This window comes from Adiantum capillus-veneris, chromosome 20 (assembly GCF_014529385.1).
Source record: "Adiantum capillus-veneris isolate H3 chromosome 20, ASM1452938v2, whole genome shotgun sequence".
Lineage (NCBI taxonomy): Eukaryota > Viridiplantae > Streptophyta > Polypodiopsida > Polypodiales > Pteridaceae > Adiantum > Adiantum capillus-veneris.
This window is the reverse complement of record NC_140950.1, coordinates 102,119,055-102,263,233: the sequence shown is the minus strand read 5'-3', so window position 1 is coordinate 102,263,233 and position 144,179 is coordinate 102,119,055. Positions and strand designations below refer to the sequence as shown.

Sequence of the window (144,179 nt, the reverse complement as noted above, 5' to 3'; positions counted from 1 at the left end):
CTCTTGTAGTGCTTCATGTCTCGATATGTTTCTTGAGTTAATATTGTTTACAAAATGAAAGTCACGTAAAGTAATGTGTACATGGGGCTCAAAGATATTCAAGCTGCTCAAAGATATCGAAGCTTCTCAAAGATATTAAAGAAATTGCATCAATTCAATTGTATATATAGGGTTGTTAAAGACCCTTGAAAGGGCACATTGTAAAACATGAGTGATGTAGCTCCTTTGAACATTGAAAATGTATATTTAAAATATTTTAATGTAACGGTGGGTGTATATAGAGCTATGGGTTTTTTCCTTTAGTCCCGAAGGGTATTTTCATCCACAGTTAGGGACTTTCATTTGAGTGGGGGTGTTGAGTTATATATAGTATCTCTCTATATAGCACCCAGGTCCCCTCTATATAAACTCATATCGTGTGATCAGTTGACACCATTTTTGGGGTTTGCAGATCTGGAGTTTTCTCCCTCTCTCATCTCTCGTCCTGGTCTTCCTCAGATACTATATATAGCATAACAGTTCGATCGTTTTTTGAACTTGGAGTGACCTAAGTGTCAACTTAGGAGGTATGTGATCTTGGTGTGAACTTCGGAGGGTATGTACACCATACTAAGTTTGGTGTGAACTCGATGTGAACAAAGTGTGATTTGAGTGTAAACTAGGTGTGAACTTATTTGCGACAACGTGACCTATAAACTTAAAACACACACATTTCAACGAGCACGCAATAGTTTAGCAATTGAAGCCAATCCAAAGGGGTTCAAAACATCAAGATCCATATCCAAAAATGCGAGAATCTTTTGCATTCTCTATGAAGTTCAACGGTCACGATCAATTGACGATCGTGAGCCCTTAATCCCACCTTCCAAACAAAAGGTGTCAATTAGTGACATGGAGAGGACTCGTAGTGTTAGAAAAAAACCGGGGTCCAATCTATTTTCACCGGATAAAATTATAAAATCTTGGTTAGATTTTGAGCTTATGTTTAAGACAAGGTGAAGTATTCACAGGGCCTTCAAAAGCCAAAAAGGTGACTATTGAGGGGTCATGAGAGTTAAAAATCTATTTTAAAAAGGTAAAAGCCCATAATGATCTCCCTGGATGAGACACACACACACACACACAAGGTAATGTATAAAAGAAACCTTTTATTTAGTCCTTCATGTAAAGTTGTGGAATTTAGTTTACTTCTAAGCATTGTTTGAAAAAAAATCTGAGGTCTATATTATGAAATGGCTTTAACAAACACCTGTAAATATTTATAGGTTTTAATGTAAAATCAACAAATTTAATACTTTGACGTAATAACCGGCAAACTTTCAAGTGTGTCCTTAATTTCTTTAGTTAGAAAAAATGCTTTTGGCAAGAACTGTTCTTAAGTTTAAAATGATTTGTGGTTTAAGAAAATCAAAAGTTCATAAAAATTTATTATGTTCAAACTTCAAATCATTTGTTGCATCTTTTTCAAAATAAAGTAAATGTATCTTTTTCAAAATAAAGTAAATGTATCATTGGGAAAAATCATGTGAAAGGCTTTCTCTTCAATGCTCTTCAAATCTTTCAAGAATTTTTGAGGGACACTTGTGAAACACCAAAAATTGGACGACCTTCATCCATATAGATACTAAGGCCTTTAGAGGCCAAAAACCTAGCAATTTACACATGTTTTAATGTAATTATTGGCAAAAGATTTAAATTTTGACATGAAAACTAAACTGGAAGAATTTCAAGTTTGCCATTATTTTTATTAATTAAGAAAAATATAATTTTCTGGCCTTGGCCCTAGGGGAGGAGGGTAAAGAAAATGGATAACCCCCTATGAACACTGAACATCTACGGTCACCAAGTCACATGTGTGCTCTGCGCAGTGCAAAGGCTGCAAAAGGGTACTACGTCGTTGCAGAAACGATGATCCTTCTAGGCTCCAGCGTGAGTTGTGACAAGGAGGTGACACAACCATTGCTGAAACTTTCCTTTAGGAGATCTACGTTCGTCTTGGATCAATCGTGAGCCGTAACAAGGAAGCGACGTAGCCGGATGAAATTGTAAAATCTTGGTTAGATTTTGGGTTTGTCTTTAAGAAAAGGTAAAGTATTCACAGGGCCTTCAAAAGGCAAAAAGGTGACTATTGAGGGGTCATGAGAGTTAAAAATCTCCATGAATGAGAGACACACACACACACAAGGTAATGTATATAAGAAACCTTTTATTTAGTCCTTCATGTAATGTTGTGAAATTTAGTGTACTTCTAAGCAGTGTTTGAAAAACTTCGAGGTCTACTAGTGCATTTTTAACTCGTTAGATTTACAAAATCCTAGTTAGATTATGAGATGGCCTTAACAAACACCTGTAAATATTTATATGTTTTAATGTAAAAATCAACAAAATTAATACTTTGACCTAACAACACTACAGGAGGCTATTCATATTAGCGACGTTCACACAGCGACGCTCAAAAAAAATTTCCCGGTGTTGCTATGAGCGTCGCAAATTTACAAATAAATTTGCGACGCTCATAGCGACGCCGGCTGGGCTAAAAAAATAACCGAGCGCGCCCAAAAACTCAGATCTCAGATCTGAGTTTTTTGGCGCCCTCAAGCAAGGAGCAGGTAACGCTCTCCCTGTCTCTCTCTCTCTCTCTCTCTCTTTTTCTTCTCCACACACACACACACACACACACACACACACACACACGAGGAGAGGAAGGAGAGCCAGGTATGATCCTTCCCTCTCCTCATTCTCATGTTCCCTTCCCCTCTTTCTCTCTCCCTCTCTCTCTCTCTCACACACACACGTAGTGTTTTTGAGAGAGAGAGAGAGAGAGAGAGTGAGAGAGAGAAAGAGAGAGTACAAACAAAAACAAAAACGCACACACACATACATAAACAAAAAATGTACACACACATTGAGAGAGGAAAAGAGAGAGAGCATGCATAAACAAAAACCGCACGCATTGAGAGAGGAAAAGAGAGAGAGAACATGCATAAACAACAGACGCACACATTGAGAGAGGAAAAGAGAGAGAAAACATGCATACGATCCAAAAAAACGCACACACATTGAGAGAGAAAGAGAGAGAAACTAATTTAACGTCGTAGGAAACTAATTAAAATTAAAAGACCTAAAGATCTAGCCGACGAGGAGTTGAACTCAAGACCTATTATTCAAGAGGGAAATGGCATAATCAATCTATTATACTTGGCATGGGTGATAGAAAGGTTATACCATTTATCTCTTTTTATTGGCACACACATCCACACATGCGCACACACACAAGAAGAAGAGAGTTATAACGTCATAGGAAACTATCTTAAAAGACGTTAAAGATTAGGTTATATGTAGACTTACATTAAATTAGATTTAGGTTTATTTTTAACTAGATTTACGTTTATTTACGCTAGATTTAGATTTACGTTATATTAGATTAGATTTAGGTCTCCATAGACTGCGATGCCTGCATGAAGCGGGTGAAGAAAGCCCTCAATGGAATATAGGGTATTGCTGCCTTCACTCATGGTGGGCTCTGTTGATCCAAAAGTACTGGTGAAATGTCTTCAGAAGATAGGGAAGAAGGTGGATCTTCAGGGCGGCAAGAGTCACTACATCCCCGACACAATGACCATCTAGACAACCTCTAGTCATTCAACAGCAACTTCAAAGTTAGTAACAAGAGCAAGAACGGTCTAAAGGGCCAATTGCTGTCGTCAGCTGTGGATAGAGATGAGGCAGCGTCACCGCCGGAAGTTAAGTCTCACATCTTTAGTGATGAGAATGCCAACTCTTGCCGAGTTATGTGAAAAATTATGTGTTAAATCAGTTTTAAGGTTCTTATAATCCCTGTTAGTTTAGTTCTTTGTTTTTAATATAACATAATTTACGTTAGATTTAGATTTATGTTATATTAGATTAGACTTAGGTTTATTTAGGTTTACCCACACACACACACACACACACACACACACACACACAAGAAGAAGAGAGTTTTAACGTCGTAGGAAACTATCCCAAAAGACGTTAAAGATTAGGTTAGATGTAGACTTACGTTAAATTAGATTTAGGTTTATTTTTAGTTAGATTTACGTTTATTTAGATTTACGCTTATTTACGTTAGATCGAGTCCACGCAAGAATTACTTACGGTTTAGGGTTTAGAGTTAGACAAACAGTGAAAAGATCTACTGTGAAAAGATGTTAAGATGCTGTGAAGTGCTACAGCTAGAGAAGAGGCAAAGGGGTTTTGTCCACTACATGCAGTATCATGTAGACGTGGGTGTGTAGATTTCTTGTACCCACAAATATAGGTATTGACCAATAAAGACGAGATTATAACCCGGTGGTTCTGATCTCCGTGCACCTCTAGACCGAGGTGTGCGTTGATTGGACATGACTAGAGAATGTGAGGTAAACAGAGAGAGAGAGAGAGAGAGAGAGAGAGAGAGAGGGAGAGAGAGAGAGAGAGAGAGAGAGAGAGATAAGACGAAGAATGCCAATAGAATATTAAATTTGATGTCCAGGTTATAAGTTTTTTATCCTCATTATGAGTAGTGACAAGGATGTGGGACCGTCCAGCCGAAACACCTATCTCTCAACGAGGGTCTTATGTCCTTGTAATCAATGCAAGCATGTTGTGCGACGGACAAGACGTGTTTCTTTGCAGCACGTTCGCGAATTTGGCGAGTTCGATCCATCTATTATAGATCGAGTTGTTGCCAAGTATAACTCGTCGGACTCTGACGCTGGCCAACAAGCAGCAATCTTGCAACCCAATAGACGTGTTCGCAGGCGCTTTGGTCAAGCAGCATATGTGAGGCCACAAGATGTAGCCTCTGACAGCTCGGGGGATGATCATGCAGAGCACATTCCCAACGAGGCAATGTTTGAGCCCGAGATTGATGAAATGATCGAGACGATCATGGATTCAGAAAGGCTTATCTATGATGATATGAAAAGTGAAGCCGATACTCCATTGTATAATGGAGCACGTATGTCTAGATTGAAAGCACTCCTGGTTCTTCTCAACATGCAGGCAAAGTTTGGATGGAGTGACACTAGCGTCACAGCGCTTTTCAGGTGATACTTTAATAATTACAATTAGTTTACTTTAATAAAACTCTAAATGTATAATGATCTGATAGTTTTTTACACGACTATATCATATTTTTATGTTGTGTAGATTGCTGAAAGAGCACATACTACCAGCTGACAATGTGATGCCAGATTCTCGAGATGAAGCAAGAAAGATTTTGCAAAACTTGGGGATGGATTACAATTCTATCCACGCTTGTCCTAATGACTGCATTCTTTTCAGAGGGGAATACATAGACATGGAGAAGTGTCCGAAATGTGATTCCGAAAGATATCGAGTAGATCTCCACGGGACAAAAATTCCACAAAAGGTTTTGCGACATTTCCCTCTGCTTCCTCGCATCATGCATTTCTTCGAATGTAAGTCCATGGCCGCCCTAGCATCATGGCATGAGGAGAATAAATCTTCAGATGGTGTGCTACGAATTCCTGCAGATTGCGTAGCCTGGAAACATATAGATGGAACATGGTCGGATTTTGCCAGGGAAGCTCGAAATTTGCGCTTAGGCCTGGCTATGGATGGCGTAAATCCATTTGGTCAAAGATCAACATCTTACAGTGTATGGCCCGTTGTCATCGTCAACTACAACATTCCCCCCTGGTTGACTACGAAGAAGGGGCACCTATGGCTAAGCTTGATTGTGCCAGGGCGATATAAAGTGGGGAATATGGATGTGTATCTTCGTCCACTATTGGAAGAGCTACAACAATTGTGGATTGGCATAGAGGTGGTGGATATGAGCCGACACACAGGACGACGAAATGCTTTGATCAGAGGCATTCTAATGTGGACCATGCATGACTATCCCAGGCTAACAGAATGCTCAGGTGATCTATTGACACTCCTCACTCAGACACTGTAAATCTTGTTTTTTCCCATAGTTGATCTATTATCATGTGTATACATGCAAGGCTTCAAACAAGCGGATACAGAGCATGTGTCACATGTGGACCTAGACTGAATGCACGTAGGGCACCCTCACTGAAGAAGCAAATCTACGAAGGTCATCAAGCGTATCTTCCAGAGAATCATGTGTTACGCGACGGCTTTTTGGGAAGAGAGCCACCAAGGATGTCTGCACAAGCATGGTTAGAGCAGAAGGAGATGTGCGATGACGGATTGCCTCTAGGGATGAAGAGACTATCTCTATGGTACGAGTTACCATACTGGCCCCGACTCATGATCAATCACTTGCTCGATCCAATGCACATATTCAAGAATGTGGGTAATCTACTATGGGACCATCTGACCGGCAAGAAAGATACTTTGGGAGCCAGAGTTGACCTTAGAAATGTGGATCGTATGGAGCAATATTGGCCGCAAACAGCGTCTGATGGATCGATAAAACTCCCTAAAGTACCATGGATTTTCACAGGAGCCCAAGAACGCAAAGTAAAAGAGACCATTCGATCTTTGCGGACCCCCACTGGCGTAATACACTCGCTCCGAACGTGTTTTACTAAAGAAGGAAAGCTTACCGGTTTGAAGTCACACGATTGGCATAAAATGTGTCACGTACGTTCATAGTGGACTTTAATATCATTGCATAAAATGTGGACTTTAATATCATTGCTGCACATAGTTTATAGTTTATTTTACCGGTTGCCATTGAGGGATGTTTGTCTCTCGACATCCGTAACACAATCTACAAACTTGCAAAGCTGGTGCAATGGATCTCACAAAAGGAGATCAACGTAGACTCCATACCATTCGCCAAACTAAATGCTGCGGAGCTTGTGTGCATGTTTGAGAAACATTTTCCTACTACAATGCTAACCATTCAGGTGCATCTTCTTGTTCACATAGTTGATGAGGTGGAAATAGCTGGCACAGTTCATTCCAGAAGGATGTTCTTCTTAGAACGTTTCATGAAAACGCTTAAGGGATATGTGCGTCAAAAGGCACGTCCGGAGGGTAGCATGGCAGAAGGTTGGTTGGTATCAGAGTCCTTAGTGTACATTGGAGAGTGGCTAGACGGATTTGATAAAGCCCGGGACACGCTATGGAGAACCATAGATGATGAGCGCATATCTGGGATTGTCATGTGCAATCTCGGTGTTGAGAAGAAGATGACGGAAGATCTAGAGGCTAAAATCAACCGATTTTGCATGCTTCACAATCCGGTGATGCAAAAGTGGATTTCACAATATGAGGATGCAAAGCAAGAGCGACAAAGGGCACGAATCAAGTGGAGACGGGGAAGACGACCACCGATGCACTATCCAGCGGTTCTGGAGAGCCTACCAACCTTCATGAGCTTAAGATGGTTGCACAACCAATTGAAAAGCGCACAACAATGCGGTGACGAAGTGACTGAGGAAGAGTGGGAGTACTCTCGGGGTTGCGCGACCAAGGTAAGTTTGCAATGTACGACTAGCAAGTAACTTTATTTATAAACGTTTGAACGGCCACTCATAATCTTTGTTCGTTGTAGTATAAGTCATACACAGCAGCATGGTGTAAAGGTCGACATTTTAGGGTGGAACGAATCGACAAAAAGCGTTTTACTCAAGATTGTGGAATCATGGCAAAATTTGAACAGTCTAGTCGACGACGTTCCTCTGATGCAGATCCTGTGGTGGCGGAACTCACTTACTTCGGCACGCTGCAAGAGATTTTGAGGATCGATTACAGAGGATTTTTTGTCGACTTGTTCGACGTGCAATGGTTCAAGATAATCATGGAGGGTCGCAACGCTACTGTGCGTAGAGGAGAGTCTGGTTTTCTTGAGGTGGATTCTACTAAGAAATGAATTGACCTAAGAGACACTTTCGTACTACCCGAGCATTGTGAACAAGTTATAAGTATGTAAATAGTTAACATCCCCCTTTTACAAGTTATGTGCTTGAAAGCTCTCATGTAAGTTATGTGGCTCTGGCAGGTAATATTTCATCCTACAAAGTCTACATCAAACTGGTGGTACGTCATAGAGGTAGCCCCTCGTAGTGCAAGGACGTATGAAGGCTACCATGTGCCAATCACAACGGCATCAATGGAGGAGATCAGAGAAGATGCTCAATCAGAAGCCGCTGCGGTGGTGCCAGACGAGCATCAAGATGCTACTACTCTATATGGGGTGCATGCAGAGGAGCTACAAAATGAAATAGAGGATATGTGTTTAAACGGAGAGCTCTATATAGATATAGGAAGTTATGCTGAGTTATGCGAGGATGAGAGAGAGATCTCTTAAAGCCACAAATATTGTATTTGAACAATTTTGCTCCGTGTTGTAAAAGCTCTGGCTCTCTAAGTACCTTCCATGGTGTATAACGCTCTTTTCTACTCGCGCTCATATCTTTTGATTGAAAATTCTGAGTTTTCGACTTGCCTCTACTATCACTCAATTCATTGTGTCATTGTATTTATATGCGTCATTGTATTTAATGGTCTTTGCGTCATTGTCTACTCTATTCATTCAATTATAAGTTTAAATATTCGTGTGTTTAATGCAGGTATGGATGATGAGGAGTTTCTTTCTTCTTTGTCACCGCAGCAGAGACAGTGGTACGTGGAGCGTCATCGCTCTGGCGCATCATCGCGCGTTCCTACTCCATCCGCATCTCCCTCTCTTTCGGAGCATTCGGCGCGCTCCGAAGCTTCGGCGTCGACGAGACGAGCTTCACACTCGTCTAGACACCGGCGCTCTAGTGGTGGCGGTGCCGGTTGTTGTGGAGATTCCGCCACCGTTGCCTCCACACCGCCTCGTGTTCGACAAGGCTCTTTACCCTCCCCTTCTTTGCCCGCCCCCACACCAGCCACAGCATCGCCATCTATGCCAGGTTTTGCACGGCTGACTATTCCTAGAAGCTACACATCTCTACCTACTCCGCCAGGAGCCACCCCACTCGACACTCCTCGCTTCGGGGCCTAGACACCGGTGGAGACACCTGACGTCCGTACCCCCATCGACACGCCGCTAGAGACCCCTGCCGGGACACCCAGGTTCACGCGTCACCGGCCAGAGGGCTTGTCTTACTCATCGACTTCAGCGGCGGCATCATCATGGATGATGACGGCAAGAAGGTGATCTCGCGCATGCGTGGTCTTTGCTCTCAGCTGTTTAGACACTACATACTAAACAAATGGAGTGAAGTACCAAGTGATTTAAAAAACAGAGTCATCAGCATACTTCATGATGAGTTTCCCGTTCCAACACGGGATCAGCGCTTCAATGAAGACCTGATGAAGATTCGAATGCGCGAATACTGCAAACACAAGCGTTCCGAAGTGCAAAAAGCAATCAAGAATGGGTGGAACAGGCCAGATTGGCTGGCCAAAGAAGATTGGAAGAATGCGAAGAAAGCAGCGCGCGAGAATCCCGACAAGTGGAAGCAACAAAAGGATGCAGCCAGAGCGCGAGTAGAGGCAGGGAGCTCGCACCACTTGGGGAGCGGTGGATGGGCATCATTTGAGGCCGATTTTGTAAGTGTTTTCACATTGCTCTTTATGTTCGATAGTTTAGGGTTTATGAGTTTTTTAATTCTAACATAATGAAATCTTTGTATGTTTTGATAGTGGTCGATGACAGGACGTGATCCCACACCGTACGAGCGCGAGTACGCAGGCAGCAAGGGCTTAAACGCCCTCATGGACATTTTCAGTTCTCGCGGCGGCATGGTTAGTATTAGGGTTTACTCTTTTTTATTTTTTGTATTGTTTTATAAATGTCGTTTGTTAACCCTCACGGCACACGGACACCCCATCACCTACGACGGACGTGTATTATGTATTTGGTAGAGTCAGGTACCGGGATTGTCGGACCAATAGGGGAAGGAAGAGTGATCGCCGATGAGAGGCGCACTTTAACTTGGACATTCAAGGGATTAGTTGGTTAAGCATGGGCGCCCAAGTGTGAATGGGGTGAGCTCCTATAAAAGCCAACTAAACCTAATTTTTACTCATTCTCTCATTTGTGCAATTGAAGAGTGCTCTTGCTCCATCTCCATCTTCTTCTTCTTCACCTCCTTGTGTGTGTGTGTGTGTGAGAGAGAGAGAGAGGGAGAGTGTGTGTGCGATCGAGCATTACAAAGGCACGACGGCGGCGAAGCGGTTGAGCGCGGCACGACTGCAGCTTCTTCTTCATCGCGGCGAGGAATCCACCACGAAGGCGAGCGTAGAGCGGTGAGTGACACACCCTTTGTTTTCTTGAGCTTGCTAGTTTAGGTTTGTTGTGTGCTTGGAGCCGTTTGTGGCTCGCATACGGTGTATTGGCAAGTCCCTTGCTTCGACAGTGCGGCAAGGAGCGCACATTTTTGGCGCCGCTGCCGGGGATATGCCCTACACTAAGCTCGGTTAGCACTTTACGCTTCCTTGTGGTGCAATTTCTATCATAGGAAAGGCAGGGAAGGAGTGTGTGGAAGGTTTCTGTTTTTTGCGTTTTCTGCAATTGCTGTCAAGTTTCAATTTCTGCTATTGTCTGCGTTTTTCAATTTCTGCAATTTCTGCGTTTTCAAGTTCGGCGTTTTCACTTCCTGCAATTTTTCGCATTTCTGTCAATTTTCTGCAATTTCTGCGTTTTTTTCGCATTTTCTGAAATTTCTGTCAATTTTCTGCAATTTCCGCGTTTTTCCTGCATTTTTTTCAATTTCTGCGTTTTTCTGTAGCCAAAAAAAAAAAAAAAAAAAAATTGAAAAAAAAAAATTTTCGAGAAAAAAAAAAAAAATTGAAAAAAAAAAAATTTTCGGAAATTAAAAACGCGAGCGAGTGGGTGGCAATATTTTTCGAAAATAAAAAACGTGACTCTTAAAACGTACGGGTTGGTTTGTACAAAAGATAGATCGGGATCGGGATCATTTTCCCAAGCCCAAGCCCAAGCCCAAGCACAGGCCCAGGCCTCAGTCCTATGATATATACTACACTCACTCTTATATATATACCCTACTCCCTCAAGAGAGAATGAGAGCATGTGGGACAAGTCCTCCACTCTCCTCCTTTCTCTTCCCACTTGCACCCTTAGACTTTCTAGTTTGGGCCTAGTTCCCTACTGGAAATTAACAGTTTTAGGGATTCCGAGAGCATAGAGTGACCAAACGGAGGGCTGTAAAGCACGGCACGACCCTCTGACCGATACGCTCGTTTCGAGCTATCACACGGCCCATTCCACGACACGCTCTAAAAAATCTAGCAAAAAAACAAACAAAAAACACGCTAAAAACTAGTCACAAGGCCTCCTAGAGCAGCTTTTTGACACCTTAGGGTATCAAAAGCACATGCACTTACGCTCTGGGCGAGTGTTAGAACACGAGCATATTGAGGGTGCCTCTGTTCATACGGACACCCATTACCCATCCACGATAGGATCTAGACCCTCAGCGGGGACACAAGGTAGCACCACCCAAGACCCTAAAATAGCCGCTAGTGATTCCTCCTCCGACTCAGAAATCATGGAAGCATACCCTACCCAAAACACTGAGAGAGAAGGCCATGCACCTCCCGAAGCTCCACAGCCTAGTACTAGTATGTTTAGCCGTTTCATGGAAACATTAGGTAGAGCTACTCGCTCGGAACCTGATGCAAATGAAGCACACGAAGGGGGTGGGGAAGTGGACTCTCCTTTCACATCGCACGTGGACCCCACACCCCCAAAGAGTGTCCATGTGGATATCCTACAAACTTCTTACCAAGAAGGCCCTGTTGAGCTGCCTCCTTCAGAAGTTCCCTCTAGAGTACCGTTGGTGGCAAGTAAAACCACGGGGAGCAACATTGCTTCTACCTCACAAGAAATCGTTAACACGTCGACTCTAGAAGGATTGTTCATTAATGATCATTGGACATACGACCTCCACACTGAGGTGTTGACGGATCTACACTCTGGCCACGCCTACCATGTAGGATGGATAGAGATTGTACAATCCACCTCTAGTGCCACGAGCATCGAAGATCAACAGAAAATGATCTGTAATGTTATCCATGGCATTATTCAATCAGAAAGGCAAAACCGAGGGGTAAATATACTCTCAAATGGCCCCATGAGATTTTTGGATACGAGCAAGGCTCAACAGCCTACTCTATCACAAATGGAGACTCCTCTAATGAGTCCCATGGACCCATCTTACGTCATTTCACCTGGGGTCTCTATGCAATCTGAGCCTCCGAGCGAAAACTTTAGCTTCCCTAACTTGGCTCAACCCTCTATTAAGGAAAACACAGTGCTCACTCCAGGGATAAGCCTGATAGAGAATGTACCGATGACATCTACGGTTAGCGCAGTGCCACTACCTAGTGTCGTAGTACCTAATATGGGGCCTCGACCATATGTGCCTCTATCCCCTTATGCACACATGGCCCCCACACCTCCAATTGTACCACTTGCTTATGCTCCTCGAGTGCCGCTCCCTAGCTCTTATCCGAGTGGACCTATGCCCGGTTATGTTCCATATCCTGCGTCATCCACACATATGCCAAGACCGGTACCCGTTCCTCTCCCACATATGATTCCAAGAGTACCTCCACCGGCCCTGCCTCCTCACATAGGTGACTTGGCAGCGTTTGCTCAAACCATAGGTCGATCTATCGCGGAAAATATGCATCATGCATCTGATAGAGAGCCTAGAAGTAAGGCAGTACAAATTGCCAAACTCACGCAAAAATTCAATGGGGATGAAGATGCTAGAAAACACATTGAAGTGTTTGAACAAGTATGTGATTCCTTAGGGGAACGCAACGAACTACATAAGTGCAATGCCTTAAGCTTGACATTAAGTGGGAAGGCTGGAGATTGGTATAGGACCCTAAGGGTGGACGAGAAAACAATCTACCCTACCCTTCGAAGGTTGTTTCTAAAGGAGTACATACGAGAAGGTGTGCTTTGGGGTGTAGCATCTCAGCTACAGAAGGCCGAACGTAAGGAAGGAGAGTCAGTAAGGGACTTCATTAGTCGTCTAAAGCACTTAAACTCTCGCTGCCCTGTAAATGAGCGCTTCAACAATAACCAACTGCTTGATCGATTCATTCGAGGGTTGAGGAATGAAGGAATCTATAATGGACTAGTGATTAGAGGTATCACAACCTGGGAAGATGTCACTGCCAATGCAATCCAATTAGAGGACAACTTGATGATAGCAGGCATGAGGGTGTCTACTGACACGAGATCCACTAGCTCACAAGCCATTGAGTATGAACCCATGACTGCAAAGCCCATTGCCAATGAGCCAAAGGTATTTGAGACATTCTTGACAGACCTCACCAAGGCAATCCAAGAGTCTCTTAAGGATAATCGACACCCTCAAAATAGTCACATGTATCCAAGAAGGGAGCAACAATGGTGTTCCATTTGCTTAGGTCCACATAGCACTAGTGAGTGCCCTACGTTTAGAGTAAAATTTAATGGAACTTGCAACGCATGTGGTAGGTATGGTCACCAAGCTAAGGATTGTTTAATGATCAAACGTATGATGGCAAATAGACCACCTGTAGCCTGGACGGATGCGCCTCGAGCTCCTGTATTGATGCCTACTCCACCTGTTGAGCAACTACCGCAACACATGGTCCCTAGATCTCAAAATGTTGTACAAGCTACACCGTTACCACCTCCTGTGCTAGGACCGCAGCCCCCGCATCCAAGAGTCGCCCCTATGAACCAAGTGGGTTGCGAGCCATCAAATGCTTATGCAGATGGTTGTGAGGAGGAAATAGACACTAGTATTGCCTACGGACTTGATACATTGGAAGAGTGTCCTATATACTACATGGAAGATTGTTGGGGACAAGTCAAGCCGGTTTATCAAGCTGCTGCTCTCGCATCCAGAGGTCAAAATATCAACACCCAGGCTAGGAGGCCACCTCTTCAATGCTACGAGTGTGGTGGACCACATCGAGTAGCGGAATGCCCTATTAGGCTGCAAAAGAATGCTGCACAGATGCAAGTGAATCAAGGGAGCACGTCTGCAATGCCAATACTCACATGTAATCGTTGTGGCATAGATCACTTGATTGCCCAATGCCCCTATAACCCAAATGCGCCTAAAATCACACCCCTGAATTTGGTCGAAATTGCTACTGTGACATCACCAATACCACCCGTCGCACCCGCTTATGCGATTACACGGTCCATGCTTCAAGGGCCAGGACATATCCTCGAAGAGAGAGATACCGCGTCAGTTATCCAAGCAAAGAAAAAGAAGACACGAAGGAAGAAGTCGCAGAATACGGAAAATTCAAAGCCAAGTTCCAAAACAAACATAGGAACAGGAGATGACCCCGTGTATATGAATGACCTCGAGGATGATTCAGATTCAGTCGAGACAATGGAGACTAGAACCAATACCACAAAGGGAAAGACCGACAAAGAAAACCGTAACATGGAACCAAATGAAAACCGAATAAGAGAAAACCATAAAGAGCCTCTGAAAACACCACAAGTGTTTCCAAATCCAATCCACGACCCCCAAGATAAATCGCAGGGGCAAAAAGGGAAAAATCGTAAAAAGAAGATTGGGACGTACCCAAACCCAGTAGATGAGATTGAGCAGGTGAAACATCTAAGAGGTTTAGTGGAGGAGACTCAAAGGAAACTAGAACCAGAACCCATGCAGGTCAAAATTCATGACACAGTGTTTCCCACGCAAGTTCATCCACCCCACATGAACCATAGACCGTTAGCCATATCTAGTATCATCCAAGAAGGGAGTGAGGACGGGACATCAGAAAGTGAGCATACACCCTTCTTGTTGGAAAGGATGTTTAACGAAGGAATACCTGATCCCATTGAGGAATATGAGATTCCATCCTCACCAGTTCCTAGTCAAGGACCTACACCCTGCAAAACGCCAATGAATGTTGCCAAACTAGTGGACTTCATGTCTTCTGAGGTCCGAACCACGATCATAGCAAAGCTGTATGGAGATCCTGAGTTATTCCTTGCACTTCGAGCATTCCTTAACGGAGAGCTACGAACGGGATTACCGCAGTTTGCGCAACCAAATAGGCCTGACTCGATTATGATTGATGAGGAAAATCATGTGCAATCACTTGACTTAGATGGACACGAGTCTGTGATCGAGGTACCCATTAACGAATTAGGGCAGTATTTTGAAGGCGACGAGTCTAATGCGACCCTACCCATCACTACCAAGGGATTAACTATAAAGGGAATTCTTGATGGTGGTGCGGGAGTTAGCATCGTTACAAAAGATTGTTGGGAATCCATGGGAAAACCCCGCCTCAGTGTTACTAACATTGTGGTAAAGATGGCAAATGGTACCATAGCCAAACCTATGGGGATGCTCAAGGATCTTAAGATCAAAGTTCTAGGACACAAGGTACGACATACGTTCATTGTAATGGATTTCTCTAAACACCTTATGTCATATGAAATGATTTTAGGACGACCATTCATGAGGGAAGCACAAATGGTTCACGATTGGTCTAAAAATCATGTCTATTTGCAATTCCAAGACTCTGTCCTTAGAGTGGATTTGGTGACTGGTAAGGTACACCCCTTAGGGAGTAAAACCATTATTGATCATCGCTCTGACACCACAGTTCACTCGGCCCCACTACAATATTGTTACACTTGTAAGAAGGATACAGACATTGGCCAAGATTCTCCTTATATGGATATCCTACCTGGGATGACGGAATCAGACAATGTGGACTGGGTCCACCTAGCATCAACCATAGACACTTGGGGAAATAGAGGGACGACTTGGGTAACACCTGAGGGGAATGAAATGCTTATACCCTTAAATATGCTACAAGCAATGCATATCGCTTCCGACAAGACTCATCCTAATATAACAGAAAAAACATACAAGTGGGTCCCTAAAGCTTCTTTAATGACCATAGCTAGTGCAAAAAAATGGAAACCTAGTAAGAACCGTACCACTCACTCCAAGAAATGTAAAGAAACGCTGCGTTGGATCCCTAAACGACTATTGGAAGCCCAAGGCTACTATCAAGGAAATGATCAAATCTGGGTGCCAAAACGTAGATTGTGCTCTTACCTATCACCTGACCCAAGTGAGCCCATTCCCGTAGCTCCAAAACGAATTAATGATCGTGGAAAGAAAAAAATCACAGAATGCTACACACCTAGTCCAGAGCTAGTTTGGGTACCAAAGAAAGAACGATTTGTTCCACCTAGCTCAGGAAGGGGGGAGTCCCATGAAGATTCTAGCTCCTCATGTAATACATCCATAGAGGTAAAAGCTTCTACACAGCCTCCATCTATAGTAGTGGACCTCCATGAAGCTATAAAAGAATCCACACCTCCCAGTGTTCAAGAATCACCTAATGAACCACTTCAAGTTCGATCCTGGGAGAGTACCTTACCACCCTTGCAGCTTGACAAGGCACCTAGGGTAATAACAAACTACTGGCAAAAATCCTCACCTATTACCAACTGGAACAATTGGTTTCAACGGGTGACAAGCACATTTCAAACGGTATGATCTACCCAAGGAAGGGGGGAGTGTTTGCTGACAGTCATCATTCATTTGTTTCCCTCTCAACCTTTTTCCCTGACCTCTCAATCTCCGATCTTAGGGAATGTATATATATAGCCTTATACTCACAAAAAACAAAAAAATAAAGAGCAAGAGCAATTAGCAAACGAGTATGCACATTAAAGTCAAAACATTGACTCAGACCTACACATGTCACATCTGGTACAGTGAAACAGAAACCTATGCCATAAAACACCTTTGATCCTCATCACTTGAGCGATGGAGGGTAGGTAAGATTGGTACGATAGGAGTGTTTCTGTTTTAGAGTTGAGTGATTAGAAAAGTTCTCTTTTCCCACTGATGTGCCTCCTAGAGGTATTGTTTGTGTTTCATAGTGTGTACAGGAGCGTGTTGCTATTGATAGGATTTGGACCTTCATGGAACCTTCAAATCAAGCGCGACCATCAACACAAACAGGTGTTTCTTGTCCATTAGCATTGCCGTTATCTTTTTGCATCTATGATTGTCTGCTTTGATTGTGATTGGTAGCATAATATTCAGCGCATTGGCTTAGTATCAAACATTTAATTCAATGTAATGTTTTGTCATAATCACTTGTCTAGGTGTAAAAATCAAGCAGTCCGACTAAGCTAGTTTGACCAAGCTAGGTGTTAGAGATCTTCTCTTAATACCATGGGGAATGCCTTCCTAATAAGCAATGGTTACTTAGGTTCTTAATCCGATTTAGGCAGCATTGTATGAAATGTACTAGGGCTTTCTAGTGGGCTTAACCCTATTGACCTTTAGCGTAAGTATTATAAAGGGAGTTTACTAATGTGATGAGCCTGGGGAGTGTAACAATGTTATATGACCCCCCAAAGTTACAAAATTAAAATGCTGAAAATGAACAAACAAAAAATCAAAGTGCCACAATGTAAAATTTTAAGCTGGAAGAGAAATCTCAGCTTGATTTGGTACTTCACTCACATGTATTGCCTATGGTACTAGAGCCCTAGAGGTTCCCAGCGTGGGCGCTTTTCCTTGAAAAGCAAAAAACCCAAGGCATACAAAATAAGCACACACATCATAATTGAATCACTGTGAAAAGACCTTGGGGGGTCAAAGAAAAAGTAATCAGTCAGGCGATGATTTCATGAGAAATTCCTTTTATGGTAGCTTAACTACAAGGTTTTCTAGATATAGCCTCTAGTCAGCCCTTGAACATGAATACTTGGCTCTCGCGATTAAACAGCTTAATTGACCACAGAAAGTTAAGAAGCTTACCCATGGTATTAATATTCGATCTCTAGTGCTTTTCGACCGTCAAATTAGCGACCCCAGACTTGTTTAATTTTTTACCTTTACATCTGTTTATGCATTTGATTACATTGCAATTTAATGTTCATTGCTAACAAATTGTTTGAAATTCTTTTACCAATCAATGTGTCTACCTAAAACTGCATATGCTTCTTAAGAGAATGCAATTACTGTGCCAATGTTGTTTGATTTTGCAGTGACTGAAGAAGGCTAAGGACATTCATCTCAAATGCTCTTCCACCTCGACGATCCAGCTTCAACTCAATAGCTTCCGAGGACGGAATCTACATCAGAAAGGGGGGCATGTTAACCCTCACGGCACACGGACACCCCATCACCTACGACGGACGTGTATTATGTATTTGGTAGAGTCAGGTACCGGGCTTGTCGGACCAATAGGGGAAGGAAGAGTGATCGCCGATGAGAGGCGCACTTTAACTTGGACATTCAAGGGATTAGTTGGTTAAGCATGGGCGCACAAGTGTGAATGGGGTGAGCTCCTATAAAAGCCAACTAAACCTAATTTTTACTCATTCTCTCATTTGTGCAATTGAAGAGTGCTCTTGCTCCATCTCCATCTTCTTCTTCTTCACCTCCTTGTGTGTGTGTGTGTGTGAGAGAGAGAGAGAGGGAGAGTGTGTGTGCGATCGAGCATTACGAAGGCACGACGGCGGCGAAGCGGTTGAGCGCGGCACGACTGCAGCTTCTTCTTCATCGCGGCGAGGAATCCACCACGAAGGCGAGCGTAGAGCGGTGAGTGACACACCCTTTGTTTTCTTGAGCTTGCTAGTTTAGGCTTGTTGTGTGCTTGGAGCCGTTTGTGGCTCGCATACGGTGTATTGGCAAGTCCCTTGCTTCGACAGTGCGGCAAGGAGCGCACATCGTTATATGTTTATACTTACTGAAAGCTGTCTTATTGTCTTTTTTTGCAGAATCCGACAGATACGCCGCTTGGACGCGATGAGACGTCTGACTAGACGACGTCAGTTTAACCGTAGCTAGATAGCATTAGTTTAGGGTTTCTCATAGCTTATGTATCATGAGACGGATTTTATACGTCTTTTTGAACCATGTATATTATTACATTTGTCACCGCAGTTCCTTTTGCCAATCAATTCTTTATGCCTATGATGTTGTACAATTGTCATTATTACATTTGCCAATCAATTCATTTTGCCTATGATGTGTACGATTGTCAATTTTGCAAACAATGCGTCTTGTGGGTGACTGTTTTGGGTCTATTATCTACCCTTGCACTTTTTTAAAAAAGTGAATCAAGTACAATATGGTTGATGGGTGGTAGGACATTCAATGCCCTGCCATCAAAAAAAAATTCTCTCGGGCGTCGCTATAACCGTCGCTATTTATGGCTCTGTAGCGTCGGTATGAGCGTCGCTATAGTCTGCAGTGTAAACGTCGCTATAACCGTCGCTATGAGCGTCGCTATATAGCGACGCTTATAGCGACGCTCTCGTAGCGACGGTTTTAGCGACGCCGGGGGTTATAAAAACCCAATGTATTTTCGTCGCTAACAGCGTCACAAGAGCACACAACCTCTTGTAGTGCAACCGACAAACTTTCAAGTGTGCCATTAATTTCTTTGGTTAGGAAAAATGCTTGTGGCAAGCTTTGTTCTTAAGTTTAAAATGATTTGTGATTTAAGAAAATTAAAAGTTTGTAAAAATTTATCATGTTAAAACTTCAAATCATTTGTTGCATCTTTTTCGAAATAAAGTAAATGTAGCATCGAAAAAGATCATGTGAAAGGCTTTCTCTTCAATGCTCTTCAAATCTTTCAAGAATTTTGAGAATTTTTGAGGGACACTTGTCAAACACCAAAAATTGGACGACCTTCATCCATATAGATACTAAAGCTTTTAGAGGCCAAAAACCTGACAATTTACACAGGTCTTAGTATAATTATTGACAAAAGCTTTAAATTTTGACCCGAAAGTAAACTGGAAGAATTTCAAGTTTGCCATTATTTTTATTAAGTAAGGAAAATGTAATTTTCTAGCCTTGGCCCTTGGGGAGGAGGCTAAAGTCTAAGGTCACCAAGTCACATGTATGCTCTGCGCAGTGCAAACTGCAAAGGCTGCAAAAGGGTACTACGTCGCTTTACGAATGATGATCCTTCCAGGCTCCAGCTCGTCCTGGTTCAATCCGGGTGAGTCGTGACAAGGAGGTGACGCAATCATTGCTGAAACTTTCCTTTAGGAGATCTACGTTCGTCCTGGATCAATCGTGAGTCGTAACAAGGAAGTGACGCAACCATTGCTGAAACTTTCCTTTAGGAGATGTACGTTCGTCGTTACCACTGCCCGCTGTCCAGCTTGTCGCCCGGGCTATGGCAGCGGGCTTTGTACAAAAAAGCTTCTCTCCACGAGTCTATCATACAATGTAATTCGTGTGCACTGTGAATGTCTCGTGCATTCAGGCAGCAGCTTACCCACCTCCGCCTCCCACGCTTGATGCATCTATGTAGCGGTTTGCATTGCGCTTGTGTTGAATTATTGGGCGTAATTGTGAGAGAGAGAGAGAGAGAGAGAGAGAAAAGAAGAAAAAGAGAATTTTTAACGTCGTGTGAAACTATCCAAGAGACCTCAAAGATCTATATATATATTTATTTATTTATTGATTCTCTGTGGATGATAACGAACTTCTGATGTTCTGCATGGAAGCTAAGGCTATGGTCATGCGAGGCTTAGTTTTTCGTAAGCCTCGACCAGTTCTGACCATGGCAGATACGCACCCTCAGATGGTGACGAGTAGCAGTGGGAAGAGCGAGAGAGAGGTAGACCGGTGCAGCAAGAGAGAGAATGCGAGAATTGACCGCAAGCTAACCGGGTACGTTTTGTAACTATGCCTTTTTTGGCATAGTTATATGACTATGCCAGTGAAGCGCTGCAAAAAGCTGACTGCGTCAGAGCTTGTCGAGCGGCGCTACTGAAAACTAAGCTTCGCGTGACCATGCTCTAACACAAGTAGCTTGTCCGCGCAGGAAGAGGATGACAGCATTATCGTTGTTCGTAGTGCAGAGCTCGGGAGGATCAGAGGTGGTCATGGCCTCTATTTGCCCCAGCAAAGCCCTGGTGTACCCTTACTAGTCTTACTGGTTTGGAGGGGGGCCTCCACGCACCCTCGTGGGCTTATTGCCACATCAACACTTTGCCCACCTCAATGGCTCCGCCCAAAACCGGCCCATGGTCACCCCCTTCCACCATGCCCGCCACCGACGTAGAGCCCACACAAAATTTCAATTGCCAAGGGAGCTCCACGAGCTCACCTTTCTCATGCGATCCCGAAGTGGCACACGGCCCTGCTTAAACACCCCCGCCCAGAGGCTCTTGCCTTTGCACGTGGACGTACTTGCGTGCTACGTGGTGCGCGTCCATCAAAGTGGCCTCCCAAAGTCTTCGAAGCCCACCAAACTTTCCAAGCTTTCATTGCATAGCAAATCTTTTTCCTCCCACCACTTTAAATTGTTGCCATTTGGTGCTCAATGATCGGCACACCAAACTGAACCGCAAAGTCTGCCCAAAACTTCCCATTGTCGGCTTTCATCCACATGGAACTCACTGCATGGGATTCCGATTGATGACATGTCACTTTCCACCAACTCCACATGTAGTGTACTACCCTTGGGAACCCTGGTGAGCTCTGAAACTTTCAAATGGCACGCTCCGCAATACGACCAGGCGGGCACACAATTGGCCCTAGAAAAATCTTCGAATGGCCATAACTTCCCCCCCCCAAGAGCTTCAATTGACAATCTGAGAAGACCGAGATGCTCCACAAAGCTCCACACGCCTACTTGCCTGTTCTGGCTCTCGCCACATGTCCCCATCTGCCCTGCACATCGGGAATCTGCAAGGCCTAACTTTCAGCTGCTCTATTTTTCACACCGTGGCCCCATTTGACGAGTCGTCTGGAAGAACTTATAAAACATTTTGAGCATGAAATTCTTGGAGATATTTTCCATATTTTGAACACTCTGCCTGCCATCCCAATTAGCCCTCCTTGGAGGCCTCCCCAAACCAAAAAAAAAGCTTTAAGCATACATTTTTGCTAGCCCTTCTTACCCAAGCCTTTTATACCCAATTTACTGTTGGGTTCCACATTTGTAGGCATCCATAGCCTCAGACAACTCGCTTACTGGTTTGAACCAAGTTTGGTTACACCATCATTGTCCACGCCCCTGTTGAACATTCGTGTTCAACCAAAAGCATACTTATAGAACTTAAAAGTTGCCACCCCACACAAACACACTGGGCAAACCAAAACCTACTACCATATGTACAAAAACTGGCTTCTACTACCCACACCTTTTTCTCAAGCAGGTTGCCCAGCCCCCTGCATTACAACATGATCTCCTCACAAACACACTGGGCAAACCAAAACCTACTACCATATGTACAAAAACTGGCTTTTACTACCCACACCTTTTTCTCAAGCACGTTGCACAGCCCCTTGCATTACAACATGGTCTCCTCTTTACCTGCCATGCACTTGATTCCAGTATCATCAAGCACTTCCGTACCATCCATCTCATAGGAGTATACTAACACCTCTTGTAGATCAACCACATGTACTTACTTTTCAAGCTTCTCCTCATCTAGTGGTGGACAAAGCACAAAGACACCTTTAACCTCTATCTTGGCTAAATCCTTCTCAACTAGTACATGTGATTCTTTATCCATTTCACCCACTACATCATCAAACCCCCATTCAGCTTCATTTTCCATGCATTCATCACCAAAGGAACCTATATCTTGGGCACTTCTCGTGCAATCCATAAGCAAATGCAACTGCTCTTCCCTTTTATCAATATCTGACATCTTGTGCCCGCCATCTTCTTCAACATGTTCTTCTTCTTTAACCACCGCAACTCTTTCCTTCTTGAGACACCCATGTACATGTTGTACAATCAAAGCACCTTTCACAGCTACCTTGACGAGCAACGTCATCCTTATGGTGCCGCATAGCATCCTCACCTGCAAGTCTTCATTACCAAGCTCGGACACTCTTACTTGCTTTTCATTAATAGTGGAAACCACCACATCTTCATGAATATAAGGTAACTTTACCTTTACTAGCACCGGCTGTTTGGATTCTGTCCCCTAGCTCGTATCTCTATCATCCTCGCTTGTTTCAAGAAACTCCAGCTTGTATCTTCATCATCTTCAACATAGGCTAATTCGACATCAGCATCATCATCCTCTAGCTGCTCCACAAAAGCTCGACCATCGTCATGTCCACTTTCATCATCAAACCTCAAGCTCTCGAGACCTACAACCTGACCACAATCTGTTACCCTTTTGTACAAGCACTCCACAAGAACATGCTCCACCTCTTCAAGTTGCACTGGGCACTCGGCTTCTGCTACTCCGTCTACATATAGGCTCTCTTTAACGAAAGGCTCAGCCTCATTGACGAGTTCCTCCACAATCTTCATAGACACCTCACAAACAGGAAATTCCAAAGGAACATAATCGATCAAAGGCCTTACCCTAGCAGGCTTCGTACTTCACACATACACCATCTAGGATTGGTCCATAGAACACGCTATTGCTACAACAGGCATACAATCTTTAGGCTTTAATAAGCATAACTGCAACTTTCTTTTCATTTTCATACTCTTCACCTTGGCAATTCTAATAGCCTAGGCATAGCTTCCCAGATCTTCATAATCAACCTTCTCTCGAACACACGGATGCAGGCAAGCTAGGAATTTCTCCAGCTTGCAGGATTCTGCATTGGCCACTTGGGTGACAATCACCAAATCTCTCCAACATGCTTTAAACTTATCCACAAAAGCATCCAAATTTTCACCTACATCCTATTGCAGGCCTTTAATCCTCGCATTTGCTTAACTAGTGGGTACCACTTTGCAAAACCTACGTAGAAACTTCCCTAGAAAACCAACCCAGTCCTATCTATCAACAGCTTTTAAATCATCAAACCTGGTCTTGGATTTCCCTTGTAGCACCAACGACACTAACTCTAGATTTTCTTTAACACTCCACATGTGCAATGATAGCATAAATAACCCAAAATCTACCAAGCATTCATCCGCATCTTCATCACCATTGAAAATCGAACCCAAAATCTACCACATCTTTGATCAGGGACACAACCATGGAGCAATTAGCGTGCTCCTCCATGGGGGCACCAGAAGATGGAGAGGGGGAAGGGGGTAAATACCCGAAACACAAACATTTGCCTCTCTGTAGCTCAGGGTAAACGTAACACCCCAATCCACTAGAATTCACCTTCAAAGTCCTCTTTCTTGCTAGTAGACCACCGTCTGCACACCTATCGATTGGACCACATTGTATCAGATCATGATCCAACGCACATGCACCGCACGACATGTTTCACAGCTTCCCACACACCAAGAGCATCTTTCCCTCTCTTTGCCATAAGACACCGCCGGTTTGATGGGGCACACTTGTCTACACACACACCCACACACCCGACACCGTGGACACAAGCACAAGAGCAATAGAACATAGGGGGGGAATGGAAAATGACACCAAAAAGATGCGAGAAATGATGTTTTTTTCTTCACTCAAGACACCCAAGTACAATCGTCTCCATCATCACAACCTCGACAGGCACATAAATAGCAAACCTTGACAACCCTATTTGGTGCCGCCTTGATGATGGATCTTCCCTCCTCCTGCCTTCATCGCAGAGGCATGCACAACCAAGCTCTCTTCCCTTTCCTGGGCTCTCGCTAGCACCAAAGAGAAAAAAACCCTTGCTCGATTCCTTTCACCCTCGATAGAGCCCAAGAAGAAGACCTCCTCGCTCGGACAAAAAACCCTTTCTCCTTTTTCTTTTTCTTCTTTCTTTCTTCCTCTCCTTTCTTCTTTTTCTTCACTTTATCTTCTTCTTTCCTCTTTTTTCTTCCCTTAGACAATGCCCTCTCCGTTTCCATTTTTTTTTCCCTCGTATTGAGACCCTTTTCTCTTCTCTTCTCTGTACTCAAGGGGCAACGACAGTACCGTCGTTTCTTCGTTTGAGTTTCTTCTTTTCTCTCTAAAAGTTGGGGGGGGGGGGGGGGGACGCGCCCTCGTGGGTTGTTACCACATCATCACTTTGCCCGCCTAAGAGGCACCGCCCAAAATCGGCCCACGGCCTCCATTTCCAAGGGAGGTCCACGAGCTCACCTTTTGCATGTGATCCCCAAGTGGCACATGGCCCTGCTTAAACAACCCTGCTCAGAGGCTCTTGCCTTTGCATGTGGAAGTAATTGCGTGCCACATGGCAGGCATCCATCAACTGGCCTCCCAAAGTCTTCAAAGCCCACCAAACTTTCCAAACCTTCATTGCATAAAAAATCTTTTTCCTCCCACCACTTCAAATTGCTACCATTTGGTGCTCAATTATTGGAACACCAAACCGCAAAGTCCGCCCCAAACTTCCCATTGTTGGCTTTAATCCGCATGGAGCTCACCGCATCTCAGGTTTATCGGGCTCGCAAACTCCTCTTGGCATAACTCACTACCTGGGATTGTGATTGATGACATGTCACTTTCCACCAACTCCACATGCAGTGTAATAGCCTTGGGAACCCTCGTGAGGCTCGGAAATTTCTAAATGGCACGTTGTCAGGGGATACGTGCTCAAAACGTGAGCCGGGTCGAAACCGGGCTGCTAGCTGTGGGAGAAGAGAGAAAGAAAAGATGCACCACGCCACACAATTGTCAAGTAACCTCTTCAAAACAGGAACAAATTGACAAAATAATTGAATTTTATGATTCCCACAAAATCAGACGCACAATAGCCAAGGCGGTGCTGTTAACAGCATTGTTAACTTAATTAGTTGCACATTAAGGAGTTTCAACTCCCGTTTAGAGACTCTAGGCCAAATTAGTTTAGCGTGCACTGATTCAAAATGTCCACTGGTGATCAGTGTTGATGAACGTAAGGCTAATCATGATGAATTGTGTGTAAAAAGTTTCCTTGTGCTGCCAAATCTACCTCTTACTGCTTATATTCTTGATCAAGAATGGCTTCCTCTCTGCAAGAGAGAGTAAGAGTCCCGCCTTGCTTACATTTGACCTCTTTGCTTGCTTCCTTTAACTCCTTGCTTATCTCTTCCTCTGACTCCTTGATTATCTCCAAGAGCGAGAGAGAGAGAGAGAGAGAGAGAGATAGAGAGAGAGAGAGAGAGAGAGAGAGAGAGAGAGAGAGAGAGACCTTCTTGCTTCGAGAACAATAGAGCAACCCTTATTGCTTCGAGAACAGAGAGAGCAACCTTTCTGGCTTCGAGAACCAGGAGAGCACTTCCTTCGTTCTGCCCTTTGTTTACTCTACTCAATGATCTTTTTCCTCGTTGCCCTCATTTCCTCCTCTTTTTTAAGGCTTAAAAAAATTCCTTCTCGGCTTGTCACAGCGGTGTGACAACCCATCGAAGTGCACGGAATGCAGAAAGAGTGGAATTGAATAGGGTCGCCCTGGGGTGCTGAGCATTTTACGCTTCATGCGCGTCGTTGTTGGAGCAACGGTGTGGCCTGCACGAGCGTTTTCCTCCCTCACTACCTGCGGCTATTTTTTCTTTCTTTTTTCCACCCCTTGGGTGGCCACACCCCTTTGGGCGGCCGGTCATGGGCGGGATTTAGTGTATCTATATAGTGGGTGGCGGACACCCTCTTAAAGGCACCACATTTGGCATGTATATTGGCTGCACTATGAGAGATCGTGGTGTTTACCGCGGGCCATTACTGCAAAACAAGAGAGAGGAATTCAAAATGAGGAGAGAGAATCCTTTTGATGCTGAAGCGGCACTTAACCGCAAATATTACCGCGTAAATTTTCGCAATTATTGCCGCTCACATTACCGCTAAGACAGGCTGGACCCCCTTCCCCCTCCCTCTCCCGCGTGTTCCATTTAAATCCAATACAACTCCTACACTCTCCAGAATGCTTGCTCACTTCACTTAATCTCTCTTTCACTCTAAAAATTCTATACATAAATCATTGAACTCACAAAAAAACCATTACAAATACTATTCATAAGCACATAACGAAACATTTGCAAATTAATCATATACTACACCAAGTGAAAGAATGGAGGGCTTTATTAATTCTCATCTTGTATAAGATCTCTACAAGCACTAGGATCCATATTTAGACCCATAGTATTCAAATCAATAAACAAATTTAGAGATTCTTCCTCCTCTCCATCACCTCCTGTAGAATCATCATCGCTTTCTCCCTCTTCCTCCTCCTCAAGATGACTATTTGCAAGGCTTGGCTGACCTTCTTCAACTTCTACTACATCTTCCTCTGCATCTTGTGGTGATGGTATGATGGGATCAATTACTGGCTCAATGTCCGTCTCTGCAAAGATAGATCTACCCTGCGGCGTGACTCGAATGACATACCAAAGTCTTCTTTGATATATACATGGCACATAAAAGACCTGTACGTCACACACTAAGAATAAGCTGATATACATAACTTAAATTTTTAATTTAAGTTAATTGCACATAGCCTAACTTACCTGCTTGCAACTACTAGGATACACCAAGTTGTCAGTTTTTCCCCGATGGAATTGGGTGGAATCCACCATAATGAGCCCATTTTCATGTCTTTTGACCTCACCCGCAAACCATCGACACTCAAAGAGGAATTTGTGAAAATATCTGAAATCCACTTTGATTATTCTCTCTATAGCACCACAATATCTGACCTCATCTATTGTTGTGTCAAAGTTTCCCATCACGCCACAATCATTAGTGGTGCGACGCTCATCTATCTTGCGGGTGCAAAAATTTCGGCCTTCGGACCAAATGGAGTTGAAAATGAGACCCTACAATCACAATGCATAAGAGGTTACATCGCATTTCATTAAGTGATTTGCATACATGCATACATAACATATACACACTCACCTTGCGCAAGCATCCTCGCGCATGCTCCCATTCTTTAGGGCTTATATTGTTCTCCTTGTGCTTTGGAATTGGTCATGGCATTATGGATCTACTCTACTTGAATCAAGTCAGGATATTTTGCAAGCTCTTTAGGAAAAGGAGGTGCACATCTACCTCCATGGGACCTCTTCCATGCATCTCTATCCCTTTCTCTAGCTGTGCGGGCTTCCAAGTACATATTGACCCATTTGGTCATGATAGCGGCATTGAGTAAAGAGTAGTTGTTGACTATGGCATGAAACTCTCTATCCATGACCAAGAGTGAGCCTTTTCCACTGGGAATGGTTGAGTGCTTCCTAGGATCCTCTTCTTCACTCCACAGACGAGGCAATGATGGATCCACTGTGATGAGATACTGTGAGACATACACAAATGCCTCTTGCACCACCCAACCTTCTGCCATGCTCGCCTGAAAACATTAAAACCACATATTTTTATTAGTAACTCCATAGCGTATAAATGCTATCTATATTGTATTTATTTTGCATACCTCTGGTTGTGACCTCAATCTAGAAAAATCCTTTAAAGTCTTCAAGAATCTCTCCAAGAAGAACATCCATCTAGAGTGAACCACCCCACAAATGGCAATCTCCTCAACAAGGTGAAGCAATCGGTGTATTTGGCTAACAAGGATTGTACGTGGGAATGCATCCTCAATAGCACACACTGCCTCTACTGCTAGCTGATGGGCTACTGGTATGGCTTCTACTTCTATCTCCTTGGAGCTCACAAATCTACAGGGCAAACGTTATATAGTAGATGAAAAAAAATTCCACAGTTCATGCATGCACAACATGATATAGTACTTGAAAAAAACCCATTACCTCACAATCTCACCCACTTTGAATAGTGCAGCCTTCACCTTAGCGTCCCCATAACCACTAATAGTTATGGGAAGTACAAACTACAAGCAATAAAACATCTAAGTGAATGTCAACCTATATATAAGGACACATAGACACCACAAACTGTTCTACTCTTACCTGAAGGATTTTATGTCAATATCATGGGATTTCAATCCTTACAATTGAGTGGAGCCACCCTTTTTGGTTTTTGTGAAAGCACCTTTGAGTGACCGCATATATCCCGTTGGAGTTCTGATGGATGCAATAACTTTCTTTGTCCGCTCTTGGTCTGCCTTTGACATTATCCACGGTGCTTTTGGGAGAATCATCTTTCCCCGCTCCCCCATGCGGGGCGTGGCTGAAGAGGGGAGACGTCTAATGGCTCTTAAATCTTCCCTAGCACCCAATGAATCCTTCTTGCCAATTATGTGATCCCATATAGCTTGCCCAACATTTTTGAATACATGCATAGGGTCCAATAAGTGCTGAATTTTCAACGAAGCCCAATAGGGGAGCGACAAGAAGATTGAGTACCTCGACATACCCTTTGGCAACCCATTGGGAGGCGGTGAGGTACCATGATGCTCCTCCCAATGCTTCACCCAATCAACCATGTTCTAATGGAACGGCTGCACTCCATTGATAGGGGGAGCAGATCTATGATGTGAAGGAGGTAGGAAGCGATGGTTGTTGGGATAGATCACCTTCCCAAGAAGAGGAGGTCTCTCTATCACAAGGGAAGGGCCACAAGTGGGACACGCACTATGTCCAGATGTTGCCAATCCTGCCAAGAGGTAAACAAACGTTACACATGAAATGATAAACCTAAAGCAAAGAGTACAATTAACATGGGAATACTTACCAGATACCTCTCCAAATCCTGGGTAATCATGCATGGTCCACATGAGGATACACTTGATGATGGCTTTGCGGTCTCGTGGTGCCATGAAATGTCAATGACATCTATGCCTCTCCATAGTTCTTGAAGCTCATCAATAAGAGGCTACAGATATACATCCATGTTTTTTACCTTGTGCTTTCCTGGAATGACAAGTGATAGTAAAATGTTTCCCTTTTTTGTTGCCTCCCAAGGCGGAATATTGTAGTTTACAACAACCACCGGCCAAGTGCTCCATGAAGTAGAGCGGTGCCCAAATGGATTCACTCCATCACTAGCTAACACAATCCTCAAGTGACGAGGCTCATCCCTGAACTCTGGCCATGTGTCCTCTATGTGCTTCCACGCTGGTGAGTCAGCTGGCACTCTCATAATACCATCTGTGGAGCGATTTTTTGCATGCCAACTCAAAAGCTCGCTCGTACCCTTCGATCTAAACATGTGTTGGATGCGAGGGATGAGTGGAAAATGCCTCAAAACTTTACGTGGAATTCTATTGCTCTGCATTCCTTCTTTGAACCTAGGCTCCCCGCACGATGGACATGTGTCACAATCGGCATGCTCATTACGAAAGAGCACACAATCGTTTATGCAAGCATGAATGTGATCATAATCCATCCCTAATGCGGTCACCACTTCGCGGGCTTTTCGTCTGTTCTCTGGCATGTGATTGCCAGCTGGAAGCATCTTTCCTAGCAATCTATCACAAGAAGAAAGTACATTAAAAGCTAATTTATGCACTCCACAAGCATCCTTCACAATCTGTATACATACCTCAAAAGTGCGTCGACACTAGCATTGCTCCATCCAAACATCGCCTGAAGGTTAAGGACTTCGAGAGATGCCCTTAAAATGGAGTAAGAGCATCTATCATATAGTGTGGTGTGTGCCGAATCGAGTAGCTCACTCCTCGTTTGCTCGGAATCTTCTTCGCATGCACACTCTTGTTCATGCTCCTCCTCTTGTGCAAAGAGATTCTCAACCATTCTATGCAAATGGTCGTCTTCTGCATCCACGTAAGGAGATGGGATGTGGTCACTCGGATAAGAGGGAGCAGCAGTACTTGGCTGATTTGATGTGCTTCCTCCCTCTCTAATGGATTCTTGGCGCATGCGCTCTTCCACTCTCCTTTCCCCTCCTCCACCAACCACACGCCAATGAGGGGTGATGTCAATAGCTGCTACAATTCGCGGATCGTTTGTTTCCATCCGTGCATGCTTGCGAGGATCGTCCCATAGTCCATAATCTTCTACATGGCTCAAGCATATCCGTCGAAGTCAAGCAATGGCGCATTTGCACCGCACGCATGGGCATGGTAATCGCTCGACCAACCACCGTGATCTATCCGGTTCAGTGGACGGGCCAAAATCATCCCAAGCAACCTACATTAATAAATTACATACACTAATTAAAATCAAATTACCAAAGAATGTTAATAAAATATCAGTAAAAAGTAAAAATTAAACTTTTAGGTAAAAATGTCATTTTCAAAGTACTAGGAATACTTTCATTTTATATATATTTTATAAAAAACATAGTACCAATAGATTTTGAGGATCAATAGTAATAATATCAGAACGTGGCCATCTATTTATATGACCCGAATTTGCGCCGCGGTAATAGGTGCGGTAATAAGCGCGGTAAGGCATGCGGTAATGCTCCTGGTAATAGGAGCGGAAAAAAAAAATTCAAATTTTTTTATAAATAGGGGCACCCGCGTGCCCCGCGAAGTTCAAAGTCCTAAAATTCGAATTTCATCGTCTTCTCCACAGAAGCCGAGAGCGCGAACCTCACAACCTTGAGCTCTACCTCCATCTCTACTCTTCTACTCTCCACCATCTCTACTCTTCCACTCTCCTACCCTCTCCTAACAAGCGCTTCAATTCCATGTAAGTTTTGTTGTTATGTTTTTTGAGTTTTTCACACGCATACACACAGACGCATACACACACACACTAATTAGTGCACGTGTATGTTCTTTACACACTAACACGTGCATACACTCATACACACGCATGCACACACATGCATACACACACACTAATTAGTGCACGTGTATGTTCTTTACACACTATCACATGCATACACTCATACACACGCATGTACACACATGCATACACACATACATACTAATTATACACACTAATTAGTGCACGTGTACGTTCTTTACACACTAATTAGTGCATGTGTTCTTTACATACACTAATTAGTGTGTGCATTATTCTAATGCACACACTAATTAGTGTAAGTAAAGACACACCAAAACTTAAATTTGTTAATTATTCGTTACTTGCAAAATCTAAACTTGTTAGATTTATCAAATTTGTTAAATTTATTACTTGCATAACCTAATATGTTAAATTTTGGATTGGCCATGCACACACTAATTAGTGTGTGCATTGGCCAATGTGATTGGTCAATGTACACACTAATTAGTGTGTGCATTGGTCAATGGGATTGGCCAATTCACACACTAATTAGTATGTGTTAACACACACTAATTTGTGTGTGCATTGGCCAATGTGATTGGTCAATGCACACACTAATTAGTTTGTGATTAGTGTGTGCATTGGCCAATGTGATTGGTCAATGCACACATTAATTAGTTTGGGATTAGTGTGTGCATTGGTCAATTGGATTGGCCAATACACACATTATTTAGTGTGTGATTAGTGTGTGTACAAGCCAATTGGATTGGCCAATACACACACTATTTAGTGTGTGATTAGTGTGTGCATTGACCAATGGAATTGGCCAATGCACACACTAATTAGTGTGTGATTAGTCCAATTACACAAGCCAATGCACACATTAATTAGTGTGTGCACAAGCCAATTACACAAGCCAATGCACACACTAATTAGTGTGTGCACAAGCCAATTACACAAGCCAATGCACACACTAATTAGTGTATGTTAACACACACTAATTAGTGTGTGCACAAGCCAATCACACAAGACAATGCACACACTAATTAGTGTGTGCACGCACTAATGCACACACTAATTAGTGTATGTTAAAACACACTAATTAGTGTGTGCACAAGCCAATTACACAAGCCAATGCACACACTAATTAGTGTGTGCACAAGCCAATTAAACAAGCCAACACTAAAACACACACTAATTATGTTAAATTAAACAACAATCAACACAAAAACAGAAACATAGCTCCATGATTAAGTCGTAGGTGACGTATTAGGCCCCAATGACCGTCCAAGTGATCGTGCAATCGGTCACACTAATCATAAACACAATAATCTCTTATTATTCAATACACACACTAATATCTTATTAGCACTCAAGGCTTTGCAAGACTCTTTTCTAGGTTGTAGATACACATTGGATTCTTTCAACATTGGATACTATAGAGAATCCAATGTTTGAAAAAAATCAATGTGTAAATTTTTAATCATATATTCAAATTTTATACCCTAGTTTAATCTTTGTCGTAATAATGCAGACCATGTCTTCTTTTTCCACACAACGCTTTCGCAGCATTGAGGATTTCATGGCAGATGGAATGTCATATCCCGACGCTCTCTCTGCCTATCATTCACAGCCGTCGCCTCAACAGTTATCATCAGGGTTCGGCTAGTTTCGGGACGCTCTAGGTGGGTCCACTGCCGTACCTGTGACCGACCCAGATGTGGAGAGGGCATTACTTCTTCGGGCTGAGTGGTTAGGTTCACAGCAGACCCTTACACAACACTATTCACCGGCGTAGCTAGCAGCTTTTGGATTATCAGAGGTCTCTACTCCGACTGGTGGCACTCCATACCTGCAGAGTTTTCCAGGTTCAACTTTTCCTTCACAGGGTCCAACGCCCCAGGGTCCGACGACGTTGGGTGCGACGCCATGGGCGTCCACCTATCCATCACCTATCCAACCATCTATCCCACATTCACGTCGACGCTCTTCTGGCAGTCAGCGTCAGGGCATCTCGCACGCTAGCACCGGTCGATCTCGACCAGGGAGCGGAGCTAGTTGTTGTTTTGGGGGGGGGGGGGGGGGGGGGGGGGGGGGGGGAAGTACTACAGATTCTCCTCCACAGTCACCGCTCCCTGCTCCAGCAAAAGATGAGGACCATGACATGCCTTCACCAGATGCTCACGGGTTATACTACCACGTTCATAGAGGAGGTATGGTGGATCTCGGGACAGCGCACGGCAGGAGATTCTGCACACACGTCAACCAATTAATCCACTCCACATATATCAATTTTTTTCTCAAATTTGATCAGCAAGATCCCTACAACCTCACATATATAGAGACAACCATGCACATGCATTTCCCCAACCCTGAGGGGCAACAATTCTCAAGGAAATGGTTGCAAGAGCATGTCAAAACATTTCTGAAGAACAAAAAATCTAGTGTGAGGAGAGCGGCAAAGAAGACAATGGAGTCTCGAGAGCATAGCTATCGGCCAGGAAATGTCCATGATGTGGAGTGGGAGACCGCTATGGGCGAGAAAGAGGACGAAAGGGCAACGGGTGCGAGGATGTATATGCATCAAGTTGAGGCCAGATCCCATTAGAATCCTACGCATTATGGTTTGGGAGGAAAAACGGCTTGGAAAGAAAAATATGTAAGTAAAAATATTAGTTTTATTGTAAAAAATCTAATGTTTTTCATTTAATTAATTGGTTGCTATTTTTTGTCAGTATAACATTACCATGAGTCGCCCGACCACAGATGTGCAGAGATATAGAGAGAACCATACCGAGTATCAAACTTGATGTTGGTTGTTTGAAAATCAAATGATCTCTCGAGAGGAGTTCGAAAATGCGTGCAGAAGTCTGCAACATGTAAGTTTAATCTTATCTAAATAATCAAATTGTTGATTTTATATCAAATATTAAATAACAAAGTGTTAATTGTTTCTTTTTTATGGTTTTGCAGAGTCAAGGAGTTCCACGTGAAATGCTGCCAACTCCTCCATGAGCATCCTCTATTTTGTATACGCGGGCCCCGTTTGCCCTATCCCACATGACCATACTCTATTTTGTACACGCGGGCTTTTTTTGCCCTTTATGTAAATGCAATACCTATCATTTTTTGGCTCAATACCTCCCCCAATTGTAATTCCACTTATGTAAATGAAATTATCAATATTTTTTGGCTCAATGTATTGTCCAATTGTGATATTTTGTTGTAATTAATAATAATTTTGTAAAATAACTAAAATAAATAAAAAAATAGATGACCTTTTGGATGGTCCTACAAAGGACAATCCGAACGGTCATCTGTTTTTTTATAATAAATCCTGCCGCGGTAATACTCGCGATAATTCAGTAGCGGTAAAGTTTGCGGGTATTTGTGCAGCAAAAGGCGTGGTAATGTTCGCGGAAATATTGCCGCAGCCATTACCGCGGAAGTTACCGCTAGACCATTACCGCGAACTTTGCCGCAGTATTTTCCGCGTACGGGAATTTTTATATTTCAAGTTTGTTTGTTTTTTTTGCCGTAATGTGAGTGATAATACCGCGTATATGTTATAGTGCTGAAGGCATTTCCTACTGCAAATGAAAATTAGTGCATTGCCAAGCACATCTTCCTTCAACAGCCCTTGACTAACAATACTGTTATGAATTTTGCTGCATGTATCAATTTCTTTGATAGTGCCATACACCTTCAAGATGCAGGTATAAGTGATGGCTTGAGGTGGAACCAACGTAAAGCATCCTCCGCTATAGCTATATTTCCACAGATCCCTGCAATAAAAAAGACTTACGTGCTTACAGTGCTCTCCAAATAGCAGCACATTTGGCATACATATCCACCAAACCACGGCTAAAGCATCGTATTAAGCATACTTACACTACAACATAATACCCAGCTTTCAACGCACCGTACCTTTTCACGTGCGTTTCGACGGGCATGCTGCTCGTCGATATACGCATGGAAATGCGCGTGGCAATGCCTGTCGAAAGGTAAGTGTTTCCACGTGTATTTCCACACATACTTCCACGCGTATTTCGACGACAAAAATTTGGGGAAAAAAACCAAATCCGCACGCAGGCGGTCATTTTTTCCTACGAGAGCACGCACAAATCTGCCCTTGGAAACCTCTAGTGTAGGTATTATTGATCTCCCCCCCCCCCCCTAGAGATAGAGGTAGAGAAAGAGAGATAATTAACTAGAGATAGCTACGGAGATGGATAGAGAGAGAGCGATAGTAGTACATAGAGAAAGTCGGCGTGAAAGAGTTAGCTTGGCTGACCAATTGTGTGAAAAGGACAGAAACTCTCTCTATCTCTCTCTCTCCCTCTAGAAGAAACTATGGAACTAAAAGAGGCAAAGGGGTTTTGCCCGCTACATGCATTGTCATGTACACATGGGAGAGCACGTATGTGTCTACCCATATAGGATTTGACCAATAAAGACGAAATTTTGACCCAGTGGTCCTAATTTGTGTACACCTCTGGACCTAGGTGTGCGGAGATCAGGCAAGGCTAGAGAATAGTTTACATTGTGAGGAGTATATATATTAAAACAACATTCATAATCATTGTAGATGGAAACTTCATCAACTAACATGGAGGAAAAGATTGCATGCTCGTGCACGCTTTGCAAGTATCAAATCCTATGCAAGCGTAGGATATATAATGAGCATGTGCACAAGTACGAAGAGTTTGCTAGAGGAATCGTATAGAATCTACGATACGACTCCTACAGAACGGGCATTGATTTTCGCGACATAGCACCTACATCTGAGAGAGAGAGAGGAAAAGGATTATGCGTGAAGGTCGGACGAATCTAGAGCCAAGGATGGAAGCAGAAAAGGGCTTACACAGAGAAGACGATGGCATGGAGGAGATGCTGGATGCCTTCTTCCAGACAAGTGAGGAGAACACTAATGAAGCAGCACCACAAGCCATGCGCCTATCTCCTAAAGACATGTTGAGAAAGTTGGCACGTCAACCAATCTATGAAGGTGCCAAAATATATGTGCTTCATACTTGCTTGACTCAGTGTATAGGTGGTCAGATGCAAGCGTCACTGCTTTGTTTAGGTACATAACTTACAAAAGAGATTTTTTGATTGTAATGGTGACGTGCTTGGGGAGCTTTTAATTTTATGTGGCTTAAACTGGTTATTGCGGGTGCAACTTCTTCCCCCCTCTAGGCCAGACGCAAAGCGACTATTGACCTCTGTTGGCTTGGACTACAACAAGATTCATGCATGTCCAAATGATTGCATTCTTTTTCGCAATGAATTCGCAGATTGTCTGTCGTGTCCTAAGTATGGAGCAGTGCGCTACAAACAAGATGCGGTTGGCGAGTCAGTGCCAGCTAAAGTGTTGTGGCATTTCCCTATTATTCCGAGGATAAAAAGCATGTTTCGTTGTAGTTCCATTGCAAAGTTGATGCGTTGGCATTCTACGAATAGATCCACTGACGCAACATTTAGGTTGCCCGCTGATTCAAAGGCTTGGAGGAACATTGAAGATACTTGGCCACATTTTAAGAGTGAACCACACAATTTGAGTTTGGGCATGGAAATGGATGGACTCAATCCATTTGGCTTGAGAAGCTCGTCATGGAGCACTTGGCTTGTGTGCCTTGTCAATTACAACCTCCCGCCGTGGCTTGCCATCAAGAAGGGTCATTTGATATTAGGCTTGATTATACCTGGTAAGTTCAAGGCAAAAAACATGGATGTTTATCTAGCACCACTAGTCAACGAGCTCCAGGAGTTATGGCATGGGATCGACATAGCAGATGCGGTTGAACCAGCAGGACAACAGCATACAACGATCCATGGACTTCTTATGTGGACTATGCATGATTGGCCAGGATACGGTGAAGCTTCTGGTAATGGTTCTTGATTTACAAAATTCTTGCTATTCGCAAGCACTCTGTGTAGTACTGAATCATGCTTTAATATATGCAGGGCTTATAACTTCGAGATACAATGCATGTCCAATTTGCGGGCCGTCTTTGGATGTGCACTATTCTGCCTTGCTTCGAAAGACAATTTATCAAGGCCACCATTGTTATCTTCCAGATGGCCATCACTTGCGCGAAGGTCATCTTGGTCGCGTCGAATGTCATCCTATGCATGTACAAGAGTGGCATCGCCGATGGGAGCAACATGAGGGGCAACCTGTTCCAGGAATGAAACGTTTGTCCATTCTCCATATGTTGCCGTACTGGGGTGATCTACTAATTAACCATTTGCTGGATCCAATGCATATATTTAAGAATGTGGGAGAGCTCCTATAGAAGACAATCATGGGAATGAAAGAAAATCGAGCTTCACGAGATGATTTGCAGTCAGTTGGAAAGATGCCAGAGCTGTGGCCTTTCACCAATGCAATGGGCCAAACAAAGCTTCTAAGAGCGCCATGGGTATTGCTAAAAAGTGAGGAACAACAAGTCAAAAGGGTGATTTCAGAGTTCAGGACGCCAACAGGATGCATGCGATGTCTCAAGACAGCATTCACCCATGATGATCAACTGTCAGGACTGAAATCGCACAACTGGCATAAGTTCTTGCAATTTATTCTTCTAATTGCGATCAAGGGGTGTTTAACGGAGGAATTCCGGTCCTGCATATACAAGATTTCAAAGCTAGGGCGGTGGATCTCTTCCAAGGAGATACGAGAGGAATCCATTACAGTCACAAGGGCTAACTCCATTGAGGCAGTTTTCATGATTGAGAAGTATCTACCCACAAGCTGCTTAACTATCCAAATGCACTTGCTCGTTCATGTAGTAGATGAGGTTGCAGTGGCAGGTACAGTCCACAGTCGTTGGATGTTCTTTGTAGAGCGGTTCATGAAAACACTTAAGGGTTTTGTTCACCAAAAAGCGCGTCCAAAGGGGAGCATGGCAGAAGGATGGCTAGTGCAAGAGTCTCTTGTCTTGACGATCAAATTTCTATCCGTTTCTGACCCAAAAATGCTTTGACTATGGAGCGATGAGGAGGATGCAAGATTGGTGGGAGAGGAGCCGGAGGGGCAAGGGGTGCCGAAGAAAATGAATGACGCCATGTGAGAAAAGATCATGAAGTTTTGTATACTAAATTTAGAGCCGATGCAAAAATGGCTTGAAAGGTACGAAGAAGAGAAAGAGAGACGCAATAGGGAGCGACACGATTTCAAGCGAAGCCGAACGACTAGAGGCTTACCCTTGCCAGACTAACTCGCTCCTCTACCTAAATTCCCTACAATGGCATGGTTGGACAATACAGTGAGAGCAGCACGACAGATCGGAGAACCCATATCTCTAGAAGAGGAAGACCTGGCTATTGGATGTGACTGGAGGTTTCATACATACATGGCACTGTGGTCGCATGGAAAGCATTTCAGAACACAACAAATTGACAGTAGAAGAAACACGTGTGACAGTGGGGTAATGGCTAGTTTCATGCAAAAGAGCAGGTCCAGTGCCAGAGACACGAATGAGAGCACTAGCAACTTGGATTAGTGTGGTCGCATGTTAGATATCTTGAAAGTCAGCTTCAAACGGTTTGAGATGTTTTTGTTGGATGTGAAGTGGTTGAAGGTGATTACTTCTGGTCCCAATGCAACGGTACGCAGAGATGGAAACAAGCTTGTGCAGATAGATTCTACAAAGGTTTGGATAGATGCGAGTAACACGTTTGCTCTCCCTGAACATTATGAGCAAGTGGTCTTTGTATCGAACCCTCGAGAGTGACAATGGTGTTTTGTGGTTCAGGTTGCTCCAAGAAATAAAAAAGTATTTGAAGGGCAAGAGCTCCTGCACAAAAGTCAGCCAGAGGACGCAAACACTACTGTGACATTAGATGAGATGGACGAAGGTATGGCAGAGGAAGCTGACAGATATACGAGGGATGACATAGACGAGACAGATACGACACTTGTAGATGAAGATGCAATGGATGAAGACAATCTGTCAGAACGAGTTGGGGTAGAGTTATGTTTGCAGTTAGAGATAGACGATGATATGGTGCAAGATCTTATCGATGATGCCTCACTAGTCGAGGCCTGTAAGTGTTTGTGTGAAGAAGTTGATTTAAAATTAAGCTCTTTCTTAATTTAAACAAAGGTGTTCTTATGCTTTCTTTTACTTTCTTTGTGCAAGACTTTACTATGGCAGACCAATATCTAGATCTCGCTTCTATGAGTGTGGATGCATTTATGGGACTCCTCACACGAATGACGCCCAGTCAGATGGAAGATGCATCTCAGTATTGGGTAGCCAGAGGCACGGGTACCACGCCTCCAGGCTTCACACCCGAGGGTCCGACACCTATGGGGGGGACGCCTATGGGGGAGGGGACGCCTATGGGTACGACGCCTAAGAGGTCTCCCATCATGGCCGCTTTGACACCTAGGGGTACGGCAGAGGCGGGTACGTCATCATCTCCACAGCACATGCGCACTCGCCAATCTCGACGATTGTCAGGTGGAGGTGGTGGTTGCTGTGGAGGAGGGTCCACAAATGCTTCGACCCCTCCTCGCTCACGATCCCCGTCCTACCCAGACACACCTCTCGACGCACCTCTTAGCACACCTCGGACACCTTGGGGGGGCACACGATCCTAGTGCCTCTAAGGTCTATATTGTACGGGCAGATGGTTCTGTTGACATGGATAGAGTCGGGACTGAGATGAAACAGCGGGTTCGCCAGCTCGCAGAGCTGCAATTTTTGACCAGCATTATGACGCCTTGGCCTGATCAGGATTGCAACAAAATCAATTATATAGTGGAGATCATCATGAGAGAGTATCATCCTGCTCCGGGTTCAGAGGAGCTTCCGAGGAGGTGGATCAAGGGTGTTGTACGGGACACCGTGAAACATCGTCGAGATGCAACTCCTCGGGTTTTCAGGACCGGCTCGCCGGAGTCTTCAGGTATCTCACACAAGATGTGACAGTAGATCAGGGAGGATTAGGAGACAACGGACACGCGGTTCAGACAGCAGCGTCAGGCCGCGGAGGTACGACAGATGACCAGGGACACATCCCATCTTGGCAGCGGAGGCTTAGAGACCTTTTGCTATGAGTTTGTGAGTTTCCAATCCAATCCTAGCTATGGCATTTTTTTAAAATACGATGAATCATGTATTCTTAATTACTTTGGTTTTTGTATAAACGTAGAATGTTGCAATGCATCGAGCCCCGACACGCCAGGAGGAGACAGATGGATATCGGAGAGGCATTTATGAAGTATTGAATGATCTTGCTGCCATAGGAGAGCCTGTAGATTGGGAGGCCTTAGAGTCTTGCTGATCAATTAAGGTGAGACGTTAATATGTGTGAGTTGATTTAATTAATTAAGTATATTTGAAGTAATATCAATACTAATTTTGTGACTTGTCCTTTTATGTGCAGGTTGTGACGCAAAGTCATCAATGGATTTCTATATATGTTTTATGAGACACAGACACATCTCTATGTCTCTTTTTTGTATAGACATGGTTATGGTTATTGTTTTGTTTATGGTTATGGTTATCATTATGGTTTTGCACAAAGTTTGTTATATATGAAGTTCGTTATGGTTATGGTTTTAATTTGGTTATGATTTTGCACAAAGTTCGTTTCATTTGCCTTAAATCTCATGTGAGATCCTACATGGATATCATGTAGGAGGCGTATACGTATGGTTTTTAAAAAAAAAATTATGTTAAAACGAAGGGAACTTTGCCGAAAGTTTTACGGGAGCACGGTTGATTTTGGTGCTGCTCATTTTCTTGGGCAGAGGACAGGCAGTCTGGCTGTGGCTGTGTCCATCTTTTCACTGGGCACAGGCCAAGCTGCCTGTCCTCTGTCCAAGATTTTTTTTTTTGATATGGTCGTCGAAATATGCGTCGATAGGACATTGAAATACGCGTCGAAAACAATGCCTTTCGACATAGATATCAATGCGTATTTTGACGGTTTCATAGGGATGAATATTTCAACGCACTTTTCGACGTGTAGCGTCGAAATCTGCGTCGAAGGCACATTTTTTTGTTGTAGTGTTATTGGAAAAATTATCATCCAAGCACCACATTTGGTCCGGATCTGGTGCTAAGCCATGCGTAGCTTTCTTATTATTTTCCTATTTGGTATTTCCCCCATCAATGTACTGCAAGAGATGGCATTCCGTGGACAAGATTCTTCTTGAGTATTTAATGTACCGCATTCCAAAACTCGGATGAAGCTCAAAACTCGCAGATGGTATACTAATCAAGCGGACTAGACTGGTACGGAACTGGCCCCCGATGAATCTTTAACGACCAATATCTTGGCAACTAGAACTCCAACCATTGATCTGAAAAGAACGATGTGCTCCACAAAGTGAGCACTTTAGGCCCATGCATTCATTTCGTTTATTTCCCCTCAGTTGTAGTTGTCCAACCGGTACGGGTCTGCCAATGACTTAAACTTCAAACTGCTATAACTTCTTCAACATAGCTCCAATTGACAAGCCGTAAAGACGCGTCGATGGAGCACTTCAAGCACTACAGTTCTAGATCATAGAATCCCATCTATAATCACTTCAATCACACTCCTTTTCTCCATCATCAAGGAATCTATTGTTGGCCCTTTAAAGCTGCATCTAGAATACATAAAGCTTAAAACTAGCTTGTTATCAAGCCATGGTCATTGATAAATAATCAAGTAGACTTCAATCAAGTACATTGTGCATCCTTCTTGTAATTTTCTCATCATGGAAGTGAAGCTACACGACATCCACCCCCTCTGAACCTACACAGCCTCTGGTCTATGCCAACTGCACTTAAGTATCATCATCAAGAGCATTATCAGACCCACCATCTCATTCATACATAGCATTATATTCAGGAGGTTGATCTGTTGTTGAAATCTTCAATATTAATCTCAGCTTTGCATTGCTTAAACAACTTAACTCTTTTTCCTTCAATAGGCACTTTGAGCTCAGTGCCATCCAACTCACATAGCTTATATGTCGCATTATCATAAACATAAAGTACTACATAAGGCCCAAACCATCGTTTAACCATCTTCCACATAGTAGTGTATTGGATCTGCAGGCTAATGTCATCATTAGGAGAAAGTTGGACTCACTTTTGGGCCTTTCAATTCTAGAGAGAGTGGCGCTCGACCAATGAGGAAGAAGCTAACGTTACGTTGAGAATCAAAATTTTGGAGCCAAGCTCTTTTAGAAAAAGGAAGAAAATATTTTTTTTGTTCATCAAATTGCACAATTTCACGCTTTTAAGGCATAAATACCCACCCAAATATGACTTTGAGTAGCTCTACTGCCCTCTCAAAACTCTTCCCTTTTTCATATTTGCGCTAACCTTTCTGTGTATTCTAGTGCAGACCATGACTACTTTTTGAAGGCCTAGCACTACCATTGACTCTATTAGCATTTTTAACATTTATACTACAAATGATCAAGCATGGATACCATCTCAAATAGCTATCAGAAGTTGGGTTCTACTGCAAACTAGGAGGAGGAAGAGGAGGCGACGCAATGATTTCGTGGAGGCTTTCAAGGGACAAGTGAAAGAGTTTAAAGTGTGTGCACAAAGCAAGTGGGTGAAAGAGGTCCTCATACAACATGCTTTCCAGCATGCAGAGTTAAGGTTGCAAACATCCCCTCCAAGTTTTCCACGGCATCGACCCAACTGTAAGTTATTTTGAGAATCCCACTTAGTGCATGATTATATTCGAAGGTTAAGTGGTGGATATCATCTTAAATGGTATGTTTCAGATATTTATCCATTGAATAGGACAGATTGGCAACCAATTCAGAGCATAGTTGGGATTTTTAATGCTTTCCATGCATTTATTGGTGAGCAAATGTACTAAGGAAGACAACGCAAGGAACTTGCAAATAATGGAATATTCTTTTATGATATGTCATATTTGGAACCGAGAACCTCCTTTGGTTGGGGTCCTGTAGCTCCTTTGTCACTTCCATCCTTTGACAGTAAGTATTGGTCTTTGCCAGCTTCACAAACTAGTGAAAGCTTTAGGAGTAAGTTGTTTCAAGATATACAAAAGTCCCTCAAGTATTCAATTGCCACAAAAAAAGTTTGTCTCACACTATTTATGCCTCTTGAAGTGTTTGTAGGTTTCTTCTTCGATGAGCAACAATGTTCATTTGCAAGTCTGAGAGCTATTTGGACTTTTTAGATGATAATTGGGATAGAAAACAATCACAGGGAAAAATCTATATTTTGCAAAAGAAGTCCATAATTTGCAAGTTCATTATAAGCTCTCAAAATTTCATAGTGTCATTTTACTATTTTGATATCATCTTCTTAGTGGGTAGCTTATTCCACTCGACCAAGATACATAGTCTAGCCTCGAGAACAAACCTTTATCAATGGAGCTCTACTTTCGAGACAACCTACTCACTGTGATGGAGACAATGTCAAGCACAACTCTTGCACAACTTAGGCGGATCTTACATGTGAAGAACTTCGACTTTTGTCGGAATTGTATGAATTCAGCCTCAACAACAGAAAGGTGCTTATTAAATGGATGAATTTTGATTGTCTTTAATACATTAAGACATGGAATCTAAACTTTTCTTCCTTTTAGATTCCAAGATGCAAGGAGAAAACAACATTGTGAAAGGAGTCACTCTCAAATACACTTCACTTAATTGCTTCCATTGAAAGTTAGGTCACATATCTTGTGCACGCAATGAGCTTGATTCATGCAAACCATGATGTACTCTTCAAAATGACTAATATAGAGACATTTTGTGCCGCTCAAACAATGTTTAAAAAGGGTACACTTTTCATTGTCTCAGAACTTTACAAATTGTGTTGTTTCTGTCAAGATGTATACAAGTTATTGCTCCCTTTCAATGATACTAGTCCCCCGTCCTCTCCCCCGGTTTATGTCACTGGTCCCCTGTCCTCTCCCAAGGTCGTTGCCACTGGTCCCCTTCCCTCTCCTCCGGTTGCTGCCACGCTCCCCTGCCCTCTTCCCCGGTTGTGCTGCTACTTCTGCCTCTGGGGACGCTGGTCTTGGGCATACATTTGCGTCATCAAAATCATGGGCCTCTTCCATGGCTTCCCATGCATCTTGCACCTGTGAAGCCTCCCTTTGTTCTTGCTCTTGTCGTTGACGTGTAGCCCATTCCTTTACTTCTACGGCGTCCGCATAATATTGATTTATTGCTTCTTGTATATTTCAAACCTCTTCTTGAGTCTGATTGTAGTGCTGTGTCATTTTGTTAATGCGATCCTGTTTGAACTTCTCATCTCTCACCCCTTCCTCTCTTGTACATCTGTTTATCGAGATTATAATATGCTGGATGGCCATTACATAAAAATTTCGCACATCATTGGGGTAATTGAAGTTTCTGTAGAAGGGTGATAGTAGGAAAGTAAGTAAAGATGTTGCTTCTTTTAATACAAACATTGCAACAAATAAACAATGAAACAATACGATTACTTACATTTGGTACATCCAAAATTTGATTGAGGAGAAACAAGGCATTTCAAAAGTTCGCCAGGGACAACTATAGTCATCAACCTGCATGGGCATGGTTACCAGTTCATATTGGACGGTATTCCATAGATCATGTTCTAACAAAACATGATATACACATCATACAAGTTTTTTCGCGGCACTACATATGTAACCACTTGAGTCAGTAACACATTACAAAGAGACACTACTTTCAAATGTACCCAGATGTGCCTTACGTTTTTACACAACTGTGAAACAACCTACTTTGTCGAGAGTTTGCGTAGTAGACAATCTTATTTTCAATGTCAAATAACAATAGACTCCAATGATCATTACACCAAAACCATCAAAGATGAGGAGAAAGATCCTAAATCTAATATGATTTTTACAACGCAAGAAGAAACTCATGATTGATTGTATATAGTGACTAGAAAACACGCTAGATCAAAATTGACTCTGCTAAACCAGCCCATTGGAGCCTAAAAGGAGCGAGATAGCATGCCTAACATGAATCAATGGCAGAGATTAGACTTAAGATATTTCAGCGGGCTGTCAGTGCCACAAACCCATGAGTCAATATCGAGCAACTAGGGTAGCTATCGAATTCCATAAGCCACTGACTTCTTGGTATTGACCCATGTCTTAGCGGTAGTGAGCCATCTAATGAATCAAGCATGACTTATAAAGAAGAACTTGAGGCGTAACACAACAACATTGACGACTGCTGTGAAGACATGGTTCAATACCGAGCGAGTGGTATCACTATCCAATTCCATAAGCCACTGACTCGCTTGGTATTGACCCATGTCTTGGTAGTGAGCCATTTAATGAACCAACCATGACTTATAAAGAGTTTGAGAAGTACCACAAAGCAATGTTGACGACCGCATCCGTTGTGTTGGAGAAATTGCACATGTACAGGAAGTCTTGTTGATCAAGGTTGAAAATGCAAGCCTCCTCTGACCTTCCAGGCAGTAGTATCTGTGCATGCAGAGGTGCTAACCTGATCAGAACTTGCAAATCCTCTTTGTTCTCTACCTTGATTTGCTCTAAAATAATCGACTCGTCTAATAAAGGCTCCTCGTTGGATGGCGCTTCTAAAGAAGAACTTTTCCCTTGCCTTTCTTGAGCTTTATCTATAGATGCCTTCAGTTCCTCCCTAACATGCATAGGGTCCTCCCTAAGAGGCAAGGGCTCCTCCCTTAAAGGCACAGGCTTTGGATCCTCCATGCCTTGCTCATTTTCCTTCATAATTGGTTCCTCCATAATGTCTCTGTTTCTTCAATGACGGCCTCAGGGTCCACCCTGGCTTGCTCATGCCCCTCATCGGCTTGCTCATGCCTCTCATCAACCTGCTCGTCTATGTCATTCCTCTCGACCCATGATCGTGTCCTTTTGCTGTTTAATCCATCCCTAGAAGGCTTTGTCTCTCATGCAGGAGCATGGAGAGAGGGGGTGTTAAGAATATCCATGGTTCTACTATCCCGGATAGGTATTGGCTAAAGTAGCCCATCGTAGCGGAAGTGCAGCCTTCAAAGAGTGTCAAAATCCCACGACATGATAGTAACGCAGTGTGCATGGGCAGCCAATATATATCCATCACTGAAGAATTCAACGAGGTAGTCTTCTGCAATTTCTTGTAGGCAAGAAAGTGCACTGCTGGCCCATCGAATGACTGGTTGCATGTGTCGCTTGATCCTTCATAGCTCTTGCAGTACACCTCTATGCGCCTCATATCGGCGTCTTCTTGCTTGAGCGTTCAATGAGTCATCTGTTGCCCTTCTAGGCATGGCCTTTGCATGAGGCATATCTACAAATAGCATAACAGAAAAGGACATGCCATTTGTTGCACAAGGGACTTAAGATTTCTAGGGTCATCACGAAGCAAAGATGTATACCAAATGCGGTTGTATTGCCTCTACTCGCAGGTCAGTACCAAGCGAACATGTGAAATAGACAGAATTTACCACTTGGTACTGACCTTAGAAAATTGTAATAAAAAACATCATTTATATTTTCTGGGGTTAGTACTAAGTGAACAACTGCATAGAACAGAGTTTTCCTTCCCTTATTTGCTTGGTACTGACCTCAGAAAAGTGTAATAGAAAACATCATTTATATTTTTTGAGGTCAGTACCAAGCAAATAGGTGCATAGAACAGAGTTTGCCTTCCCTTATTTTCTTGGTATTGACCTCAGAAAAGTGTAATAGCAAACATCATTTATTTTTTGAGGTCAATACCAAGCGAACAGGTGCATCGAACAGAGTTTGCCTTCCCTTATTCGCTTGGTACTGACCTCAGAACAGTGTAATAGAAAACATCATTTATATTTTTTGAGGTTAGTACCAATCAAACGGGTGCACAAAACAAAGTTTGCATTCCCTTATTCGCTTGGTATTAACCTCAGAAAAGTGTAATAGCAAACATTCTTTATATTTTCTGAGGTCAGTACCAAGCGAACAGGTGCATAGAACAGAGTTTGCCTTCCCTTATTCGCTTGGTACTAACCTCAGAAAAGTGTAATAGCAAACATCATTTATATTTTTTGAGGTTAATACCAAGCAAATAGGTGCAACGAAATACCAATATGAAGTAGACGAATGAGATCTCCAGTGAAATCAACGTGAGTCCATGCTGACCTAACTGTCATGTCGTGCCCTCCCATCACCTCCCCTGATCTGGGGGGTGGTATCCCTGCTTCTCCCTCCCATGTCTACCTCTCATAAAAACGCATGGTGGTACTCCAACCCACGGCCTCACAGACCACTCTTCAGCCAGAACCTAGGCCCTGCTTTTCAAGCGTGTCCGTCTAGTCTATTTAACCAGTAGCTTTTTCAGAACCTCCCTCAAGGTTTTGCATTTCAACTACAGGAAGATTGAAAAAGTGGTGATGCCTTTCCAAGGGACACTCCCGTAGCGCCAACAGGCCTGCATCTCGGCCCTCCTCATGAGGGACCCCCTTGGTCCTCCCTCGATGGTACCCTTAGCGTTCTCCACTAACACAGCCCGAGAGTGGATCAATCCTCACGGTAAGCCGTTGGTAATTTTTCCTGCCTCAGGAGTAGAAGAGTAGTGGAAGATATTCCACACCTTTTCCTCAACTGCCAAACCAACACCCCTATCCTTTCCCCCTTAGTCAAAACCCTTGGCCACCATTTAGGGTGGAAACAACTACTCTTAGGGACTCACCTAGCCTCCTCTCTTACTTTTGGAATAGGTTTAGGGAAGAATTCTTATGGATTATTTGGAAGCTCTGAAGATCTTTCCTTTTTGTTCCCAATTTTCAAGCTCGTAGTTTGAAGATCTTATTTGCTAGATGCTCTGTGCACGATGCTAACCTCAAGCTGCAACAAATGAGGATCTACAAGCTCTATGTCTCAATTTTCAAAGACTCTTTGGATGCAAGAAGGGTTGAAGACCTGCAGGGATTGCTCGACGACAATGGCTCTGTAGATGTTATCTATAATTGGGTACAGGAGATGAAGGATGAAGTGCTTGAGCTAGCTAGTAAATATGAGGAATCCTTGAACTTTGCCAACAAGATTCAGGAAGAGATAGACTATCTGTAAAGAAAAAGGACTAACTTCCAACTGTTTATTGCCAGTTGTATCCCTCGAAAATTAGTAGACCACTTTTTGTAAATTCTCAAACTTGGCCTTTGGGCCCGTCGCTAGTGTTTTCTAACTCTCACCCCCCCCCCCCCCCCCCCCCCCCCCCCCATGGGTGTTAGGTTGTAATTTTGCTTCTCCCTTATAAATTCAAAACGTGTATTTGGTATTAAAAAAAACAGGTGCAACAAACAAGGTTTACCTTCCCTTATTCGCTTAGTACTGACCTCAGAAAAGTGTAATAGCAAACATCATTTATATTTTCTGAGTTCAGTACCAAGTGAACAAGTGCATTGAACAAATTTTTCCTTCCCATATTCGCTTGGTACTGACCTCAGAAAAGTGTAGTAGCAAACATCACTAATAGAGACGATGGTCAGTACCAAGCAAATATGTGCAACAAACAGGGTTCACCTTCCCTTATTCGCTTGGTACTGACCACACAAAATACAAGTGCACAAAAGTGTGTTAGCATACCTCTTCACTGTGTGTAGAGTTCTGCATCACTAAAGTACTACAGAACAGGAGTAAGAGGAGAATGCGCAAAAAGGAGGAGCACTAGAGAGTAAGAGGAGATGCACAAAAAGGGTTGAGAGCACAAAAGAGATAGTTTGTTTAACGCGTAGCGTTGACAGGGGTAGAGTTAAAATGATGGGAAGTAGAGGATGCGAAAAGAGGCAGAAGAGCGCTCATCTGGGACGAGGATATAGTTAAAGTGTTTGGCGGGGGTAGTGCCTCTAAACTTAGAATGCCTACCTCGGCAAGCGTGACAACTTCACTTATGCGCATGATTACACCCGAGATTGTGGTTCGTATATTGTACTGCATGGGAATCTAAGCCCATTTATTACTGGTTGTCCTTGTGAGCACAACCCACGTGCCTTTTTCAAGTGGCCGTTTAGAGTCAGATGTTGATCGCCCTTCCAGTCGCAATCTCCATCTCCAAGTAGAACAAACAAATTGCCATTGCCTTTGCCCTTTCTGCGCTCTTCCCCTTGGCCACCTCTCGTGATCCTGCGTTTAGAGTCAGATGTCGATCGCCCTTGCACTTGCCATCTCCATCTCCAAGTAGAAAAAATAGATCGTCGTTGCCTTTGCCTTTTCTGTGATCTTTTCGTTGGCCACCTCTCGCAATCTTGCATTGAGCGACCTTCACTAGTTTGATTCCTTTGCTGTGTCATCGCCATCGCCCTTTCCTTCACCTTTTGTTCCTCCTCCTCTTGGCCACCTTCTGGTTCTTGCTCTCAGTGACCTGCGACATCACCATCCAACTCGATGCCACTGGATATTGCAGATACAGGTTCTCTCTCTCTCTCTCTCTCTCTCTCTCTCTCTCTCTCTCTCTCTCTCTCTCTCTCTCTCTCTCTCTCTCTCTCTCTCTCTTTCCTATGTGTTGTTAATTGTGTACGCACAGAAGCCGCCACGTTACGAGGTTAGAGCACAATGGGAACAACACTCCAAGGGCCAAAGAGTGGTCGTTAGGGTAAGATTAGAAGTCTTGCACCGCATGGTTGGAATAATCACTCCTTATGTGACCATATGTGAGCTGTTATTCAATGCTATGTTTGGGCATGTTGAGTGAATAGGCCTATATATCTATTACTAATAACATTAAATGCTCTGTTCTAATCCACCTGTTCTTAATGGACGTGGGTACAACGAAAATTCAACTCGGGTCAGAACCAAGCAAATAGGGCCTTTTGGAGATTCTTGGGTCCCATATTCACCTGGTTCTGACTCAAGTGACGTCACCTATTGTGACATTAGCGCACAGGACATAGCCAAGCGAATAGAGACTTGGAGGGATATCTGAGGCTCAATATTCACTTGTTTATGACACCAAATACAAACCAATTTGGAATAGTAGTTTTGGCTTGCTTTTTGTTTTAGTCATGGGGGTCATAGTCCTGGAGATAGACTTTGTGGGTACAATGGAAATTCAACTTGGGTTAGAACCAAGAGAATAGGGCCCTTTGGAGATTCTTGGGGCCCCCATTTGCCTGGTTATGACTCAAGTGACGTTACCTGTTATGACATTAGCGCACGGGACAGAACCAAGCAAATAGAGACCTTAAGGGAAACTCGAGGCTCAATATTCGCTTGGTTATGACACCAAATATATACCAATTTTGAATAGTAGTTTTTGCTTGATTTTTATTTCACTCATGGGGATCATAGTCCTCAAGACAGACGTTGTGGGAAAGGATACATGTGAAGAAAAACTGTTAACATTCTTATACAACGCCCGTGCTCATCACCTTACACCAGAACTATCAGGAATGTTTAATGCAGAGTTTTCTATACAGAGGATTATAGATTGCTCATTTGAGTACCTACAAACCCATTTTCAATAGTATTAGGCAGTCATTTGTGACAATTTCCATGACAATTGATGGAATGAGATATGTGCACCTAGCCGACCTTGACCCTCACAAGAGTGCTTCAAGGAGACTGAATCGCACTCTAGAAAAGTGTCCCTCCAATGCACTGCTTGTACAAGCCTAGGTGTATGAAGCACTTCAAAATGTGTCGCTTAGTGGAATTCTACCACGGGTTTTTGTGTTACTTATACTTGCAGACGGATGGTGAGTCAGAGACTTCCCAGTCAACAACTTTTGGTAGTTATCCATTGGTGTTGGAGGAAGAGGTAGAGGATGTGGAGGTGTAGTTTGACCCAAAAGAAGAGTGGGTAGAGGTATTAAAGTAAACATTTGATGCGGGCTTAACTGTTGCTTCTCTTGCGGATGCAGCAATAGGGTGCAAATAAGAAAGCCCAGATAAGGAAGTGACTTTGCCTCTAAATTGCGCTACCAGCTTTGCTATTGCGAGCGACACCCACTACGTTCTGCTCACAGATATCATGCATGAGCTGAATATACATGAGGACTACTGCCTAGCTACAATTGTGAATTTTTGTGAGGCAGACATAGGATTTGTGGATGATGATGGATTGGACCAACATCTTATTGCTGACACAGCTATCCACGACTCACAGTTTACTTCAGGGTGGCAGATGATCAAAAGTACATTCAATGAAGCAAAGTCCGGAGAGGCCAATTTGCCAACAGATGAGAAGTTTCAATCGACAACAAAACAACTCGGCTTGGAAAACATGCGTAGGCCCGTGGCACCAAGAGATCAGGTAATGAATAGTCAGTCTATTAACTTGTGGGGAAGGTCGACACTATAAATGGACGAGAATCATATGGTAATTTTTAAAGGAATTCAGATGGAATTGGAGATGGCCCAGTGATAAAATATCATGATCAATATTTTTGTTGACAGGTGCTAGTGTATGACGATAGTTTCCTTAGAACATCGGGAGGGTCACGGCAAGGGCTTGTCAATGGAGTACAAGGCAAGGATGCTGCGTTATCTCACTACATTGGGAGTTTCAACCACAAAAAGGTTTGTAGAAACAATTCAAGTACTTGGCAATTGTACTCATCTCACTTACGGCCCATAAATGCTTTACTATTTTTTTGTAGATCATAATATATCACAAGGAATACTACGAGGACAATGCAAAGTTCCCACTGTTTGCAATGAAAGTTATTACAAGATTGTGTGGTGGGCACCCCCTCCCACTAAACGCAAAAAGACTTATTCGGATTGAGAAACAGTTTTCTCTACACGTCTTTGGCATTGGGTATGGGTGCAAAGCACTCAGAGACCCTATTTCATGACCTACAAAGCTCAGATCTGGCTGCAGAGGTTGAAGACCCAGAGAGATTAGATCCATACAACAAGCGGCTATTTTTGAGGAAAAGCAGACATCTGATGCCCGTGGGGATGCTGCCATCAACAGAGGAATGAGCTCGTCTATAGAGCTTGCACAACGAAGAGGTACAAAGTGAGGAAGAAGGAGGTGCATCGAAGAGGATAAAAATGACGGGCTCAGGTCCATCTTCTCCCTCGGGTCCATCTTCTCCCTCATGTCTATCTTCTCCCGCTCCTGACTCGTGATTGTCACCACCTCGCATGATGCTCCCCCGTATTTGAATTTCCCCAAGCCATCTATTTCTTCTCTTTGCGGATGTGTTGTAAAGACCGTGTAATTTATGAACTCTTAAGAATCTCCTTCTTCCTTGATCTATGAATTAGTCGTTGGAGAGGGGGAATGGGGAAACACACCCAACACAAACACAAGGGCCTCTCTATAGATCAAGGTATCCACAACACCCCTATCCTCTTGGAAAACACCTTCAAAAAACACGATTTACACTAGCAGGCCATGATCGCCTTCTCAATTTACACTGCTCACACACTTCACAAACCCACCACACACAAGGCACACCTATTGCCACGGTCTGTCTCCACCCTTACCGACACTCACAACCACTCAATCTCACTCTCTCACACAAAACACCGTCGTCCGGGGGGGATACACACATCCACACTGCCGGCACCAAGAGGAAACATGAAAGCAGGATAAAGAGAAGGGGGGAATGGGAAACAACAACAATAGGGGGCAACGGTGGCTTGATTGCAATTCAAGAGGCATGTACATCGGCTTGCACTGCCATCACCATGGCCATTTTCAAGAAAAATTTACAAAGGGGCTAGCTTGTTAGAGAACTCCACTTTGCAGCTTCAAACGACACCAAAAAAATCCCCTGGTTTGACTAAAATTTGATCTTTATGGGGGGGCCTTTAATTTTGGAATTTACACTTTAATTGGTCCATTTGGCACCTTGATTGGGCATCTTTTGGAAGGGGGAAACCGCTTTACTTCATCTGGTCTCTTCCTCTTTTTTTTGCACTTGGGGGGGCATTAGCGAGGTCGCTATTGCCCCTAGGCTTTTTTATTTTTATTTTTATTTTTCCTCATTATTTTTACCCCTTTGGGCCTACCCTTTGCACTTATCTTTTGTCTTAGCTTTGACCCTTGGCAACCTTTTTTCCGGCTCTCTTGAACTACCCTTCACCAGTCTCTTCCCTCTCTCTATTTTTCTCTCCTCCCTCACTTTCTCTTTGGTCCCAGCCTTGCCTTGGTTTCACCTCTGTTGGCCCTTGCTCGGATGGCTTTGGAATGGTCCTTGTCTCTTCCTTATACACATGGCGGCCTTCGGGCCCTTTCTCTCCCTCTTTATTTCACATGGGACTGCCCTTAGCATTTGCCCCGGCTCGCTTTGGCCCTTTCCTCACCCCTGCGGGACTGACCTCTTATACGCTTTGGGGAGGGGGGCATTAGCAAGGTCGCTAATGCCTCCTCTCTCTCTTTCCAAAATGGGGACTCCAAGGCCGTGGGAATGGATCCCGGGCAGCGGGCCTTGCCACATCGTTAAACTTCGACCAATAGTCAGCCGCCACCCACCGCCTGTGTGTGTCACTAGCCATGGGCTTTCGCAGCCAAAATCGGCTACTCTAGCCCCCTCGTGCTGCCGCAAGGGGCGCAAGCGAGACACTAGCCTTGCCAACCATAGCGCGCATCGGCGCTTGCACCATAGCCCACCACCACAAGAGGGGTGCTCCTCCCCTCTTCTTCTCCTTATTCTTTAGATGGGTGGTCTCGCTTGGCCCGTATAGTGTGTGCTTTGCAGGCTCAACTTTGCATGTGGGCTTAACACATGCCACGTGTCGGCCTCCTGTTCCACTGCACCCCCATGGGTTCCCATTTTAGCCCAAAAAACCCACTTGACACCACTTCTTTCCCTACCTTTGGAATGCATGCCCTACCCTGCTCAGTAGCCCAATGATCGGAGTAGAAGTTCCACCCGATAGTCCAGGTGTTCAACTTTAATCTCCCCTCATTCTCATTGAACTTCGATTATCCCAGGTCCACGATCCAAGGCAACCAAAATTTGAAAAATCATCTGCAAACACTTCATCTTCAACGGCCCTAGGCTTCCCCAAGCTGTAACTCGGTGCTCCAGGCTCAAAATCACAAGACGTGACTTCTTGTTGACTCTACTTGGCATGCTCTACCTGCTTGAACCTCGTCAAGGCCTAAAAAATGCCAGATGGCCCATCCTCCGATGGAGGCAAGTGGGCATAGACCCAGACCCCGAAAAATCTTTTGATGGCCATAACTTGCTATCCAGAGCTTTGATATGCAATCTAAGAAGATAAATACGCTCCATAACTCGAGCTCTATGCATGTATCCACTGACACCTGCCTGGGCCACCTGTCCCCAACTGCCCTTTCTGTTGGGGATCTGCTACACACTCTACCTTTAAGCTTCAGTATCTTGCACTCCGAGGCTCCGTTTGACGAGCCGTTTGGACTGGCTTCTAGAGCACATTGAACACTACATTCCAGAGCCCTCACTTGGCATTTTGGGCACCTTCATCTACCACCCCAACTAAGCCCTCTTCGAGCCTCCTTGGCCTAAAAATCCGCATTGAGCATACTTTTCTGCTATCCTTTGGCTTCCTAGGTCCTTGGCACTTGCCTTAGCATTCTGCACTGCACTTGCTTGCCACCTTTGCTTGGCATAGACCATCTCCTAGCTTAGAAAAACTTTGGATGCACCATCGTCTATAAGTCCGTTGGTGTAACTCTAATAGGCTATTGGCCTTATCCTTTCCTCCCCCATGTCTAGTGTGCTTAAAATAACCTGTTCTTGCCATGTAGTGGGTTTTTTCCATGCCTTGTGTGGACCATATTGATAGTGAGTGGTATGTCTTGGAAAAATATGGACCATGGTTGATACGTGCTGCATTGAAATAAAAAAAAATGGTTAATAGAGTAAAATTTAAAATTTTGTTTTGTATACGTAGAATGCTAACCCACCATGTAATGTGTGATATGTTGCCCACCCCACCCTGTAAGGTAATCCTTCTTCCAATCCAGTAAGGCTGCTTGAAATGATGTGAGCTTACTTTGGTCCCAAGAATGCTGCTCAACGTAGTGGAAAATTTTATCTATTGATTTCCACACGTTCGCCTTGTGATTTTGGATTGCCCCACCACCAACATTGTCTTTCACCACTTTATGTAACTGTTTTCATTTGTTGAACATGTTTCTCCTTTCTTCTATATCTGAATCTTTGAGGCTAAACCCAAGAAACCTTCTTGCCTTCACTTCGCCTATCGATGCTTTCCTAGGTACCTTGTAATGACTGTGAGACATCTTAGGGTCCTCTTCAATTTGGACATTGCCTCCATGCAAACCAGTGTCTGAGAGCACTCCCTCTAATGATTTGATCACTCTTTTCGACTCACTCTCTGGATTTCATGTCCATGCAAAACATATGTATAAATGAACCACCTAAGAGTGCATGAAGTGTACAGACGTGAACTTTACTCAGGTGAATATCAAGCATTGCCCTAAAAGTTTCATCTTAAAGATGTCTATTGGGAGCTCTATTCCATTGCACACTCTCAAGAGATTTTGCATCAACCATGCAATATAAACATGGATTTGCCACAACTGCTCCATGTGTTATGTTGTACATACAGTTAAGAGTCTTTAAGTCACCTCCATGTGCCATTCCATTGTATAGTCTCCAAATCCTTCCACTGAAAGACCGACTTTGTTTCTTTGTTTCACTGATGATAGAAGCAATTTGGGTTTGACTAAAAACTCAATCGAGGATTTCAAATTTTTCCTTATCAACTTGCAGTGAAAAACGAAAACACAAAATCAACAACCAAATAATCAATATTTTTGTTATATAGAGTGAACGAAGTATACCTGAAATGATCCTAGAGTTAGAATGTTGTTTTTGGATTTCACGCTGAAGTATCATGGATCCTCTTTCATTATTGATGGATCCAGATCTCTGTTCATGAGGGTAATGGTGACTCTCTCCAGCTTCTTGTGCTTCAGAACCTTGCACTCGTCGAGATTCAAAACAAACTTGAGAACCCCACCGCACTCCTCTTGACTGATGTCAAAGAGGTGAACTGCATACCTTTGCAATGCTTCAATCAACGAAGAGGTTGTTGTGCTCATTAAACTGTACCTCTTTGCTGCCCTTGCCTAAGAATGTTGCTTCAATATGGAATGGGGACCCAAGTTTCTCAAACACCTCATTGTTTATGTGCCGATGAGCATCCTTTACATGTGATGGATTTGGCAACAATAATTCTCTCTGTAGTTTATTTTGAGACTTTTTAGCTAATGCTTTGAAGAGTGCCCTGTATCCCATCTACGAGATGCCACTCTCATCAAGTATTACTTGCATTTCCATTGGTTCCAATTGATTCTCATTCATGAAGGAGGTAAGGAGCCTCCCTTTCAACTTACGATTTTTTTTTTTGAGTTATCATCTCTTCACTACTTCTTTTGGAACTAGAGGGCTGTAATGTACTCCGGCATTGAAGCCTGCACCATTCCAGTTTGGATGCAGTAAAGACTTGGCAAAAACGTACCATGCGTATGATCATGTATAGGAAAGTGTATCCATTTCTTAGTGAAGCACATTGGAGATGCAAAAGCAAAAACAAACTTCGAGTTACCTTAAAGCTTGTATTTGTTTTTTGAGGCCACCACTATCACTCTTCATGTTCTCAATGTTGCATAGAACTCGTTTTCTTTTTCGACTACCAAGAATGGTGTCTTTCTCTCGCAAACTTGTGATCTTCTTTTCAAGGCCTTGGATTGTCTCTTTGTTTGATGAAATCTTTTGAGAGCATGCTTCACTGAGTTTTTTCAGCTGCATGTTCTCTAGCGCCAGGAAGATTCTTTGCCTTTCTGCATTCAATCCTCTCATTTTCAAATGTTCGGTGTATCCCAATAGTCCATCCTTGCCATCACCTGTGAAATGTAAGAGGTTAGTGATATTAGCAAAGGGAGGTGGCACATTTTTCGTACGATAATTTGGATAAATAGGCCCATCAGTCCACAAATCAAAATGATGCTCCTTGTCTGTCCTTCTAAGTTCTTTCTCCTATTGGGATAAGAAAGACTCTCTCCTGCGTTTCTACAACGATGCGTACTCTTGCAATACATCAACATGAAGATGATGTGTGTTCTTTCTTTGGGTAATTGTTAAAGATGAAGGGGCTGAGGATTGCAAGTTCAAATTGGTGTTTTCATCAGAAAAAAAAAGCGTTCTCCATTCCTAGAGTTGATAGAGAAAAATACAGACACTCGAAACTCATGAAATATCTCAGGTTTTGGGAGGGAAGACCATATTCTCATGTTTAGATTTGATAGAGTTCGTGTGGCTTATGTTTCTGGAGGGAACACTTGTAAGTTGGCATTTGAAATCATTAGTCATACAGTTAGTTGGATTCTTGACAAGAGAAAGAAGGATAAGAATGATAAAGACGGCGGCTACCTACCAAAGAATGTCATTTTGGCTTTTTGTTGGCGCAAAAAAGTATCACATAAAATGCACAATTTAACATTTTCATTTTCTGTCTCTAAGCCGACGTGGAACTTCTTACAGGGCCCAAAAGTGAGTCCAACTTTGTGCTAATAATACAAGGACCCAATCCCCATCTTTAATAACATGAGTTCGTAGTATGTGCTTACCATCAAATGCTCATTTATTCTTTAACCTTGCTTCCTTAAGCTTCACTTTGGCCTGTTCAATATCTTTCGGACGCCTTTCAAGCTGGCGGGTGCACAAAGCAAGAAATTCTTATGTAGACATACCTTCTTCCCATGGCATTATGGTCCAAGAAATAACTGCTTCCTCTATAGTCATAATGGGTTTTTGCCCATACATTAGCTCAGACTCCCCGAATGCTTGCCAATTATGACATCTGCTCTTGCCAAGCTTCCATCACCTTATCTTTCCCTTGCCGAGATCTGCTTACTCTTGAGGGTGAGAGTTCCTTCTTCCTTTACTAACCGAGTAACCTTGCTTGTTTATTAGTCAAGGATGAGAGCAAGAGAGATAACCAATAATCCTTTTCTCTCCTCTCCTCTTTGGTCGTCACACGTCTTCCCTCGGACTCCCTTCTCCCCTTACTTTGATTGGAGATAGAGAGAGAGAGAGAGAGAGAGAGAGAGAGAGAGAGAGAGAGAGAGAGAGAGAGAGAGAGAGAGAGAGAGAGAGAGAGAGAGAGAGTTTCCCTTGCTTTGATCCTAACCAAGGAGGAGAGAGAGAGAGCAAGAGCTTGAGAGAGCTTTTCTTCCCTTTGCTTACCCTTCTTCTTCTCCCCTTGTTTTGATTGGAGAGTGCGAGAGACAGAGAGAGTCTCTCCCGTGCTTGCTTGCCAAGAACGAGAGAGAGAGAGAGAGAGAGAGAGAGAGAGAGAGAGAGAGAGAGAGAGAGAGAGAGAGAGAGAGAGAGAGAGAGTGTAAGAAGCCCTGCTTTTCCACTTTGTTTCTCTCCCTCAATGCCCTCCAAAATCTTTTCTTATTGCCCTCTTCACTGCCCTAAAAACTCTCAAAATAATTACCCCCACCACGCAGTCATGGTGCTGTGATGACTAACATGGCATGAGAAACATGCTTGATGACATGGCAGGTGTCAGTTGTCGAGTGCGCAAATGGAGTGGGTGTTGCTCCAAAAATAGTCACCCCAGCCTGCTCATCAACTGTCTCTTCACTCACGAGCTCGTCCGAGGTCCGAGGTGGCCAGTGGGAATCTCTTTCTCTTGCTCTGCGCCTCCTCGTTGTCTGTCCACGCCATGGCTCCTTGCTTTTTCCTCTTTTCACACTCATTTAATCCCCTTTTGGGCATCCATTGAATGGATCTTTAATTTGGGTGGCCACTACCTCATTTGGTTTGGGTTGCCGGCCCTTGTAGTGGCACCACTTTTAGCATGCATACCTAGCAAAGCTTGCTCCGCAAAAGGAAAGGCATCCCATTTGGCATACAAATTGATCCAAGCACTGCCAAGCAGTGGCAAGCACATCATATTTCTCAAGAATTCCTTTACTAATAATATCTTCAAGAATTATGATGCCTGCATTACTTTTTCGAGAGTGCCATACGCCTTCAATATGCAAGTATAAGTGATTGCATTCGGAGAGTCTTCCTCTCTTTGCATCTGCTCAAAATAGCCAACTTCCTTGCCCTGCCAATTTGGGTATATCCCGTGATCATTTCATTCCAAGAGATGACATTCCGGACACGAAGCTCTTCAAAAGCTTTATGTGCTTCTGTTCGGCACCACACTTGGCCCGGATCTAGTGCCAAGCATAGTGATGACTCAGATTTTGACTAAAGTAGTGTTGAGTCCAAATCCTTTTTCATATATAATTATCACTGCACCATAGAAGATAACTTTCCGAAACTTGGTGGATAGGTTTAGAAATATCCTGTAGAAGCTCATCTGCTTGATGAACTCCTTCAAAATTAACACATGTCAAGGTCAGCAGCTTGTGAACCACTTGCTGTACAGTCTATGTATTTACTGGAACCATTATTGGAGGGAGTATCCATGCGAGCAATCTTTAAAAAAAAACATATAATTTTGTTTAAGTATTAAATTCATCATTTACCTTTTCTACATTGCTCAAAATGTTCTCCTCTGAAACTAAATCTACTACTTCCAGCTCAACATTTTCTTTGGATTTTCTTCTTGCAAAAATATGCTCTCAAAATTCATCATAGTTGAGGAACTGCATCTGATCCCCTTCACCTTTACTAAAGACAACTTGGATTCGTTCAGTAATCTCTTTCATTTCCAGATCTAGAATCCTTGAGCTTCCACATATAAATTCCTCTGCAAAATAGTCCCACTGTGTGGGATATGCTTTTGCCAGTTCTTGAACCTGCTTTTTAAAATGAAAGCTTACAACCTCTTCAAAAGCTGCAATCATCCGATTTTCATGAACAAATTTGGCTCTTCGTCTTGGCCTCATCACATGCAATAAAACCTTCTGGATCATATCCCTGAAAATAATGATCTGCTCCCAAATAGCATCAAGTGCTAGCTCTACAGCATCATCAATCTTGTTTTGGATCTGCATGGCTTTCGCTTCCTGCAGACATCCCTGAACGAATTCCATCATTTTTGGAAAATTTGCAACTGCTAGATTTTAATAAAATCCATTGGAATTGAAATCGTCAATAAATTGCTTCAACTGTTTTGGCATCTCCATTTGAACCTCCCACCCCGGCTCATTTTGCATCGGGTTCACCAAAGATGTCGGGGGATATGTGTTCGAAATGTGAGCCGGGAAGGCGCCGGGCCTCTTGCTGTGGGAGGTGTGAGAGACTAGATGCAAGACACAATGCAAAAGACTCTGAAAACACCTTAAATGCTTCAAAATTGACAATCAGAATGTTCTAAGCTGCTAATGATTAGCCAAAGTGGAATTCAATTACAAATGTCTTCCATTAATGGCACTTATGGTGTAAGGAGAGTTTAATGCTCTAAAATTAGACCATGACTATAAATTTCCCACTTATGCCTACCATTAGAGCCATTTGAAGTTGATTACGTACATATCTGGTAGAATTCCTTGGTTGATGCCCTTGTAATTCGCAATTATGGTAGAGAGAGGTTACCCTCTCTCCTTCTTGCCTTACCGTTCCCTTTTCTTGCTGCTTAACCTTAGACTCCCCGAATGCTTGCCGATTATGACATCTTCTCTTGCCGAGCTTCCCTCGCCTTATCTTTCCCTTGCCGATATTTACTTACTCTAGAGGGAGAGAGTTCCTTCTTCCTTTACTAACCGAGTAACCTTGCTTTTTTTATTAGTCAAGGATGAGAGCGACAGAGAGAACCAATAAGCCTTTTCCCTCCTCTCCCCTTCGGTCGTCGCACGTCTTCCCTCATACTCCCTTCTCCCCTTACTTTGATTGGAGATCGAGAGAGAGAGAGAGAGAGAGAGAGAGAGAGAGAGAGAGAGAGAGAGAGAGAGAGAGAGAGAGACACAGAGAGAGAGAGAGAGTTTCCTCCTAGCTGAGGATGAAAGAGAGCGAGCAAGAGCTTGAGAGAGTTTTTCTTCCCTTTGCTTACCCTTCTTCTTCTCCCCTTGCTTTGATTGGAGAGCGCGCGAGAGAGAGAGAGAGTCTCTCCCTTGATTTCTTGCCGAGAGAGAGCGCGAGAACCCCTGCTTTTCCACTTTGTTCCTCTCCCTCAATGCACTCCAAAATATTTTCTTATTTCCCTCTTTGTTGCCTTAAAAACTCTCAAAAAAATGACTGACGTGGTGTGGGAAACTTGCTTGATGACTTGGTAGGTGTCGGTTGTCGAGCACACGAATGTACCAGGAGTTGCTCCAAAAATGGTCACCCCATCCTGCTCATCAACTGTCTCTTTACTCACAAGCTCGTCCAAGGTCCGAGCTGGCCAGCGGGAATACCTTTCTCTTGCTCTACGCCTCCTCGCTATCTGCCCACGCCATGGCTCCTTGGCTTTTCCTCTTTTCACACTCACTTAATCCCATTTTGGGCGGCCATTGAATGGCTCTTTAATTTGGGTGGCTACTACCTCATTTGCCTTGGGCGGCTGGCCCTTAGTAGTGGCACCACTTTTAGCATGCATACCTAGCAGAGCTTGCTCCGCAAAAGGAAAGGCATCCCATTTGGCATACATATCGATCCAAGCATTGCTAAGCAGTGGCAAGCACAACATATTTCTCAAGCAGTCCTTGACTAACAATATGTTCAAGAATTATGATGCCCGCAATACTTTTCGGACAGTGCCATACGCCTCAATATGCAAGTATAAGTGATTGCATTCGGAGAGTCTTCCTCTCTTTGAATCTGCTCAAAATAGCCAACTTCCTAGTTGTGTCTTGTTGGTTACATCCCGTGATCATTGCATTCCAAGAGACGAGATTCTGGACATGAAGCTCTTCAAAAGCCTTATGTGCTTCTGTTCGGCACCACATTTGGCCTGGATCTAGTGTGAAGCATAGTGATGACTCAGATTTTGACTAAAGTAGTTCCGAGTCCAAATCCTTTCGCATATATAATTATCCGTGCACTGCAAAAGATAACGTTCTGAAACTTGGTCAAAGTAAAAAATTCCTAGATGGCACATCGATTGAGTCAACCAGACTGGTACGGAACCGGCCCCTGGTGAATCTTTAACGCCCAATATCTTGGCAATCACAACTCCGATCACTGATCTGAAAAGACCTACACACTCCACAAAGTGATCACTTCAAGCCCATGCATTCATTTCAATTCTTTCCCATCCACTACAGTTGCCCAATCCGGTACAGATCTACAATCGACTTAAATTGCAAATTGCCATAACTTCTTCATCGTAGCTCCAATTGACGAGCCGTGAAAATAGGCCGGTAGAGCACTTCAAGCACTGTACGTTCTAGATCATAATCTCCCATATGTGCTCACTTCAAGCATACTCATTTTTGGCATCATTAAGGCATTTGCTGGCATTTTTTAGCCGCATGTGGCATACATTAATCATTAAACACGACCTGTTAACAAGCCCCGATCACTGCTCAGTAAAAGTGTAGGCTTCAAAGAAGCTTAGCTTGCATTTCGTTTCTCTTTTTCCCACCATGGAAGTGGAGTTGCACGACAACGCAAAGCTCTACCTTCAACCTAGTTAGTAAGATCTTTTTTGGCAAGAACAATATATCTCATCTGCCACACTCCTCTGGCATTGTAATAAGATCCACGACCCACTTGTAGTGCATAGATAGTGGATAAGTGGGATGCAATCCATCTCGATGTCTTACATTAGAGTGCTATTGGCATACTAAGCATGTCTCCACAAATGGAGCCATATCTTTATGCATACCTTTGCACCAGTAACGATCCTTAATCTTGACAAAATATGCTCAGACTCCTCTGTGTCCAACAACTTTCATGAAATTCTTTGATAACCGGTTGTTGAGTTTCTTCCTCACAAAAAATCGTTGTAGTACCCTCATGGGTGCTTTGGTTGCTTCCGTAAATGTCCATCCTTTAGAAAATAGTCTTAAGCCTTATTTCTGATCCTTTTATACTCTTGATCCATCCACCCTTCATGCTTAGTAAAAGTACTAAGGTACCAACCAATCAAAATCGATTCTCCATCATAGAATTCCTCAAAAAATACCTCAAAAATATGAGCAATATTACCGCAATCTCCATGTAGATAAGATGATGTATAGAACTTCAAGCCAACATCATCACTCGTGGTAAGCATCTCTTCTTCAACTTCAAATCTAGCCCTTGAGAACATATCTGCAACACAATTATCTCTACCTGCAATATGACAAAATTCTAGGTTAAGAGACTTAATATAAGTTGTCCATTGTAGCATGTCAAAGTCCAGAGCAGAGCAATTGCGGCAATCATCCCTATCAATGATAAGCAATTTGTCTCTACCACGGCTGAAGCTCCAATAAAATGTTCTTTATCATACCTTCGAGCAGTAGAAACACCCCAAAGTTCTCCCTTAACCTATGGGTAACCTTGTTGACGAGCATTGAGCACCTTTGCTCCAAATTGAACTGCATACGTATGTCCTTCATGTGTTGACTGTTAAGATTACTAGCCTTCCACATTTGTAATCAACCTTTCTCAAGGTAGGAGCCTCGAGAAGCATTTTCTTTAGCTTCCTAATAGCCTTCGTATGGACTTCTTCCCAAAAAAACCTCTTTCCTTTCCTTAGCAATTTACTCGGGGGGTGCACTATGTAATCATGTTAATGTATAACGTGAGTTCGAAAGGAGGGGTTTTAAAATGCAAAAATTTTAGGCAATTTAACAGAGATCCATTAAAAGAAGGGATTTTTATTCAATTTTGAAAATATTTCCTTAAATATGGGGTCATTTGATTCATTCATACATGTTAAGAGAGGGGTTTTTTAATACCCCATGAACACACGTTATATAGGGGGGTATTGAATATTTAATCCCCCGAGGCAATTTATAAACACTACAAGAGGCTATTCATATTAACGACGCTCAAAAAAAAAAATCCCCGCGTCGCTATGAGCGTCGCAAATTTACAAGTAAATTTGCGACGCTCATAGCGACGCCGGCTGGGCTAAAAAAAATAACAGAGAGCGCCCAAAAACTAAGATCTCAGATCTGAGTTTTTCGGCGTCCTCAAGCAAGGAGCAGGTAACGCTCTCCCTCTCTCTCTCTCTCTCTCTCTCTAGAAGAAGAGAGTTATAACGTCGTAGGAAACTATCCAAAAAGACGTTAAAGATTAGGTTAGATGTAGACTTACGTTAAATTAGATTTAGGTTTATTTAAGTTAAATTAGATTAGATTTAGGTTTATTTTTAGTTAGATTTACGTTTATTTATGCTAGATTTAAATTTACGTTATATTAGATTAGATTTAGGTCTCCATAGACTGCGATGCCTGCATGAAGCGGGTGAAGAAAGCCCTCAATGGAATATAGGGTATTGCTGCCTTCACTCATGGTGGGCTCCGTCGATCCAAAAGTACTGGTGAAATGTCTTCAGAAGATAGGGAAGAAGGTGGATCTTCAGGGCGGCAAGAGTCACTACATCCCCGACAATGACCATCTAGACAACGTCTAGTCATTCAATAGCAACTTCAAAGTTAGTAACAAGAGCAAGAACGGTCCAAAGGGCCAATTGCTGTCGTCAGATGTGGATGGAGATGAGGCAGCGTCACCGCCAAAAGTTAACTCTCACATCTTTAGTGATGAGAATGCCAACTCTTGCCGAGTTATGTGAAAAATTATGTGTTAAATCAGTTTTAAGGTTCTTATAATACCTGTTAGTTTAGTTTTTTGTTTTTAATATAACATAATTTACGTTAGATTTAGATTTATGTTATATTAGATTAGACTTAGGTTTATTTAGGTTTACCCCCCCCCCCCCCCCCCCCCCCCCCACACACACACACACACACACAAGAAGAAGAGAGTTTTAACGTCGTAGGAAACTACCCCAAAAGACGTTAAAGATTAGGTTAGATGTAGACTTACGTTAAATTAGATTTAGGTTTATTTTTAGTTAGATTTACGTTTATTTAGATTTACGCTTATTTACGTTAGATCGAGTCCATGCAAGAATTACTTACTATTTAGTGTTTAGAGTTAGACGAATAGTGAAAAGATCTACTGTGAAAAGATGTTAAGATGCTGTGAAGTGCTACAACTAGAGAAGAGGCAAAGGGGTTTTTTCCACTACATGCAGTATCATGTAGACGTGGGTCTGTAGATTTCTTGTACCCACAAATATAGGTATTGACCAATAAAGACGAGATTATAACCCGGTGGTTCTGATCTTCATGCACCTCTAGACCGAGGTGTGCGGGGATTGGACATGACTAGAGAATGTGAGGTAGAGAGAGAGAGAGAGAGAGAGAGAGAGAAGACGAAGAATGCCAATAGAATATTAAATTTGTTGTCCAAGTTATAAGATTTTTATCCTCATTATGAGTAGAAACGAGGATGTGAGACCGTCCAACCGAAATACCTATCTCTCAACGAGGGTCTTCTGTCCTTGTAATCAATGCAAGCATGCTGTGCGACGGACAAGACGTGTTTCTTTGCAGCACGTTCGCGAATTTGGCGAGTTGGATCCTTCTATTATAGATCGAGTTGTTGCCAATTATAACTCGTCGGACTCCGACGCTGGCCAACAAGCAGCAATCTTGCAACCCAATAGACGTGTTCGCAGGCGCTTTGGTCAAGCAGCATATGTGAGGCCACAAGATGTAGCCTCTGACAGCTCGGGGGATGATCATGCAGAGCACATTCCCAACGAGGCAATGTTTGAGCCCGAGATTGATGAAATGATCGAGATGATCATGGATTCAGAAAGGCTTATCTATGATGATATGAAAAGTGAAGCCGATACGCCGTTGTATACTGGAGCACGTATGTCTAGATTGAAAGCACTCCTGGTTCTTCTCAACATGCAGGCAAAGTTTGGATGGAGTGACACTAGCGTCACAGCGCTTTTCAGGTGATCCATTACAATTAGTTTACTTTAATAAAACTCTAAATGTATAATGATCTGATAGATTTTTACACGACTGTATCGTATTTTTATGTTGTGTAGATTCACTACAAGAGGCTCTTCATATTAGCGACGCTTATAGCGACGCTCATAGCGACGCCGGCTGGGGTAAAAAAATAACCGAGCGCGCCCAAAAACTCAGATCTCAGATCTGAGTTTTTCGGCGCCCTCAAGCAAGGAGCAGGTAACGCTCTCCCTCACTCTCTCTCTCTCTCTCTCTCTCTCTCTCTCTCTCTCTCTTTCTTCTCCACACACACACACACACACACACACGAGGAGAGGAAGGAGAGCCAGGTATGCTCCTTCCCTCTCCTCATTCTCATGTTCCCTTCCCCTCTTTCTCTCTCCCTCTCTCTCTCTCTCACACACACACATAAACACACACACATAGTGTTTTTGAGAGAAAGAGAGAGAGAGAGAGAGTACAAACAAAAACAAAAACGCACACACACATACATAAACAAAGAATGCACACACACATTGAGAGAGAAAAAGAGAGAGAGATCATGCATAAACAAAAAACGCACGCATTGAGAGAGGAAAAGAGAGAGAGAACATGCATAAACAAAAAACGCACACATTGAGAGAGGAAAAGAGAGAGAAAACATGCATACGATCCAAAAAAACGCACACACATTGAGAGAGAAAGAGAGAGAAACTAATTTAACGTCGTAGGAAACTAATTAAAATTAAAAGACCTAAAGATCTAGCCCACGAGGAGTTGAACTCAAGACCTATTATTCAAGAGGGAAATGGCATAATCAATCTATCATACTTGGCATGGGTGATAGAAAGGTTATACCATTTATCTCTTTTTATTGGCACACACATCCACACACGCGCACACACACAAGAAGAAGAGAGTTATAACGTCGTAGGAAACTATCTTAAAAGACGTTAAAGATTAGGTTATATGTAGACTTACATTAAATTAGATTTACGTTTATTTGAGCTAGATTTAGATTTACGTTATATTAGATTAGATTTAGGTCTCCATAGACTGCGATGCCTGCATGAAGCGGGTGAAGAAAACCCTCAATGGAATATAGGGTATTGCTGCCTTCACTCATGGTGGGCTCCGTCGATCCAAAAGTACTGGTGAAATGTCTTCAGAAGATAGGGAAGAAGGTGGATCTTCAGGGCGGCAAGAGTCACTACATCCCCGACACAATGACCATCTAGACAACCTCTAGTCATTGAACTTACATTAAATTAGATTTAGCTTTATTTTTAGTTAGATTTATGTTTATTTAGATTTACGCTTATTTACGTTAGATCGAGTCCACGCAAGAATTACTTACGGTTTAGGGTTTAGAGTTAGACGAACAGTGAAAAGATCTACTGTGAAAAGATGTTAAGATGAAGTGAAGTGCTACAGCTAGAGAAGAGGCAAAGGGGTTTTGTCCACTACATGCAGTATAATGTAGACGTGGGTGTGTAGATTTCTTGTACCCACAAATATAGGTTTTGACCAATAAAGACGAGATTATAACCCGGTGGTTCTGATCTCCATGCACCTCTAGACCGAGGTGTGCGGGGATTGGACATGACTAGAGAATGTGAGGTAAAGAGAGAGAGAGAGAGAGAGAGAGAGAGAGAGAGAGAGAGAGAGAGAGAGAAAGATAAGACGAAGAATGCCAATAGAATATTAAATTTGTTGTCCAGGTTATAAGTTTTTTATCCTCATTATGAGTAGCGACGAGGATGTGGGACCGTCCAACCGAAACACCTATCTCTCAACGAGGGTCTTATGTCCTTGTAATCAATGCAAGCATGCTGTGCGACGGACAAGACGTGTTTCTTTGCAGCATGTTCGCGAATTTGGCGAGTTCGATCCATCTATTATAGATCGAGTTGTTGCCAATTGTAACTCGTCGGACTCTGACGCTGGCCAACAAGCAGCAATCTTGCAACCCAATAGACGTGTTCGCAGGCGCTTTGGTCAAGCAGCATATGTGAGGCCACAAGATGTAGCCTCTGACAGCTCGGGGGATGATCATGCAGAGCACATTCCCAACGAGGCAATGTTTGAGCCCGAGATTGATGAAATGATTGAGACGATCATGGATTCAGAAAGGCTTATCTATGATGATATGAAAAGTGAAGCCGATACGCCATTGTATAATGGAGCACGTATGTCTAGATTGAAAGCATTCCTGGTTCTTCTCAACATGCAGGCAAAGTTTGGATGGAGTGACACTTGCGTCACAGTGCTTTTCAGGTGATCTATTACAATTAGTTTACTTTAATAGAACTCTAAATGTACAATGATCTGATAGATTTTTACACGACTGTATCATATTTTTATGTTGTGTAGATTGCTGAAAGAGCACATACTACCAGCTGACAATGTGATGCCAGATTCCCGAGATGAAGCAAGAAAGATTTTGCGAAACTTGGGGATGGATTACAATTCTATCCACGCTTGTCCTAATGACTGAATTCTTTTCAGAGGGGAATACACAGACATGGAGAAGTGTCCGAAATGTGATTCCGAAAGATATCGAGTAGATCTCCACGGGACAAAAATTCCACAAAAGGTTTTGCGACATTTCCCTCTGCTTCCTCGCATCATGCATTTCTTCGAATGTAAGTCCATGGCCGCCCTAGCATCATGGCATGAGGAGAATAAATCTTCAGATGGTGTGCTACGAATTCCTACAGATTGCGTAGCCTGGAAACATATAGATGGAACATGGTCGGATTTTGCCAGGGAAGCTCGAAATTTGCGCTTAGGCCTGGCTATGGATGGCGTAAATCCATTTGGTCAAAGATCAACATCTTACAGTGTATGGCCCGTTGTCATCGTCAACTACAACATTCCCCCCTGGTTGACTACGAAGAAGGGGCACCTATGGCTAAGCTTGATTGTGCCAGGGCGATATAAAGTGGGGAATATGGATGTGTATCTTCGTCCACTATTGGAAGAGCTACAACAATTGTGGATTGGCATAGAGGTGGTGGATATGAGCCGACACACAGGACGACGAAATGCTTTGATCAGAGGCATTCTAATGTGGACCATGCATGACTATCCCGGGCTAACAGAATGCTCAGGTGATCTATTGACACTCCTCACTCAGACACTGTAAATCTTGTTTTTTCCCATAGTTGATCTATTATCATGTGTATACATGCAAGGCTTCAAACAAGCGGATACAGAGCATGTGTCACATGTGGACCTAGACTGAATGCACGTAGGGCACCCTCACTGAAGAAGCAAATCTACGAAGGTCATCAAGCGTATCTTCCAGAGAATCATGTGTTACGCGACGGCTTTTTGGGAAGAGAGCCACCAAGGATGTCTGCACAAGCATGGTTAGAGCAGAAGGAGATGTGCGATGACGGATTGCCTCCAGGGATGAAGAGACTATCTCTATGGTACGAGTTACCATACTAGCCCCGACTCATGATCAATCACTTGCTCGATCCAATGCACATATTCAAGAATGTGGGTAATCTACTATGGGACCATTTGACCGGCAAGAAAGATACTTTGGGAGCCAGAGTTGACCTTAGAAATGTGGATCGTATGGAGCAATATTGGCCGCAAACAGCGTCTGATGGATCGATAAAACTCCCTAAAGCACCATGGATTTTCACAGGAGCCCAAGAACGCAAAGTAAAAGAGTCCATTCGATCTTACAGTTTATTTTACCGGTTGCCATTGAGGGATGTTTGTCTCTCGACATCCGTAACACAATCTACAAACTTGCAAAGCTGGTGCAATGGATCTCACAAAAGGAGATCAACGTAGACTCCATACCATTCGCCAAACTAAATGCTGCGGAGCTTGTGTGCATGTTTGAGAAACATTTTCCTACTACAATGCTAACCATTCAGGTGCATCTTCTTGTTCACAAAGTTGATGAGGTGGAAATAGCTGGCACAGTTCATTCCAGATGGATGTTCTTCTTAGAGCGTTTCATGAAAACGCTTAAGGGATATGTGCGTCAAAAGGCACGTCCGGAGGGTAGCATGGCAGAAGGTTGGTTGGTATCAGAGTCCCTAGTGTACATTGGAGAGTGGCTAGACGGATTTGATAAATCCCGGGACACGCTATGGCGAACCATAGATGATGAGCGCATATCTGGGATTTTCATGTGCAATCTCGGTGTTGAGAAGAAGATGACGGAATATCTAGAGGCTAAAATCAACCGATTTTGCATGCTTCACAATCCAGTGATGCAAAAGTGGATTTCACAATATGAGGATGCAAAGCAAGAGCGACAAAGGGCACGAATCGAGTGGAGACGCGGAAGACGACCACCGATGCACTATCCAGCGGTTCTGGAGAGCCTACCAACCTTCATGAGCTTAAGATGGTTGCACAACCAATTGAAAAGCGCACAACAATGCGGTGACGAAGTGACTGAAGAAGAGTGGGATTACTCTCGGGGTTGTGCGACCAAGGTAAGTTTGCAATGTACGACTAGCAAGTGACTTTATTTCTAAACGTTTGAACGGCCACTCATAATCTTTGTTCGTTGTAGTATAAGTCATACACAGCACCATGGTGTAAAGGTCGACATTTTAGGGTGGAACGAATCGACAAAAAGCGTTTTACTCAAGATTGTGGAATCATGGCAAAATTTGAACAGTCTAGTCGACGACGTTCCTCTGATGCAGATCCTGTGGTGGCGGAACTCACTTACTTCGGCACGCTGCAAGAGATTTTGAGGATCGATTACAGAGGATTTTTTGTCGACTTGTTGGACGTGCAATGGTTCAAGATAATCATGGAGGGTCGCAACGCTACTGTGCGTAGAGGAGAGTCTGGTTTTCTTGAGGTGGATTCTACTAAGAAATGGACTGACCTAAGAGACACTTTCGTACTACCCGAGCATTGTGAACAAGTAAGTATGTAAATAGTTAACATCCCCCTTTTACAAGTTATGTGCTTGAAAGCTCTCATGTAAGTTATGTGGCTCTGGCAGGTAATATTTCATCCTACAAAGTCTACATCAAACTGGTGGTACGTCATAGAGGTAGCCCCTCGTAGTGCAAGGACGTATGAAGGCTACCATGTGCCAATCACAACGACATCAATGGAGGAGATCAGAGAAGATGCTCAATCAGAAGCCGCTGCGGTGGTGCCAGACGAGCATCAAGATGCTACTACTCTATATGGGGTGCATGCAGAGGAGCTACAAAATGAAACAGAGGATATGTGTTTAAACGGAGAGCTCTATATAGATATAGGAAGTTATGCTGAGTTATGCGAGGATGAGAGAGAGATCTCTTAAAGCCACAAATATTGTATTTGAACAATTTTGCTCCGTGTTGTAAAAGCTCTGGCTCTCTAAGTACCTTCCATGGTGTATAACGCTCTTTTCTACTCGTGCTCATATCTTTTGATTGAAAATTCTGAGTTTTCGACTTGCCTCTACTATCACTCAATTCATTGCGTCATTGTATTTATATGCGTCATTGTATTTAATGGTCTTTGCGTCATTGTCTACTCTATTCATTCAATATTAAGTTTAAATATTCGTGTGTTTAATGCAGGTATGGATGATGAGGAGTTTCTTTCTTCTTTGTCACCGCAGCAGAGACAGTGGTACGTGGAGCGTCATCGCTCTGGCGCATCATCGCGCGTTCCTACTCCATCCGCATCTCCCTCTCTTTCGGAGCATTCGGCGCGCTCCGAAGCTTCGGCGTCAACGAGACGAGCTTCACACTCGTCTAGACACCGGTGCTCTAGTGGTGGCGGTGGCGGTTGTTGTGGAGATTCCGCCACCGTTGCCTCCACACCGCCTCGTGTTCGACAAGGCTCTTTACCCTCCCCTTCTTTGCCCGCCCCCACACCAGCCACAGCATCTCCATCTACGCCAGGTTTTGCACGGCTGACTGTTCCTAGAAGCTACACACCTCTACCTACTCCGCCAGGAGCCACCCCACTCGACACTCCTCGCTCCGGGGCCCAGACACCGGTGGGGACACCTCACGTCCGTACCCCCATCGACACGCCGCTAGAGACCCCTGCCGGGACACCCAGGCTCACGCGTCACCGGCCAGAGGTCTTGCCTTACTCTGTCGACTTCAGCGGCGCCATCATCAGGGATGATGACGGCAAGAAGGTGATCTCGCGCATGTGTGGTCTTTGCTCTCAGCTGTTTAGACACTACATACTAAACAAATGGAGTGAAGTACCAAGTCATCAGCATACTTCATGATGAGTTTCCCGTTCCAACACGGGATCAGCGCTTCAATGAAGACCTGATGAAGATTCGAATGCGCGAATACTACAAACACAAGCGTTCCGAAGTGCAAAAAGCAATCAAGCATGGGTGGAACAGGCCAGATTGGCTGGCCAAAGAAGATTGGAAGAATGCGAAGAAAGCAGCGTGCGAGAATCCCGACAAGTGGAAGCAACAAAAGGATGCAGCCAGAGCGCGAGTAGAGGCAGGGAACTCGCACCACTTGGGGAGCGGTGGATGGGCATCATTTGAGGCCGATTTTGTAAGTGTTTTCACATTGCTCTTTATGTTTGATAGTTTAGGGTTTATGAGTTTTTTAATTCTAACATAATGAAATCTTTGTATGTTTTGACAGTGGTCGATGACAGGACGTGATCCCACACCGTACGAGCGCGAGTACGCAGGCAAGAAGGGCTTAAACGCCCTGATGGACATTCTCAGTTCTCGCGGTGGCATGGTTAGTATTAGGGTTTACTCTTTTCTATTTTTTGTATTGTTTTATAAATGTCGTTATATGTTTATACTTACTGAAAGCTGTCTTATTGTCTTTTTTTGTAGAATCCGACAGATACGCCGCTTGGACTCGATGAGACGTCTGACTAGACGACGTTAGTTTAGCCGTAGCTAGATAGCATTAGTTTAGGGTTTCTCATAGCTTATGTATCATGAGACGGATTTTATACGTCTTTTTGAACCATGTATATTATTACATTTGTCACCGCAGTTCATTTTGCCAATCAATTCTTTATGCCTATGATGTTGTACAATTGTCATTATTACATTTTCCAATCAATTCATTTTGCCTATGATGTGTACAATTGTCAATTTTACGCTTGTCAATTTTGCAAACAATGCATCTTGTGGGTGACTATTTTGGGTCTATTATCTACCCTTGCACTTTTTTAAAAAAGTGAATCAAGTACAATATGGTTGATGGGTGGCAGGGCATTCAATGCCCTGTCACCAAAAAAAAAATCTCTCGGGCGTCGCTATAACCGTCGCTATTTATGGCTCTATAGCGTCGCTATAGACTTCTGTGTAAACGTCGCTATAATCGTCGCTATGAGCGTCTCTATATAGCGATGCCTATAGCGATGCATATAGCGAAGCTCTCGTAGAGACGCTATTAGCGACGGTTTTAGCGATGCCGGGGGTTATAAAAACCCAATGTATTTCCGTCGCTAAGAGCGCCACAAGAGCACACAACCTCTTGTAGTGAAAGCACTTGTACAACATGAGCAAAATGTGGTAGCCAAATAAGATAGAATACACATGCACCCAGAAATCAACGATCTTCAGTAACCGAAGAGCACATTTCCTTCATCTTTTGGATAGCTTCAACTCTAGTTGGAATCAGGCTTCTACCTTTTGGACTGCACATGTGTCCCACAATTAAAACCTATTTAATACAAAAGTTGACTCTTGCCCTGAAAGTGTTTAGTAAACGTCTTCAAGCCTAGATAAAATAGCATCACAATCAGCAATATGTTGAGCAACAAACCTTCGGCACCCTCTTTGACCTTTTACCTCGTCTTTGGATCCTTCTTCAGATCCTTTAATTGGTAGATCATTAATGAAAGGCATAGTAACATGAGGGAAAAAGTCCCTTAATACCTTATTCATATTGTTTATCATATGAGTTACAGAATTAGTAGCACCCTGCAGAGTGCACATCCTTACTAACCCGAGAGATGTACGCATTGTAGTAAGATCCTTGCTCTCCAAAGCTAACTGAAACTGATCATATCCAGAGTAAAGATCAACCATAGAGTAAATTGATCTACCTGCAAATGCTTCAACAAATTCATCCACAATTGGGCCAATACTCACATTGCAGAATGTTACCTTGTTAACCTAAAAGTATCATTTTTCTTTGGAATAGTGAACCATCGACTGGAGTATGGTGCACATGATGGCTCCAAAATTCCCATTTGTATCTTCTGATCATTAAGCAAATCTATAAGCTTTGGCAAGTGAGCTTTAGGAACTGGAAAGGGACGTAAGCTCCATGGCATGTGAGGAACGGTGAATATAACCATAGGTGAAACAACACTTGGATCCACACATCCAATCTTACTCGGCTCAAAAGCAAAAGCTTTACCATGTTTTTTGAGAATACCTTGAAAGCGCTTGATTTCCTCTTCTTTGAAGAAACCATCTTCTCCAATCTTCAGCTGCTTGCAATGTCTCCTTAGTAAATTTATGCCCAATGTTCTTAGGATACCTAAGCATAAGCTGTCAAGAAGATTCTTTAATCACCCTTTCACTTCCTTCTGATCGAGGTGTAGGCACTGGGCTCACTTTCACTTCTGATAGAGGTGTAGGCACTGGGCTCACTTTCTTTGCAACTCTCTTGTACTTTGTCTCTACTTGTGCTTCAATTGCTTTACCCAAGTCATCTTCAATATGCATAAGTGCCTCATATATGTCCAGATCTTCATACATATCCAGTGAGTGCAGTTTAACAACTTTAGTTTGTAACATGTATTGACTAAGATCCTATAGTGACCCCTCGAGGTGATTCTTTGGAAACATGAATATAAGCAGTAAATCCAAAGGTTGAAAAATGATATACAAAAGGGATTTCACATGTGTATGCTATCACTACAAGAGGTTGTGTGCTCTTGTGACGCTGTTAGCGACGGAAATACACTGGGTTTTTATAACCCCCGGCGTCGCTAAAACCGTCGCTATTAGCGTCGCTACGAGAGCGTCGCTATAGGCGTCGCTATATGCGTCGCTATATAGAGACGCTCATAGCGACAGTTATAGCGACAGTTATAGCGACATTTACACAGAAGTCTATAGCGACGCTCATAGCGACGCTACAGAGCCATAAAAAGCGACGGTTATAGCGACGCCCGAGAGAATTGTTTTTTGGTGACAGAGCATTGAATGCCCTGCCACCCATCAAGCATATTGTACTTGATTCACTTTTTAAAAAAAGTGCAAGGGTAGATAATAGACCCAAAATAGTCACCCACAAGACGCATTGTTTGCAAAATTGACAAGCGTAAAATTGACAATTGTACACATCATAGGCAAAATGAATTGATTGGCAAATGTAATAATGACAATTGTACAACATCATAGGCATAAAGAATTGATTGGCAAAATGAACTGCGGTGACAAATGTAATAATATACATGGTTCAAAAAGACGTATAAAATCCGTCTCATGATACATAAGCTATGAGAAACCCTAAACTAATGCTATCTAGCTACGGCTAAACTGACGTCGTCTAGTCAGACGTCTCATTGCGTCCAAGCGGCGTATCTGTCGGATTCTGCAAAAAAAGACAATAAGACAGCTTTCAGTAAGTATAAACATATAACAACATTTATAAAACAATACAAAAAATAGAAAAGAGTAAACCCTAATACTAACCATGCCGCCGCGAGAACTGAGAATGTCCATCAGGGCGTTTAAGCCCTTCCTGCCTGCGTACTCGCGCTCGTACGGTGTGGGATCACGTCCTGTCATCGACCACTGTCAAAACATACAAAGATTTCATTATGTTAGAACTAAAAAACTCATAAACCCTAAACTATCCAACATGCATAAAGAGCAATGTGAAAAGACTTACAAAATCGGCCTCAAATGATGCCCATCCACCGCTCCCCAAGTGGTGCGAGCTCCCTGCCTCTACTCGCGCTCTGGCTGCATCCTTTTGTTGCTTCCACTTGTCGGGATTCTCGCGCGCTGCTTTCTTCGCATTCTTCCAATCTTCTTTGGCCAGCCAATCTGGCCTGTTCCACCCATTCTTGATTGCTTTTTGCACTTCGGAACGCTTGTGTTTGCAGTATTCGCGCATTCGAATCTTCATCAGGTCTTCATTGAAGCGCTGATCCCGTGTTGGAACGGGAAACTCATCATGAAGTATGCTGATGACTCTATTTTTTAAATCACTTTGTACTTCACTCCATTTGTTTAGTATGTAGTGTCTAAACAGCTGAGAGCAAAGACCACGCATGCGCGAGATCACCTTCTTGCCGTCATCATCCATGATGATGCCATCGTTGAAGTCGACGGAGTAAGGCAAGCCCTCTGGCCGGTGACGCGTGAACCTGGGTGTCCCGGCAGGGGTCTCTAGCGGCGTGTCGATGGGGGTACGGACGTCAGGTGTCTCCACCGGCATCTGGGCCCCGAAGCGAGGAGTGTCGAGTGGGGTGGCTCCTAGCGGAGTAGGTAGAGGTGTGTAGCTGCTAGGAACAGTCAGCAGCGCAAAACCTGGCGTAGATGGCGATGCTGTGGCTGGTGTGGGGGCGGGCAAAGAAGGGGAGGGTAAAGAGCCTCGTCGAACACGAGGCGGTGTGGAGGCATCGGCGGCGGAATCCCCACAACAACCGCCACCGCCACCACTAGAGCGCCGGTGTCTAGACGAGTGTGAAGCTCGTCTCGTTGACGCCGAAGCTTCGGAGCGCGCCGAATGGTCCGAAAGAGAGGGAGATGCGGATGGAGTAGGAACGCGCGATGATGCGCCAGAGTGATGACGGTCCACGTACCACTGTCTCTGCTGCGGTGACAAAGAAGAAAGAAACTCCTCATCATCCATACCTGCATTAAACACATGAATATTTAAACTTAATATTGAATGAATAGAGTAGACAATGATGCAAAGACCATTAAATACAATGACGTAATGACACATATAAATACAATGACGTAATGACACATATAAATACAATGACGCAATGAATTGAGTGATAGAAGAGGCAATTCGAAAACTCAGAATTTTCAATCAAAAGATGTGAGCGCGAGTAGAAAAGAGCGTTATACACCATGGAAGGTACTTAGAGAGCCAGAGCTTTTACAACATGGAGCAAAATTGTTCAAATACAATATTTGTGGCTTTAAGAGATCTCTCTCTCATCCTCGCATAACTCAGCATAACTTCCTATATCTATATAGAGCTCTCCCTTTAAACACATATCCTCTGTTTCATTTTGTAGCTCCTCTGCATGCACCCCATATAGAGTAGTAGCATCTTGATGCTCGTCTGGCACCACCGCAGCGGCTTCTGATTGAGCATCTTCTCTGATCTCCTCCATTGATGCCGTTGTGATTGGCACATGGTAGCCTTCATACGTCCTTGCACTACGATAGGCTACCTCTATGACGTACCACCAGTTTGATGTAGACTTTGTAGGATGAAATATTACCTGCCAGAGCCACATAACTTACATGAGAGCTTTCAAGCACATAACTTGTAAAAGGGGGATGTTAACTATTTACATACTTACTTGTTCACAATGCTCGGGTAGTACAAAAGTGTCTCTTAGGTCAATCCATTTCTTAGTAGAATCCACCTCAAGAAAACCAGACTCTCCTCTATGCACAGTAGCGTTGCGACCCTCCATGATTATCTTGAACCATTGCACGTCGAACAAGTCGACAAAAAATCCTCTGTACTCGATCCTCAAAATCTCTTGTAGCGTACCGAAGTAAGTGAGTTCCGCCACCACAGGATCTGTATCAGAGGAACGTCGTCGACTAGACTGTTCAAATTTTGCCATGATTCCACAATCTTGAGTAAAACGCTTTTTGTCGATCCGTTCCACCCTAAAATGTCGACCTTTACACCATGCTGCTGTGTATGACTTATACTACAACGAACAAAGATTATGAGTGGCCGTTCAAACGTTTAGAAATAAAGTCACTAGCTAGTCATACATTGCAAACTTACCTTGTGCGCGCAACCCCGAGAGTACTCCCACTCTTCCTCAGTCACTTCGTCACCGCATTGTTGTACGCTTTTCAATTGGTTGTGCAACCATCTTAAGCTCATGAATCCATGGTGCTTTAGGGAGTTTTATTGATCCATCAGACGCTGTTTGCGGCCAATATTGCTGCATACGATCCACATTTCTAAGGTCAACTCTGGCTCCCAAAGCATCTTTCTTGCCGGTCATATGGTCCCATAGTAGATTACCCACATTCTTGAAGATGTGCATTGGATCGAGCAAGTGATTGATCAAGAGTCAGGGCCAGTATGGTAACTCGTACCATAGAGATAGTCTCTTTATCCCTGGAGGCAATCCGTCATTGCACATCTCCTTCTTCTCTAACCATGCTTGTGCAGACATCCTTGGTGGCTCTCTTCCCAAAAAGCCGTCGCGTAACACATGATTCTCTGGACGATACGCTTGATGACCTTCGTAGATTTGCTTCTTCAGTGAGGGTGCCCTACGTGCATTCAGTCTAGGTCCACATGTGAGACATGCTCTATATCCGCTTGTTTGAAGCCCTGCATGTATACACATGATAATAGATCAACAATGGGAAAAAACAAGATTTACAGTGTTTGAGTGAGGAGTGTCAATAGATCACCTGAGCATTCTGTTAGCCCGGGATAGTCATGCATGGTCCACATTAGAATGCCTCTGATCAAAGCATTCCGTCGTCCTGTGTGTCGGCTCATATCTGTTGAGCTTATATGTGAAGCTACTCAATATATGGCTTCTCTATATATGGCACCCAGGTCCCCTCTATATATACATCATCTCATGTGTGTATTCTACACACTTTGGGGTTCTACTTCTGTGCTCTCTCCTTCTCTCTCAACATGGTATCAGAGCAGTACGTTTTTGTTTTTGATTTTTCTCCTGATCAAAATCGTTTTGGCAGAAACTACCCGCCAATGGGATCGGAATCGATGTGGTCTACAACTTTGCAGAAGGAAGTTTCTTCAAATTCTGCACCAATTTTGAGTTATCGTTCGCGGACTGCGTACATACCTGAAAAACATCTTCCGCGTTTTGTTTTTGATTTTTCTGCTAATTGGAAACGATTTTGCAGAAACTACTCGCGAGGAGATTGGAATCGATGTGGTCTACAACTTTGCAGAAGGAAGTTTTTTCAAATTCTGCACCGATTTTGAGTTATCGTTCACGGACTGCGTACATACCTGAAAAGCAACTTCCGCTTTTTGTTTTTGATTTTTCTGCTAATTGAAAACGATTTTGCAGAAACAACCCGCGATAGAGACCGGAATCGTTGTGGTCTACAACTTTGCAGAGGGAAGTGTTTTTAAATTTTGCACCGATTTTGAGTTATCGTTCGCGGACTGCGTACATACCTGAAAAGCAATTTTCGCTTTTTGTTTTTTATTTTTCTGCTTATTGAAAACGATTTTGCAGAAACTACCTGCGTTAGAGACCGGAATCGATGTGTTCTACAACTTTGCAGAAGAAACTACCCGCGATGGGGATTGGAATCGATGTGGTCTATAACTTTGCAGAAGAAAGTTTCTCTAAATTCTGCACCGATTTTGGGTTATCGTCTCGGACTGCGAATATGTTTGAAAATCAAAATTTTACTTTTTGCTTTTGATTTTTCTCATAATTGAAAACTTCTCAATCATATTTTTCTTCATCAATCATATATTTGTTACTGACGTAACTTTGCTGCAGAAGCCAGTTACACATCGTTCCGATTCAGTCAAGCCGTTGATGATCGTCCAAATTCTATCGAGCTACTATTGGTACATGATCTTTTGTTATATGATATACTCGTTCATTGATTCTCGTATAATTATTCTTTTAGAGATCTAGTTTACGTCGTTTTATTGATAATTTCTCATTGATACCATAGTAATTTTGATGGTACCATGATGATGTTTTGTTAATACTTTGGTCATGGTAATTTTCGTTGATACCATGATGATATGTCATTGATACCATGGTTATTCTCGGTGGTGCCATGATGATATTTCGTTGATACCATGGTTATTCTCGGTGATTCCATAATGATATTTCGTTGATTCCATGGTGATTTTTGTTGATACCATGATGATGTTTTGTTGATACCATGGTTATTCTCGGTGATACCATGATGTTGTTTCGTTGATACCATGGTTATTCTCGGTGATGCCATGATGATGTTTCATTGATACCATGGTTATTCTCGGTGATGCCATGATGATATTTCGTTGATACCATGGTTATTCTCGGTGATTCCATGATGATATTTCGTTGATTCCATGGTGATTTTTGTTGATACCATGATGATGTTTTGTTGATACCATGGTTATTCTCGGTGATACCATAATGTTGTTTCGTTGATACCATGGTTATTCTCGGTGATGCCATGATGATGTTTCATTGATACCATGGTTATTCTCGGTGATGCCATGATGTTGTTTCGTTGATACAATGATTGTTCTCGGTGATATCATGATGCTTTTCGTTGATACCATGATCATTTATTCATTTTTATTGATATAATGATGATATTTTGTTAATACTTTGATGGTATTCATTGATCACTACATTGATAAATGTTGTTTTATGTAGTATATACACATATCATTTGTATCACGTAATCACACATTTTGTACTTTTACGTTTATACTTTATGTACCATATGTTGTCATGCGTATATATGTGGTCAAAAGAGTGGCGTCGCGAACCATCTCTTATGGCATTGTGAACGTAATTATTTCATTAACAATGCTAATAATTTTCATGACATGTTTTTTTTTGGAGTCTATGATCTATGTAGGATTGATCAAAGAATTGATTTTATGAAGACAAACTTGGTGACAATAAAAGATTTATGAAGATATGTTTGGTGATGCCATATTGATGACAACATGAAGACATGTTTGGTGATGCGATATTGATGACAAGCTACACAGCAGATTCACGGAGACACTTTTGATTACAAGCTAATCGATAGCTTTTACACCTCTTTATTGAACCTTTGTATTCATTATTGTATTTGATAGGATATGAGTAATGTAACTCCTCATAAAACATTCATTGTAAAAGGAGTGATGTAGCTCCTCGTAAACATTTGTATATTCAATGATTTTTATAATATAACGGTGGGTGTATATAGAGCTGTGGGTTTTTCCCTTGATCCCCCAAGGGTTTTTTCATCCACAGTTAGGGACCCTTATTTGAGCGGGGGTGTTGAGCCTATATGTGAAGCTACTCAATATATGGCTTCTCTATATATGGCACCCAGGTCCCCTCTATATATACATCATCTCATGTGTGTATTCTACACACTTTGGGGTTCTACTTCTGTGCTCTCTCCTTCTCTCTCAACAATATCCACCACCTCTATGCCAATCCACAATTGTTCCAATAGTGGACGAAGATACACATCCATATTCTCCACTTTATATCGCCCTGGCACAATCAAGCTTAGCCATAGGTGCCCCTTCTTCGTAGTCAACCACGGGGGAATGTTGTAGTTGACGATGACAACGGGCCAAATGGATTTACGCCATCCATAGCCAGGCCTAAGCGCAAATTTCGAGCTTCCCTGGCAAAATCCGACCATGTTCCATCTAAAATGTTTCCAGGCTGCGCAATCTGCAGGAATTCGTAGCACACCATCCGAAGATTTATTCTCCTCATGCCATGATGCTAGGGCGGCCATGGACTTACATTCGAAGAAATGCTTGATGCGAGGAAGTAGAGGAAAATGTCGCAAAACCTTTTGTGGAATTTTTGTCCCGTGGAGATCTACTCGATATCTTTCGGAATCACATTTCGGACACTTCTCCATGTCTATGTATTCCCCTCTGAAAAGAATGCAGTCATTAGGACAAGCGTGGATAGAATTGTAATCCATTCCCAAGTTTCGCAAAATCTTTCTTGCTTCATCTCGAGAATCCGGCATCACATTGTCAGCTGGTAGTATGTGCCCTTTAAGCAATCTACACAACATAAAAATACGATACAGTCGTGTAAAAATCTATCAGATCATTATACATTTAGAGTTTTATTAAAGTAAAATAATTGTAATAGATCACCTGAAAAGCACTGTGACGCTAGTGTCACTCCATCCAAACTTTGCCTGCATGTTGAGAAGAACCAGGAGTGCTTTCAATCTAGACATACGTGCTCCATTATACAATGGTGTATCGGCTTCACTTTTCATATCATCATAGATAAGCCTTTCTGAATCCATGATCGTCTCGATCATTTCATCAATCTCGGGCTCAAACATTGCCTCGTTGGGAATGTGCTCTGCATGATCATCCCCCGAGCTGTCAGAGGCTACATCTTCTGGCCTCACATATGCTGCTTAACCAAAGCGCCTGCGAACATGTCTATTGGGTTGCAAGATTGCTGCTTGTTGGCCAGCGTCAGAGTCCGACGAGTTATAATTGGCAACAACTCGATCTATAATAGATGGATCGAACTCGCCAAATTTGCGAACGTGCTGCAAAGAAACACGTCTTGTCCGTCGCACAGTATGCTTGCATTGATTACAAGGACATAAGACCCTCGTTGAGAGATAGGTGTTTCGGTTGGACGGTCCCACATCCTCGTCACTACTCATAATGAGGATAAAAATTTTATAACTTGGACAACAAATTTAATATTCTATTGGCATTCTTCGTCTTCTCTCTCTCTCTCTCTCTCTCTCTCTCTCTCTCTCTCTCTCTACCTCACATTCTCTAGTCATGTCCAATCCCCGCACACCTCGGTCTAGAGGTGCACGAAGATCAGAACCACCGGGTTATAATCTCGTCTTTATTGGTCAATACCTATATTTGTGGGTACAAGAAATCTACAGACCCACGTCTACATGATACTGCATGTAGTGGACAAAACCCCTTTGCCTCTTCTCTAGCTGTAGCACTTCACAGCAGCTTAACATCTTTTCACAGTAGATCTTTTCACTGTTCGTCTAACTCTAAACCCTAAACCGTAAGTAATTCTTGCGTGGACTCGATCTAACGTAAATAAGCGTAAATCTAAATAAATGTAAATCTAACTAAAAATAAACCTAAATCTAATTTAACGTAAGTTTACATCTAACCTAATCTTTAACATCTTTTGGCATAGTTTCCTACGATGTTAAAACTCTCTTCTTCTTTTGTGTGTGTATGTATGTGTGTGTGTGTGTGTGTGTGTGTGTGTGTGTGTGTGTGTGTGTGTGTGTGTGTGTGTGGGTAAACCTAAGTCTAATGTAATATAACATAAATCTAAATCTAACGTAAATTATGCTATATTAAAAACAAAGAACTAAACTAACAGGGATTATAAGAACCTTAAAACTGATTTAACACATAATTTTTCACATAACTCGGCAAGAGTTGGCATTCTCATCACTAAAGATGTGAGAGTTAACTTCCGGCGGTGACGCTGCCTCATCTCCATCCACATCTGACGACAGCAATCGGCCCTTTGGACAGTTCTTTCTCTTGTTACTAACTTTGAAGTTGCTGTTGAATGACTAGAGGTTGTCTAGAATATGGTCATTGTCGGGGATGTAGTGACTCTTGCCGCCCTGAAGATCCACCTTCTTCCCTATCTTCTGAAGACATTTCACCAGTACTTTTGGATCGACGGAGCCCACCATGAGTGAAGGCAGCAATACCCTATATTCCATCGAGGGCTTTCTTCACCCGCTTCATGCAGGCATCGCAGTCTATGGAGACCTAAATCTAATCTAATATAACGTAAATCTAAATCTAGCGTAAATAAACGTAAATCTAACTAAAAATAAACCTAAATCTAATCTAATTTAACTTAAATAAACCTAAATCTAATTTAACGTAAGTCTACATCTAACCTAATCTTTAACGTCTTTTAGGATAGTTTCCTACGACGTTATAACTCTCTTCTTCTTGTGTGTGTGCGCGTGTGTGGATATGTGTGCCAATAAAAAGAGATAAATGGTATAACCTTTCTATCACCCATGCCAAGTATGATAGATTGGTTATGCCATTTCCCTCTTGAATAATAGGTCTTGAGTTCAACTCCTCATCGGCTAGATCTTTAGGTCTTTTAATTTTAATTAGTTTCCTACGACGTTAAATTAGTTTCTCTCTCAATGTGTGTGCATTTTTTTGTTTATGCATGTTTTCTCTCTCTTTTCCTCTCTCAATGTGTGCGTTTTTTGTTTATGCATGTTCTCTCTCTCTCTCTCTTTTCCTCTCTCAATGTGTGCGTTTTTTGTTTATGCATGCTCTCTCTCTCTCTCTCTCTCTCTTTTCCTCTCTCAATGTGTGTGTGCATTCTTTGTTTATGTATGTGTGTGTACGTTTTTGTTTATGTTTGTACTCTTTCTCTCTCTCTCTCTCTCTCAAAAACACTATGTGTGTGTGTGTGTGTGTGTGTGAGAGAGAGAGAGAGAGAGAGAGGGAGAGAGAAAGAGGGGAAGGGAACATGAGAGTGAGGAGAGGGAAGGAGCATACCTGGCTCTCCTTCCTCTCCTCGTGTGTGTGTGCGTGTGTGTGTGTGTGTGTGGAGAAGAGAGAGAGAGAGAGAGAGAGAGAGAGAGAGGGAGAGCGTTACCTGCTGCTTGCTTGAGGGCGCCGAAAAACTCAGATCTGAGATCTGAGTTTTTGGGCGCTCTCTGTTATTTTTTTAGCCCAGCCGGCGTCGCTATGAGCGACGCTCATAGCGTCGCTATGAGAAATTTACAAGTAAATTTGCGACGCCCATAGCGACGCTCATAGCGACATCGGGAATTTTTTTTTTGAGCGTCGCTGTGTGAGCATCGCTAATATGAATAGCCTCTTGTAGTGTATGATGGGTATCTCACCAGAAGAAGCAGTAGTAGGAAGATGATTCGAAACAAATATTATCGTCAAAGTAGCTTTATCCTAGAAGACACGAGATTATAACTAAGAAGGAATCACTATACACCTTACAACATTGAGAGTAGTGTAGTTCTTTCGTTCAACAATACTGTTTTGTACAAACGTAACGAAATAATGATATTGTGATTTCGATGAAGGTAGCAATCTATACATATTAGTATAAACAAGATCCATTATATCATGAGAATTACTATTTTTTAGGCAGAAAAGGGCTTGGGATTGTGTTTTCCAAGAGCAAAAAACTCACAGATTTGCATCTAGGGGAATGAGCTTGGCATGTACAAGATCAAGAAGATGAAGATCAATGAGTTTTGAGAAGTCAACATGAACAAAGTGGTGATTCCATACCCTGCAATCATGATCATCAGGAGCAGTGACAACATTTGCTATAGTGTCATTGAGAGGGAGTTTAAACATATTACTGTTTCAAGAAACAGTCTCAATAGTTTGTCCATATTTCTCCATATGACATTTGGTATGATCAAAACCAACAAACAAATCAAGATCAACGAGTCAAGTGACTAAAAGAAGATTACGTAGAAGATCTGAAACATGTAGCACCCCTTGCAAAACTTGAGTGAAAGAAGATAAAGTACTTATATATAAATCTCTAATACCCTTTACTTGACAAGTCGTATCATCAACAAGATAAAGAACATCAGCATATGCTCTATTACAATCTGTATTGAAAAGACGCTTAAAGCACATATAAGTGGGATTATCTGATCGTCCATAATAATGACAACAACAAGAAGAAGAATCTCTAGATGAGCGTGGTTGTTAAGTGGTAACATTGTGTTCTTGTAGTATTGACGTTCCCAACAATCATCTTCAATATGGACATTTCTGTTACAATAAGAAAAATCCTTGCAATTGCTAGGAAATTTGAGGCGAAAGAAATTTGCACCTCATAGTATCCATTTACATTTTCCCATATTGCCTCCCAATGCTTGTGTGTATATTGTGTAAGAGACACTATTACATCAATAATTATGAATTTCATTTTACAATTACCTTGTCGCGTGTGGGAGGTATATAAGAAGAGGGTCACACGAGAAAGGGATAATTATTTGGAGTTAACCCCCTTCCCTCCAATAACTACATCTCAAAAAGGTGCAATTGGAATAGTCACATATTACCCAAACATAATATTCGTGTATGTGTGAGAGAAATCAAGTCACATCAATCAAACCAAGGCTTCTACTGCAATTACGTCCCCCTGCAAAATCCGTGTGGGGGGCATTATCCCCAACCTCGCCTCAGCTATATATCACACGTGCATGAGAGATAAGATAAAAGGCTCCAATTAATTTAGGGCACCGACATTAATTGGACATTGTAGATGTTGTCGCGAAAGTAAGCTCGGATACTTTAGTACCTAAGCTTACTTTCCCCATCCCAATACATTTTCACGTCAAAACTCAAGCAAGACGTCTATACTCCACAAGCGATGTGCATGTGCGATGTGTTAAGGCACATTGCTCTCATCCCCTTGGTTGTGGGTTCAATCCTCTAAGATGGGAGGGGGGGGGGCAAGGAGGGCCCGAGTATGCTCGAGATCTACAGGCTCAATAATCCCACCCTGGATCCCATCTTCTCTCATGTCCGTGTGAGTTATATACACATGAGGCCACCCCGGGCACCTAAGGAAGGACCTATTGTAAGAGCAGTTTCACATGGGTGGGGGTAGAACCCATAGCAGTCATCGAATGTCTTGGCTCGATATACGTGGACACTGCTGTGTGAATTGAGTTGCACTTTCAAAAGAAGACGAGGTTTTCCAAGTCTACCAAAATCTACAGAGTTGGAAAATGGGACGGGTGTTTGTTGATAATCTAAGTAGGTTGGAGTTCAACCACACTCATGCGGATGTGCCATGTCTTGTGTGTAGTGTTCGGAAAAAATGTGTCTCAGCTTAATATCGTGCCGTTTTCAATTTGAATAATGCTGGTTGAGGACAAGGAAAAAAGGAGAAGTCTGTCCCGAAATAGAGAAAAATAGTGTAAAAACCCCAAAAAACAAAGTAAGTTTTTAAAATTCCCTCTTGAAACATTGAAGGAAAGTAATTTTGGAAAAATGATTTTTCCCGAACACTTGAAGTCTTGAAGTTGTGTGCACACTTTTTACTAGTGACTCGCATGTGTACTCTGCGCAGTGCAAAGGCTGCAAAAGAGTACTGTGTCGCTGAAATGAATGATGATGCTCCCAGCTGAACATCTACGGTCACCGAGGCTCCGAGCCACATGTGTACTCTGCGCAGCGCAAAGACTGCAAAAGAGAACCCCGTCGGTATGGTTGTCGGTAAGCGGGACTCCCCCTGCCACGTCGCAGAGATTAGGCAAGATTTTTCAATATTCTATCCTTCTCTTTGAAGGGTAAAATTATTTTTGCCCTTCACCGAAGGGTAAAAGGGCCTCCGAACTTAGAAGGGCGTCGAAGCCTTCAAAAAATTACCCCTGATACTCTGATTCTAGATCGCGGGTGTAGGACAGATTCACAAAAGCTGGTCCTGGTCCCTGGACTCCTGGATCAATCGTGCAAGGAAGTGACGCAACAATTACTGAAACTTTGGAGCTTCCCACCTTTTCGCCAGGGCTATGTAATGTTAGTGTCAATCGTGTGAATCGTCATGCAGCTTACGGAGCTCTACCGCGTCCTACTATAAAATAGGGGCACCTGCGTTGCACTTTGCATTGAGCTTGCTTTGAAGTAATATAACAACTATGGCTGTGATGTGCTCCTTCAGGTAGAGAGAGAGAGAGAGAGAGAGAGAGAGAGAGAGAGGTTGATTCTTTGTGGATGATAACCTACTTTTGATGTTTTGCATGGCGCCCAGAGAGAGGATCGCGATGGTTGCAGCATTATCGTTGCTAGTGGTAGCTGCGCTGAGCTCGGGCGGAAAGGTGGTCATGGCCTCTATTTGCCCCAGCGAAGCCCTGGTGTACCCTTACTGGTCCTACTGCAACAACCCAGCACGGTATGACGAGGAGTTCACGTTCGTGTCGGCGTCCTTATTTACCGTCTTGGGTGATAAGCAAGGGCTGGCGCCCTCCCAGTTATCCTCCGCTACAGGAGCCTTCGTGGTGCTGTCATCCTCGCCGGCGACCTACAAGCTCATCTACGGCGGGGATTCGTCGACAAATGTGACCACCGTGGCGCAGGGGCAAAATCTGATGATTCAGAATGTGGCAACCGGCTGGTATTTGAGCTGGTTCATGGGCAGTACTGACTACATTCTTGTTGAGGTGGCGGACTCCGCCAGCGCCGCCACCTTTCAGTTGGTGCAAGACGAGGATGCCTTAGTTATCTGCCCTCTTCTTTTAAATGCACGCTGCGCTCTCTACAACATTATGAGCAACTCTAGCGTTGGTGTCAGCAGCTACACCAGCGATGCTATCACCACTTTCACACGCGAATCCTCCGACCTCCATGACTTCTACGTCTTCTCCACAGCACAATCCAATCATGTCCAGCTAGCCTCCGTTGTATCTAATTAACTCTAGCTAATTGTATTGCATCTCTGCCTTGGTGCTCGCAATTTGTAGTAGGGTATCGATGTATGCTCATTGAGGGCCATAAATAAAAGTTTATCATATCCTTTGAAATGATTGCTTCTAATTCCCGGCTGGGTTTGGCAGAATCAAATTGAGTTAATGTGTACGAGAAAAGACGTTTCAAGCAGTGTTCACCAAAGAAATTTATAGAAACCACTAAAAAAGAAGAAAGCATTGACAATCTAAAGGTGTTTAGAGTAACTTTTTACACAAAAATCCTCCAATTTAGCTTGTGTTCTTCAAGGCGACCCTCAAGACTAGTCTTGCTTGGTGGGCGATGCTTTAGAACATAACACGACATATGCAGATTGGCTTTAAGCATCTATTATTGAAGTAGATGATTAACTTGCCAACAACGGCATTGCTTGAGAGGCATATATATTTTGAAAATGTAATTATGTTAATAGAGAATATAGGGATAATTTTTTTTGAGAGTTACTTGAGTTTTTAAGAGAGACATATATTTTAGAAATATTATTATGTTTATGGCAGCACACAAAGTTAAGCGCATCAAGTAATAGAGAATACAGACATGATTGGTTGCATTAACATATGCCTCCAGCAACAATGCCATCACTTGCACCTGTTATCACTTGCATCTACTAACTCTACTCTTCAAGTATTAGCTCAAATCTTTGAAGAGTATGGAAGAAACGAGGACATATATAGTATGGCATCAATTGAAGTGCTTTACTGACCTGCAATGTTGTATTGATACTTTTTTATTGTCACCACCTCTTCAATTTATAACCATTTATTCTATAGCGAAAACGTGTCCCTTACAAATTTTTCAACTCATATGTGCCATTAGGAAATACATGCTTCACTCTGTATGGACCCAACCATTTGTCCCTCAACTTCTTTTGAAAAGTAAAATCCAAACAAGAGTCATACTTCATCACTAGATCTCCCTCTTTAATCTCCTTTTCTGATAGCCTCTTATTCATTTTCTCCATCCTTGTCTCTGCTTGTTGAAGATAATAATCATTGGCTTTCTCTCTATTCATTCGTAACAACTCGAATTCTTTCCTACAGCTTTTCATTATCCGAACTTCGCATTCTGCAAAGCAACTTCAAGGCATCCAATTGCACCTATATGGGCATAAGAGCTTCCTTCCCATAAACAAGCTCATATGGTGTAAACTGTGTTGACACTCTATACATTGTCCTATAAGTTCACAAACACTTTTCCAAGTCCAAGTCACTCTCTTTAGGATGCTCTCTAGCATACTTTGAAAGGATCTTCACAATTTGACCATTGCAATTTTCAAACAGCCCATTGCATTGTGGGTAGTAAGGAGAAGAATGCCTATGTTGAATTTTCAATTTCTCCATAAGAGCAGCCACAAGTTTCCCCTAAAACCTAGTCCACAATCAGAAATAATAACCATAGGAGCTCGAAACCTGCAACAGACCTGTTCATACAAGAAAGAGGTTACTCTTCCTGCTGTTACATTTTTTACCACTCTTGCCTCCACCCATTTTGTCAAATAGTCCACAGCCACAAGGATATATCTTTTTCCATTGTTGGTTCTTGGCATTGGACCTACAACATCCACGCCCCATTTTGCAAATGCATCAAAAGACATTAAAGATTTTTGAGGCTCATCCAAAAGCTTTCAATTTTCAAACACTTGGCATTCATGGCATGACTTGCACCAAAAATAAGAATCTCTCATAGAGGGCCAACAATAACCTGCTTTTGAAATACGAAAGAAAATTTGATGCTTGCCTTGATGGCCTGTTTCTTCATGGCAGTGTTCCAAAATCATGCCTATCTCTTCTTTGTACGACACTCTCCTGAAAATGCTATCCTTGCCATAAAGCATAAGATCCTCACCTACCAGTGTGTAGTTTCTTGCTTTTGCAACTATTCTCTTACGTCGAACCTTTGACATGCCCTCTAGACATTTTCCTTTAGCAAGAAATATGTCTACATCTTGCAATGATTCCCTTCCTGTATACAAGGCTTCCTTGGCCTTGAAAGGAGCTACCAAGGCATCCCTAGCCAATTCATCATCTTCTTTATTCTGCTCATGAGGAACATGCTTAAACTACTATATCTTCTCAAACTCATGCAAAATCTTCTTGATTCCACAAAACCACTTCTTTAAATTTTCTTTCTTAACATTACACAAACCAATCAATTGATTCATGACTAGCAACACATCCCCTTTTACAATGACTCTCTTCAATCCAAAATCAAGACACTGCTTCAACCTAAGGAAAAGTGTGAGATATTCGGCCTCATTGTTACTTTCAGCTTCATCAAGATCGTAAGCTGTAGAAAAGATTACATTGCCTTTTGGGTTCTTAATGACTACCACACCACTTGCCTTTTGAAGAACTTTCATGTATGCACCATCAAACATCATTGTATACACATTTGTAATATATACTTCCTCTTCATGATAATCCTTGTGTCAACCCTTGGGTAAGATGGAAGCTCCCCTCCCTTGTGTACCACTATGCCCACCAAGTGAGCTTTAACAAAATGATCCACTTTAAACTCAAACTCATACTCTTGAAGCTCCAAAGTCCCCTTTAAGGTGCACTTGCTAGGCTTCAAATGTTGTACTACATCCGGCAAAAGGTTTGATTTTTTAAGCACATATAACTTTTGGAACAACAAATAGGTTTTGAACCTGCGAGCAAGAACCAAGGCAAAGACCCACTGTTCCATTTTTGTGTAGGAGAACTCGCTTATATTCTTCATCTTGCTCTCAAAATAAACTGTCTTGAAGTTCCTTCCCTCCATTTATGAGAGAACCGACCCAAACGCTAATGAAACCACACTAATAGATACATAGAAAATCGATTGCAAGTTGGGAGGACTCACTGTTGTTAAAGCACACAATACCTCCTTGATACCATCAAAAGCCTGATGCATGTCTTCATTCCACTCAAACCCTTGAAAACTTTGACTCAATTTCTCGAGAGGATACTCATACTGTCATAGCATCCAAAAAAACGTGACAAGTATCTGAGCTTATGCACAAATGAAGCCAAATCCTTTGTGTTGCTGGGCCGATCCATAAGCAAAAAATCCTTAACTTTCTCTGGGTCGGCTTCTATTCCATTTTGGGAAACCACATGTCCTAGCAAATGGACTCTGGCATGAGCAAACGGCATGAGCAAACTTACACTTCTCTAGGTTGAGTTGCCCACCCTCTTGTTGAAGCCTTTCAAAACTCAACCGCAACTTCTCCAAATGTGTGACGCGAAGCTATAACATCCAATGTCATCCATGAAAACTCGAACAAACTTACCCAAGTAGGGACCAGACACTCTATTCATCTATCCTTGGATGGTAGCATATGCATTAACTAGCTCAAAAGACATTCTTTTGTAGGCAAAACAACCCTAAGGCGTAATGAAGGTTGTGTTCAATCGATCTTCATTCGCTATCAAGATCTGAAAGTAGCCAAAAAATCCATCAATGATTGATTAACGTTCATGACCTGCAACCTGATTGAGGATTTCATCTAGGAAGGGTAGTGGATAATGATTCCTTTTTGTGGAAGCATTTAAAGGTTTGAAATCAGTACATATCCTAAATCTTCCGTTCTTCTTGGGCACAATAAAAATTGGAGAGACTTATTTAGATGCCTCCACTCTAAAGATGAAATCTGCCTCCAAAAGCTTTGGCACCTCTTCACGAAGTACCCTCTCATGAATGACCCCCAAACCTCCTAAGCTTTTGAACCTTTGGCTTGGCACCTTCTTCTAGATTGATTCTATGCTCGACCCCTTTATCTCCTTGAAACTCTGTATATTTAGTGGCAAATAGCTTTGGAAACTCCATGAACATGTCTTCATACTCCTTCTTTTCTTTCTCTGTCAAGTCCTCTCCTAGCATGCTCCTTGCGTTCACTTTGGCAAGCTCTACAATTGATTTTTTATTATTATTCTCCTCATTGACCTTCAAATCATGCATCAATGCTTCCTTATAAACACTTATTCAAAAAAGATCAAGACATAATTGCATCAAGCCTTCGTGTACACTTTCTTCTCATGTCGTAGATGAAGCATCACTATCGTATGATGTAGTTTCTATCAAATCCGTATCTTGCATCTCCAATAGGGTCTATGTACATCTCTCCTGTGTCTTCATGTTGTAGACAATGGTCCTTCCTTTCTCTTTGTTGGGGATGGTGATCAAGCCTGTGCCCCAATCCCTAAAATGATTGGATATTCATTCTCACCCGCTTGCATCACATAGCAATCAACCAAGCACTCAATCCTCAAGACTTTTATCTTCACATCTTCAGCTATCCCAAGACACCTTGCCTTTTTGTGGTTGTCCATCCTCATATAGATTGAAGCATTCACTGACATCTTGAATCTTGCTTCCTTCATGATAGCCTCCGTCTTGACACACACTTGGGCACGGTCATCCACATATGCCTGCACTTCCGTCTTCTTTCCCAACATAGCTTCAACTTATGGCACCATATCCACCGGGTGACCAACCCTCAAGAAAGACACCATGCTTTGATGCTTTTCCTTTTTGGAAGGAAGCCGCGTACTCACACACTTGGTCCACTGCCTCCTCAATTTCGTATCTCATTGACAATATCATAGTCTTCAACACATTGGCCAAGGGGGTAGTCCTTTGGATCTATTTTCCTTCTTCCTTGCCTCTTGCTACTTTCTGGTTTGTCTTCTACCTTAACCTTTCCCTTCCTTGCTCTTGTTTCCCTCTCTTCTTCTGTCTCTTTCTCCCTATCATGTCTAGCTCTCTTATTGGCCAAAACATTCACATCCTCATGCTCAAGGGTAGTGATGTTAATAACCCTACCTTCTCCATTTGCAGGCAATGATTGTGGTTGTTGTTGTGGCGGTGGTGCTTCTAGTATCCACTCTTGATGATTTTCTTCTATTCTCCCTCGACCACATGCGTATAAGGGGTATATCCGTCCTCTCTATCTCTTAGTGGTTCAGGACAATCAGGGGCATAGTGACCCTCTTCAAAATTGTAGCATCTTCCTTGTAGCCTTCATCCCCTACCTCTCCTAGCTGGCCGCTCTTCTCGTTGGTTCCTATTCATTATTTTAATTCTTAATTCTTGAAACTGACCAAACAAGATCATGCAAAACCTATGCCGTAATGGGATCCGGACCTTGAACCACTTGATGCACTCTATCATCCACTTCCACAGGGACCATTAGCTGCACCACAACAGGCTCAACATGTGTCATGCCTTGCTCCCACCTTTTCTTGATCTTCTTGCTCTTGGCCTTGGCAATTTCAACAGCTCTTTCAAATGTAGTAGGCTCCTCTTGATCGAGCTTATCCCTTACACTTGGATGGATATAATCCATAAACTGATGCATTTTAAAGAAATCCCTTGGAGGTACTTGGGATGTCGCCTCTAATTGCACCCAAAGTCCTTTGAAGTGTTGAAAAAACTCTTTAAAGTTAGCATGAACATCTTGCTACAAACCTCTCAATTTTGTCATTGCTTCTGTTGTGGTTAGCTTCTTTCCAAACCTGTCAAAAATTGTGTGCTTCACATGCGCCCATGTTTGCTTTTTGTCTTCCTCTAAACCTGCAAACCACTCGCGAGCTTCTCCTTTGAGTGAAAGAGGAAATACATGAAGCTTTGATTTATCATCCACAATATGCATACCAAGTGTATGCCACTCGAAGTCCGCAATCCACTCATTCACGTCCTCCTTCCTTGTGCACACTGGCCGACTATACGCCATCCCTTCGAAGTCGCTTCTCCCTTGCATGAATAGCTCCACAAAAATTGAAGTCTTGCACCTGAACCAAACCACCACTTTTCTTGAATGATGTTCAAACTTTACAAAAAAATCACTTCTCCTTGGTGCAAAACCGGAAAATTTTCTTCTCCCGAATGGGATCGCGAAAGGATGATGGAGCAAAAGACGCTGTGTGCACACTCACACCCAGGAGACTCAGCACCACACAAGGAGTTTACTTAAATTACAACCCACACACACCACCACTCAAGATCTCAATAAAAATACTACCCACAAGCTCAATTCAAACTCTAAACACCTCGACCTACAAGCCCTTGCCTGCCCGCAAACACTACAAGGTGAGGCGAGTTGATCAACACTTGAAATCACACTTAATGGTAGCCAAAATATACAAGAAAAACCATTAAAAAATCAAAAATACAGTCATAAAATGCCTCTTTCAAACCATTGCAAAAGCTTCACCAAACTCCACTCTGTTGGACTCTTTGGAGTGTCACCAACCCTAATGGCACCGATACAGGGTCACATAGTCTTGTAGAGCGCCACACCTTCTTCCTTCAATTCCTAGCACACACACATCCATGGAAACCTCAGAACTTCCATAAACTCTCACAAGTGAAAAATGGAATAGAGAAATCTCTCATTCACTCCTCCACACACTTGAAAACAAGATGGGAACGCGAAGGGACTGCATTAGACCACCTGTAGAAACCCTGCTTCCTCCCACACACAAAGAGGTGAAAGTTTTCATAGTGCTCTTCAAAAATTCTTCCACAACCTTGTACCATCACAGGACCATGAGTGATGTGGATTTTGGAAGCCTTTTCACACCTTTTTGACCCTTTTTGGGCTAGTTTTGACCCATTTTGACCCCCAGCGAGCATTTTTCACGGGAAAACCCCAAACCGACTCCAAAATTCACCAAATTTTGTATGATTGATCCTTGATACCAAAATTAACAAATTAATTTTCCACATCCCCACATTCCATTTTTGACCACTTCTAGGGTGGTGCATGCATCACTGCAGATTAGGCACCATAAATAGACAGTTACTGCATGTGCCAAACTTCTCGGGTAGGATGAGAGTGACCACACTTCCCACTCACATTATTCACATTCTAGAAAGATCAAACATATTCCATAGAGCCAAAAGAAGCCATCAAGAACCATATCCAAGGCCCCGATATCCTATCATGGCATGTGCATGTGTCCAACTGCTGGCACGCGAACCTGACTATTCACAATGTGTACACGTTGCATCTTTTTAAAAACTTGAACCCATTTTTCAAATCTCCCAAATGTGTGTATTGACATATTTTTTAACATATACATGACCATACATATACACACTACTCTGTACACGCCAAATGCGGTCTACGTCATGCAGAAGTGCCATACAAAAGTATGATGGAGAGTTGGCACTATGGTCCCTCCACAATTTATAAGAAACAAAAGTTGTTCCCTGCCTTGTAGCATTTATTTGTTCAGCCAAGAAAATGCATAGGCATAGGAAATTGAATGCAGATAATAAACCTTACAGTGTTGTTGAGCAGGCCTCATGCTTGTGCGATCAAAACGTCCACTTTTGTGAATATATGTCCTCTATGTGAGACACAAAACAAGAGTTAAAAGAAGATATAAGATATTGATTAAACTTAAAGACAAAGAGTCCTATGTAGTGCAAGAAGTGGCCTCGCTTCGCATCCTTAAAAAACCACGTAGAGCTTTGTGGCCCAGTCCTCGTTGGACATATCTCGCAATCAATGCATTTCAAAAGATGACATTCCAGATATACATGTCGATCAAGGAGTGCAACATGCCTTCAAGACAAAAGAGAAAGTGATTGCATCTGGAGATATGCCATCACTTTGTATGTGTTGAGCACAACCTAGGGCTCCTTGATCCTACCACGTTTGGCATACATATTGATCAAGGTAGTTTCAAGTGTGGCATAGATTGTTGATTATATGTTTTTGGTTCTCTTTGTTCTGCATAGTACCACTTGGCTTCAAGATGCAAGTATAAGTGACTGCATTTGAAAAAAAGACTCACTTAGCATTTGTTGAAAACAAACTAGAGCTTTTTGGTCCTACTGCTGTTGAGCATATCCTGTAGTTAGTGTGTTCCAAGAGATAACATTTTGGACATAAAGCTCCTCAAGCCCTTTTTGTGCTTTGCATTTGCTAAAAATATCCTAGAGCTTGGTGGCCGTGCCACATTTGGCATACATGTCGACTAAGGCAGTGCCAAGCATAACCTTTTTTTTCAACAGCCCTTGACTAGCATTGTCATTGTGAAATGCTTTGCCCATCTCAGTATTTTCCAAATTACCACATGCCTTCAAGATGCAAGCATAGGTGATTGAATTTAAAGATATGCGCTCACTTTACATCAACCAAAAGCAGTCCAAAGCTTCCTTGCACCACCCTTGCTCGGCATAACCTGCAATTTATGCATTTTAGGACTTAACTTTTCATACAAATTGCTTCTCAAGAACTCTTTGTGCTTGTTGAAGTACGCCACATCTTGCATACATGTAGTGCCAATAACGATGTTTTGTCTCAGTAGCCATTGACTAAAAATATCATCATAATTTATGTTTTCCATAGTACCACATGTCTTCAAGATGCAAGCATAGGTGATTGCATCTGGATAAATGTCCTTGCTTGGAGTTTGTTTAAAAAAGCCCACTTTCTATCCCTACCACTGTTGAAAATATTTTGCAAATCAGTGTGTTTCAAGACGACATTCCAGATAGAAAGCTCCTTAGTCAAAAATATTATTGTTGCTCGTATTCAGGTCCTACGTAGTGCAAGGAGTGCCCTGGCTTCGCATCCTAGGTGAGCCAGGAAGCCACCGGGCCCCTGGCTGTGAGAGGCGTGGGAAAAAACGTGCAGCAGATGCAATTACCGACAACAACATTCAAAACAAGCAGTTTTCCTAATTCCATTTAATCGACAGAATCCATGACTAATCAATCACTAATGGAGGCTTAATGCTCCTTACAAGAAGAAATCCTAGCTTAATCCAGGTGCTAAATAAGAAAATTAATAGAATTCTGCTTATTCTGCCTTTTGCTTCCCGATTCGAATGTCTAATGATGGCGCTGAAGCTTTAATTGGGCTTAGAGAATCCGAGAGAGCTCCCCGCAATTAATGCGAGCTTAAGAGCTTTTATGCAAGCTTTTGAGCTTAAGAGATTATGGGGAGATTAAGAACTTGTGGATTATGAAGAGGAACTTAAGAACTTAATGAAGCGAGTTTAAGACCTTGTAGAGGTTAAGAATTCGGAGCATATGAGCTTCTAGCTTAGAGGGAGATTAAGAAATTGGTGATTATGAGGAGCTCGAATATTGAGCTTATGAGGAGGAGATTAGGAGCTTGGGGATTACCCACTTATGAGGAGCTTGAGACTATGTCCTTTGCAAGGAGCTAAAGCGCTTCCTTCTCATGAGGAGGAGAAGAACCCCAAGATAATGAGGGGAATAAGATGTTCCTTTTCTTTTTATAGTTGCATGGGCCTCCCCTTTTGCTAAAAAAAATGAGTCACCCATTAGCGATGTCGCTAATGGGTCCTCCCCCTTGTGACATGGCAAGGCCGAAGCCGAGCAGCATGAAAACTCGAGGGAGCAGTGCGGAAAAGGGGCACCTTGAGATCCTGAGCAAAGTTTGTCACTGTCGCGAGCTCATCCGAGCATCATGGAGCCCAGCGCGAGCGTATCTTCGCCTTCCATGCTGCCTGCTCATCGGATGTGGCTTACACGCCATTTTTCTTTTCCTTTTCCTTCACACTGCTTACCCTATTATGGTTTTGGGCGGCCATTGGCTTATGGCCTTGGGCGGCCTTGCTTTGGGCGGCTGGTTTACTTCTTGGGTGGAGGGTTATGCCCTTGTACGGCACCACATTTGGCATACATATCTTTTAAGCATTGCAAGAGCTGGCATTCCAAACACGAAGCTCTGCAAAAATCTATGACACCACATTTGGCATACATATCTAGCAAAGCACTGCCAAACACGGCATTCTTTGTGAGCAGTCCTTGACTAACCTTACCATCATGAACTTCGATGCCCGTATCAACCTCTCGTATAATCCTACATACCTTTAAGATGCAAGTATAGGTGACAAGTAAGGCCTTCCCACCACATCCGACAAAAAGTGTCAGAGTTTCTTTCTTGTCAGCCGAGTATTGCCAATTACGACCATTGCCGGCCAAGCGCTGCATGAAATGACATCCCGGGCATGAGACTCATCAAGCTACTACTGCTCCAGCATCCCAAACTCTAGACAATAGACAAAAACTTTGAGATGACAATCCAACCGAGTGGACCGGTCTAGTGCGGACCCGGCCCCCGGTGAATCTTAAACGGTTAATAATTTGGCAACCGTAAGTCCAATCCCCGATCTGAAAATACCAATTCGCTCCACAAAGTGAGGACTTCATCCCGATGCATTCATTTCATGTTTATCCCCTCAGCTTCTGCTGTTGCTCAATCCGGCACGGATCTATAATCGACTTGAACTTTAAAGTGCCATAACTTCTTCCTTGTAGCTCCAATCGACGAGCCGTAAAGACAGGCCGGTAGAGCACATCGAGCAGTGCAGTTCTAGGACACAATACCCCATTCATGTTCACTTCAAGCATAACACGTTGTTGGGCGCATTTCTGACACCCCGTTTTTTGTAAATTTGTACATACGGACATGACGCTCGATGTCAAAAGCACGTGTGGGATTTCTTTTTGTGGGTTTTTTAGCTTGCTTTAGCAAGCACATGTACATGCACTGCAAGTTGCTAGTCTAGTGACAGCTGTCGGGCTACTGTAAGTGCCCGTGAGTGAGTTTTTTGAAGTGAGCCTTGTATATAACTTAAACTCATGTACAAACTAAAAAAAGTTCAGCCAAAGATCAGAAATTTGCAGGTTTTAGCTCGTTCTGTCCCGACTAGCCTTCTCTACGTGTAGTCGTGCTGGGACAGCTCTCTGTTCGCGTCAATTTTTCTCATGGGGGCGTATGGAATCAATTTTAGTCATCTTCAGCTTTCTCGCCAGTCATTTTTCAAGCTTTCTCTCAAGCTTGAAAGTGCCCCAATTGGAGTTGTGCTCATCAGGTTACGACTAGTTCTCTGCAGGATTATGGCTATGGCAGCCTAGTGGCAAATTGTGTGTAGATAGATTCGGAGGGCATGTATCTATGAATTGTGGAATTGATGTTGAAGTTGTGGGTTTGTGATGTTTGATTGTGAAAGGAGAGTCTCTTGTCTTCATATGCATTGGTCGGCGTGTGCTGTAAATCCATGCTTTGGCAGGGTTTTGCTCCTATGTGACATAGTCTCTTGGGTGGGCGACGGCTAGTAAATTCCCAAGGGTCTACTCCTATTGGAGTTGTGGTGTTTCAAAAGGATTTTGCGAAGCTTTCGGTGTCTTTTATTTCTCTTTCAACGCTCTTGGGTGACATCACTATAGAGGTGTTTCAGTTTGTTTGTTTCCCAACATTGTTTTGGTGCCTGCTACCGAGGAATCGCTTCAAGCTACCTTCAGTTTACAGGTTTTGAAGACATGGCGTTTAATTTTCCGGAGTTTATTGGGAAATTAAATGAAAGTTCCAAAGCTTTCATTGAGAGAATGGAGTTTGCTTGCCTTCTTGCTGACAAGCAAGACCGAGCGTTGGTGCTACGAATCTTCTACTTCTGTTTGAAGGGAGATGCTAGGGAATGGTTGGAAGGCTACGAAAAGGATCTACAATCAGCCCAACCTCCTCATGTTATGACTTATGAAATGGTAAGGCATGCTTTTCTTACACACTTTCAACAGGTGGAAGACCCACAAAAGGTATGGTAGTCTATTCAAGGCTTAGTACAAGATGAAGGCCAAACCATAGAAGAATTTGTCAAGGCATTCAATACGTTATGGGCAAAGTGGTGTCCATCTTTGGGGGCTGAAATTCCTCCAGCCATGTTGAAGAAGGACAGGTTTCTTGCAAGCTTGAGGAGTAACCTACGCTTGAAGGTAGAGCTTAAGCAGCCAAGGACCTTTGAGGAGGCAGTTGAAATTGCAAAGAATAAAGAGTGGAAAGCAGAGCGTCTTCATCAACTTGGAATCAATGTGGAGCCAAAGCTTGAAGTGAAAGCGGTAGAGCAACCAAGGGTCCTCATCAGGGAGCCAGGTTATGATCAACAAGCTTCTCATGATGTGAATGCCTTTTGCAAGGAGATGCAAGAGGTGGTAGGTATTATGAAGAATCTTAGTGTGCATATGATGGGAGGTGGAAGAGGTCAAAGTTATGGATATGGACGTGGTTATGGAAGTAATGAGGGTTATACAGGTGGTAGAGGAAGAGGCATGGCTGGAAGAGGGGATATGTTTCAATGCTACAATTGTGGTGAATGGGATCATAAAAGCCCTCAATGTGACAAGCCAAAGAGAATGGGTGGCGACATGTTTCCTCTTCCTCCACAAATTCCTTCTCGAGCTCAAGATTATGGTATTGAGATTAAAGGGGAAGCTTGACTAAGTGGATTGAGAGCAGAAGAGAAGGGCAAAACAAAAGTGGTAAGCATAATCTGTTTGGAGAAGAAAGAGGATGATTTGGGAGCTATGGTCATGCCTGTAGGTAAGAGGGTTACAAGAGATCATGACATGAGTGATGCAAGTCCCAGCCATAAAAGAGGGAAACAGGTTGAAACAGGTACAGGTAAAGAGAAGAAGAAGATAAAGCACAGGAAACATTACAATGCACTTGACTTTCCTTTGGGGGAAGGGCAACCAAATTATAGTTTAAGGGCTGATTTGGTGGGTAGAAAGGCTGATGTTACCTTTGGGAAACTCATGGAGATGTGTCCCAAGTTAAAGAGGCAATGGAAGCACGTAGTCAACCCCATGAAGAAGGAGCCTGCAAGGGGGTCAGTGAGAGTCTTGTCTTTGGATGAGCTACCTGATATATGTCCTACTATGGATGCATGGCATAAGAGGAAGTGCATTGGAGAGGCTTATATTGATGGAGGTTCACAGGTATGTGTTATTACTCAAGCTTGTGTATCAAAGTTGGGACTCAACATGGTGAAGAATTCAGGTTTTCGCATAAAGCTTGCCAACCAATCAAGGGTGAGGTGCTTGGGAGTTGTAAAGGACTTGGAGGTGGATGTATTTGATGTTAAAGTGCTGGTGAATTTCCATGTTATGCCCGTGGGTATTGGTGCTTCCCCTCTCATCCTTGGAAGACCATGGTTACAGGCAACCAAAGCTATACAGGATTGGGGACATGGTACCATCACTCTCTACAATAGAAGGGGTGATAAGAAGAGGTTTGACATGGCTAGCAAGCAATCTTTGGATGCTGATTTTGATGAGAAAAGTGATGAAGAAGAGCAATGGGGATGAGGGCAGTGAAGTGGAAGATAGCAGCGATAGTGATCTAGATGTTTCCTCCTTGTTTCTTGAAGAAGAGCATGATGAGAAACAAATATTTCTTGGCCTTATGGAGAATGAGGATATCTCTAGTCCTTATGAGCAAATTGAAGAGCTGATGCAACCCAAAGTTCAACCTAATGTCAAACAGGAGCTGATACAAGGTATGTTGTCTTCCGACTTGACTAGTCATGAGAAGGGTGAGTACCTACATATGATACAACAATTTCCCCATTTATTCATCACTTCTTATGAGGAAATTAGAGGCTGTAAGGGAGAGGAAATCCACAGTCCAATCAAGGAAGGAGCTCAGCCCGTACGCCAAAAGCTAAGGAGAATGGGACAGGTACAACTTAATGCTTTAAAGGAAGAGGTAGACAAGCTTCTTGAAGCAGGTTTCATATGTCCTGTAAGCACTACAGAATGGGTGAGTCCTGTTGTGGTCACACCCAAGAAGGATGGAAAGTGGAGGATATGTGTCAATTTTAAGCCTCTAAACGCAGCCATGAAGAGGGATCCATACCCTCTTCCTTTCATAGATGACATACTTGATTCTATTGCAGGGCATGAGAGGTATAGTGTATGTGATGGATTCTCTGGATATTTTCAGCTCACCTTGGCTTTGGAAGATCAAAAGAAGAGCACATTTATCACACCATGGGGATGCTTTTGTTATTGTGTACTTCCTTTTGGTCTTATGAATGGATGTGCGTGGTATCAAAAGCGTGTCAACAAGGTGTTCTCTCCCTTTCTTGGCAAGTTTGTGAAGGATCTTATTGATGAATTTTGTGTTTATAGCTCTAGAAAGGATCATTGTGCAAAGCTTGGGATGGAATTGAAGCAATATGATGAAAGTGGAGGTCAAATCAACCCAAAGAAATGTCATCTTGCTCAACCAAGAGTGAAGTTTTTGGGGCATATGATCTCAGAGAATGGGATTGAAGTGGAGCCTAACAAAGTGAAGGCTTTGGTGCTCCTCCCATCACCTAAAGATACAAACCAAATTTCTACTTTTATTCAAAAGGTGAAGTAGATGGCAAGGTTTATTCCTTTGTCCTCTCAACTTCTTTATCCTCTACAACAAGTAGCAAGGTTGGATCCTCTACAATGGACAAATGAATGTGAAGAGGTTTTTGAAGATATCAAAGAGGTTCTTGGTTCTCTTCCTGCTATGCAAGCTCCTAATTGGGATAAGGAGTTTTATGTGAATCCATCAGTAGGTGAGGATGCTATTGGAGCTATGCTTCTTCAACGAGGTAACAATTCGCACTACATGAAGCCTATCTATTGTGCTAGCAGGGTGAAGCTAGAGGTGGAGAGAGGCTATACTAAGGTGGAGCTCATTATGGTGAGTGTGATTTATGCATGTAGAAGGTTTAGGCACTACCTTCTCCCTAAACCATTCACATTCCTCACTAGCTACACTCTTCTACCTCAATTGGTGAATAGCCCTACTTTGTCAAAGAGGCTCATGAAGTGGATTGTGGAGCTACATGAATTCCAATTCTCTTTTCTTGTTGAGGAGAGTACAAGGGCTACATTGGCTGATTTTCTTACCTATAAGGAAAGCCCTCTTCTTCTTAAAGAGGATGCAGTGAAGAAGCAACACATGGAAGCTCCTGACATAGACAATTCCTATCTATTGTTTTTTGATGGCTCTTACATGAAAGCGCATGGTGAAGCTTCAGGAGGTGTGGTATTTTATGATCCTCGAGGTGCTTTGGTAACTAAAAGGAGTTTGAAGCTTATAGCACAAAGCAACAATGAAGCTGAGTATGCTACTTTGGAGAAAGGTCTCAACCTTTGCCTTGAGCTGGGCATCCGTCGTGTGAGGGTAAGAGGTGATGATCTTTTGGTGGTTAAGCAAGTACTTGGGGTGTGGCAAAGTAAGAATCCAAGGCTGAAAAATATGTGTTTTCAAGTGAAGAATCTGCTTAAGCATTTTGAAGCTTGGAGTTTAAGGCATGTGGACAGGTCTCAAAATGAAGAAGCACATGGTGCAGCGCAAGCTTCAATTGGGCAATTGTATGTGATAAGGGCTGATTCTCCTCTTTATTTGGGAAGGGAAGCTTTACAGAGGGAGGAAGAGTTTCTACAAACAGGTATTCTTCCATCAGAGGTGGAAAAGCCAAAAAAGTACGCCTTCCTACGTCGTGCCAAAAGGTATGTTCTACTTGGTGATGCCTTGTATATGAAGGGGGCTGATCTTGTGATGAGAAAAGTGCCTTGGAAAGAGGAAATTTACAAAATTTTAGAGGAGAATCATGAGGGTTCTTGTGGTGGTCACTTTGCTGCAAAGATCATTTTGCATAAAGTCTTGCAGGAGGGTTATGTGTGGCCAAGTGTTCAACGTGATGTTCATCATTGGTGCAAGTCTTGTAAAGAGTGCCAAAGCATGGAAAATAGGGTTCTCAAATCAGAAATTAGAGGCACCATTGTGGCTTATGATGTGTTTGAGAAGTGGGGTATTGATGCAATAGGTCCTCTACCTATGACAACTAGAGGCACATGTTACATACTTACTACCGTTGACTATCTATCCAGGTGGGCCGAAGCCAAAGCTGTTAAGCACATCACGAGTAAAGATGTTTCCTTATTTATACATGAAGATATTTTCTGCAAATTTGGCATGCCATTGGAGTTACTTTCTCACAAGGGTCCAGGTTTCAGGGGAGATTTGGTGGATTATCTATGTGAGAAGCTTCATGTGCATCGCAGGTTTACTACTCCATATTATCCCCAATGCAATGGCATGAATGAAAGGTTTAATGGAGAGATCATAAGGATGCTTACAAAGATGACAAGAAACAATGTGAAGACTTGGGATTTAGAGCTACCTTGTGCTCTATGGGCTTATAGGACTGCCATCAAATCAGGTACTGGTTTTTCTCCCTTTTATCTAGTTTTTGGCAAAGATCGAGGCTTTACTTCCTATTGAGGTGGAGATACCATCCTTGAAGATGATGCTAAAGCTTGAAGAAGAGCCCAAGGATGCATTCAAGGAAAGACTTTTATATTTGCAATGTGTACAATTGGATAGGGTGTTAGCTTTTGAGCATTATGAGCAGGTCTTGAAGAAGAATCAAGCAAAGGCAAATGAGAAGGTAAAGGACAAGGACATCAAGAAGGGTGACATGGTGCTTCGTTACAATAGTAAGCTTGATAGCACTTTTCAAAAGAAATTTCAAATCAAGTGGCAAGGTCCTTTCTTGGTCTTAAACAGGTTTCCGAATGGCACATATCAGCTTGCTGACTTGGATGGTACCCCGCATAAAGCACTTGTGAATGGCTACAGGTTGAAGAAGTATATTGCAAGGTTGATGACTGTGATTGTGGATGAGCCTTCTTTTAAAGAATTTGCTGATCATGTGGTTAATGATGAAGATGAGGTGAAGACTCCCTCATGTGGTTTACAGGATCTCTTTCGTGCTGCTGATCATGAATGATATAGCATGTTGGGGTGTGGCAAACTATGTTGGGCGCATTTCTGACACCCTGTTTTTTGTAAATTTGTACATACAGACATGACGCCCGATGTCAAAAGCGCGTGTGGGATTTCTTTTTGTGGGTTTTTTAGCTTGCTTTAGCAAGCACATGTACATGCACTGCAAGTCGCTAGTCTAGTGACAGCTGTCGGGCTACTGTAAGTGCCCGTGAGTGAGTTTTTTGAAGTGAGCCTTGTATATAAATTAAACTCATGTACAAACTAAAAAACGTTCAGCCAAAGATAAAAAATTTTCAGGTTTTAGCTTGTTCTGTCTCCTTGGTGCCCTTGGATGCAGTTTTTTGCCTCAACTAGCCTTCTCTACCTGTAGTCGTGCTGGGACAGCTCTCTGTTCGCGTCAATTTTTCTCATGGGGGCGTATGGAATCAATTTTAGTCATCTTCAACTTTCTCTCCAGTCATTTTTCAAGATTTCTCTCAAGCTTTAAAGTGCCCCAATTGGAGTTGTGCTCATCAGGTTACGACCAGTTCTCTGCAGGGTTATGGCTATGGCAGCCTAGTGGCAAATTGTGATTCGGAGGGCATGTATCTATGAATTGTGCAATTGATGTTGAATTTGTGGGTTTGTGATGTTTGATTGTGAAAGTAGAGGCTCTTGTATTCATATGCATTGGTTGGAGTGTGCTGTAAATCCATGCTTTGGCAGGGTTTTGCTCCTATGTGACATAGTCTCTTGGGTGGGCGACGGCTAGTAAATTCCCAAGGGTCTACTCCTATTGGACTTGTGATGTTTCAAAAGGATTTTGCAAAGATTTTGGTTTCTTGTAGTTCTCTTTCAACGCTCTTGGGTGACATCACTATAGAGGTGTTTCAGTTTGTTTGTTTCCCAATAACGTTTTAGCATCATTAAAACATGTTTTGTCCCTTTCAGCCGCATTTGACATACATTTAGCATTGAACTCGGCCTGCAACCAGCCCTTAATCACTGTTCATTAAACATATAAGTTTCAAACAAACTTGATGTGCATTTTTCTGGCATCTTTCTTTGCATGGGAGCGGAGTTGCATGACATTCACCCCCTCTAAACCTGCATAGCCTCCGGTCTGTGCCAATTGCACTTAATCAGCTTCATTAAAATCATCATCAGAGATATCATCTGATGTGTACATAACATGATCCTCTGGAGGCGGATCTGAATGAGAATCTTCAAGAACAATCCTGCCTTCTCGCATTTTGAACAGCTTGATCCTTTTCCATGCAATACGCACCTTAAGCATAGTGCCATCTAGCTCATATAATTGATATGTCGCATTAATTAGCAATAAGCTAGGTTCTAAAGAAACATGGGCCTTGCCACATCAACAAGGAAGCCCTAGATGGATATCTCTTGGTACAATCTTGGGGATAATGATTCTAATTATTTTCTTGGAAGGAGCTAAAGTACTCAATTATCCTTTCACTTATGGTGGTTACAAATCCTATACTTTTTTCTTATTGGCACAAAATTTTGGAAGCCGTAGGCTTCCCATTTACTCAAAGGTAGTTTGATTTTTTGATCATTGATGCTCTAGCCAGGCAACCTTCTCAAGACGCATTGCTTTTCTTGAAAACATGTGAATGTCCTAGAGATCTCACTAATGGCCAAATGCAATGGATAGTTTGTAAATAAAGTGTGAGATTTGTCCTAAAGTGTGAGTCAAGGAGAGAAGAGTGTAATTATTCCACATGCTATGGAGCAAGACTGTAGTGATACTTAAAGCTCATTTAATTGATGAATAAACAAAACTCTATTTTGCACTACATGCTTGTCTATGGTGAGCTTGTGCTAAGCTAAGTCAATACTCAATATTGTGTTTATGAGTCCAAGCTTATTCTATCTTGAAACCTAATTCACTTGAGTGATAATCTTGCTTACAGACACACTTGCACTATGTTTCTCTTTCATCCACCCTAGCTAAAAAAACATAGCTCTGATACCAATTGCTAGGAATGAAATCGTGTTAGCTAGGGTGTATGAAAGAGAAACATAGTGAAAGTGTCTGAGTGTGTGTGTAAGCAAGATTATCACTCAAGTGAATTAGGTTCGAAGATAGAATTAGCTTGGACTAATAAACACAATCTTGATTATTGACTTAGCTTAGCACAAGCTCACCATAGACAAGCATGTAGTGCAAAATATACTTGTGTTTATTCATTACTGAATTGAGCTTTAAGTATCTGTACAGCCTTGCTCCACAGCATGTGGGATAATATATTGTTAGGAATGGAATCATGATAGCTAGGATGAATGAAAGAGAAACATAGTGCATGAGTGTGTGTAAGCAAGATTATCACTCAAGTGAATTAGTTTCCAAGATAGAACTAGCTTGGACTCACAAACACAATCTTGAGTATTGACTTGGCTTAGAACAGGTTTACCATAGAGAAGCATGTGTTGAGATGTAGAGAGAAAGAGAGAGAGACAAGACAAGAGACACACCATGTACGCTCCCAAAGACTGATTCATATTGAGGACAAGATACAAATATATAGGTGAGACCAAGTTGAGTAGCGTGAGCCATATATAGATCCAACACCGCCACTCAAACAAAGGTCTCTATCTTTGGATGAAAAAACCCTTGGGGAGTTCAAGGGAAAAATCCAAGCCCCTATACAATGTGAAAATATGAACCAGCGATGATGATGTGAAAGTGGATTGTGTATCTATGTACAAATATACAAGTGGCTGAGAGATCACAATGTGAAAATGTGGAATGTGCACAATGCATGGTACCTATAGGATTACAATGTCATAGTTACAAAGCTATCAAAATAGCAGAGAAGCTAATCTAGAAATACTCCAAGCTCTGAGCGCAAGAGGATGAAAGGTGCCTCATTGAGGCCTTCGGTAAGAATGTGTGCAATCATCTGGTCACTTGGATAGTGTTAAGCCATAATGGTTCCTTTGCGTACTTCATACCTGACATAATGATAATGGACAACATGTGCTTTGACTTATTATGTGCACTTTGGTTGTCACACCGCAAGGGTGTTCTAGAAAGAGGAGAGTGACCAATATCAACCATCATTTGTTGAAGTGAGATTAGCTCAGGAGCTGCAAGTGATGCCGCAACATTTTCTGACTCAGTCGTAGAAACTGCAACATAGTGTTGTTTCTTGCTAGTCCAAGAAACAAGGCAAGCATTTATAAAGAAGCAACTTCCAATAGTAGATCACATAGATAAATGTGAGCTTGCCTAGTCTGCATCTGTGTAACCCAAAAGACAAAGAGATTTCATAGAATTTGATATGAGTTGTCGATGATAGACCAAACCAAAATATATAGTGCCTTTTAAGTATTTCAATACACGCTTTGCTGTAGACCAATGCTTAAGAGAAGGACGTGCAAGATGTTGTCCAAGATAATTAGCAAAAAACAAAATATTAGGACAAGTATTCATGCCAATAAAGTGAATACACCAACAAGTTAGCATAATGTTGATTTGTGACAAGTTGACCGCCATTGTTAGAAGTGTTCTTCGTAGAGCTCACAAGACAAGGTGTGTTAGCCAAATGTACGGATTACATACCAAAATTTTGAATAGTATTTGCAATAAACTTTGATTGTCAAACGAATAAAATACCTTTTGTACAATTGCGTTGGATATAAATGCCAAGACACGAATGAGTCTCTCCAAGATCCACCATATCAAATGCAGAAGAAAATAATTTTTTCACTTGCTGAAAAAATCTCAAATCATCGAAAACAAGGATGCTATCATCCACATAAAGAGCAAGAGTCACAAAGCTGCTACCTTGGCATTTTATGTGTAAGTTGGGGTCTAAAGAGCAAGAGATGAATCCTTTAGAAGTGAGAAAAAGATCAAATTTTGTCGACCAGGCTTGTGAAGCTTGTTTGAGACCGTATAGTGCCTTATGAAGTTGAGCGACAAGGTCTTCTTTACCTGGAATAAAAAACCCTTCTGGTTTCTCCATAGAGATTTCCTCTTCCAAGTCAACATTAAGAAAAGCAGTTCGCACATCCATTTGATGAGCTTCTAAATCAAATTGAACAACAAATGCCAATAAAAATCGAATACTTGTAATGTGAACAACTGGGGAAAAAGTCTCTTGATAATCAACAACGGCTACCTGGGAGTAACCTTTTGTAACTAAACGTGCCTTGAACATGTCAAAAGATCCATCTGCTTTTGCTTTTGTCTTATACACCCACTTACACTTAATAGCTATATGACATGGAGGTAGTTCAGTTAGTATCCATGTACCTTTAGAGATAAGAGAATCGTACTCTGTTTCCATAGTCTGGCCATTGATCCTTTTGTGGTGAAGAGATAGCTTCATCATAAGTAACGGGGTCTTCAGAAGTAGAGAAAGCATTATCAACAATATCCTCATCATAAACATGACATGAGCCATGTTCAAAATCAACAAAAATATCAATATCATCATTGGCAACACTCGGAATGGATGGTTGTGAAGAGGAAAGCTGCTCTATACGAAGAGTTTCATCATCTAAAAGAAATGGAAAAGCCTGAAGTAATGATTTAGTATCATCAAAATCATGCATGGACCATGAGCCTCCCATAAGTTGTTCATTAAAAGTAGCATCACGATTCAAAATTACTTTCTTAGAGGAAGGGTCATAGAATTTGTTGCCTTTGGAAGCGTGAGAATATCCAATAAAAATAACTTTAAGACTAGGAGCATCAAGCTTTGTTCGTGTTTTTTTGGGAATATGAATATAAGCAATACAACCAAAGGTTCGAAAATGAGATACAGAAGGAATGTCACTCGTCCATGATGTGATGGGTATCTTACCAGAGGGTGCAGTAGTAGGAAGATGATTTTGAATAAATACTGCTGTCAAAGTAGCTTCAACCTAGAAAACACGAGATAAACCAGAATGAATTAGCATACATCATACAACATTGGGAATAATGCGATTCTTTCATTCAACAATGCTATTCTATTGAGGTAAATATGTAAAAGTGTGTTCATGATGAATTTCACTATCAGCACAATAACTCACAAACTCTCGAGAAACATATTTGCCTCCATTGTCACTACGAAGCTTCTTAAGGCGATGACCAGTTTGAAGTTCCGCAGCCTTATGGAATTGTTTGAAAATAGATAAGGCCTCAAATTTTTGTCTAAGTAGAAATACAATCGTATACAATAAGAAATCATCAATGAGAGTAATGGAGTACCGATATTGTGATCTGGAACAAGGTAGACGTCCACATATATCGGTATGAACAAGATACAATATGTCATGAGAATGTGTTGTATTTGAAAGAGGAAAGGGTTTACGATTATGTTTCCCAAGAGCACAAAACTCACAAATTCCCATATGGGGATGGGCATTACGATCCATGCCATGAACAAGATCACGACACTCCAAATCAAGGAGTTTTGAGAAATCAGCATGAACAAAACGGTGATGCCATACTTTGCAATCATGATCACCTCGACCAGTGACAACATTTGCTATAGCATCATTGAGAGAGAGTTCAAACAAATTACCATTTTGAGGAGCAGTAGCTATAGTCTGTCCAACTTTCTCAATTCGGCATTTGATATGATCAAATCCAACAAATAGACCAAGATCAATAAGTCTAGCAATTGAAAGAAGATTACGTTGAAGATCTGGTACATGTGATACTCCTCGCAAAATTCGAGTGGAAGAAGATAAGGTACCAAGATATAAGTCTCCAATACCCTTTACTTGACAAGTCATAACATTAGCAAGATAAACAACACATTGAACTGGTAGTGGATGATAGTTATGGAGCCACTTAGACTGACATGTCATATTTCTTGTAGCACTAGAATCGACAATAAAAAGTGACATCACGTACATGAAGTATTTTGTCTGGAGCAACTCAACATAGGAGGCAGCTTGTTTCGGGTACAATATTGTTTCAATATTCACTAGCATATGTCTATTATGATTTGTGTCGAATCAACACTTATAGCACATATGAGTGGGATGATCAGATCGTCCACAATACTCACAAGAAGAAGAAGAAGAATCTCTAGATAAACGTGGTTGTTTCGTGGTAATATTGTGTTCTTCATCATATTGACGTGCCCAACAATTATCTTCAGCATGACCATTTTTGTTGCGATAAGAACATTGCTTATCGAGAAATTTGAGACAAGCAAAAATATTACCGCAACGGCCACCTCTGCGGTTTCCTAGTTGAAATGGACGCCTTCAAGCATAAAATCACGTTCCATCTGTTGTGCCTTAGAATCCTCTTGTGAAATCATAGTTGTATCATGACCAGCATTACGACGTTGTCGTGCCGCTCCGCTTCCACGATGAAAAAAAGAGTAAAGAGAAGCAGAAAAAGTCTATTTGAAGTTCAAACATTTATTAAACAGTGACCAGGGCTCGAAAAGAAGCAAGAAGATCTAGAAAGTGTATACTTTATGTGGTTATGAGGGCCTAAGCGTAGAGATTTTATGCTTGAAGAAAAGGTTTTACATGTGAAAGGGCTCTTAGGACATATAAGGCAACTTGGGTAGAGGAAGACATGTGGTCAAAGGAAAGTGTGTGACAGACTTCACATCTCTGCATGAGGGAGACCAAAAAGCTCCTATTCTGGATTTTTTTGAAAAAGAGGTTTCTAGACAAAACGAGCCCTTCTAGGAGAAGGAAAAGGGCGTTTTGAGCATTTTTGCATCTCACGCACAGAGGCTAATTCTGCATCGATTAGGAGATATTCACGTTTTCCTACTCTGTTGTATTAGCGGGGAGGAAGCCATAAGCTTGGAGCACTCCAATCATAAGCCAAGCTTCCATCGCCCACTCTAATCCAATCTTCCATAGCCAATCTAATCAAAGACACCATAAGCCACTCTAATCCAAGCTTCCAAGCCACTCTAATCATGGAAGGAGTTTAACTAATGTAAGCAGCGATACTATTAATGATAATCAAGCTTCAGGATCTTGTTCAAGCTATTAATTTCAAGCTTTGTCTACATGCATTGTGTCTGCTACAACTGTCTTCCTCACACTTCTCATAGCCAGAGGCCCCGCGACTTCCCGGCTCACCTTTCGAACAAAAATCCCCCGACAACATTCGTAACGTTGAGAGTATTCAATTAAAGACATGTAAGCTTGGTCGAAATCTAGACCATCTTTATTGGAGAGAATAGTAACAATGTTATCATAAGAGGAGTCCTCCACTGTATCAAGAAGAAGTGTAATCAATTGTTTTTATGGAACAGGATCACCGACAATAGAAAGTTGATTAAAAAATAGATTTGAAAGATTCAATATGTCTTGTCATGACAGTACCAACTTCATATTATAACTTGTTAAGAAACCCTCTAAAATAAAGTATTTTTATAACAGATTTATTTTGAAAGTTCGCAATAAGGTACATCCATACGTCATGGGAAGTAGGTAGTCCATACATATCAAGCAAAAGGAAATCAGTAAGAGTAGAAGGAATATACCGACGAGTTGCTTTATCACGTCGTTACCAATCCGTATACGCAACATTCTAATCTTCAATTATAGGTCCTTCAGTGATAAGCACGTTATCATGATCCGTTTCAACAGGCTGAGGTGGACAAACACGATTTCCAAGGACAACATCAGAGAGTTCATCGCCTTCAAGAATTAACAACATCTTTTCATTCCAACTTGGAAATCCTTGGCCTTGGAAAGGAGGAACAGAACATTGGCCAGAAGGAAAGCCGTTGACGAGAATAGTCATAGCCATATCTTGTTGTGAGAAGACGTATACGATAAGATCGTAGAATCTACACACCATATATGGTGAAGGCTACAATTGAGAATGAGAGAAATATGAGGACTGTGTTCTATCAACGATAAATGCAAGAAGGATGCTCAATAAACGTCCAAATATGTGAGAGACGTCACCCAAAAAAGCAGGGAAAAGGAGACATTAATAATAAAAGAGTCCTCAAAATACAATGACGTGAGACACAAGATTGACAGTTACAATATGAATAGAAAAAAGATAAATTTTCTTGAAAAGGTTGACGCCAAAATTAAAAAAACGATCGCGGACTCTTCACGAAGACGCACGAGGATGAAAGCTGCGTCAAGCTCAATTGCAGTAAAAACAACATAACTTTCTGCTACGAACTCTGATTGATGCAAACCTAGAACTCAAATCAAATATCTCAAGGAGAAAAATAAGTTTTGGATGAAAAGCGCCATGTATGCAATGCTCCATGGTGCTTTTCTCGTTTCTCTAAATTTTGCCAGAAGACTCCCAAAAATTTAGATGAAGTTCAAGGTGTCAAAAAACAAATCAACAAGAAAACGTAATCAACAATTCATTATATCAAATAGCAATAAACACACACAAAACCTTAATCATATTTTGCTTAACACAAAACAACCACAGTTAGTAAGAATCAATGCTCAAAAATAAAATTTGTAGCAATTTTGAATCTTACATGCGAATCACACACACATACTGTTTTGTCACCATGAATTGAAACAGTGCGTGATCGTTACCGCTCTGATACCATGTTGAGATGTAGAGAGAAAGAGAGACAGAGGAGACAAGAGACACACCATGTACACTCTCAAAGATTGATTCATATTGAGGACAAGACACAGATATATAGGTGAGACCAAGTTGAGTAGAGTGAGCCATATATAGCTTCAATAACATGTAGTGTAAAATAGAGCTGTGTTTATTCATTCATGAAATGAGCTTTAAGTATCTCTACAATGCTTCTCAATAGCACATGGAATAATTCCACTCTTCTCTCCTTGACTCACAATTTAGGACAAAGTTCACACTTTACAATCCTCCCCTTGAGGTTTTGACTATGAAAAAGTATTGAAGATGCAATATCCACACAAGATGATAAGTCGGTATCCACACAGGAGGGTAATATCCACACAAAGTGACAAAATACACACAATATGATAATACCACATAGGATGATAAAATCCACACAGGAAAAGAATAGTTCTCCCCTACAAGTAGAGGGACTGCATCTTCAAAATGGGTCTTCATAAAAGACAAGGTTGTTCTCGCCTTCATCTTCTTTGTCTTCTACCATGTGAGCTGATCCTTTGATAGGTCTCTTCCCTTTGTGGCTTCTGCTGCTGCTTCTACTGCTGCTGCTTTCTCCCTTGCCTCCATTTGAGTAGCATCATGAAGGAGGGAGTCCCTTATTACCGCATTTGTAGCAAGATTTGTTTGTGTAGCAATCTTTCTCTATGTGTCACATTTTTCAACATTCATAACACTTTCTTCCGGTTGATGATATCGATGGCGAATATCTTTCCCATTGAGGATGTTCTTATAAAAACCTGGTTAAATGATCCTTTTTCCTTTCTTAATTCAGCTTGGATTGCGTTGATAACATCTTGGAAAGATGGGGCCGGTTCTTTTTCTTCAAGAATTGTGACTAAGTGGTCATAAGAAGGTGGAAGTGCACTTAATAGTATGGAAACTTTTTCGTCTTCTGGTACTTTGACTTGGATGTAAGTGAGTTGCATGACAATGCTCTTAAGCCTATTCACTAGGCTAGCAATGTCCTCCCCTTCAGTCATAATGATTTTGTAAAGTTTTCTTTTGAGACTAAATTTACTTCTTTTGGCCCTGGCTCCAAAATTACTTTCTGTGACATGCCAGGTGTTTACATTCGTCTATGAAATGAACATAGTTTTCATGCAAGGAGGTGATGATGATTCCTAATGCTTGTTCCTCTTTGGCCAAATTATGTGTACTTGCTATGAGTATAGTTGCCCTAGTGTGCACTCCATCGGGTTCGAATTGAAGAGGTTAGGGGCTCTATGCAAAGTGCTTGAGCAGTACTGACTTAGCTTAGCACAAGCTCACCATAGACAAGCATGCAGTGCAAAAAAGAGTCGTGTTTATTCATTCATTAAATGATCTTTAAGTAGCTCTACAACATGTATGACAATTCCACTCTTCTCTCCTCTACTAACACTTTAGCACAAAGATCACACTTTACATAGTTCAAACTACCACCTTATTATCAATGAAAATCTCTACTGCAAGGGTAAGGATCAAACTCTTAGGACTGTACCTCTCTTTAGAGAGATCACCAAAATAATTTCAAGCTGCCATGATGGTGTTTTTGGAGCGAACTTTGCACTTGAAATCACTAGTAGGAAGGTTCTACAAGCCTGGTTTGTGTGGCCTCGTTTATAGAGAGATATGCATCACTTGTGTAAAACATGCAAGAAATATCAAAGACATGGGATATGAGGCTTATATATGAGCCGTAGACTCCTATAATCCCTTATGGACCATTTAACAAAGGGGAAGAGCAAGACACAAGTAAAGATAAAGCATTGAAACCTATCATGAAAAAGCACAATAGCTCCGCCTCTTTACCTTGGGGTAGAAAGCATTGGTTCTTTCTTTCTATTCTCTCATTATCATCTCACACTCTAGCTAGATACTATACCTAGGATAACTTCCAATATATGTATATTCTATGTATTTTTCATATATATATATATGTGTGTGTGTGTGTGTGTGTGTGTGTGGGTGTGTGTGTGTATAGTTCTTTAATAGCTATTAGCTAGTGGCTAGCTGCTTGTATGATTTTCAAAGATGCACTCTTTTTAATGCATTATTAAGAGGATGCTTACAAACCATTGTCAAGGAGCAATGTCATGCTTTTATATTGCTTGAGGTGTCCATTGGAATCAAGTGGAAGTCTAAGCTAAGGGGACCACAAGAAGACTTTTGCTGCCAGAAAGATACCCTATTCTAGTGAATCTTTTACACAAGGCTCCAATCCAAATTGGAAAATGCATATACAATAAGAGTCGTAACTCCTGAGCTGATTTTTTTGCCACTTTTATTTCTTTATTTGGAGCCTCGGTTGAGGAGATATGATCAAAATGGTGGACCTCAGTATGCCCACATCATGCAAGGACAACTCATTCAAACTTTATCATTTCTTGTTCACATTGGTTCTTCTATTTCTTGTGTAGCCCTTGGGGGTTCCCGTCACCTATAAAAGGGTACCTTTTCTTCCTTGAAAACCCTTCAAGAGGGAGTTAGAGGATTCATGACAAATTAACCTTTAGCCCTACACTTGCGTTTGAGGAAGACTAGCTAAACTTAAAAGCATCCTTGTAAACATCAACTCCAATCAATCAAGGCCAAAGTCTTCTATCTCTTGCCATCTTTTTCAAATTGGCAAACTTTCTCAATGGGTTGATAAGTGACAACTCAATTCAAACTTTGTCAGTTCTTGTTCACAATAGCTCTTCTCTTTCTTGTGTAACCCTTGGGGTTTCCCATCACCAATAAAAGGGGACCTCTTCTTCCTTGAAAAACATTCAAGAGGGAGTGAGAGGATTCATGCCAAACTGGCCTCTAGCCCTACGGTTGCATTTGAGAAAGGCTAAACTTGAAAGCATCCTGATAAAAATCAACTCCGATCAATCAAGGTCGAAGTCTTTTATCTCTTGCCATCTTCTTTAAATTGGCAAACTTTCTTGAAGGGGTTGTTAAGTAAGGTGTTTTTTGCTTTTCTATTTTGTTGATTTTTTGTTTTTCATCTCCAAGCCCAACCTATACCTCCATGTATTCTACTACTTCTACCTCTACTCCTATCTCCACCTCTCTTGTATTCTAATTGTTTCTCTTGAAGGCAATCAAGCAACAACGTTCTATTAGAAAACTTTTTGTGAAGAAATATTAGTGCACAAGGTACATCTCTGCTTGCTATCGGTATGTCTCTCCCCGAAATATCCTTATTGCCTACAAGCAAGAATAACGCTTGAGCGGGAAACTTCGCTTCACTACAACACTAAATGAAGATATCGACGCGTATATATCGATGGCCATGCTTTTCCACGCGTATATCAATGACACTAGCGGGCATCGCTATATGCGTCACTATAAACATCGCAGTGTACGTCGATATACGCGTGGAAAGGCTTTTTATTTGCCACACGTATAGCGACGCGTATAGAGACGCAAAAAAATTTGGGGGAAAAAAGCAAAACCTGCGTAGGGGCCATTTTTGCCTGCTCGGGTCTTGGCCAAAACCTGCTGCGCAGGTATTATGTCCATCTCCACCCTCCCCAACCCCCCCCCCCCCCTCTCTCTCTCTCTCTCTACCTCTACATTCGCATTCTACAAACTTTGTGTAAAATTACAATTCTTAGGATGGCCAAGTGTTGAATGCACCTAACTTTAAGAAATGGTTAGAATGACCAAGTGGTGGATGATGGATACACCCACCTACCAATACTTGGATGATGGATGTACCTACCTATCAATACTTTGCTAGAATGTCCAAGTGCGGATCTAAGGACATATTGCACATAGGTTGTTTAAAATGGGAACTTGGTGGATGTAAGAGAAACGAACAATTGCATCCACCTTGTAAGGTTTATTTAGAATGACCAACTGGTGGATCTTAATTGTAGCCACCTTCAAAAGTTGGTTACAATTGTCAAGTGGTGGATCTAAGGTCTACATATTGCACACAATTTGTTTATATTAGAAAGTTGTTAGATGTAAGAGAAACCAACCATTGCATCCACCTTGCAAGACGTGCCTAGAATGACAAGTTGGTTAGAATGGCCAAGTGGTAGATCTCAGGTGTGCATATTGCATACATTTTGTTCAAGATGGGAGATTGGTGGATATAGGATAAAACAACCATTGCATCCACCTTGGAAGACCTAGTTAGAATGGACAAGTGGTGGATCTTAGATGCACTTACCTTCACGAATTGGCTAGAATGCCTAAGTGGTGTATCTAAGGTCTATCTTTCTCACATGCTTTGTTGAAAGTTATAAGTGGGAGGTTTTAGGAGATGGCAAACATTGCACGCACATTCCAAAACCTTGCTAGAATGGCCAAGTGTTGGATCGTGGATGCACTCACTCTCTAAGACCTGGTTAGAATGGCCTACTAGGGAATTTTGGGTCTACCTATTTCATGCACTTTATTTGAAACTTCAAGGTGGTAGATTTAGGAGACACCAACAATTGGATCCATATTTCAAACCTTAGTTAGGATGACCAGCTGGTGGATCTTTGATGCACATACTTTCCAAATCGTCATCTGAATGGCCAAGTGGTGGATCTAGGGTCTACTCATTCTACAAAATTTGTGTAAAATTACAAGTCTTATGATGGCCAAGTGTTGAATGCACTTAACTTTAAGAAGTGGTTAGAATGACCAAGTGGTGGATTATGGATGAACCAATCTACCAATACGTGGATGATTGATGTACCAACCTATCAATACTTTGTTAGAATGACGAAGTGATGGATCTAAGGACATATTGCACACACATTGTTTAAAATGGGAAGTTGGTGGATTTAGGAGAAACAAACAATTGCATCCACCTTGTAAGGTTTATTTAGAATGACCAAGTGGTGGATCTTAATTGTAACTACCTTAAAAACTTGGTTAGAATGGTCAAGTGTTGGATCTAAGGTCTACACATTGCACACACTTTGTTTAGAATAGAAAGTTGCTAGATGTAGGAGAAGCCAACCATTGCATCCACCTTGCAAGAAGTGCTTAGAATGGCCAAGTGGTTGCAGACACCTTATGTGGCTAGGTGGTGTAGTTGAGAGCAGTGAGGTTCTTGATTGTGGTTTAGTTGGCCTTCCAGAGTGTTGTATGTGTAGGATGGTCTCAGCCTGACAAGCTAAAGAGATTTCCTCCGTGTGCCTATCCTGTCATCTGTGTCCTCGATTGACATTATGTTGATCTAGGTAGTGTTGCATGCACTTCATGGGTGTGTGAGTCGCTCTTCCAACAACAGTCCATGGATAATCTCGCTCAAATTGAGCTCTACATTGAGGGGTGAGATTTGGCAGCTTCCGAAATGTTGCCAAAGTATTTGATGGTGTACTTTGTCCCCAGCCCGCAATGCCAGCATGCACTCCTCGCTCGCCAAAATGGAGTAGAATATTTCTAGTGTGTAGATTATTGTGAATAAATTCGTGACTATGCACAAATTTAATCGTCTGTAGAAGAGCATTGCATATTGGCAAAATGTTATCTGTAAACTGCTGTACAATTCCAGATGTGTGTTGGAACTCTCTGATTGGTTGCAGTCTTGCTTCCATCATGATGACATGCCTAAATCCACTACTCAAGATGACCTCCATTCCAAAGCTTGAAGATCAACATAGGTCTTTTTCTATATTGAACAAGAGCACGGGGCAATATCATGCTGCAATGCTGAATAGTTGTAGCAGTTGCCTCTTCTAGCACGATCTGCAATGTTGGCTTGATTCCTATTTGTTCTTTGTATATCTTCGCCACATAGATGGGATCTTTGAAGAGAAGATGAGCCACTAATACTTGTTTCACATTTGCAAAACGCCCTTCACCTAAGTGTAGGACAAGAGGACACATCATATCATCCAGGTTTACAACGGACGACTGAGCACCTGATGAAGGAGGTACATCTTCTTCTGTCCTAGGACGTTTTGAAGAGCCTTCGATCTTATCTTTGCTCTTCAATTCTGAATGTAGCTGTGCTACAAGCTGCATTCGCTCTTTGATTCCACGTTTGGTTTTGATTTCTAGATGAAACATACTTTCAAAACTTCTAGTGATCTGGCCTAATAATTGCTTTACTGTGTTATGCATCACTCCATTAGTGCGCAGATCTGGGTCAAACAAAACTGGGAATGCACTGCACAACTTTAGCCGAGAATGTTCCACAAGTTCAATCACAAAATCATCGAACTTTGTTTGCAGCGGATCAAATGCTCCATAGAGAGACAAAAGAAGAGCATCACTACTAATTTTGCGATGCTGACGCGTTAACTTTGTCTCTACCATGACTGAAGCCTAAAAATACATGAAGAAAATATAAGTAAGGTAAATCCAGAATAGATACAAATTTGACATATATGATTGTTAATAAATCTAAACAAAAGCATTTCATGGCCAATAATAACCTCCAGTAATGAAAGATCTAAACAATTCATGCATCATAATAACAACAGTAATGAAAGACGTGATGGTGGTTAAAGAATTCAGGATTGAAGAATGTATAATATATATCTTCTCCTTGCAGTGCGATACATGGTCAGTAGCAACCAAAGACAAATAATTCATTAAATCCAATCTCCTTGCAGTGCGACGCATGGACAACAACAACCAAGAACAATGGATTTAAAAATCCCAAACCTCTCCCTACAGTGTGACACGATGGTCAGCAGCAACCAGAGAGGAGGAATCTATTGAATCCAATCTCCTTGGAGTGCGAAATGATGATCAGCAACAACCAAGGACGATGGATTTAAAAACTCGAAACCTCTCCCTGCAGTGCGACATGGTGGTGAGCAACAACCAGAGACAAGGAAGTTATTGAATCCAATCTCCTTGTAGTGCGATGCGATGGTCAGCAACAACCAAGAACAATGGATATAAAAATCCTAAACCTCTCCCTGAAGTGCGACAGGATGGTCAGCAGCAACCAAAGAGACGAGAAATCTATTGAGTCCAATTTCCTTGGAGTGCAACACGATGGTCAGCAACAACCAAGGACATTGGATATAAAAATCCTAAACCTCTCCCTGCAGTGCGACACAATGGTTAGCAGCAACCAGAGACAAGGAATCTATTGAATCCAATTTCCTTTGAGTGCGACCCGATGGTCAGCAGCAACCAAGGACAATGGATTTGACAACCCTAGACCTCTCCCTACAATGCGACACAGTGCTCAACAACAACGAAAGACGAGGAATCTATTTTTTTAACATCCAATCTTCCAATAGTGTGACGCAATGGTCAACAATAACTAGGAAGAAAAGATGCATAATAGCTAAATCCTCCCTGTAGTGCGACTCGGTGGTCAGCAACAACCAGGGACAAAAGGTCTAATTGTACAACCTAAGCCATTCCCTGAAGTGCAACACGTAGGTCAGCAACAGTCAAGGATGAAGCGTCTAAACTCTAACCCCCCTTGCAGTGTGTCACGAGTATCACCACAGCCAAGGACTGGTGTCTATACCTGCAAACTAACATTAAGGTGTGAGCAAAGCTCCACAACAACAACGTTAGCAAAAAACAAAATACAAATTAACATTGAGGTGCAAGCAAAGCTCCACAACAACAATGTTAACAAATTAACTTTAAAAAAAAACATAAAAACAGTTAAAGAAAATTTACCTGCTCTGTGGCTCGCTCTGGATGTGATGGGCTCGCTCTCTAAAGCTCTACCAAGTGTCTCTATCAGCAGTCACTGTTCGCAGTAGTTTGTTCGAACTGCCATGGTGCCTCTTTTTTTATAATTATAAATATATTTCGATCGAAATATACTTCAATCGAACTCTTTTTTATTCGGATATGCGCGTATAATACGGATGTATAGCATATAAATCCGTGTTATACGTACAATTTATAATATACGGGCGTATAAATGCAACTCACGAGGCTGCAGGAGAAAGCTGCTTTGGAAACTAAACTAAATCAAACAAAAGAACAGCTTAGTTGAGAGTAAGAAAGCAAGAAAAATGCAAAGGAACCTAAAGAGTCAAAGATTAACTCGGGAGGTTCATTCTTGGTGGACAAAGTCTTTGTACCTTTGGATGCGATCTTGATAGCTTTTAATGGTAGGTTAAAGACCAACCAAACGTAGGACGATGGATGGCTAACATATCTTCATCTAGGGGATAAAAAAAACTGGTTTCAAATGTGCAAGGAGCTCATCCCAAAAGGCCCAAGCTCTTATGGAACCAGTTTCAGATGCTCCAAAAATGGAGGTGCTAATCCAAAAAAAATCCAAGAATTGGAAAGTCGTGGTATTGTAGACAAAGAGGAACAACTAGGAGTTGAGGCACTTTAGATACAAGGGAAGTAGCTGTAAAGAATGAGGATGCAAGAGAGCTACACAAGACAAGCACAAAGCACACAGAGATGGAAAGCTTCTTCTTCTTCTTCACAGAAAAGAGAGTACAAAATGACTAAGTGCTAAAGCTGAAAAGTAGCACATATGTACATGCGGTCACTAAGTGTGAACTCGCTAGAAGCGTACTAGGCTGGCACTATAAGTGTAGTCCAGCTGTAGAATCACTGGCAGAGATCCTCCGTGTCGGTCACCTAACGCGCCAGTGAGTAAATGCCGTAAGCGGCCAAGACCCGTAGTGGATGCCAGCTCAAGGTGTAGAGCTCGACATCTCAACACTCCCCCTCGAGCTCTGCATGTCGCAGAGTCCAAGCATAGTCCGGAAACGTTGAAGCTTCTCAGCTCCGAGGGCCTTGGTAAAGATATCCGCTATCTGCTCCTCTGTGCTGACGTAGACCAAGTCGATGTCGCCCGCCAACACTCGCTCTCGAACGTAGTGGTAATGGACCTCTATGTGTTTGGTCCTGGCATGGAACACTGGGTTCCTAGCCAATTGCATGCTGCTGAGGTTGTCACAATGGATGAAAATCTGCTGGTCCACCTGCACTCCCAAGTCCTCAAGTAATGTGCGTAGCCAAGCTACCTCGCACGCTGCAACTGCTGCACCTCTGTACTCGGCCTCTGTGCTCAATAAAGCAACCGTAGGCTGCTTTTTGCTGCTCCAAGTAACAGCAGCACTCCCAAAAGAGAACATGAAGCCACTCGTAGATCTCCTATCAACAATGCTACCTGCCCAATCTGCATCTGTATACCCATACAATGCTAATGGTGCATCTGCTGCATAGAACAATGCGTAGTCAAGAGTACCTTGCACATACCTAAGTGTGCGTTGTACTCCATCCAAATGTGGCTTCCTCGGAAGCTGCATGAACTGACTCTCCAAGCCTACTGTGTAGCTCAAGTCTGGCCTTGTGATAGTCAAGTAGATTAGACTACCCACAATTTTCCTGTACATGTTGACATCCTCAACAACATCACCCTTCTCTGCACTCAGCTTTGCATTCACATCCAAGGGAATAGAAATTGGCTTACAATCAGCCATACCATACTTTGACAACATGTCCAAAGCATACTGTCTCTGTGATAGCCATACACCCTCTGGAGTCCTGATCACCTCAATGCCAAGAAAGTAGCGCAACTCGCCTAAATCTTTCATTTCAAACCCTTGTTTGAGAAGACCCTTCACATGGTCAATCTCCATAGCATTGTCACCAACAATAATAAGGTCATCTACATATATGGTAATGACCACAATCCCCACATCACTCTCACGTACATAGAGTGAATGATCAGCATGAGCTCTCCTAAAACCAATACTGACAAGATACTTGGCAATCCTGTCATACCATGCTCTAGAGCCCTGCTTCAAACCATACAAAGCTTTGAGAAGTCTGCATACATAATCTGGGTAACCTGGATCGACATAACCAGGTGGCTGATCCATATACACTTCCTCTTGCAACTCACCATTCAAGAAGGCATTCTTTACATCCATTTGATGCATAATCCATCCTCTAGATGCAGCCACTACTATGACAGCTCTCACAGTCGTCATCTTTGCCACTGGAGCAAAGGTCTTCTCATAGTCTATGCCATACGTCTGTGCATAACCCTTTGCGACCAGCCTTGCCTTGTGACGCTCAATGTTACCATCAGCCTTATGCTTGGTTTTATACACCCATTTGCAGCCAATAGCTTTCTTGCCACTTGGCAATGGCACCAACTCCCATGTGTCATTTGCTTCCAATGCAGCCATCTCTTCATTCATTGCATCATCCCAATGCACATTTCCAACTGCATCCTCAAAACATGTGGGCTCCACATCCTGTATCACCTTAGCCATGTAGGCTTGGTGATGCGCTAGATACCCATCATAAGTCAATTTCTGAACTGGATTTCTGACTCTATTAGATTTGCGCGGTCCTTGGTCACTCCTTTGCCCTCTAGCATCTTCTTGTACTTTCCTTACACCAGGTGTCCTGACAGCCGGAATTCCAAATTCCTCATCAAGACTTTGTTCAGAACCATCTGAATCCATGTCTACATGTGAAAAACCTGATGATGCATCAACCATAAAGGGAGGTTCATCAACCTTTTCCTTTCCTTTTCGTGATACATTCCCTGTACCTGTTGGTGGAGTAACCTGCATACGTAGTCTACCATTCCATGGTTTCTCAACAGAGCCACAAGAAGAGGACTCTTGTGGTCCACTCAAAACCTGTGACTGTGGCCTCACATTTTGTACAACCACATCATCTTTTACATCAGCCCCAATAGTGCCGCCATGTGCATTACTGTACCAGCTGCTCATCTCATCAAAGACTACATCTCTGCTCACTCGTAATTCTCGTGTAGTAGGATTGTAGCACCTGTACCCCTTTTGTTCAAGGGAATATCCCACAAGAATACATTTCTCTGCTTTAGGATCCAATTTCCTACGCAACTCATCTGGTACATGCACGTAAGCTATGCAGCCAAACACTTTCAAGTGTGCCAAATCAGGCTTTGTACCTATAAACTTTTCCTCAGGTGTTACATCATGCACCGCAACTGTAGGTGTCCTGTTCATAATGTACACAACTGTATTTACAGCTTCAGCCCAGAAATGATGAGGCATGTTCTTCTCATTCATCAATGCACGTGCAACCTCTGCAATGTGCCTGTTTTTCCTTTCTGCGACCCCATTCTGCTGTGGAGTATATCTACATGTAAACTGCCTCTGTATACCATGCATTCGCAGAAAATCTGAAAAATCATTGGATAAGTACTCTCCCCCTCCATCTGACCTCAATGTCTTGATTTGCATATCTGTCTCCTTCTCAATCATGACTTTGAAGTCTTGAAAGTGACCAAGCACTTCACTTTTGTTACGCATGAAGTAGACCCATACTTTCCTTGTATGGTCATCAATGAAAGAGACATAATACCTGCAACCATGTATACTTGCAGTATCGGTTGGACCCCAAACATCTGTGTGCACCACCTCAAGTGGCTTTTTACATACATTGCGCTCATGTGGAAATGAGCCCTTTGACTGTTTTCCAAACTGGCATGCTGCACACACTTTATGCATACCATCCACCTTGAATTTGGGCAAACCGTTTACAATCTGTTTTGATTGCATGCTACGCAATCTCTACTCATTGACATGGCCAATGCGTTTGTGCCAAATGTCAACATCAGCCACAACACCTGTGCCCTGTGCAAATAATGCAGCTTTTACCTCAGGCATGTCTACATTCAGCGTAAACATTCTGCCCACACATTTGCCCTCTATGATCAGCTTACAGCCATTCTGGAAATCTTCTACATAACAGCCATTTGGATTGAAGCGAACCTGCAAACCCTATTCAACCATTTGTCCAACAGAAACAAGATTCTTTGTAATATTTGGGACATGAAGTACATCTGCTAAGTACTTTGATTTCCCACTCTTCGTATTTAGAGGTATGTCCCCTACATGAGCAATGGGGTGAGCTGTGTCATCTCCTGTCTGCACATAGCCTGACACATCTGGTTTGCGCATATCTCTAAACCACTCTCCACGAGACGTCATGTGATTAGAGGCACCTGAATCCACATACCAAACATCATCTTGGGTGGAATTCTCTACAGTCATTGTATTCATTACATGTTGCATAACAAACATGCGCTCGTTTTTGCTGTCATCTGCATCTCTGCTAGTAGATGCATAGTTGCCCTGTTCTCTCTTTCTACTTGCTTTTCCCTTTGGACAGTCACGTGACATGTGACCTCTTTCACCACAAGTCCAACATTCTCTACTATCTGGAGTATGTTGCTGCCTGCTTGATCCTGCACCACGACCTCTTTGACTCCCCCTGCCTTGAGACTGGTTTCCCCTGCCACTTGTATTGTTTTGATTTGATTGACCTTCCAGAAATTGGCCCCTGCAACCCCTTGGGCCTCGACCACGACCTCTACCTCTACCTCTCTTGGAGTTAGAATAGAAGGCCTGTTCAGAATTATTTCTGCCATGAGAAGAAGATGTGTCAAGGTTCTTCTCCTCAAGAATAAGCATAGAAATCAAATCTTGGAACACGGGGATGTCGTCTCTTGTATTCATGGAAGACCTAAAATGTACATACTCATCTCCTAGACCATCCAAGCATGCACGGACAATGTCATCGTCTTCCACTGAGACTTTAATAGATCCAAGAGCCTCAATGATACTCTTGATCTTCAAGGCATAATCATTGATTGAGAGGTTGTTCCTCTTAACCTGATTTAGCTCCGACTTTAGTTGAAGCTTCCTGGCCTTGGTGTTCACCTCGAACACTCTGCCTAAGTTTCTCCATGCAATGGCGGGGGTTTCAGCATCCTGTAGATAGCCCATCATGCCATCTGTGATGCTCATAGACAGCCAATACATCACTTTGCTCTGGCCTTGTTGCCAGTCCCTCAAAGCTTTCCTTTGTTCTGCTGTAGCATTTGCCTCGGGAATCTCTGGTTCCTTTTCATTGTCTCCTTCTACATAGTCCCAATAACCTTTTCCTTTTAGGAAATTTGTTATTCTGAACTTCCATGCAGGGTAGTTATTTTTCTCAAGCTTCTCAGTAACAATCTGACTGAAATCGTCAGACATCTTGAAGCACTAAGACAAAATAGCTGCAATCTGCAAAAACCTGCAAATCTGCTGAACCTGCTATCGTGGTTCCTGTAACGCTTTCTACACTCAACGAGTGTCCACAATCAAGCGTTTCACAACCACTGTACTTGTACAGTAAATCTCTGTATACTGCACTTTGGAGACCTGTTCAGAAACTTGTGCGAAAAACCCCTAAAATTTTTTTCGTTGCGCGAGGCGCCTTCGACATCTGGTCGTGGATTGCGAACGAAGGGATTGTGATGCTCTTGCTCTCTTAGCCTCTCTTGCCTGCACCAGGCTCTGATACCATGTAAAGAATGAGGATGCAAGAGAGCTACACAAGACAAGCACAAAGCACACAGAGATGGACAGCTTCTTCTTCTTCTTCACAGAAAAGAGAGTACAAAATGACTAAGTGCTAAAGCTGAAAAGTAGCACATATGTACACGCGGTCACTAAGTGTGAACTCGCTAGAAGCGTACTAGGCTGGCACTATAAGTGTAGTCCAGCTGTAGACTCACTGGCAGAGATCCTCCGTGTCGGTCACTTAACGCGCCAGTGAGTAAATGCCGTAAGCGGCCAAGACCCGTAGCGGATGCCAGCTCAAGGTGTAGAGCTCGACATCTCAACAGTAGCCAATACCACAGATGGGGTGGGCTCACAAGTAGTGATGCGTATTTCTAAGGTAGAAGAACCATGGCCACAATCCTTGTGGGAATCGATCAGAAACCCAAAATATTGTACTTTAAAGTCAGCACCTATCCCTGAGATAAACATGGAGCGTGAATTTTTTCCCAAGGGATATACGATCTTTATATGGGGATGCCAGATTTGTTGCATCTGAAGAGAATAAACCACACTCTCTAAAGACTTTGCCATCTTTCATAGGAGAATTGGAAATAGAGTCTAAGGTTAAAATGGTACCTTCTCAGTGGAAAGCCACACCAAAAATGATGGATATAAAGAGCTTGCATGAATTGATGTCTTCTCCTATACAATGTACACTTTGTCTCTCAGAGCTACTAAAAATAAGACCGCATCTATGGGGCCAAATGGGTAAAAACCTGGAAAACATTGGGTTGAAAATCCCTTCACATGACCAGCTTGTGGACAAAAATATGGATGACACCTTGCGTAAGAATCCACAAACAAAGCCAGTACCACTAAATAAGGTGGGTGACTACTATGAAGGATAAGAAAGAAACACCACCTTACCACTTGAGTACAAAGGAGTAAATATGATTGCTATATTAGTTAGTGGGGCAAGAATTGCCATTACAACCAAAGAGATATGGAAAAAATGGGAAAATCCTTCTCTTACAAAAACTCAAATGAAACTGCAATTAGTGGATGGACACATGAAGAAATCAATTGGAATCTTAGAACAAATCATTGTATCCTCGTGTAGCATCGAGTATGAGCACACCTTTTCCATAATGAATTTTGACAAGAGCAGCAACTTTGAAATCATATTGAGCAGACCATTCATGCATCAACTCAAAATGGTACAAGACTGGGACTATGACTATATCTACTTAAGACACAAGGAAATTACTAGAAAAATCAATGTCAAACATTATAATTATAGAGATATAGAAAGAACTCCGACAGAAGAATTAAACTCCACAATTGATTTTGAAAGTAAAGCACATATTCGGATGTACAGAGCTCTTGAGAGTGTAAATCTGAGGAAGGAAGAATGTATTCTCGATCAACCTATGGAGGACACACACTATATTCCATAACCATTTCCAGAGGAGTTAATTGAACCCTTTGGATGGGATCAAATATTGTTCATTCTTGATGTGTGTGTGAATGAGGTGACCTTGACTAAATCTTGGGATGAAGATGGATATGATATTGTTATAGAATTGATATTTTATTATTTATAGCAGCTGACAGGTAGAAAAAACTAGTCCGAGCTAGGTCTATGCAAATGGATATATATATATATAGTACATTTTATTATTCAATGTTGAGATAGATCATGTGCGTGTGAAATGGTTCAGGTATGTCGATCTATCATTTTATGGTATGTATTGTGCTATTATGAGTATTTTGTAGGGCTATCGCGCCTCCAGTTGTAGCAGTGGTATTAGAGCCCAGATTCACGCTCCTACTACTATCAATATAATTATGGAGAGCTCTACAGGCTACAGCTAAGTCGTTTTCCTCTTCTACCTTAATATCTTCTCATTTTCTTATTCGCATGGCATATAAATTTAGTGCTTAAAAAGGTTATGAGTATTGTTTTCAATTTTTTCTATTTCTTGATTGTTGGGAGTGAATGATAGCAAGAAACAATTAATAATATGTATAATTTGTTCATCTTTCATGACCTTTTAGCACTACAAATTGTCATGAATATTGCATATTGAATAGGATCTAGAATCCATACAAGTAATCTTTCTAATAGTATAGATACATATAGAAGTAATGGTTGCTAGCTATATAGATGGATAGAATGAAAAGCATGAAGCAAAAGGGTGAAATCTAAAGACCAAAACCCCAACAAGGCCTCAAGATCTCTCTCCTTGTCAAAATAAGAGCGGGCAAATCCAAGTACTGCAAAGGAGTCCGAGTACAAGGCTAAGTTGGCATTGTGGAGACTCTTCACGTAGTGGGAAACACTCCTTAGAGATTTAAAATAATAATCATAGATAATCAATAATCAACGCTATGGTTATCTAGACCTGTGCATCCGCGCGAGTAGCACCACACCAATATCATTGCGCTCTCGCCGAGGACGAATCCCACCACACCACCTTTGACTTCCATGCAAAAGCAAGTCTCTAATGGGTACTACAGCTGCAGCACACTCAGCCACAACCGCCATGCGACTTTGGAACTACACACCTACGTTGTTGCTCTCTCTCTCTCTCTCTCTCTCTCTCTCTCTCTCTCTCTCTCTCTCTCTCTCTCTCTCTCTCTCTCGTCTACTGACGGCCATGCAAATAGTGCTTGTTTTACTCTCTCTATCTATTTTATTCCCATGCAACGTTTCAACTTTCACTCTCTCTCTTTCTCTCCACAGTTGCGACCGGTTCTTCTCTACCAACCCGTCCTCTCTCTCTCTCTCTCTCCAGCCTACTTGAAACAACTCTCGGTCTCTTTCTCAAAATAGCCTTCAGCCACTTCACTTTATCTCCCTATCTCCCACTTATCATATCCAAATGCCACGGCGCATGGCCAACCTCTCTTTTTCTCTCTCCTCCTTAGCAATATGCGGCTGCTCTACTGACAGTAGTTTTCTATATCTCACTCAGTCAGGCCCCTGTCAGACTGGGACACCCACCCCGCCTTGGTTTTCGGAGGTCCAGCCGGGTTGCTGCCACACACAGCTTCACGATTTCAGAAGCGACATTTTTCAAAGCCAATCATGCTAGGGAAGGTGGTGAGCCCCCGTGTTTGACGCTGCAGAGCAAGGCTCAGCACCCGTCAACAATTTTCCCACGCGCCTTTTTGCAGATGGCCATGGAGCCTAAAAACTTGGCCGAGGGTGTTTGCCCGCCCCTCTGACAAGGTGTTCGGGCCAACTTTGCCTTTTTGCTCAGCGAATGCAAGCTCGTCACCTAAGCAGGGCCGCCTCTTGCCTACCCCAGTGTGACACACGCCTCAGTTCCATAGGAAAAACTGTTTTTCTTTTCCACACGCACACAAACTTTGTCTCTCAATCCTCCTCCACTCAAATCCCTTTCGCCAACCACAGTCGTCTCTTGCATGCAATTCACAACCTCTCAATGCCGACAGTTCTATGATCCCTTATCATATGGATAGCGACAACTCCCACTCATGCTAATTGACAATAGCCAACAGTGATCGTGCTTGCACCTATGAACCCAAATCTGAGATTGGAGCATCCCATGCTCCAATGACGTGCCACCCTAGCCAGCGACAACTATTGTCAGTGCTGCTTTTCCCTGAGCAACCCTTGTCATTGCACATGCAACTGCTTAAAATAGACTAAAGCTCTCCAGCCCCACTGGCATCTATTGAAATGCTTGGAGCATGCATCCCACAAGCTAACACTCTCTCCCTCGTCTGTTGCATCTACGGCCGTAATTTCATATGTAATGTAGGTCAGACTCATGCTAGTGGGGGACAAGAGAGGTGGAGATTCAAACCGGACGCTTGATGATCCTCTCGATATACCCTGCCAGGATAGTTGCACAATGCCTATCAATGCCTATATTCAAAGAGAGAAGGGTGCAGTAGCTGCAGGCTATGGTCTCTCACTGCAAAATTGTTTCATGAAATGGCTTAGTGTTGTGCTGGACCATTTTGAAGCCAATAGAGCTTGTTTATGTCTTTTTGAAGCTCTTCATATGTGTTATGATGGTGTTCCATGCATTAATACTATGCCTTGAAAAATGCAGGCATATGGCTTGAGGTTTTTTGCCCGCTGCAAATCTGAGTTGATGGGTGATTGGCTACTTTGGATGCACATAATTAGTCCTAAGGGCCGTTTGATCATGCACCCACTCTACAATTGTTTCCATGCCATTGCCATAGACTATAATCCTTTGACATGTTCAAGAAATTGAGCCGAATGACTAGGCTCTCTTGCATGTACCGAGTTGACCAATACATTCTGTGAATTGAAAACATTCAAGCCAGGATTTAGAAGGCTCATGTATGCAGTAGCATGTAATGCAGATTATGAGGAGATAGCTGTTAACCCTCATGGCTCACGGACACCCCATCACCTACGACGGACGTGTATTATGTATTTGGTAGAGTCAGGTACCGAGCTTGTCGGACCAATAGGAAAAGGGTAAGAGTGATCGCCGATGAGAGGCGCACTCTAACTGGGACATTCAAGGGGTTAGTTGGCTAAGCATGGGCGCCCAAGTGTGAATGGGGTGAGCTCCTATAAAAGCCAACTAAACCTAATTTTTACTCATTCTCTCATTTGTGCAATAGAAGAGTGCTCTTGCTCTATCTCCATCTCCATCTTCTTCTTCTTCACCTCCTCGTGTGTGTGTGTGTGTGAGAGAGAGAGAGAGAGGGAGAGTGTGTGTGCGATCGAGCATTACGAAGGCACGATGGCGGCGAGGCGGTTGAGCGCGGCACGACTGCAGCTTCTTCTTCATCGCGGCGAGGAATCCACCACGAAGGCGAGCGTAGAGCGGTGAGTGACACACCCTTTGCTTTCTTGAGCTTGCTAGTTTAGGCTTGTTGTGTGCTTGGAGCCGTTTGTGGCTCGCACACAGTGTATTGGCAAGTCCCTTGCTTCGACAGTGCAGCAAGGAGCGCACATTTTTGGCGCCGCTGTCGGGGATATGCCCTACACTAAGCTCGGTTAGCACTTTACGCTTTTTTGTGGTGCAATTTCTATCATAGGAAAGGCAAGGAATGAGTGTGTGTAGTTGTGTGGAGATTTCTGTTTTTTGCGTTTTCTACGTTTTCGGGTTTGCACTGCACAGTTAGCATTTTCTGCATTTAATTTTCAATTTCTGCATTTTCTGCGTTTAATTTTCTGTCAAGTTTCAATTTCTGCAATTTCTGCGTTTTCTGCAATTTCTGCGCTTTTTCAATTTTCTGCATTACTTGCGTTTTTTCAATTTCCGCAATTTCTGCAATTTCTGCATTTGCGTTTTCAATTTCTGTATTTTCTGCATCAAATAAAAAAAATAAAAAAATAAATAAAAATTATGGGAAAAAAAAAACGGACTGGTTGGTTTGTATAAGAGATAGATCGGGATCGGGATCATTTCCCCAAGCCCAAGCCCAAGCCCAATCCCAAGCCCAGGCCTCAGTCCTCAGTCCTCTGATATATACTAGACTCACTCTTATATATATACCCTACTCCCTCAAGAGGGAATGAGAGGATGTGGGACAAGTCCTCCACTCTCCTCCTTTCTCTTCCCACTTGGACCCTTAGACTTTCTAGTTTGGGCCTAGTTCCCTACTGGAAATTGACAGTTTTAGGGATTCCGAGGGCATAGAGTGACCAAACGGAGGGCTGTAAAGCACGGCACGACCCCCTGACCGATACGCTCGTTTCGAGCTATCACACGGCCCATTCCACGACACGCTCTAAAAATTCTAGCAAAAAAACAAACAAAAAACACGCTAAAAACTAGTCACAAGGCCTCCTAGAGCAGCTTTTTGACACCTTAGGGTATCAAAAGCACATGCACTTACTCTTTGGGCGGGTGCTAGAACACGAGCATATTGAGGGTACCTCTGTTCATACGGACACCCATTACCCATCCACGATAAGCTCTAGACCCTCAGCGGGGACACAAGGTAGCACCACCCAAGACCCTAAAATAGCCGCTAGTGATTCCTCCTCCGACTCAGAAATCATGGAAGCATACCCTACCCAAAACACTGAGAGAGAAGGCCATGCACCTCCCGAAGCTCCACAGCCTAGTACTAGTATGTTTAGCCGTTTCATGGAAACATTAGGTAGAGCTACTCGCTCGGAACCTGATGCAAATGAAGCACACGAAGGGGGTGGGGAAGTGGACTCTCCTTTCACATCGCACGTGGACCCCACACCCCCAAAGAGTGTCCATGTGGATATCCTACCAACTTCTTACCAAGAAGGCCCTGTTGAGCTGCCTCCTTCAGAAGTTCCCTCCAGAGTACCGTTGGTGACAAGTAAAACCACGGGGAGCAACATTGCTTCTACCTCACAAGAAACCGTTAACACGTCGACTCTAGAAGGATTGTTCATTAATGATCATTGGACATACGACCTCCACACTGAGGTGTTGACGGATCTACACTCTGGCCACGCCTACCATGTAGGATGGATAGAGATTGTACAATCCACCTCTAGTGCCACGAGCATCGAAGATCAACAGAAAATGATCTGTAATGTTATCCATGGCATTATTCAATCAGAAAGGCAAAACCGAGGGGTAAATATACTCTCAACTGGCCCCATGAGATTTCTGGATACGAGCAAGGCTCAACAGCCTACTCTATCACAAATGGAGACTCCTCTAATGAGCCCCATGGACCCATCTTACGTCATTTCACCTGGGGTCTCTATGCAATCTGAGCCTCCAAGCGAAAACTTTAGCTTCCCTAACTTGGCTCAACCCTCTATTAAGGAAAACATAGTGCTCACTCCAGGGATAAGCCTGACAGAGAATGTACCGATGACATCTACGGTTAGCGCAGTGCCACTACCTAGTGTCGTAGTACCTAATATGGAGCCTCGACCATATGTGCCTCTAGCCCCTTATGCACACATGGCCCCCACACCTCCAATTGTACCACTTGCTTATGCTCCTCGAGTGCCGCTCCCTAGCCCTTATCCGAGTGGACCTATGCCCGGTTATGTTCCATATCCTGCATCATCCACACATATGCCAAGACCGGTACCCGTTCCTCTCCCACATATGATTCCAAGAGTACCTCCACCGGCCCTGCCTCCTCACATAGGTGACTTGGCAGCGTTTGCTCAAACCATAGGTCGATCTATCGCGGAAAATATGCGTCACGCATCTGATAGAGAGCCTAGAAGTAAGGCAGTACAAATTGCCAAACTCACGCAAAAATTCAATGGGGACGAAGATGCTAGGAAACACATTGAAGTGTTTGAACAAGTATGTGATTCCTTAGGGGAACGCAACGAACTACATAAGTGCAATGCCTTAAGCTTGAAATTAAGTGGGAAGGCTGGAGATTGGTATAGGACCCTAAGGGTGGACGAGAAAACAATCTACCCTACCCTTCGAAGGTTGTTTCTAAAGGAGTACATACGAGAAGGTGTGCTTTGGGGTGTAGCATCTCAGCTACAGAAGGCCGAACGTAAGGAAGGAGAGTCAGTAAGGGACTTCATCAGTCGTCTAAAGCACTTAAACTCTCGTTGCCCTGTAAATGAGCGCTTCAACAATAACCAACTGCTTGATCGATTCATTCGAGGGTTGAGGAATGAAGGAATCTATAATGGACTAGTGATTAGAGGTATCACAACCTGGGAAGATGTCACTGCCAATGCAATCCAATTAGAGGACAACTTGATGATAGCAGGCATGAGGGTGTCTACTGACACGAGATCCACTAGCTCACAAGCCATTGAGTATGAACCCATGACTGCAAAGCCCATTGCCAATGAGCCAAAGGTATTTGAGACATTCTTGACAGACCTCACCAAGGCAATCCAAGAGTCTCTTAAGGATAATCGACCCCCTCAAAATAGTCACATGTATCCAAGAAGGGAGCAACAATGGTGTTCCATTTGCTTAGGTCCACATAGCACTAGTGAGTGCCCTACGTTTAGAGTAAAATTTAATGGAACTTGCAACGCATGTGGTAGGTATGGTCACCAAGCTAAGGATTGTTTAATGATCAAATGTATGATGGCAAATAGACCACCTGTAGCCTGGACGGATGCACCTCGAGCTCCTGTATTGATGCCTGCTCCACCTGTTGAGAAACTACCGCAACACATGGTCCCTAGATCTCAAAATGTTGTACAAGCTACACCGCTACCACCTCCTGTGCTAGGACCGCAGCCCCCGCATCCAAGAGTCGCCCCTATGAACCAAGTGGGTTGCGAGCCATCAAATGCTTATCCAGATGGCTGTGAGGAGGAAATAGACACTAGTATTGCCTACGGACTTGATACATTGGAAGAGTGTCCTATATACTACATGGAAGATTGTTGGGGGCAAGTCAAGCCGGTTTATCAAGCTGCTGCTCTTGCATCCAGAGGTCAAAATATCAACACCCAGGCTAGGAGGCCACCTCTTCAATGCTACGAGTGTGGTGGACCACATCGAGTAGCGGAGTGCCCTATTAGGCTGCAAAAGAATGCTGCACAGATGCAAATGAATCAAGGGAGCACGTCTGCAATGCCAATACTCACATGTAATCGTTGTGGCATAGATCACTTGATTGCCCAATGCCCCTATAACCCAAATGCGCCTAAAATCACACCCCTGAATTTGGTCGAAATTGCTAGTGTGACATCGCCAATACCACCCGTCGCACCCGCTTATGCGATTACACGGTCCATGCTTCAAGGGCCAGGCCATATCCTCGAAGAGAGAGATACCGCGTCAGTTATCCAAGCAAAGAAAAAGAAGACACGAAGGAAGAAGTCGCAGAATACGGAAAATTCAAAGCCAAGTTCCAAAACAAACATAGGAACAGGAGATGAGCCCGTGTATATGAATGACCTCGAGGATGATTCAGATTCAGTCGAGACAATGGAGACTAGAACCAATACCACAAAGGAAAAGACCGACAAGGAAAACCGTAACATGGGACCAAATGAAAACCGAATGAGAGAAAACCATAAAGAGCCTCTGAAAACACCACAAGTGTTTCCAAATCCAATCCAAGACCCCCAAGATAAACCGCAGGGGCAAAAAGGGAAGAATCGTAAAAAGAAGATTGGGACGTACCCAAACCCAGTAGACGAGATTGAGCAGGTGAAACTTCTAAGAGGTTTAGTGGAGAAGACTCAAAGGAAACTAGAACCAGAACCCATGCAGGTCAAAATTCATGACACAGTGTTTCCCACGCAAGTTCATCCACCCCACATGAACCATAGACCGTTAGCCATATCTAGTATCATCGAAGAAGGGAGTGAGGACGGGACATCAGAAAGTGAGCATACACCCTTCTTGTTGGAAAGGATGTTTAACGAAGGAATACTTGATCCCATTGAGGAATATGAGATTCCATCCTCACCAGTTCCTAGTCAAGGACCTACACCCTGCAAAACGCCAATGAATGTTGCCAAACTAGTGGACTTCATGTCTTCTGAGGTCCGAACCACGATCATAGCAAAGCTGTATGGAGATCCTGAGTTATTCCTTGCACTTCGAGCATTCCTTAACGGAGAGCTACGAACGGGATTACCGCAGTTTGCGCAACCAAATAGGCCTGACTCGATTATGATTGATGAGGAAAATCATGTGCAATCACTTGACTTAGATGGACACGAGTCTGTGATTGAGGTACCCATTAACGAATTAGGGCAGTATTTTGAAGGCGACGAGTCTAATGCGACCCTACCCATCACTACCAAGGGATTAACTATAAAGGGAATTCTTGATGGTGGTGCAGGAGTTAGCATCGTTACAAAAGATTGTTGGGAATCCATGGGAAAACCCCGCCTTAGTGTTAGTAACATTGTGGTAAAGATGGCAAATGGTACCATAGCCAAACCTATGGGGATGCTCAAGGATCTTAAGATCAAAGTTCTAGGACACAAGGTACGACATACGTTCATTGTAATGGATTTCTCTAAACACCTTATGTCATATGAAATGATTTTAGGATGACCATTCATGAGGGAAGCACAAATGGTTCATGATTGGTCTAAAAATCATGTCTATTTGCAATTCCAAGACTCTGTCCTTAGAGTGGATTTGGTGACTGGTAAGGTACACCCCTTAGGGAGTAAAACCATTATTGATCATCGCTCTGACACCACAGTTCACTCGGTCCCACTACAATATTGTTACACTTGTAAGAAGGATACAGACATTGGCCAAGATTCTCCTTACATGGATGTGTTACCGGGTATGACTGAGTCGGACAATGTGGATTGGGTCCACCTAGCATCAACCATAGACACTTGGGGAAATAGGGGGACGGCCTGGGTAACACCTGAGGGGGATGAAATGCCTATACCCTTAAATATGCTACAAGCAATGCATATCGCTTCCGACAAGACTCATCCTAATGTAACGAAGAAAACATACAAGTGGGTCCCTAAAGCTTCTTTAGCGACCATAGCTAGTGCTAAAAAACAGAAGCCTTGTAAGAAACGTACCACTCGCTCCAAGAAAAGTAAGAAAATGTTGCATTGGATCCCTAAACGACTATTGGAAGCCCAAGGCTACTATCAAGGAAATGATCAAATCTGGGTGCCAAAACGTAGATTGTACTCTTACCTATCACTTGACCCAAGTGAGCCCAATCCCGTAGTTCCAAAACGAATCAATGATCGCGGAAATGAAAAAATCACAGAATGCTACACACCCGCTCCCGAGCTAGTTTGGGTACGAAAGAAAGAACGATTTGTTCCACCTAGCTCACGAAGGGGGGAGTCCCATGAAGATTCTAGCTCCTCATGTAATACATCCATAGAGGTAAAATCTTCTACACCGCCTCCATCTATAGTAGTGGACCTCCATGAAGCTACAAAAGAATCCACACCTCCCAGTGTTCAAGAATCACCTAATGAACCACTTCAAGTTCGATCCTGGGAGAGTACCTTACCACCGTTGCAACTTGAGGAGGCACCTAGGGTAATAGAAAACTACTGGCAAAAATCCTCACCTATTACAAACTGGAACAATTGGTTTCAGAGGGTGACAAGCTCATTTCAAACGGTATGATCTACCCAAGGAAGGGGGGAGTGTTTGTGGACATCCATCATTCATTTGTTTCCCTCTCAACCTTTTTCCCTGACCTCTCAATCTCCGATCTTAGGGAATGTACATATAAAGCTTTATACTCACAAAAAACAAAAAAATAAAGAGCAAGAGCAATTAGCAAACGAGTATGCACATTAAAGTCAAAACATTGACTCAGACCTACACATGTCACATCTGGTACAGTGAAACAGAAACCTATGCCATAAAACACCTTTGATCCTCATCACTTGAGTGATGGAGGGTAGGTAATATTAGTACGATAGGAGTGTTTCTGTTTTAGAGTTGAGTGATTAGCGAAGTTCTCTTTTCCCACTAATGTGCCTCCTGGAGGTATTCCTTTTGTTTCCTAGTGTGTACAGGAGTGTGTTGCTATTGGTAGGATTTGGACCTTCATGGAACCTTTCTCTCGTTCACACTTCAGATCAAGCGCGACCATCAACACAAACAGTTGTTTCTTGTCCATTAGCATTGCCCTTATCTTTTTGCATCCATGTTTGTCTGCTTTGATTGTGATTGTTAGCATAATATTCAGCGCATTGGCTTAGTATCAAACATTTAATTCAATGTAGTGTTTTGTCATAGTCACTTGTCTAGGTTTAAAAATCAAGCAGTCCGACTAAGCTAGTTTGACCAAGCTAGGTATTATAAATCTTCTCTTAATACCATGGGGAATGCCTTCCTAATAAACAATGGTTACTTAGGTTCTTAATCCGATTTAGGCAGCATTGTATGAAATGTACTAGGGTTTTCTAGTGGGCTTAACCCTATTGACCTTTAGCTTAAGTATTATAAAGGGAGTTTACTAATGTGATGAGCCTGGGGAGGGTAACAGTGTTATATGACCCCCCAAAGTTACAAAATTAAAATGCTGAAAATGATAAAACAAAAAATCAAAGTGCCACACTGTAAAATCTTAAGCTGGAAGAGAAATCTCGACTTGATTTGGTACTTCACTCACATGTATTGCCTATGGTACTAGAGCCCTAGAGGTTCCCAGCGTGGGCGCTTTTCCTTGAAAAGCAAAAAACCCAAGGCATACAAAATAAGCACACACATCATAATTGAATCAATGTGAAAAGACTTTGGGGAGTCAAAGAAAAAGTAATCAGTCGGGCGATGATTTCATGAGAAATTCCTTTTATGGTAGCTTAACTACAAGGTTTTCTAGATATAGCCTCTAGTCAGCCCTCGAACATGAATACTTGGCTCTCGCGATTAAACAACTTAATTGACCACAGAAAATTGAGAAGCTTACCCATGGTATTAATATTCGATCTCTAGTGCCTTTCGACCGTCAAATTAGCGACCCCAGACTTGTTTAATTTTCTACCTTTACATCTGTTTATGCATTTGATTACATTGCAATTTAATGTTCATTGCTACCAAATTGTTTGAAATTCTTTTACCAATCAATTTGTCTACCTAAAACTGCATATGCTTTTTAAGAGAATGCAATTACTGTGCCAATGTTGTTTGATTTTGCAGTGACTAAAGAAGGCTAAGGACATTCATCTCAAATGCTCTTCCACCTCGACGAACCAGCTTCAACTCAATAGCTTCCGAGGACGGAATCTACATCAGGAAGGGGGGCATGTTAACCCTCACGGCTCACGGACACCCCATCACCTACGACGGACGTGTATTATGTATCTGGTAGAGTGAGGTACCGGGCTTGTCGGACCAATAGGAAAAGGGTAAGAGTGATCGCCGATGAGAGGCGCACTCTAACTGGGACATTCAAGGGGTTAGTTGGCTAAGCATGGGCGCCCAAGTGTGAATGGGGTGAGCTCCTATAAAAGCCAACTAAACCTAATTTTTACTCATTCTCTCATTTGTGCAATAGAAGAGTGCTCTTGCTCTATCTCCATCTCCATCTTTTTCTTCTTCACCTCCTCGTGTGTGTGTGTGAGAGAGAGAGAGAGAGAGAGAGAGAGGGAGAGTGTGTGTGCGATCGAGCATTACGAAGGCACGACAGCGGCGAGGCAGTTGAGCGCGGCACGACTGCAGCTTCTTCTTCATCGCGGCGAGGAATCCACCACGAAGGCGAGCGTAGAGCGGTGAGTGACACACCCTTTGCTTTCTTGAGCTTGCTAGTTTAGGCTTGTTGTGTGCTTGGAGCCGTTTGTGGCTCGCACACGGTGTATTGGCAAGTCCCTTGCTTCGACAGTGCGGCAAGGAGCGCACAATAGCCAGCTGGAGACTTTTGCTACAAGGTTCACAATCCTTCTTTAGTAGCACCTTATCGAAAGAGCGATATATCAAAGTCGTGCATGTACTCGATCCATGTGTATGATTATGCATCGACTTGTGGGGATCAGTTATTGGAGCGGTTTTGGCAGAAGGAATGCGGCATTAATCTATTGAGTTCGATGAGATAATGACCTCCAAGTTAGAGAGTTATTGGAGAGAAGTTACACCCTATTTGTTTCTTTTGGAAAAAAAACCAAAAAAAAAAAAAATGTTGTTGCTAACATATGTAGGCAATGATTAGCTAGGCTTTATTGTTTATATTGATCCCTTGAGTGCACTTTTTTTCATTAATAGCAAGTCTTTTGATGATTTTCACCTTTTTAGGTACTAATGATAGAATATCAATAACGTAGCTACTTAAATGGTTGACTAATTTAACGATGATGTTCAAGGTGATACCATTATTTGCATCATTAAGTTTGGTCCCCTCCTCTAGCTGCTCGGGGGAGATCAATTGGTATGCAATAGAAGTGGATAAATGTTATGCTATTGTGTGCTAGTGAGTTACATTTTATGCTATGTGCGAATGAGTTACATTTTATGCTATGTGCTAATGAGTTACATTTTATACAATCACTTGCTAATAGGGGGTACCTCAAAGGCGAAACAATATTTAAAAATTTAGTCATGATGCTATAGAACATCAAGTCCGTAGCTGTCAGACTGATGTAAGTCAACACAAAATCCATTATTCTTGAATTGAAACAGATAGATAGATAGTGTACGCCGTTAGTACCTACGTTGTCAATTATTTTGATATTGCCTCCCCGGTGGTCGTTACAAAGGCTAGCATTTTAATAGATATTCCTAGGTTGAATTAGGAAAGAGTGTTGATGAGGATTTCTTTCACACCTAGTTCGTGAGGCCCTTTTTTTCATCACTATAGGGAGTTAGTGACCTCAGTGAGGTAACCTTATAAAAATGTAACCTATCACGTGAGTTCAACAAAAGGGTATTTAAAGTTCTTGAAACTTACATAAATATATATACAGAAGGGCATTATTTTTTCAAATTTGAAAGAAACTTACAGATTTTTAAAAAAAAAGGTACAGTGTATTCTTAACAAAATTCACAGATAAGGGGTTTTACAAACATGTCTTGAACGCACGTGATATGGTAGTTTTACACATAGTGAACCCCCCGAGTTAGTGACATGCAATTGAGCTGGCGTGAACTCATCATGATCATTCTCCTTTCGGTTGTTAAGATCATGCGAGCAAGTTTGACAATGTTATATAAGGGAAAGTGTTTAGAAGATCCGATCAAAAGAATGTGTAATAATTTTAGTTGGAATGGTTAATATGGGGATGTTATCGTTTAAAGCCTAGAATACACTACAATAGTAGCAATAAAGCGAAAGCTCATTTTTATACTTTTGATTATGACAAGTGGAAAATGCTATCCCTTGATGTTCTTAAACATTACGAACGCATCTACATAACTTAGAATTTACGGCACATACAAATTTGTGGAGATTAATCACTTGCTTTTTTTTTTTGCTCATTGTTATAAATCTTTTAGCTTTAAATTGCCTCAAGACATATGGTTAAGCTCATTACATTTGTTATGTTTTTTCAAATTTTAGCGCAATATAATTGACAAAAACTACCCAAATAATTTTAATGATGATCTTCATCCCTCTTCTAATTTGTTCAAGGTCTAATGATTTGCAGAGAGCGGTTGGATAAGTTCTCTCGTCATTTTCATTTGTTTGGTTCTCAAAAAACTTTTGGAAAACATAGGTGATCATACACTAATAGCATTCTATCAAATGCTATGATAGCCAAACTCCTAGTCTTGTCTATTAATCCGATTCCAAAGAGAACAACATGGTTACATAAATTCAATACACATGGCTTACTTATCAGCTTAATTACTGGTTATTTTTAAAGGGAAGACATGACTCTGATTGTTATCTTTGTATTACATGAAATTGCTATTGAGATTGTTTCATATTGAGCTATGTAGTTCCTCACTTATTCCAATGTGGTGTCAAATTAAATATTTTTTGTGCTTTTTTTATGCCTCGTCTAGTCCATTGGTCACAATCACACAGATTCGCCGATTTAGGCAATGTGTAGATAGTCATCTTGGTGCAGATCCGTCAATTTAGGCAACACATTGATAAATTGCAGATTCATGAATTTTACACAATATCAAATGTAGATTTGCTAATTTAGGCAGCATTAGTGCAGATTCACCGATTCGGGCAGCACGTCTTATTGGTGTAGATTCACTGATTTAGGCTGTTGGAGCTATATATGGCTCACTCTACTCAACTTGGTCTCACCTATATATTTGTATCTTGTCCTCAATATGAATCAATCTTTGGGAGCGTACATGGTGTGTCTCTTGTCTCATCTCTCTCTCTTTCTCTCTACATCTCAACATGGTATCAGAGCAGTAATGATCACACGCTGATTCCAATGACTTGCCGTATGAAAGTGATACTCTATTCATGGTGACAAAATAGTATGTGTATGCGATTCACATGTAAGATTCAAAATTGCTACAAATTTTATTTTTGAGCGTTGATTCTTGATAATTGTGGTTGTTTTGTGTTAAGAATAATCTGATTAGTGTTTTTTGTGGTGTTTATTGCTAATCAATCTAATGAATCGTTGATTACGTTTTCTTGTTGATGACACCCTAAACTTCATCTCAATTTTTGGGGTCTTCTCCTCAAAATTTGGATAAATGGGAAAATCGCGATGAAGTGCAACATACATGGCACTTTTCATCCAAAACTTGTTCGTCTCCTCGAGCTCTTCGATTTGAGTTCTAGGTTTGCGTCAATCGGAGCTCGCAGCAAAAAGTTATGCTGTTTTTACTGCATTTGAGCTTGACGTAGCTTTCATTCTCGTGCGTCTTCGTGAAGCATCCACGATCATTTTTCTATGTTTGGCGTCGACTCTTTCGAGCAAATTAGCTTTTTTCTATTCATATTATGACCGTCAAGCTTGCGTCTCACGACACTCTATTTTGAGGACTCTTTTATTATTAACGTCTCCCTTTACCCGCTTTTTTGGTTGAAGTCTCTCAAAACTTTGGACGTTCATTGAGCATCCTTTATAGTTCTCATATTTCTCATGTTCTCAATTGCGGCCTTCACCATATATGGTGTGCAGATTCTACGATCTTATCTTATATGTTGTCAGGAGTTTTTTGAAGCAAGGGATTGCGCATATGTGCAGACACATGCATGGTGCATCAAATAAAGAATTGCCCATTTTCTAGAGCCAGGTGGTCACATGGGGCCCACATGTGTACAGGTAGGACACTGTGTACATAGTGCATCGATTTTCATGGTTACTAGTACCAGTGTGTTTTTTCTATAATAATGAGGAGTTGGTGGCATGTAAAACTTCTCGAGGAAGCTATCTGCGGGCCGACGACATGAGGTAAGCACGTGCGTCAAATGGCATCTAGTGGCGCCAGGAGAGCGAATGGGGTCAATACTTGCACGTGGAGAAGTACGGACATAACGTGGGTGTTTTCTTGTGATAATTATGCAGAGAGGTTTTCACGAGGACCACTTTTTGGGGCCACTCCACGTGGTGACGGGATGCATTATTGAAAAGAAATGAGTGTGAGGTGTGCGGATGATGCAAAAAGGTGACAACTATGCACTGCGAGGTCAGGTTTTGGCATGTTCGGGGTCCGTTTGAGGTCATCTAAACGGCCAAGGGTGCCCAACTAAAAAAGCTAAGTGTGGGAACTGAAAAACAAGAGAGAAGACCAGAAAAAATGTGGAGAAGAGAGGAGGAACAGCCGCAGGTGTGTTTTTGGGATTTTTGGAGCCTGTTTTGGTCGTAAATTGCTAATCCGAGGTCGGATTTGAGCACTTTGACATTGTAAACTGGGATTTTGGGCCGTTCCGGACGCGATGGCACTGCTCATTTTTCGAAATTCCTCCCTCTTTTTTTGCTAGTTTGGCTGTG

General features: G+C 42.5%; 1 protein-coding gene across 1 annotated transcript; it reads left to right on the top strand.

The window, feature by feature from the left end:
- The first annotated feature begins 87,605 nt into the window (after positions 1-87,605).
- On the top strand, positions 87,606-88,616 carry LOC147433002 (uncharacterized). Its single transcript, XM_086491692.1, has 2 exons — positions 87,606-87,757; positions 87,848-88,616. Exons 1-2 carry the CDS (start codon positions 87,735-87,737, stop codon positions 88,506-88,508), a joined length of 684 nt encoding a protein of 227 aa, XP_086347818.1. The 5' UTR covers positions 87,606-87,734; the 3' UTR covers positions 88,509-88,616.
- Positions 88,617-144,179: the final 55,563 nt, after the last annotated feature.

Excerpts from the sequence above, each read along its gene's own strand:
- LOC147433002 (XM_086491692.1), top strand. The coding sequence starts at position 87,735 with ATGGCTGTGATGTGCTCCTTCAG. Across the intron at positions 87,758-87,847 it reads GCTGTGATGTGCTCCTTCAG|AGAGAGGATCGCGATGGTTG; the intron begins GTAGAGAGAGAG and ends CATGGCGCCCAG.